The sequence below is a fragment of the Thermobia domestica genome, chromosome 13 (genome assembly GCF_964235325.1).
Source record: "Thermobia domestica chromosome 13, izTheDome1.hap1.1, whole genome shotgun sequence".
Taxonomy (NCBI): Eukaryota; Metazoa; Arthropoda; class Insecta; order Zygentoma; family Lepismatidae; genus Thermobia; species Thermobia domestica.
In genome coordinates this window covers 178,307,032-178,451,210 of record NC_137466.1, presented here as the reverse complement: position 1 = coordinate 178,451,210, position 144,179 = coordinate 178,307,032, and the positions used below count along the sequence as shown (strand labels likewise).

Here is a 144,179-nt window from a genome sequence, read left to right as displayed (position 1 = left end):
GAAAAAGGTACATTCTTAGCTAGTTAAATTTAAATTTAAAAATGTCGCAGTACAAATAGTTAAAGTTGCTTAATTTTTAAAATGCTTTCCTTTGTTTCTTAAATATTGCAAAAGAGGTATAAATGTAATGTCAAATTCTAAAGTAGCTATATTTGCACCATTAAATTGAAATTGTTCTAGTTGGTACAAATATGGAAAGTAGAACAAAATTTTAAGCTAGTTAATATTTAAGTCTGAGATTGTTATGCTATAACTAACTGGGTTCATGTTTAAGCAACTTTCAACTAGGCGATGTTAGAGAACATAAGTTACATCTCGGTTCGTAGTCACTACTTTTAAAAAGCCTTTTATAAAAACTGCTTACTGTGTGGAATTCATCAAATACAGAAGGTCATCACTTTTCAATACCCCCATTCTAAATACAGGGTGATTCTTTTAAAACTCACGCATTTCATTTGGGTCTCGAATTTGTAACTGAAGTTCGATTTTCATGCTGTTTGTGGCAAAAGATCAAGAAAAGATGGGATATTTGTGGGATTCTGTTAAAGATTTGACCGTTGACCTCGAGGTGAACTCTTTTTTAATTCGTAGTATTCAATGACTTATTTCTAAATGTGAAAACACGATTTTAATATATTATTTCGTTCACGAGTTATAAACGGCTACATATTTCATCTTTGACCTCGACAATAAAAGTTGTACTCAATGAAAGGGCGTATCCCACATAAACTCTAAGACCTATGTAAAATGAATATTATATTCGTAATCAGCATGTTCGAAAACTCCTGTAAACCGAGTTTCATTCAAATCGGATAAAATTATCATGAATGGATGTATCCCACATAAACTGTAAGGCCTAGTTATAATGAATATCATATTCGTAATCTGCATGTTCGAAAACACCTACACACCGAGTTTCATCCAAATCGGGTAAAATTGTCATGAAAGGACGCATCCCACATAAACTGCAAAGCCAAACTAAAAATGAATATCATATTCGTAATCAGCATGTTCGAAAACTCCTATATAACGAGTTTTATCCAAATAGGGTAGAATTATCATAAAAGGGCGTATCCCACATAAACTAAAATATTTTGTAATTAGCAAGTTCAAAATATGGGTTATAAAGAAAACGAGTTTTCTGCTTCTCGGTTGAAAACCAGTGCTTGAAGCCTTTGGTAATAAGAGTTGAAAAAATAGGTCATAGTCTTTTATAATCTTTACTATGTTAATTAGGGGTTGAAAAATGTACCATAAAAGAGAACGAGTAAACCTCTGCTATGTTAAATAGGGGTTAAAGGTAACTGTGTTGGAATATGTGTTCGTACTCTTTACTCTTTACTATGCTATATAGGAGTTGGAATTTCTATTATATGTCATAACTTTATGTAATCTCTGGTATGTTAAATAGAGTTGAAAAAGAACGAATACACCCCCATTGTTCCCGGTTATGTAATTTTTTGGTATGTTACATACTCTTTTATCAGCTCTGCTATGTTACATAGAGGTGTTGAGAACATAGGTGTTCGTAATCTCAGCGTAATCTCTGCTATGTTAAATAGGGGTTGAAAAATAAGTCATACTCTTTTATCAGCTCTCATGTTATATAGGGGTTGAAAAGAGAACGAGTACACCCCTCATTATTCTCTGCTATGTGTTCATAATCTTATGTATTTTTTGGTATATTAAAATGGGGGGATTAAAAAGTTGTCATAAGAGGGAACGAGTACACTGCTAAAAAAGATCGTGAAAGAAAACGAGTTTTCGGGGTGTTCAATTTTCATAGCTGGGCGATACGCGTGACACGGCAGATTGTGGGACATTGGAAAATTGAGACCTTCGGATCGGGCGGGACCTGGAAAGAGTGGAAAATTTATCACAAATTAGGGTCAAGTGTAGGTGTAACTACTTCCATCTCTGGTGCATGGGGTCCTTGGTTCGGTCCCAGGTCGCGCCAAGTGAACTTTGTCGTGGACAAACACCGTGTATGTGGGTTTTCTCGAGGTTCTTCTGTTTGCTCCACTTTCTTCATTCCACCATTTCATTCATCCTCATTATTCCCGTCTGCTTTAGCCTCGCCGGCGTAACCATGGGACATAAAACTGAAAGATTTAATTTAATTTCATTTTTAAAACCCAAAATTTTGCTGCCCCCTAAATTCTGCCGCTCTATTCCTGAGCGCAGAAGAGCACTTACTTAATGCGCGCCAGGTTATATAAGAAAGGAAGAGGTAGTGAAATAGTAGACCATGGATCGATTTCATTGCTAGTGATAATAGGCAAAATTCTGAAGAAGATAATTAAGATTATCTCCCGTCAAAGGTTTTCTTTATAAATACTCAATTTTCCCTTACACACAACTTGGTTTTTTTGAAAGTTACATTCACTGAGATGGCCATTTTTATTTTCTCGAAACCTGTTAAAAGTTCTGAAATTTGAAAAAGTGTGTATAGGAATATTTTTTGGTCTGACAAAAGCCATTGACTTATTGAATCATAAAATTACCATATGAATGTTTTGAATTATACCCTGGAGATCGGAGGAAAGTAAATGAAATCACAGGAATAAAATTAAAAATGTGTAAGAAGAACTCATTAATCGTAGTGTAACACAGGAATGAATTCTAGGGCCACTTCTCTTTCTCCTTTATAAAAATGATCTTTTCGAAAATATTAGCAGTTCACGGGTGACTATATGCTCTTGATGCGAAAGTCAGTGGGAAAGATTAAACCAAATTAACTTAAAATTCACAACTGTCAATGAACTAACGTTCAAGTTGGGTGAATAAATATGATCTAATTATTAATACAAATCAAATATCTATCTTGAATTTTCATAAGATAGAAGTAATCAAATCAAAATAATAATAATAGATAATAAAATAATTAAATATATAGAAACTGCTATCTTTCTCGGAGTTAAAATATCTGATAAATTCAACTGAGAACCACATAGAAGAAGTAAATTAAGCAAGCTGTGCTAAGTAATTAGATGTGTCAGAGATCAGATTATTGCAGAAGCAGCTAAAATCACATATTACTCAAATTTTCATTCTATAGTACATTATGGCTTGATATTGTGGAGAAATACGCCTAAAAGTCCTGTTATCTTTAGAATACATAAGAAAGTAGTAAGGTTACTAGCAAGGGTAGAATGGAACTCACCATGCAGAAATATTTATAAAGAATTTGAAATAATGACTCTTTATGTATTTGTTTGAAATATTAACATCTATGAAAAATAGACTAATGAACTTATTCTGAACAAAGACCTTCATAAATACAACACAAGAAGTAAAGAAGACATTCACCTGCATACACCAGTCGTTCACAAAGGTACTCCATTATAGAATTTACTTCCATCATGTATAAAATTTCAGGTCTCTGTAAACATATTTAGACTCAAACCTAAAAGGTATTTGATAGAACAATGCTTTTACTTAGTTGAAGAAAATTCGACATAGTAGTAGTGGCCCCCGTTCGCCCGAATGACTCATCCTCACTCTCTTTTATGACCAGGATTTTTGAAATTTGTTCCCTTTTACGGCTAAGATGAGTGCTTTGGTACCTCTATTCTGATTGGTTGATAGAGGTCACGTGACTTTAGGCCCCGCCCACGCGGGAAATTCAAATTTCCGGGTCACGTGGTATGACGTCATGAGTCACCCCTCGGGGAAATTCCTCACCCGGGATTTTTGAAATTCGTTCCCTTTTACGGGTAAGATGAGTGCTTTGATACTTGATTCTGATTGGTTGACAAATGTCACGTGATCTTAGACCCCGGGATATTTGAAATTCGTTCCCTTTTATGGGTAACATGAATGCTTAGGTACCACGCTGATGATTGGCTGATAGAGGTCACGTGATCTTAGGCTCTGGGATTTAAAAAAAAATTCGTTCCCTTTTACGGGTAAGATGAGTGCTCTGATACCTGATTCTGATTGGTTGATAGAGGACACGTAAAAAATTTTTTTAAATTTTCGAACCCCAAAAAATTTCAAACTAAAAAAATTAAAAATTTTTCGAACGAAAAAAAATATTTTAAACTAAAAACTTTCGAACTAAATTTTCAAATCAAAAAAATTTCGAACTAAAAAAATTTTTAAAAAATTCGAACCCCCCAAAAAAATTCGAACTAAAAAATTAAAAATTTTTCGAAAAAATATTTTAAACTAAAAACTTTCGAACTATTAATAAATTTTCAAATCAAAATTTTTCGACCCCAAAAATTGAAAAAAAAAATTTTGAACTAAACCAATTTTTAAAAAACAAGTTTCGAACTAAAGGTGTAAATCACATCTAAAAATTTTCAAATCAAACTTTTTATCGAACTAAACTTTTAAAATTTTCGAACTAGAAATTTAAACCAAGTTTTTTAGAAAAATCCTAAGAAATGTTTCTCGAGGAATCGAACTCAGGTCTTTCAAACCAAAGACGTGTATCCTAACCGCTTAGCTATGAATGAATTCGGTTTTAATCGTGCTTGGTGGGTTTCGAACCATTGTCCTTGAAAAGGATACACTTAATTATACTTTAAGAAAATAAATCTGACAGTGTAACGCTTTCGTTCGTGGATTAAAATTAAATGCTGATAGACTTCTTTATTTGTTGACATAGAAACACATATGATTGAAAATGCAAACGTCAGCCCATCGTATTACTTTAGTTTTACTACGAACGTGTCAGCATGATTCATGGAAAAAAGCAAACATTGATATTTTCTTACGGAATATGAGGAAAATGAAATGTCGTCACAATTTACGACAGGTAGTGACATGATCCTGACAGAAGGCATTTGGGATGATGTCATGATCGGAATGGCGACACTAGATGTTGTAACTATTGAGAAACATGAATGACGTCACGATCGATTGTTACACATAAGAAACATACGAAATATACAAGATACTAATAAACAAAAATTGTAATATGATACCAACAAGATCCTATATAGAGCAATAAGAATAGAAATCACTAAAACACAAGAAAAATCAAAAGGTACCAGCCGATATCCTGGCTGGGTCGCCAAAAACAACAAACCGCTGTAGCGCCCCAGAGGGCCCTAATCCCTGGCAGGCTACGGCTAAGTTTGATGTTCAGTGCCGGAGCACTGAGTTGATAGATATAGGAAAAGGGGTCGCCACCTGTGATCTGCTCTGAACACAGGAAATGAGTAGATAAACTCCATGAACAGAATAAACCTGCATTCAAATTATCTAAAAGAGAAAAACTATGACTATGCAACGGTAAACGAATCCAACCAGTGCGAGACTGCACCCTATACGCTCTACGAGTGCACAGAGAACAGCCCTTTTCTCATGTAGTGATTTCCTTACCTATAGGCATTCCAAGAGAACTCAGCTGCTGAAAGATAAACCTATAATGTTTGGTTTCGTGGAATATAACACTTATAGTTATGGGGTTATAATATTTATTTGGCTAAACGTATTTTCATAATTAAGATTATTCATTATACACTGGTAAATAGAACAACGTGTTTATATTGAAATCAAGACTGAAACCAGTTTTTGAGAATTTTCTACGATATTTTGCTTTATGCCTATACAGGTACATGACCGAACAAAATCATACCAGATACAACTATACGTTGGTGGTAAAATGAATATACGATAAGCAATTACCCATACACACAAATAATATAGCTTATAAGAAAAATGTCATGCTAAGGAGTTCACCATGGTTTTGACAATTATTAGGACAAATAGCTCGAGCAAGGTAAGCTTTACTGACCACGACTAGTCGGGTTTACACAAAAATTAAGTAGTGCTTAAATTCAACCATTATAACAGTAAGTAATTATTAGAATACTAATAAACCCCAAGGAAACATCATGCTAGATTTAGTTTTCGTTACATTATACGTCGCCATAAAGTAAAATGAACTACCCTAATTGAATAAGGCTATTAAAGTGGACAAAAGTGGACAAACTGGACAGATATGGATGCGAGACAAAGTGACCAGTCCTGACAAATAGGTTGCTAACAACCACGCCCCGATCCTGATGTAGGATCGCCAAAACAAACAACAAACGTATCCTGACGCTGGACATAGTAGATTGCCATATTGATATAGACATAGTGACATGCTTAATAAAACCCATGAAATCCTTTCACAGTAGGACACTGCTGCGGCTTGGACACACTTTGGCAAAGATTAAGAGGAAAGAACTAGCAAGAGACCAACATGAACTGGCCAAGGTTAATTCAATGGTAACACAAACATAATAAGATAAAGGGACAACATCCTTGACCAACTCGTGCTAGATAGCCAAGTGACTCTTAAATGCGAGAAACGTGCTCGTGACTTAGGCAGTGATAAACTCAAAGGATAGTAATTAACTATGCACTTATATTACTGGTAGTATACTTTCAACATAGCTAAAACGTTGATAAGTGCAAATAAATACCTGCAGAACAACATTCTTTAAACGCGCACCAGCAAATCCACATGAGGGTGCAATATGTACACGTAATTCAACAAATCACAAATAGTGAAGACAACAATTCCGTACGAGGCAGAATTATTAGCCGGCTACGAAGGCGGGCTCTTATAACACAAGGTACTTACCATTTTGGCAGGTATAGAATAAACGAAAATTATTATACTTTTCACAAATACACTTTCGCCATTAACGAAACACTTTTCCAACAGGAAAACAAATTACACGATATACACACTAACTGCGGCTTTAAGCACACACAAGGCACTGAGGCTTGAATACATTAAATAATCACTGCTGCTGAGTTGCTCCTCTAAATTATTTGGCATAGGAGATTAAGCGTAAGAAGACAGCTTCATTTTACACGATCCGGCCTGGGCAGGTAGGAGCTGGTGTGCATCCACCTCCTGGAGGTCACTAGACAGTCTGGATAATGATGATGATACATCTATCTAAAATTGTAAACTTAAATCCAACTGGTAAGTAGAATGAACATAAGGCTATAGCAATGAACTGGAGACTGGACGCCTTGTTGATATTCCCAAGAGATAATTAATGAAGGTATATGAAAGTGACTCTCGTTGGCTAACACTTTACATAAGAGTATATACACAATTCCACTTTCTACTTGGCGTGATGCTGCATTTTTAACCTCTTGAATAGCCACAAAAAGATGATTGCTCACATTGATTAAAAGGTTACCTACGATGAGGTGGCTGAACAGTACGTACAAGATTATTATGAACACACGGTAGCCCTGCAGCCATGCGTGCCACTCACATAACTTACTGCAGTGACGACTTTCTGGACTCCACTCACAGAAGGTTATGTTATTACTGGTGAGATTACTATACACTCTTGTCACTTTCATAGTGAATAATTGCATGGATGTAACTGAGTAGAACAGATGAAGATAATGTTTAATTTTGCCTGGCTTCACGGACATCGTGAGTGGGTTGGGGGCCCCGCTGCTAAGAGTTTAGCTGCACATAATATTAATTAATTCAAGCTGCAAGTTAAAAATGTGTACAGATAATAACATGATGACTAAGTCACTTCAGAATAGCGCACACTAAATATCCGAATATGATAGTATAACAGGATGAGGTCAAATTTGAAACATGCACACACACAAAGATGGCTCACGTGCTAGCTAGGGCGAATGAATATTACCCAACTTCACTCAAAACTTTATACTGTGCAGACCAGTTGCACACAAGAGAAATGTGAGAAATTGTTCACCAAGTTACGAGGTAAAGTAAACACATTTCTAAATGTTACGATGGTCACTGGTGAGAGAGATTTAACAGAATTTCGTTAGCACACAAAGGTTACGGTTACCATTGCGTCTTCATGTTCATGGTCGAGTACCCAGAATCCTTTTCGCGAACCCGCGAACATGATGTTTCAACAGGGTTGCCAAATGCATATATTTACAAGAAGTACATTGTAAGTTATACTAGTAATACAATTGTAGACAAGTTGTATAGGGGCGTTACACCTTCAGCTTAATGTTGAATCTGAGCGCCCGTCGGGAATTGAACCATGGCCAGAGATGTGTGTGCTTAGTTTTGAAAAGAATACATTACAAAATTTCGAAAACTACGCCTGAGAATAATATGGTTCGATTCCCTTTGAAAGCATTATTTTAGTTTAGCGTCCCCTTCAGCTTAACGTGATATTCGAGCAATCACCCGGGATTGAACCAGGGCCAGAGGTGTGTACGTCAACCACTTAGCTTAGTTTTGAAAAGAATGTATGATAACGCGTGAGAATATTAAATTTCAAAAAAGGCTTGACAGCGATCCGACGTGGAAAGCAAACCCCACCGAGGATTGAACCAGGGCCTTCCACGTTAGAAAGCATGTACGCTAACCGCTTAAATAAAAAAAAGGGTGCATGAATATTTGGTTAAAAGATTTACGCTATACAGATTTTGTTTTGACAATTACGTATGCGTAACGTTAATGCTTGGTGAATCTCTTCAACTTGCAAACGTATCATTTAAAGGTCGTTGTGAGTGGAAAAAATGCTTACGCGTGCTTTATCACATCTCAGTACTGTTGAAACATTCATTCATGCATTCTTTTTATCACTATAGAATGGTAGGTCAGTTACATGCTGATGCAATGGTCTCGAGTTTGGTTTCCAGTATAACAGCAATAAAACACACATTTCAGTAACATAATTATTTTTAAAAACTTTGATTTCTAGTACGTGTGCTTTCATAATGAGATTCTGAACGCCACCGCCAAGGAATCAAACTCAGGACCTTTACATGAATTGCTTAGTTAAGAATTTATCATGGATGTTATGATTTCCTGTTTATCAGGTGATTAAGATTTTTCTTTCTTCTTTTCTTTTGTAGTAAATTCACGCTGGTCAATTCCTTTTTTCCCATTACATATTTCTTTTACCGTAATTGTACCTGTTTGTTTGTTTTTCCTTTTTTAACCATGGCCGAATCGGGTTTTACTGTTTGTAATGAAATCACTCGTCATTATAGACGATTTAACATTGAGGGCAGAATGCTCGAAATTCAATTCAACGCACCACCCGTAGGAACCGATATTATCCAATACGTTCATAATAGTTTCCAAACAATGCTGGACTATTTATTAGCCAATGTCGACGATGAGGCGATGGTTGGTTTATCGGTAATATCGCCACGCAACACGAATAAGCCGTTTTGGGTGAGTTTTCGCCAAGCACGAAACCTGACTCTGGAGACGATGTGGGCCTCGTTTGAAAGAGTTTTACAAAGTAACAATTCATTTCTCCTGCACGAACCATTCACCGTTCATTTTCATCGTGTCGATATTCCACGTGGCTATGGCGGTTTGCGGTAAGGAATACTGGAGAACGAAGAATTGTTACGTAGCAAGCGAGGGATTGTACGTGTAAGAAATCAAGATTCAATGTGTCTGGCGTACGCCCTTGTTATTGCTATTGGCCTGAAAAAATACAAGAATGTAGATGTGAAACGACATAAGCAATATAAAAATCAGAGAAAATGTGTTGTGGACCAAGAAGTCGAGACGTTATGTTCAAATGCAGGAGTGAATTTGGATCATGGTGCCAGTGTAAATGAAATTCGACAATTCCAGTCATACCTCAAAGAATATAAAATTATAGTGTACACCAGTGTCACAGGTCATGATATCATGTACGAGGGACCCAACGATGAAAATCGCACTCCCATAAATTTGATTTGTTTGGCTGGTCATTTTGACATTATCCAATCTTTAACTGCTTGTTTTGCAACCAAGTTCTACTGTGAAGCGTGCCATAAAAAGTATGATCAACGTAACAGACATGTGAAAAATTGTCCTGTAACATGCTCTAAATGTCTACAGAGACCTCTATGCAACAAGAATCAAACGCCAATATTGTGTAACGACTGCAATCGTCAATTTTACGGCGAAGAATGTTTTAACAATCATCGTAATATTGTATATCATCAAGGAGAACCTATATGTAGAATGGTGAAGCAATGTACTAAATGTTACAGAGTTTATTCTTTTGTACGAAGTGGACAACGCATTCATGATTGTAATGAGATCTTTTGCAATGTTTGTAAGAAGATTGTTCCGGGATCGCATCAATGTTTTATGCTTCCCGATCGACAGTGCTTGAAACCTGGTGTTCCTTCACTCATGCACGCAAAGAAAGCCTTATTGATTTTCTATGATATAGAATCTATGCAAGACACGAATATTGATGATAATATGTATGTACACGTTCCGAATTTATTGGTTGCACAACAAGTATGTTACACATGTGTTGAAAACGATAATATCCAGCAGTCTTGCAGTACGTGTGGTCAGCGCCAACATATTTTCCAAGGAGACGATCCAGTTTATAATTTTCTCCAGTACTTGCGGGAACGTCGTTCCAATATAAATAGGATTTTCTGTCTCGCTCACAACTCGAAGGGCTACGATGGACATTTTATTCTAAAGGCAATGGTAGAACAATGTCAATGGAGACCTGACGTCATATTAAATGTCGCCAAGATACTGAGTTTAACCTTAAATAATCTGACGTTCATTGACTCTTTGAACTTCCTACCTATGGCATTAAGCAAATTGTCAAAAGCGTTCAATTTACCTGCAACCAAAGGCTACTTCCCGCACTTCTTCAACACCAAAGAAAATCAATCATATATTGGACCACTTCCGGAAACGAAGTATTATGGTGCAAATGAAATGGCCGTCGAAGAGAGAAACAAGTTCATGCAGTGGTACAACGATCATCGTAATGACACGTTTGATTTCCAGAAGGAAATTATCAACTATTGTATTCAAGATGTCAATGTACTGCGACAAGCATGTGTTTCGTTTATGACGTCATTTGAAGCAGAAACCAAAGTAAATCCCTTTTTGGAGACGATCACGATTGCAAGTGCTTCCAATTTAGTATTCCGCCGGAATTTCCTCAAACCCAACACCATTGGAATTCTACCGGCACATGGCTATCGATGGAGAAGTACCCAATCGATCGCTGCAATGCAATGGTTGGCCTACATTGAAAAAAGCGAAGGAAAACAAATCTTACATGCGGCCCGTCAAAAAGAAGTTTTTATTGCGGGATTCCATGTTGATGGCTACTACCAAGATCCTGAGACGTTAGAGGAGCACATCTACGAGCATGCCGGCTGCTTTTATCACGGGTGTAAAGTGTGTATTACTACAGGCCGTAATCAGCCCATCTACGGCAATCCAGAAGACACCATGGAATTCCGTTATGAACGAACGCAACGAAAAAATGCAAGACTGCGTGAATTGGGGTACATTGTACATGAAATGTGGGAGTGCGAATTTAAACAGTTCTTGAAACAAAATCCAACAATGGCGACGTATCTGAAGAATCACCCGTACATGAACCGTAGACCCTTAAATCCAAGAGATAGCTTTTTTGGAGGAAGGACCAATTGCGTGAAATTGTACCACCAAGTCGACGAAAAAGCAGGAGAAGTAATAAAATATTTCGATATTGTTTCGCTTTATCCTTACATAAATAAGTGTGCTAAATACCCTGTAGGACATCCTAGAATTTATCTACAGGGTGATGAAAATATACCACCAATAAATAAAGTCAATGGTCTGATCAAAATGACAATATTACCAAGTCGCCATCTTTATCATGGTCTCCTGCCTTACCGATGCAACAAGAAACTACTCTTTCCACTGTGTGCTGCGTGTGCCGAAGAAATGAACCCAGACCCTACAGCAACGTGTACACACAACGATCAGGAGCGATGCCTCACTGGAACATGGGTATCATATGAAATACAGAAGGCAATAGAATTGGGATATCAACCGGTGGAAATCTTTGAAATTTGGGATTATGACATTGAACAATATGATCCCATCACGAAAACAGGTGGCTTGTTCACGGAATACATCAATACGTTTTTGAAATCGAAAATGGAAGCGTCTGGCTGGCCCAGTTCCTGTGTCACCGAAGAAGACAAATCAAAATTTATACAAACCGTCCTGGAGCGTGAAGGTATTGCATTGGATCCGACCAAAATTGAAAATAATCCTGCACGAAGAAGTTTATCTAAGCTTTGTGTTAACTCTCTATGGGGAAAACTTTCTCAGCGTACATACTTTAGCCAGACCACAATTATTGATCGGCCGGAAGAATTTTATGAAAAACTCACTTCCCCCGACATTAAACTCCATCAAATTGTACCCATCAATGATACGATGTTGTATGCGTTCTGGGAGTACAATGAACATGTGCCTGTTCAAAACCGAAACACCAATGTCGTGTTAGGTGCATTTACAACATGTCAGGCACGTCTGGAACTGTACAAGTACCTGGAAATGTTGCAGGAACGTGTTTTATATTTCGACACGGATTCTGTGATATTTACAGAAAAGCCTGGGGAGCCAACCATTGAACCTTCAACGTACTTGGGATGCTTATCGGATGAGATGGAGTCTTATGGACAACGAGCGTACATCAAGACATTTGTTAGTGGAGGACCGAAAAATTACAGCTTAGAAATATACAATCCAGATACCAACGTCACCAGCTACATATGTAAAATTAGAGGATTTACATTAAACTACAATGCAGGACAGCAATTAAATTTCAACACGCTAAAAGAAATGATTACAAATCAATGCCGTGGACAAGTCACCATTACCATCCCCCATAAAATATGCAGGACCAAAGACCATACCATCGTCACACGCAAAGAAGAAAAAATGTACAGCATCGAGTACACAAAACGTCGATTTAAAGAACTCAATTCCTATGATACGGTTCCGTACGGGTACGTTAAAAAACAGAAGTTGGAACTGGAAAAAGAAGAAGATGAAGAAAAAACTGTAAATACCCAATGAGGCCGCCATTTCTTTTTTCCTTTTCCTTTTTTTTCTCCTTTACCATAAAACAGTAACACCAAGAAGAAAAAAATGAAGTACCCACAAGAGTTCATAAACCACCAACATCATCCAGTGGAAGAAATGCAGACATCTCGTATCCAAGCAGGAACCTTGACCATAAAGGAGCAACACCAAGAAAAATGCAGTACCCAGAAGAGTTCATAAACCGCCATCAGTGTAAGAAATGGTGTCATCTTGTACCCGAGGAGGAAGATGAGCTAAACAGATCAATCATTTACGAGTAAGTTTTATTTCTCTTATCAATATTTACTCGTTTTTATTGTTTCAGGAAAAAAAAAAGAAATTCATAAAGTAATCCGTTGTTTCTTCTTTTTCTTTACAGGATACGTCTACAAGATTCGAAGATGATGACGCGTCCAACATATTCATTAACTAGATTCTGTATTTATTATGTTAATAACTTGTATGAGAAGAGCACGTACCTTTCGTTAAAATACAAGTTGAAAAAAATATGTTTTATTATTTCTTGAAACCCTGAACACTTGTTTTCAAATAATGATAATCTTGAAAATTTAAGGTGGAAAATATATCCAAGATTTGGTTTAAATGATTAGTTTGAAAATATTTTGTTCGGAAAATTAATTAAAGAATTTTTAGTGTCCAAAATTTGGTTTTTAATTTAGTTGAAAAAAAATGATTTGAAAATTTTCAAATGTGGTTTACATCTTTAGTTCGAAACTTGTTTCTAAAAATTGGTTCGAAAATTTTTTAAAATTTTTAGTTCGAAAAAATTTTGATTTGAAAATTTAGTTCGAAAGTTTTCAGTTTAAAATATTTTTTTCGTTCGAAAAAGTTTTAATTTTTTTAGTTTGAAATTTTTTGGGTTCGAAAATTTTTTAAATTTCTTTTGTTCGAAAATTTTTTGATTTGAAAATTTAGTTCGAAAGTTTTTAGTTTAAATTTTTTGGTTCGAAAAATTTGTTTAAATTTTTTAGTTCGAAATTTTTTTTGAAATTTTTGTTTCAAAATTTTTAGTTCGAAAATTTTTTGTTTGAAAATTTTTGTTTAAAATTTTTTTTAGTTCGAAAAAATTTTAGTTTAAAATTTCTTGCACTCTGTGGAACCGTTTCGAAAAGAATCGGAGCAGTTTAGGTAAGAAAAAATCTGGCAACACTGTTTCCATTAATGAAGCGCTTACTGAGCGTTTAAAAAAATCGCTTAAACTCACAACAATGTGTTATAAGAAATCTACAAGCGACAAAGATGCCCCCCCCCCTCTTTCGTCCATTGTTTAAAAAGGTAAGAAAGCTGGTAATCATCTTATCTGTCAAAGAGAACGATAATATTTAAGGTAAACTTCAGTACAATATCATGATACAAAAAAAAGGGTTATTTAAGGAGGTGGTTGAACCCTCCATGGGAACTTTAAGGATAACCATAAAAAGGGAACAAAATTCTAAAATCCCGGTCTATAGTGGATCGCCGTCATAGCACTCTGAATTTCTAGCATTGAGGTGGGGTAAGATTATGCGACTTCTATCAACCAATCAAAATCGTGGTACCAAAACACTCATCTTACCCGTAAAATGGAAACAAATGAGTGAGGAATTTCCCCACGTTATCTGTTCACCGTGTGGTAGGTCTAAAATCATGTGACTTCTATCAGCCAATCAGAATCGAGGTACCAAAGTATACATCAAAGAGGATACTTGAATTTCAAAAATCCCAGAGTCTAAGATCATGTGACCTCAGGTATCAAAGCACTCATCTTACCCGTAAAAGGGAACGAATTTTTAAAAATCCCAGAGCCTAAGATCACGTGACCTCTATCAACCAATCAGAATCAGGTATCAAAAAACTCATTGCAGCAACACCAAGAAAAATGCAGTACCCAGAAGAGTTCATAAACCACCATCAGTGGTAGAAATGCTGTCATCTCGTACCCGAGGAGGAAGATGAGCCTAAACAGATCCATCTTTTACGAGTAAGTTTTATTTCTCTCTTATCAATATTGACTCGTTTTTATTGTTTCAGGAAAAAAAAGAAATTCATAAAGTAATCCGTTGTTTCTTCTTTTTCTTTACAGAATACGTCTACAACATTCGAAGATGATGACACGTCCAACATATTCATTAAACTAGATCCTGTATTTATTATGTTAATAAAATTGTATGAGAAGAGCACATACCTTTCGTTAAAATACAAGCTAAAAAAAAATTGTTTTATTATTTCTTGAAATCCTGAACACTTGTTTTCAAATAATGGTAATCTTGAAAAATTTAAGATGGAAAATACATCCAAGATTTGGTTTAAATGATTAGTTTGAAAATATTTTGTTCGAAAAATTAATTAATTTTTAGTGTCCAAAATTTGGTTTTTAATTTTAGTTCGAAAAAAATTGATTTGAAAATTTTTAAATGCGGTTTACATCTTTAGTTCGAAACTTGTTTTTAAAAATTGGTTCGAAATTTTTTAAAAAATTTTTAGTTCGAAAGTTTTTAGTTTAAATTTTTTAGTTCGAATTTTTTTTGAAATTTTTGTTTCAAAATTTTTAGTTCGAAAATTTTTTGTTTGAAAATTTTTGTTTAAAATTTTTTAGTTACAAATTTTTTAGTTCGAAAAAATTTTAGTTTAAAATTTCTTGCACTCTGCGGAACCGTTTCGAAAAGAATCGGAGCAGTTTCGGTAAGACAAATCTGGCAACACTGTTTCCATTAATGAAGCGCTTACTGAGCGTTTAAAAAAATCGCTTAAACTCACAACAATGTGTTATAAGAAATCTACAAGCGACAACGATGGACCCCTCTTTCACCATTGTTACTTCCAGAGACATAAGCTACTAATTCAAGGACATGATCTCCATACGTAAACATATAAGGCGGTCTGTCTCTTCATCAAGGTAAGAAAGCTGGTAATCATCTTATCTGTCAAAGAGAACGATAATATTTAATGTAAACTTCAGTACAATATCATGATACCAAAAAAGGGTTATTTAAGGAGGAGGTTGAACCCTTCATGGGAACTTTACGCATAACCATAAAAAGGGAACTAAATTCTAAAATCCAGGTCTAGGGTGATCACCGACATATCGCTCTATATTTCACTCATGGGCTGTGGGGGGCTAAGATCATGTGACTTCTATCAACCAATCAAAATTGATGTACCAAAACATTCATCTTACCTGTAAAAGGAAACAAATGAGTGAGGGGTTTTCCCATGTAATCTGTTCACCGTGTGGCGCGTCTAAAATCATGTGACCTCTATCAACCAATCAGAATCGAGATACCAAAGTATACATCAGAAAGGACACCCTAATTTCAAAAATGTTAGGACCTAAAATCACGTGATCTGTATCATCGAATCAGAATCAAGGTACCAAAGCACTTATCTTACCCGTAAAAGGAAACGAATTAGTGATGGATTTCCCCGCAAGGGTAAAACATGACGTCATACCATGTGACCTGTTCACCGTGTAGCGGGTCTAAGATCATGTAACCTCTATCAGCCAATCAGTATCGTAGTACCAAAGTACTCATCAAAGAGGATACCCAAATTTCAAAATCCCAGGGTCTAAGATCATGTGACCGCTATCAACCAATCAAATTCAAGGTACCAAACCACTCATCTTACCCATAAAAGGGAACGAATTTTAAAAAATCCCTGAGCCTAAGATCACGTGACCTCTATCAGCCAATCAGCATCGTGGTACCAAAGGATTCATCTTACCCGTAAAAGGGAACGAATTTCAAATATCGCAGGGTCTAAAATCACGTGACAGCTGTCAACCAATCAGAATGAGGTATCAAAACACACATCTTACCCGTAAAAGGGAACAAATTTCAAAAATCCATGTCATAAAAGAGAATGAGGGATTTCCCCGCAGGGTGACTCATGACGTCATACCACGTGACCTGAAAATTTGAATTTCCCGCGTGGGCGGGGCCTAAAGTCACGTGACCTCTCTCAGCCAATCAGAATCGAGGTACCAAAGCACTCATCTTAGCCGTAAAAGGGAACAAATTTCAAAAATCCTGGTCATAAAAGAGAGTGAGGATGAGTCATTCGGGCGAACGGGGGCCACTACTACTGACATGTATTGAAAATAATTCACATATGTACAAATAAATATATAATAAGGTAAATTAGTGGATCTAGAATAATCTATGTGTAATAATCGTATATACGTTTATGTATATGTTTAAAACTGACATATCCAATTTTGTTGTATGACGATGAACGGATGCAATAAATTATGATTATGGACTTTAGTGTAGTTTCGGACGCGCGAGGGTAATAAGAGACGAAAGCAAAAATTTGTGACTGAACATTTGCATTTTAGCAAGCGACGCAAGAATTTTGATGTAATTTTTTGTTTCCATTGGTATGCACTCCGATTATTGTCATTTTTCCTTTGTTATTTCTGCGTGGTGAAGATAAGAAAACTTTCCTATATAACTTTCGCACTCTGTTAATGAAAAATTTCGAGCTTGGTTTTCATATACCTAGCTCTTCTAGTTCGTAGTTCGTCACAGAAGGGCGAATGTACTTTTATTCGACGTTGATCCTGCCTATTAGAGGGAGCAAACAGGTTGATGTTGGAGAAGAAAACTTAGAAGATAGTTCCATTTGAAAACTATTCAGAAATAGCGTTAAATGTAGTCAACTGATAGAAACATCAATATTATTTGTTTTGTCATTAGATGAAATGTTTTCACAGTTTTGTGTTCACATCACCCATGTTTTCTTTCGTCAAAATGCCTAAATTGACCACAAAGTAATCTGACGTCACAAGTGAAGAAAGAGCATGTCCAATAGGGCGTGTCGATTCAATTTTCAATTTTCAAATTCCTAAAATGATAGGTGTTAAATAGTTGAAACCTGACATTGTATTTCGAAGCATATATTTACAAATTCGATATAGGCTAATGTTGTTTTGCTAGCTAAATATCAGTCCAAAGTTCTTGTCATTTGAGTGCTTTTCTTTTCAATTTTACTTTTGTTGTTCATAGATGACGCCAGCATTGTATTTAGTCTATTGAGCAGAAATACATGCTTGTTAAAATTAGTTTTATCTATTTGCACCTTACTGAGTTACAGTTTAAATATTTTGTCAAATTTATATTCTACAATCATTAAATTAGATACGTTTTCAATTTTCTCAAACAGGTGCCAAACTTATCAAGTTGTTATATATAGCTCCAAGGGTATGAAGTTGACAGCTTCAAACCCGAGAGTTTTGAGACGATGTTTGCAGATCTATTTTGTGTTACTGGTTGTGACTTGATTGTCTAAACTTTTTTAATTAGTCTTAATGTTAACATCTTGACTTCTTGATGTTTTTTCTACAATGACTTCTAAGATGAAAACAAGACGTAATACATTTACGCATATTTGTAATTTGATTGGAACCGGCACAGAATTGTTACCCTCTGAACTTACAACATTACTGCTAAGGGAGCAAAGTGTTAAAGACAAACGAAACCATTCTTTAGCCCGTCTTGCAAAAGACATTTACCCCCTTCGCTTCCCCAGTGATAGTCACGAGTTACCATTCTAAATAAGATTCAGGAAAGTTGGGAGCAGGCAAGAGATATTTCTCTTGGGAGAGGAAAGTTAGATGTGGAAGAGTCTTTTGTTTCAAGACTTGACAAACTTTTTGACATTTTTAATTACAAATGTAGAATGGTTTTGTGCTCTGAACTAAGCTGCTCCAAACATGCTGGTTGCAAAAAAAAAAAAAAAAAAAAAAAATACTGTTGTCCCAAAGAGGTGAAAATCCCTGCGAAAGTACTTCTTTTCATTAAAGGACAACGGGAAAGGACTGGCTGTATTGGACCCCATCAGATTTGTTTGCCAGATGTGCTTGAGAATAAGAGATAAAGCAGGAAGCAGAAACGCTTAGAAGACCAAACAGACGATTTAGGGAATATGGAAATAGAAGTAAAGGGAAGAATTCAACAGTACAAAATGAAATCTTTGATACTGAAAAAGAGGAACAAACATCTGATTCACAAAATGAAGATGATGGAAATTATAAATACAAATTGCAAAATTCAAGCGCACATTCCACTACGAAGGAAACAACATATAATACATTACAAATACCTAATGTTGCCATGCAGAGCAGTAGATATGGAGCAGAGGTACCAGCTGGCATATCTACTGCCGCCCTTATTGATGCTGGCTTGGTCACTGACAAAGATGAGAGGCTTGTGATTAATCACAATCAGCAAGGTAAAATCGACTGCATCTTCCTTGGAGGTTGTGAAGACATTACAAACGTTATGCGGGTAATGTAAAGTTATGCAAAAAATTCAAACCACCAGTTTCCCGACATTATAAGAGAACAATACTATTCTGTTGGCAGAGAGCCAGTGGACGCTACCTTTATCATTTCATTTCTCACAAGTCATAAAGATTGTGACAATAAAAAAAAACAAGTTGAAATTATCCCTGACAATGAAGGAAAAGACCATTGATAAAAGCTTACTAGCAATTGGAGGTATTCAACACTGATTAGGAAGGTGGTACTATGCATTTGTAGAAGTCAAACTCGGTCGTAAGCTAAATTGGTTAGTTTGTACTCTTCACATCAACGAGTTATCTTTGCTTAGTGTGTGTGCTTTCACAGGGTTTTAGCAAACTATTTCCTTTCCTTTGCTGTGTTTCTTCGTACCCTGGAACTCCGTTCTCCAGGCCACTACTATTTGCCCATCTGCAATGAATTATTTTTTTCATATATATATATATATATATATATATATATATATATATATATATATATATATATATAAGAAGTGTATAAACTGCATGATGCTGCACTTACAAAATAATTGAATTACAATTGAAAATTAGTAGTTTGTCAATGTGGTTCAGTGAGGTATTTTAAAAATCAATGAAAAATGCGTTTCTCAAGATTCGTAACGGAAGTTACACACTTCAAGCATGGAGATGGTTACATGTTTTTACTACAACAATTATAAAATATAATAGTACATAATCAAAATAAGGCTTTCTTTCTGTTCGTTGTAACTGCAATGCAATTATAAAATCTAAATATAGTATTTCAGTACGTAAATCTATGTGTGCAGAAATTTCATTGAGTGTTTTTCAAAGTATTGGTTATATATTCTTTCTTACCGTACCTCTAACTTGTTTCAATATGTTTGGTGATTAATAAAATGTTTTATACGGAAAAATAATTTATTTGATAGCATCACATGGCATTTTCGAAAGTATTTCGGTATGAAATTCCGAAAACTGCCCTTGTGGTATATTCAAATTTTGATTTACCTAGCTAGAATTTCTTTAATCACAAAACTAAGTGCGGATTTGAATTTCTCATGACTAAAAACATCATCATGAAAAATTGCAAAAACTATATTTCACCCCCAAAAATGACACGCCCTAATGTCCAAGCACTTACACTAGGAGCCTGCAAACAAGGAATGATCAATCTAGCTCTAAATTTGTGTCCATATACGGATAACTTTCTCTTGTTCCAGCGTAGAATAAAATTCCAAGACAAGGGATCCTTTTGGGGGAACGAACAAACAATGATGATTCAGTGGCGGAGAGCAAAAATGATTGTAACATAAACAACTTTTCAAAGACCATTTACTAGTTGATATTGCATATATAAAAGAAACGAACATATTTATTTTTTCCACATGCTATTCTTTTAAATTCAAATAAACAAAATATTGGAAATAGCCATTTTGGCTCTTAATTTGTCTAAAGGTTTCACCTATTTTAATCTTACGCCACTAAAATTTTAAAGCCGCTGTTTAAATTGTAATCTTCCTTGTGTCTGTCATGATCACCCTTAGATCTCACGCAGCTGCCACCCTGATTTTCTGTCAAGGCCATGGTCAAGGCCACCCAATTTTCCCCGACAATGTTATTAACTTCATTTTTTTAAAAAAAATAGCCAAATAACAATTCAAATATCGCTAAATTTCTGTATTATATATGGATTAGAATTTATTTTTTATCACTAAAGAGTAATTATAAAGTTAAATAAATCAATACTTTTGAAATCCATTTAATTATTATAATCTTATTAACTTTAATAAATTTGATCTCATGGAAAGGTGCGACTAATATGTCTCTGTCTAAAATTTAAATCACAATTTTAATCAAAATTTAAATCACAATTTTAAAAAACATTTTTTCGTGTCCACCGACATTTGTCCTAGTTTCTTCCTCTTATAGGCGATCCTAATCTTTTGCATCCTAATTATACATGTACAATTTAAAATGGTGTGAGAGATAAGTTATCAATATCCAATATTTTTTTACTCAATTATAGGAAAATTAAATGGAATAAAGAATTACCTACCCGTAAATGATTTCGTTTTTAATGGTTGTTTCAGAAAGTCGAAATTTGCAAGGTTAGCTCTTTGGCATACAAATATTAATAATTGTATGTGGTCCTGAGTTTAAATCCAAGTTCCCGTTCCAAACAGAGCTCTGAAATCCACAACTTTAGTTTCTTGGAACGATCCAGGGCTGTAGTCGAGGGTACACGGCAGTACACGCCGTATACCCTCTGCTTAATCTTACTATGGATGATTCCATACCGGGACCAAGTACCTGGGAAAAACATACATATCGTCTGAAAGCACTTGTCATGGGAAGTACGAAACCGTTTTCAAATCACGGGCAAACGCGCAATTTGACCATATAAGGGTCCGATTTGTTGGTGTTTGTGAACCTATGTATGTCATATTCGATAGAATAGAAATGAATGTTAAGATGTATCACGCGTAAGCGCCTGAGCCCATCATGTTCTTTTTCTTTTTTGGCTCATTGTTAGAACGTGACTTAGGCAAGGGTTTGATAATATCACTTTGCAACCTAACGTACCCATTTTGTCAGTGTTGCCAACGAACTTTAAATACAATATGGAAGATGGTTTCTGTACCACTTTATGTATATCAATGAAACGCGACATAAACATCGTTAGTCATTGGAGAAAATATACTGTGGATGTATTCCTCTACAAAATACTCAAGTTTGTCAGTGTTGCCAACCAATTGTAAATATGAGAAATTGTAAAACAGGTTCCGTACGATGAGACGTTTATACACCAAACTTGGCAGAAACATCACACGACACTATAGCAAAAAGACGTTGAGTATAACCGTCTCCCAACCATCCTAGGTTATCAGTGTTTTCAACCATTCTAAAATACATTTTCTCGAAAGGTTCTCTCACCATGTTATAATGAAGCTCCTATGACTAAATGTATGCATGAGTCATCCAACCCTTTCTTTCTACACGAGGTCCTAACCAGCACCGTTCGATGCTGCAGGGTCAACAGTCATGTTGCATGATATATGTTGAGCCACATGGTCGTATTATTATGCAATATAAAAATACCGCCAAGTGAGTATACTGCTGTGTGAAGAACTTTCATATTGAAAACGTTAGCAATACTGACAAACAGGTGCTTGGGGAATGGTACCAGCTACAGTATATTTGCTGTTGTGTCGAATGATGTTTATTTCAAGTTTTGTCTCTATGCTTGCAATGGTCAGGCAACCTTTCCAGAAAATGTATTTTAGAATGGTTGGAAACACTGACACTATGAATGCTTATGAGTTTACACTAACATACTACAAACTAGTATGGGTTACAGTCTAATTGTGTCCGCCAATGCTGTAGAGTTCATGTGAAAATCTTGAATGTTCGCATTGGTTTGCAACACTGCCAAACTGTTTTTCTGGGGGGGGGATATGGAGACATTCATTCACACTATGTTTTCCATTGACCAATACTGCAGCTGTCAGATTTGATCTATGTTCGTTCAATGGCACACCATTTGGAACATTATGATGTTTACACTTGGTTGGCAACACTGACAACCTAGGATGGTTGGGAGACGGAAATACTCAACGTCTTTTTGCTATAGTGTCGTGTGATGTTTCTGTCAAGCTTGGCGTATAAACGTTTCATTGTACGGAACCTTTTTTACAACTTCTCATTTTTACAAAAATGGTTGGCAACACTGACAGACTGGAGTACTTGGGAGAGGAATATATCCACAGTATATTTTCTCCAATGACTAACAATGTTTATGTCACGTTTCATGGATAAACATCCAGTGGTACAGAAAACATCTTCCACATTGTATTTACAGTTCTTTTGCAACACTGACCAAATGGGTGCGTCAGAGTGCAAAGTGATATTATGAAACCCTTACTCAAATCACGTTCTAGCTATGAGCCAAAAAAGAACATGATGGGCTCAGGCACTTTTGCGTGTTATATTTAAATATTCATTTTCATTCTGTCGAATATGCCTGACATAGGATCACAAAACCAAGAAAGAGGATCCTTATAGGTTGAAGTTGCGGGTTTGCCCGTGATTTGAAAACGGTTTCGTACTTCTCATGACAAGAGCTTTCAGGCGATATATAGGTTCCCTCCAGGTACTTGGTCCCCGTATGGAATCATCCCTAGTTAGTCATTAGAGTGTACCTTCTGCTTCAAGGCGTATAGTACTTTCTACTTTTGCTTTTTTTATATTTATTTATTTATTTAATCGGGTCATGACTCCAGTGATAAAATGACTATATCATTGTTTTCCCTTATATGCTTAGCAGGTATTCAAATTTATGTTATGGGTAGACTTCGAATTTTAGGGCACATGCCTATTTTTCCCTTTCATAGTATGGCAATAAAACTTGGGATCTTTACGAGTTATGTAAATTTAGGTCTATTGAAACAAGGTTTTAGTGTCCTAAAAGAGGTGTTAGCGCATATTTTTGCCTTTTTTGTCCTTTAAAAGCCTAAAGTAACCTAAAACAAGAAAATGTCATTTTTCACATATTTTCTTTAAAAATAAACAAATATTTTAATAAAAGTTTGCAATTTTTATATATCGGTGGTGTAGATGATTCAAAAGTTCTTCTCTGTACCGACGCTGCCTTCTACATGATTGCTGCCTCTCAACATCTGAAAACCCAACTTAATTCATGTTACCTGTATGGTACATGCTTTACATAGGATTTCTGAAACTATCAGAAGTATATTTTTTCTGAAGTAAATAATCTCATTTCAGACATGAAGAAAACCTTCTGTAAAGCTTAATCCAGAATTGTTTTTTTCAAGGAAAAACTTCCCAACATCTCTCTTCCTCCACAACATGTTTTAACACGCTGGGGAACATGGATTGAGGCAGCTCTGTACTATTGCTACTGCTTGGATGCTATTTTTCCTGTTGTTGAAGAATTTCTTAGTGAGGGTAGTAGTGTGTCTCAGAGCTTTGAAGAAGTTTGTGAAGGATGCGCTAGTAAAGAGAGATCTTGTGTACATAAAGGCAAATTTTTCATTTTTGCCTGTAACAATTGCCAAATTGGAAGGTAAGGAAAGAACAACTTGCTGAGCAGGTGACACTGGTAAAGGAACCAGAAAGAAAACTTCAAAGTGCTACAGGAAAATTTGGAGAAAAAGTGAAGTGTAAATGGGAAACTATGATTGAGAAAAATGGATGGATGTGTTAGATCACACGGCAAGAGTCTTCACGGGAGAGAACGAGATGCTTCTGGAAGAAGTACTTTTACCAAATGCAAGCAAATTCAAATATGCACCTATAACATCGGTTTCAGTTGAGATATCATTCTTTGCAGCGAACATGATTTTAACAGATAAAAGACACAGATTGACTAGAAAACTTGGGAAGACTTTTGGTCATTTACTGTTCCGTGAACTATGAATAAACTCTTACTATTGTGATGTGTACTCTATATGTATTGTTGAAAGACACATATAATGATGTTCGGGAAATTTACAATTTAAATTTTAGAGTCTATTTTTTAATTTTTAGCGCCTATTTTCGTATTTTAAGGGCCATTTTAGGCGCCTAAGACCTAAGTTTTTTGTGCCTAAAACTCCGAAGTCCAGTTATGAGAAAAAAATATTTTTTCTAACTAACCTGTTTTTCATATGTTTTTCCAAACTAAATTTGGCCACAATTGGCACTTTGGGCGCGATTTTTTTGTTCATTCTCGAAGTGAGGTGTTCCTTTTTCATATCTAAACCCATTTATGTTATTAATTGTGTGATTTAAGTAATAAGTGTCATCAAGAAAATAGCATGAAATACTTTTAGAATATTAAACAGTATCCGTAATTTTTTAATTGAATTAGTTAACACATGTATTTTACATTGTTCATTAAAATGCCTTCTACATCTTTTATGACAGTCATAGATGATCACAAAACAGCGTATACCCTCTGAAAATTTTAAGACTACAGCACTGGAACTATCTGCTGATGAATGATTCAGAAATAAACCAAATGGTCTCATAGAAAACTCAAAATGGATATTTAAGCCATCTCTCTATAGCCCCACTCCTAAAGATGCACACATCTTGAAGTTTTTGACTCATTCCTATTTTGAGCCTCCTCCAGCCAAATCAACAACCCAACGTATATTTTACAACAACTGGATATGGAAGTCCAGTGGCCAGTGTTCGAGTGGTTACTAGTCCAGCAATACGATCAACGAATAATAATATGAAGACTGCAACTAGACATCAAGCTGAGAATTCATGCAAGTCAGTACTTACCTTAAATGGCTACAACACAATATTCTATTCTAACATGCACATACAGTCATGGAAAAATTAATAGCAACTCCTTGGAATTTTACGCATTTATAAGGATTTCAAAGAAGTTTCTACCTAAATATGCACAAACATAGACTGATGTATACATCAAATTAAAGGAATTTTTTTGTAGAATCCAAATCTATTCACAGAAATTACCTATCTTTACAACAATTGATGATATTCAACAAAATGTCTGGGAAAGGAAACACATATTCGTCATGCTAAATGTTCATTTAATGGATAACTCATTGTTGCTTTCAGTGAGGTCCGCGCTCAATAAGGTAATCCACGTTCTAAGCATGTAGTATGGTTTCTGCTCTCTTACTTGTTGTGTGGGTGATCTGGGTTCAGGGGCGGCTTGTCTATAAGAGCTGCAGAGCTGCAGAACTACCAGCTATTTTAGTGGAATAAATGTATTTTCAATTAAGTTGAATTGTGTTTAATTTAATCAAGGTAATAAATAACATGTAATGATGATATTTGGTCTAACAGTGTCCTGAAATTGTGCTGCTGGATATGCTACATAGCGTACAATTACTGGAAACACCTTCTGAAGCTTAATAATATTGCAAGAGCTGTGCACCGATTGCCCTATACTTTAGCATTGAGGCCAAAATCTTCACCAGCCGCACTGTATTACGTTTTCCTTGTTTGTTAGATAGGATTTACTAGAGCTGCACTTCCAGCAGCTCAGAAACTCACCAATACTTCCGAAGAAGCCGAAGACACACGACGTGATGTACATGAGGCGCCCTTCTCTTGTTTTTTTATAACGGAGTTCAGTGTAATTGTTGCGCGCTTTAAAAACAATGGTATTCCATGTTCGAGTTTGTGCAAATTTTCTGAACAAAACAATTTGTGTGACAATTTTAAGGAAACCATAAACCTTTTGGAAATTCTTCTAACTACCCCAACGACAATAGATGAAGCAGAACGTTACTTCTCTAATTTTAAACTAGTTAAAACATTTTTGGGAAGCACAATATGTCAGGAAAGAATCAATGCTTTGGCTGCCTTATCAATCGAGCGTGATATCATATGCACCACGCCGAACTTGAATGAAAGAGTAATAGGACATTTTGTACAGCAGAAGTCACGTCGGATAGACTTCATTTACAAACGATAAAATATCTATAATTGAGTAGATTAATAAAATTTTTGCCTGTAGACATTACGTGAATCCGAAAACAGTATCTGTGGTATCTGAAAACAGTATGTTTCTTACGGTATGAATATGTATTTTAAAAATTTGTTACACACAACAGTGGTGTATTTAGAGGGGAGCTATCGGGCTCAAGATCACCGGAAATTCATGAAAACTTGTAGGCATCCCAAAGGAAAAATTAAGTGCTTATTCATATGCTGTGTATAGCTCCTCCCGAAACAAAGCCCTAAATACGCCACTCACAACCAATAATCAAAACAATAGTGTTTTGCTTGCTATACACTAAAGTTGTATATATATTTGTTAATTTCAATTATAATTGTCATTTATAACGATTAGAGTGCTGAAAGATTATGCTGGTTCGTGTACATTTTATAATTAATTGCTGTAAACGGAAAATTTAGTATACAAAAAACAAACTGTGCAGAACTACCTCAGATTATGGTATCGAGCCGCTACTGTCTGGGTTACGTAATTGTGTTGTTCTAGTAGTGTTACTTTTACTGACAAATTCGAAAGTGATAGTTTTAACCATAAATATTGATTTACCGCTTAAAAATTATTGATATCGGGCATTATCATGGGTAAAACGTGTGACATTACACCACAGAAAGCCACTAGAATTAAAACATTAAGTGAGTGTGACAAAACGAATGCTGAAATAGCCCGGATTATTCAACTGCATAGAAGTACAGTTAGTGCGTAGCTGGCCAGGATTCAGAAACCAGGGTGCATAAAGAGTGGAGGAATTGGCAACTATTGTCAGAAAATGAAATTCTCGCTTAGGCTGAACAATGCACTGCTACGCTTGTGTCTTGTAGACAGGTTTGAGTCATCAGCAAATCTTGCTAGAATTTGGAGGGAAACATCTGGTGTCAACGTTTGTTCGCAAACAGTGAGAAACAGGTTAAAATCAATGGGTTTGCGTTCACATAGAGCTGTCAGGAAGCCATATCTTGTACCGGAACAACGTAAAAGGCGCATAGAGTGGGCCAAAAACTCACAAGGATTGGACAAGTGACCAGTGGAGCAAAGTTCTGTTTAGTGATGAGACAAAAATAAGTATTTATGGCAATAATTCACGTGCTAGAGTTTATCGTATGACTGGCGAAGCACTAAATTCTGCGTGTTCTGTAAAAACTTCCACGTACTCTACCAGTGTAATGATTTGGAGATGTTTTTCTTTTAGTGGAATTGGTAAAATTCACATTTGTAATAGTGTTGTTAATGCACAAACTTATAAACATATTCTTAAAAACAGGGGCGGATCCAGGACCGACTTCTGGGGGGCGATGGGTTGTCATACTGCTACTTTTGAGGGCTCCAAACTTTGGGATGTGTTTTATTTATATATATAAGATAAGAAAGTTTCCTCTTCTGAGGGGGGCGATTGCCCTGCTCGCCCCCCTTGATTCGCCCCTGCTTGAAAAGAAAATGATACCTGCGGGTAGAGATTTATTCAACGCTGGTTCCTTTATTTTTCAAGACGATTTTGCCCCCTGACATCGTGCCAGAATTATAAAAGACTATTTGCTGTCTTTACGTAATGTAACCCAACTTCCTTGGCCTGGTAATTCTCCCGACTTAAGCCCAATTGAATATTTATGGAGTATTTTGAAGGATCAGGTTCGTGCAAGACATCATACAACGAGAGCTGAGTTAATTCAAGCAATAATCGACGTCTGGAAAAACTGCATTTCAATAGAGACACTTCAAAACTTATTGAACTCCATGCCAGAACGATGCAAAGACGTTATTACTAAGCGTGAACAATCAATCAAGTCTTAGCTTGAGCCAAAATCAATTGGGTACGCTACACTTAACTTCACTTACTATCACTTTACTTGACAATTGACGTCACATTTTGTGAAATATCATCAATTGTTGTAAAGATACGTAACTTCTGTGAGTAGATTTGGATTTTATATAAAATTTCCTTTAATTTGATGTATATATCACTGTATGTTTGTGCATATTTAGATAGAAACTCCTTTGAAATCCTTGTAAAAGTGTAGAATTCCAAATAGTTGGTATTAAGACTGTAATATTATCAAAGACTAAAATTATCATTGTACAAACACATGGAAATAAAGTATTTACTTATGAAAAATATTAGTTGGATCAAACAGTCAGTTTGTGCAGTCCCGGGTTCTATTCCTAGTGGGAGTACTTGGTACAAAAAGTGTAAAAGCTTTTTCAGGCCAGCCATCCTGAGTGAGGCATTCTTGGGTTTTCCTCATTCACACAGTAAATGCTGTGATGGTATTAACATACAGGTCCCACGCTGCTTCTTTCCTCCTCAATTATTTCTTCCTTCCATACCCTCGGACCTTTTGATCGCCGACAGTGGCGGCAGGTGAATTGTGGTTTCGGGTGTTGCAGTACGAACGATCGGAAACAGAAGACATAAACTGGACTCATTGACTAATCAGAGTAATTTTAGATGCAAATGCTATGTAACATGTGAAATTAAATAAAATTCTGTTTTAAAAAATAAAAATAATGCAGAACATTTTATCCAATTTGTCATCTTATTTGATTAATAAGTAAATTGTCCTCTCTCTTTGATTGGAGCAAATCTGTCTCATACATGCTGGTTGAACTCTGGTACTCTTATTATCAGGTCTTCTTTGATGGAAAGCATAATCAATGGTGATAACCTTTCTTGGGACATTCATGAAAATAAGTGTCAATTATTTTCAATGTGGAAAAACGCCTTTCTCCTTTTCCTGACGTCATAGACACAGCTAGTATTAATTTCAAAAACTTTGTAGATTCATTAAATATTTTTTGTAGATTGTTGCAAACAATTCATTTTAGCGAACTCGATCTCTGACAGTGATCCCATACCTCTGCAGCAAGACAGTTTGTGGCAGAGGTTAGTGTTATAAAAAATGTAAATTGAACACACTTTATTCACAGTTTATCTAGGAAAATTTAACACAAATTGTGGAAATATATATAGTACAAACAACTGCTGCCATAAGATGTGCTGGGAATTTAAATCATTTTTTTTTCGAACACTCTTCTGAATTGTCCTTTGTTTATTTTGTCTAAGCCTTAAATGCAAGTTTTGCCTTAGTAGAGAGCTGGGCAAGTTGCTTTTTCTGTAAGTTATTTACAGAAGTCTTGGTATAGAATTCATTCAGAATTTGTAGGTTATTTATAGAATTAGAGCACACACTATGCGAGTAAATCTAATAACTAAAAGTCAAAACAGCTAATTCAAAAAAGAAAAAACAGCTAATACAAAAGAGGAATATGAATCGCGAATGTCACATATACACCAACCCACACATACGCGTAAAAGAAAAAAAAATATATTCCAAATTATCCGTCTTGGTTATAAACAATGCACGATGAACATAGTATACTTCCCCATGAGGTTAAACAAAGCTTATCAATTTCATACCTTCTGGAAAGCAAACTTTAGAACCCGCCAGATGTAGGATCAGCATGTAACAGAAGCCAAAAGTCAAAGAAAGTCAAAATAAACGGCATTGCCAGCTCTACACCCAGACACATGCGCGCCGACTACGTGGATGCTCCGGGGCTCCAGCATCCACACAAATAATCTTATAGTATCAGTATATTTTACTTTATCACAGCACAGCCCTTCAAGACAGTGTTCATAAAATATTTTAATTACAAGGAAATCAATTTTAAAAATACGGAGACTCTCCTGAAAACATATAACACATCCCGCCAATGATATGCACCCACATGGAAAGTCGGCATTGTTGCCCAGAAATTTTTGCTGGGAGAGGTTCAAAGTATTTGAAGGAGTCCAATACGCCTATGTAACATGGAACCTGTCTTATTCTGCACCCGAAAAGATGATCAGTAATTTTCAATTACTGTCACCTTTATTTTAGAAAAAATGACAGAACGATTATTTTCATAAGAAAAGAAAGAGTACATGATGAGACGTAAAATAAAATATTTAACCTACATCAATCAATTCTTTGTTAAACAAGTCTAGTTCATTAAGAAAGTTTAGAAATGTTAGTCGAGTTTCGAAATTTTTGAGAGGACCGGAGCCGGTGGACCCCCTCCGTATCTGCGCCCTGACCATTGCTAACTAGTCCCATATTCAATATGGCGTTTCCCATCGTACAGTTTTATATGGAAAGTTATCAAGAGAATAAAATACATGTATTTAAAAAAATAAATATGTAAGCGAAAATACTATCCACAGGGGATTCTCTATATTGACTTAGAGAACACTTTGGTTCTCATTATTATTCTTATATTAACATTTTCTCTTATATTAACATTTTGGTTCACAGATTACTGTACAAGAGGCCTTCATTATCTATATAATTTAAGAACTTACTTGTTAATGTGTGTTTACTTTTATTTGTTTTCTGTTCTACTACATATTTTCTTTCTTATTTTGTAATTCTGCAATCACTTTTTTTTTAAATGCCATTATATTGGTTTGCTTCAGTATAGTTCCCGTAATTTAAAATATGAATTCAGAAAAATAAATTAAAGGACCCCGCACTTTTCTTATGGAAAGTGGCTTTCGGCTAATCTTGTTGAAACTTCGCTGGTTGATAGTTCTTAACATGTGGATCAAAAGTCTCAATGGGCACAAAGACCGAAATCCACTCCTTCCCCCCCAAAAACCGCCTCCAAGTAGCTGGGGAGATTGAACTGATTTCAGCATGTAAAACAATTTGTTGTTTTAATCAACTCAACAAGGAGCCCAAACAACCACATGTTAGACTATCAAACTACCCCACTTGACACCGCCCTTTTCTCCCCACATATCCCCCCCCCCCCGCGAATTACCTTACGGATGTTCCATATTACTGTAGTTTATAGTTGCGCGTATGTGTTGAAATACCTACAGTTTTGGTCTCACCGACGATATAATGGGTTTCACGTATCGCTGATTACGAATCTGAGGTGAGAGTTCTAGAATTCAAGATGGAGGATCAATATGGCGGATCAAAAACACGAAACTCCTGAATGTAGCCACAAATAGCTGTTTACTAGGGTATTTTGGGTCGTTGGTTACGAATCTGAGGTCAAAATTCTTGAATTCAAGATTGCAGATCCAATATGGTGGATAAAAACGTCGAAGCCACAAATCGTAGTAGACTAGAGTGTTTTTAGATCGCTGTTTAAGTACGCAACATTCCTTGATACTTCAGCCACCATGTAGAATTATTCTGCACCCTTGCCCTTTACCAAACCCACCACAGATATCTTAATGCTAAACGGTGTTAAAATAATTCATCAATTATCTGTTCATTATTTTCATCATTTCGGTTTGCAGCATCTAATGTGGTACTTAGCAATGAGTCATCGGGATAACTAATATTCTGTAAATGTCGTGCATGGCCTAAATACCACAAGATACTTGCAACATGCGCACATGTACCTAATGTACGAGCACCGCTTTGACATGTACAGTAGTAACCTTGAATAACATTTTGATCATAATCCTGGTCATTGTGTTAGTAGACAGAGGATACCGCGATGCAATTCCTTTACTGGAATATTTAGGAATTGATCATAGAATGCCCGCACTCCTACTACCACGTGAAAGACAACTATCAACAGAAGATGCGAATACTTCTCGACTAGTTACTAAAAGTCCATGGATAGTCGAGGCAAGAAACGGGCATCTAAGATCTGTTTTTAAGTTTCTAGCACAAACATTGAATCTGCAACATGCAAAGAAACTGAATAGTTTCTATCGCATAGCTGGAGCTCTTTTGAACAGATACCATCCCCTTATTTTCATGCAAGATGCAACCATTGAACTAGCTAGAGAAATGAGAAATAGGTCAATCATGCCGAACGTTGTTAAAGCAAGAGTGGAGGTAGATAATCTTATTAGAAGGAACGGTCAATGGGTACCGCTGAATGATCAAGGCCTAATTGATTTATCTGTACTTAAACTACTTACGAGATTTGACTGTAGGCACATATCAAGTAGATCACTCATCCTCTTACGTCCAAGATAAACTAATACGAGATAAGGATGAGCAATTCCAGCTTGACGAAAACGTAACTGAACCGGGATTCCTGTGCATACGTCTCTCCTCAAGGTTCCGCAATGCAACTAAGCATCAAGTTTTCATAGCATATGTAGCCAATGATGAAGATGACCAGGATTATGATCAAAATGTTATTCAAGGTTACTACTGTACATGTCAAAGCGATGCTCGTACATTAGGTACATGTGCGCACGTTGCAAGTGTCTTGTGGTATTTAGGCCAGGCACGACATTTACAGAATATTAGATATCCCGATGACTCATTGCTAAGTACCACATTAGATGCTGCAAACCGAAATGATGAAAATAATGAACAGATAATTGATGAATTATTTTAACACCGTTCAGCATTAAGATATCTGTGGTGGGTTTGGTAAAGGGCAAGGGTGCAGAATAATTCTACATGGTGGCTGAAGTATCAAGGAATGTTGCGTACTTAAACAGCGATCTAAAAACACTCTAGTCTACTACGATTTGTGGCTTCGACGTTTTTATCCACCATATTGGATCTGCAATCTTGAATTCAAGAATTTTGACCTCAGATTCGTAACCAACGACCCAAAATACCCTAGTAAACAGCTATTTGTGGCTACATTCAGGAGTTTCGTGTTTTTGATCCGCCATATTGATCCTCCATCTTGAATTCTAGAACTCTCACCTCAGATTCGTAATCAGCGATACGTGAAACCCATTATATCGTCGGTGAGACCAAAACTGTAGGTATTTCAACACATACGCGCAACTATAAACTACAGTAATATGGAACATCCGTAAGGTAATTCGCGGGGGGGGGGGATATGTGGGGAGAAAAGGGCGGTGTCAAGTGGGGTAGTTTGATAGTCTAACATGTGGTTGTTTGGGGTACTTGTTGAGTTGATTAAAACAACAAATTGTTTTACATGCTGAAATCAGTTCAATCCCCCCAGCTACTTGGAGGCGGTTTTTGGGGGGAAGGAGTGGATTTCGGTCTTTGTGCCCATTGAGACTTTTGATCCACGTGTTAAGAACTATCAACCAGCGAAGTTTCAACAAGATTAGCCGAAAGCCACTTTCCATAAGAAAAGTGCGGGGTCCTTTGCTAATTGGTAGTGAAATAGAATTTGGAAATCTTATTTAGAGCGAAAAACCTCCTCGTCACTGGAAACCGTGCCACGTTGCACTGCAACGACCAGAGCCTTTAACTTGTGAGATAGGGGAAAGGAGGTTTAACATTCTCTGCAATCGCCGCACTGTAGAAATCTGGTGGTTTATGCTCGCTGCAACGCAATATAAATTAGAGACTCTGTGGCGGACTGTTTTTCGTATTTTAAAACGGGTTAATGGATTTTACAGTAATTGAAGTAAAAAAAAAATATGTTGATTAAAGTATAAATGGGAGTAATAGAAAGTATTTTTTCTGTTCTTTACTACCACTGCTAATAATATTTTTTTCTTGAAATACTTTGGTCGTTGCGCAATGCTGCAACACTAACATTAGCCGCCACTGATCGCCGAAGGACGTCATTCCAAATTCCCAAACAATTTTGCATCACAAATAAAATATTTAAATATTCTGTAAAAACTTTTCCAATAAAGGACCCCGCACTTTTCTTATGGAAAGTGGCTTTCGGCTAATGTTGTTGAAACTTCGCTGGTTGATAGTTCTTAACACGTGGATCAAAAGTCTCAATGGGCACAAAGACCGAAATCCACTCCTTCCCCCCAAAAACCGCCTCCAAGTAGCTGGGGGGAAGAACTGATTTCAGCATGTAAAACAATTTGTTGTTTTAATCAACTCAACAAGGAGCCCAAACAACCACATGTTAGACTATCAAACTACCCCACTTGACACCGCCCTTTGCCCCCCACATACCCCCCCCCCCGCGAATTACCTTACGGATGTTCCATATTACTGTAGTTTATAGTTGCGCGTATGTGTTGAAATACCTACAGTTTTGGTCTCACCGACGATATAATGGGTTTCACGTATCGCTGATTACGAATCTGAGGTGAGAGTTCTAGAATTCAAGATGGAGGATCAATATGGCGGATCAAAAACACGAAACTCCTGAATGTAGCCACAAATAGCTGTTTACTAGGGTATTTTGGCTCGTTGGTTACGAATCTGAGGTCAAAATTCTTGAATTTAAGATTGCAGATCCAATATGGTGGATAAAAACGTCGAAGCCACAAATCGTAGTAGAAGAGAGTGTTTTTTAGATCGCTGTTTAAGTACGCAACATTCCTTGATACTTCAGCCACCATATAGAATTATTCTGCACCCTTGCCCTTTACCAAAACCCACCACAGATATCTTAATGCTAAACGGTGTTAAAATAATTCATCAATTATCTGTTCATTATTTTCATCATTTCGGTTTGCAGCATGTAATATGGTACTTAGCAATGAGTCATCGGGATATCTAATATTCTGTAAATGTCGTGCATGGCCTAAATACCAGAATACACTTGCAACGTGCGCACATGTACCTAATGTACGAGCACCGCTTTGACATATACAGTAGTAACCTTGAATAACATTTTGATCATAATCCTGGTCATTGTGTTAGTAGACAGAGGATACCGCGATGCAATTCCTTTACTGGAATATTTAGGAATTGATCATAGAATGCCCGCACTCCTACTACCACGTGAAAGACAACTATCAACAGAAGATGCGAATACTTCTCGACTAGTTACTAAAAGTCGATGGATAGTCGAGGCAAGAAACGGGCATCTAAGATCTGTTTTTAAGTTTCTAGCACAAACGTTGAATCTGCAACATGCAAAGAAACTGAATAGTTTCTATCGCATAGCTGGAGCTATTTTGAACAGATACCATCCCGTTATTTTCATGCAAGATGCAACCATTGAATTAGCTAGAGAAATGAGAAATAGGTCAATCATGCCGAATGTTGTTAAAGCAAGAGTGGAGGTAGATAATCTTATTAGAAGGAACGGTCAATGGGTACCGCTGAATGATCAAGGCCTAATTGATTTATCTGTACTTAAACTACTTACGAGATTTGACTGTAGGCACATATCAAGTAGATCACTCATCCTCTTACGTCCAAGATAAACTAATACGAGATAAGGATGAGCAATTCCAGCTTGACGAAAACGTAACTGAACCGGGATTCCTGCGTATACGTCTCTACTCAAGGTTCCGCAATGCAACTAAGCATCAAGTTTTCATAGCATATGTAGCCAATGATGAAGATGACCATTATTATGATCAAAATGTTATTCAAGGTTACTACTGTACATGTCAAAGCGGTGCTCGTACATTAGGTACATGTGCGCACGTTGCAAGTGTCTTGTGGTATTTAGGCCATGCGACATTTACAGAATATTAGATATCCCGATGACTCATTACTAAGTACCACATTAGATGCTGCAAACCGAAATGATGAAAATAATGAACAGATAATTGATGAATTATTTTAACACCGTTTAGCATTAAGATATCTGTGGTGGGTTTTGGTAAAGGGCAAGGGTGCAGAATAATTCTACATGGTGGCTGAAGTATCAAGGAATGTTGCGTACTTAAACAGCGATCTAAAACCACTCTAGTCTACTACGGTTTGTGTCTTCGACGCTTTTATCCACCATATTGGATCTGCAATCTTGAATTCAAGAATTTTGACCTCAGATTCGTAACCAACGACCCAAAATACCCTAGTAAAAAGCTATTTGTGGCTACATTCAGGAGTTTCGTGTTTTTGATCCGCCATATTGATCCTCCATCTTGAATTCTAGAACTCTCACCTCAGATTCGTAATCAGCGATACGTGAAACGCATTATATCGTCGGTGAGACCAAAACTGTAGGTATTTCAACACATACGCGCAACTATAAACTACAGTAATATGGAACATCCGTAAGGTAATTCGCGGGGGGGGATATGTGGGGGGCAAAGGGCGGTGTTAAGTGGGGTAGCTTGATAGTCTAACATGTGGTTGTTTGGGCTCCTTGTTGAGTTGATTAAAACAACAAATTGTTTTACATGCTGAAATCAGTTCAATCCCCCCCCCAGCTAATTGGAGGCGGGTTTTTTGGGGGGGGGGGGAAGGAGTGGATTTCGGTCTTTGTGCCCATTGAGACTTTTGATCCACATGTTAAGAACTATCAACCAGCGAAGTTTCAATAACATTAGCCGAAAGCCACTTTCCATAAGAAAAGTGCGGGGTCCTTTATATTCTTTCCAAATGAAAAATGTTACAAACATTTTCAAGAGTTTATATTTTTTTCTTTAACACGTATTCAAGTAGTTATTCTTTGATTTGGTTGTATTTCATTTTGCTATCCAATACTGAAAATTTATATGCAGCGTGAATTACGACGGCGAATATCGAAACAACAAGTGAGCATAAACCGAAAATTTAAGATGAGAGCATAATAATTGCACATTTTATTAAGCTCTATTTATCATTTTAATTCCCTTGATGAGTGATGAAAGATTTGTCCTTTATTGTCTACTATATATTATTGCTATATTGATTAGGAACCATTACTTCTTTCAAATACATATTTAGGATGACTTGTTTCTGTGCTGCTTACCTTAAATGCAACAATATTTATCGGATCGTTCTTTGTGCAGAACTTTAAAAAATCACTTCTAAATTTTACCTTGAAACGCCCACTCTAAAAATCTCATTATAGTTGTGCAATTGAGAGTAAGGCTAACTTTATAGTGGAGAGAAAAACTAAAAGTAATAGAAATTAGCATGCTTAGCTTATCAGTGAGTGAAAGTTTGAAAAGCCAGAATATGAATTTCATTCTTTTTTCATGGTTTTTGGCAATGACTACTTTGAGGACTATCTGAATGAGTTCAGTACTCATCCATTTGTATAAGAATTTACCACATTGATATTTTGTTTTAAATATTTGCATTATTCATGTTTCCATTTCATGAGAATTTATATAAAGGAAATGAAAGGAAATGTTTAGTTTAATATTCCACGTTTATGCACCGAGGCTAAGGGAGACGGAATTTCTATAAATGACCATTTTCTTTAGAGAATTCATATAGTTTGTAAGTGACAACCTTTATTTCGTTATTCTCTCTGAATCATTTAAGTGTTTGAACTTTGTAAATAAAACTACCTACGTATAATTTTGCGTTAATTATTAAGCTTCAGTATATATTTATCACACAAGCTCGGACCGGGGTCGGGCCTAAAGGCCAAACCTATTTCGGACTCGAGTCGTGTCTCACGTTATAAAGTCCACGGCCAGGCCGTACCCGGACTAAAAATTCCGGAGCGTGCAGACCTCTAGTCTTAAAGCGTATTTATATCAGTACATGGTAATTCTTGAAAACTGCATCCATGAATTCAATTCCCAACCTAGGTAACAATTCTAAACGATTTATGAGTGAATTTCGTGATGAATTAATCGCGTATAAAAGGAAAACAGGTAATTATCAGAGATGGAATGGGTCAGTGGGTCGTGGGTCAACAGCATGTGACCCACTGTGACCCACCACCCACCGTGACCCACTGCGACCCACCACCCACCGTGACCCACTTCGACCCACCGACTCAGTATGATCTACGGGCCCTCTCTGCTCACTGCATTGTAGACAATATCTTCTGAAGACTAATCAATTTGTCTCCATTTTACTTTCAAGACCTTCATTTCCCTTCCTTTACGATTTGTTTCTGCCTACTTACCTGAGGTGAATATATCTAACCAAATGAAAAAAGAACTTCAGGCACTTTTGGATATTGATATTTTTAATTGTAATAATAGCAATAGGACTTACACTACTACTTGGCTTTCGAGACCTGTGAGTTTTTAGAGCTAACTACTGGAAAAAATACATTTTTGAATCGCTGTGATATATAAAAAAATGAATGTAACTATGTGTGCCTGATCATTACAGTCAAATTGCAAAGTCAAATGAAATTACTTTTGGTATATAGTTAGGCCTTAATCCAAATTGGGATGTTATATTGCTTTCATTATAATGTATAATATCCTAAGGAGGTAGTGAGGATCCAAATTTTTGGGGGGAAAAATGAGCATCTCGCAAGCCGTTAAACTTACGGAGCTGAAATTCAGTGTATTAACTCTTTATTGAAAATAAACAGAATGTGTCCTAGCATTTCTAAAAAATTCTTCTTTATGTGTGGGAGGGGCACTTTCTATATATGGAGACTTTGTAGTGAGTTGGTTTGTAAAAATGATCGAAAACGATCGATGTTATTTAAGAAAAAAATCAGAAACAAAAAATACAGTGCTTGGCTTCATATATCCATTGCTTTCTGCTATAATAATTGCTGAAGCTTATGTTTATTATATGGAGCGTTTACAGCACAGGGCAATCAACCCATAAAGCTGTGAGAAATAGACATAAAATTTGTACTGTAAGCTTAATTACACGGAAATTTTAAGTTTGGATTGTACGCATAATTGTATGGAAAATTTTACACTTTTTTCCCTTTACGTTGGTCTACTTACTTTGATTTGGAACTTTGAAATTTCATCCTTTTTTCCACTGAAAAGTATTGATAATTCAACAAGGAAATAATTATACTATGATAATTTAATTGAAATTCATCGTAATTTGGCACATGGCAAACAGCAGTGTGATAATTAAAGGGGAAGAAGGAGGGAAATTCCCATTCACCTCTGAACACTTTCCAGGAACCTCGTTCCCTTTCGCTTTCTAGACGGGGGAGGGAACTTGGTAATGATATTAAACCTTCATGTGTAATTACAAAAATTAAATTTATAAACAAATAAGAAATCATCAGTTTATCAGGCTTTAATTGATAATTTATTCACAAGATTCCCTATTGAAGGCGTGGTAGATGAAGTTTCTGTTCTACATGGGTCGACATTGCCAACTGATATGGTCAATATGGAAAAGATGTTGTGTAGTGATAGAGAGATGATACTTCTTGCTGAGTATTTCAAACCTGACCAAGAAAAATCTTTATCAGACTTAAGTCTAACAAGTATATTGTCGATGAGAAGTTGCAGAAATCGGATAGAAGTAATATCAATTTCCATGACAGAGTGCGAACGGGGATTTCCCCTTATGAATTTACAGATGACTGATATTAGAAATGGACTAAGTGCTCAAACATTGTCTAACTTGTTGCTCATCAATGTTAATGGCCCACCGTTAGAAATGCTCAAAGTAGACGAGCTAGTTATTTTTTGGCTGAAGAATGAACATCATTCCACTGCGGACGATTTACCGCCAAAAAATTATCAACAGGAAATAAATCCGATTTCAGATTTGTTTTAAGGTGGAAAATTACGAGTTACGGAAAATGTATACTTGTATTACTAATGGCTTATTTGTGTTATTCAACTTTGTACCTAATTTTTAGTAAGTCTCTTCTTTGTTTTAGGTAAACTACTTTGAATAAATATTCATAATAATTGCAATTATGCATATTTGTAACTTAAATTTAACGTGGTGTTTTAGTGATTACACAAATTACAATTATGAGCATACTTTATGGAAATGCTCTCACATAGGGTACCCGAGCACCTTCATACCCTATGAACAACTGATTTTTCAAGTCTTTTGTGAGAAAAATACTGTGAACTGAGAAACCATAATCTTTTCCATATTGTACAGGGGTATTTTCCTGCGAATAGAAGTTTCTTGTGCAATGCGTTCAGAAATTAACACTTACAAGAATACTTTCTTAGTACAAGCATATTTTAGGCACACACTAATTTCCCCCCACCTCGAACTGTTTCAATTTCCTCACTGACAAACACTTTACCATTTTATATCGTAAAGGTCAGATCCACCGTTATTGTAACAGAGTGGTGCTTGAGGAGCGATTGACTAGAAATTCAAACTCCGATTAGTGACAATTTCACAGTCATGTTTTATTACAAGTGTAAACTCTTTAGTCAGTTCAGAAGAGGCAGTGGATCGTGTTCAGAGTTGATGACGATAGATTTTGGTGAGTCAGAGTAGGTCAAAGTGGATGAGAGCGGTTCATCGTGGGTGGTGGATCACGGTGGATCAGAGTGGGTCACCGTGGGTGGTGGGTCACGGTGGGTGGTGGGTCATGGTGGGTGATGGGTCTGAGTGAACCCGGTGGGTGGTGGGTCATGGTGGGTCGTGGGTCATGATGGGTCAGTTGGTCTTGGGTCAAGTTTTCATTGACCCACGCCAACTCTGGTAATTACTAGAGTAACACACAGTCGTTTCCAGGACATATGAGTTTGCAGGTATATTTTCCACCTACGAGTTTATTTTGGCATGTGGCAGGGTCATAACAGACGAGAACGTCTTATGGAATGATTTAAATGAAAATTTAAAGAAGAATGCATTTTTTAAAATAACGGTATAGTCAGTGTTTTATCCAGTCCCCTGAGTTTTGGGGGGATCTGAAGTTCTAGGGGGAAGCCCATTGAAAATGTGAAAAGTGAACATGTACCGTATGAAACCCATTCCTTTACACACTGTCTGCAAAGAAACCGTCTATATACTTTCAGAGAACTGTATCTTTGTTCATCATTGCTGCACATTAATTTTTAACTACTGTAATATAAAGCTTCTCCATATACAAGAATTATTACAAATAATATTTGGATCAGATAAAGATTCATATTTATTCAATTATTAAAATATGGAGACTAGTCTAGAAAGTTCTTATCCGTTTCATGAACTAAATATTTAAATACATATTTTTAATAAATCAATATATTTTACATTTTAAGTTTCAAGACAAGGCAGTGCAATTCTTCCTGGGGATCCATTATAACCCGTTGGGGTTCGATTCCTTCTATCAATGTTCGGCAAAGCCATAATTTATAACCCGACTCGGTTCGTATCTTGTTCGGTACGCCTTTCATTGTAATAGTACTGGGTTCGATCCTCATGTGTGTGTTGTCGGAGTAAAGCCTTTAACAATATTACGTATGTCGGATCCTACAGATCCCTAGGCGGGCTCGGACATCTACAATGGTCCGGGATTCGATCCTCTACAACTTATGTCTCTTTTAATATTTATCAACAATTTGGATCATCCATCTAAGCCTACCATATAGCCACTGGACACATGATTCGGAGTTCGAACCAGAACATTTTACAGAACCAACGTAAAAATAGATTCTAATTGTATATTTAGCGCTGATGCAATTTATTAATATACGAATTACTAAGTTGCATAGGCGCTAATCACTCGTGCTGTAAAGAAAAGTAAATTAGATTGTTTCTTAAAATCAACACATATAAATTTAAACCATGATTATTATTTTGAAAGGATACTCAGATTTTGATTTTTGATTTAATTAACACTTGAACTTCACGAACAAATATTACATTAGCAAAAGCACTTCAATTTTGATAACCAATAATGATAATGATATTTTAATTTAGGCCCATTTAATATGAAAAACGCGGTTGACGCGGTTGCCACGAATAATTCGTTATATTTCATCACATTGTTGATTTTTATTATTTCACTAGCACCTTTTACTCACTGTGACACTTGAAGAGAAACTATTTTTGGGGGGTTCCAAGGGGGGCTGTCCAGAAGGTTGCGTGTTGGTCTCCTCTCATCTTCTTTCTGATGAATAGGTGGTTTTTGCTGCTCCCCTGCTCCATGTCGTTGTAACAACTTTTAGATCTACACTTTTAAACGAACATTTTAAAATTATTGCTTATCTTCATTATCGTAGTGTTGGTTCAATATTACGACGTCCAATGTTACTACATTTAGCACTTAACAAAAATTAAACATTATTTCAAGTTGCTTGTTCATTTCAGTTGTTCGCACCAAATTCTCGTGGTAACTTCACTGAGTGCTATCGTCAGACTAAAGCACCTTTTCTCTCCGTCTCGTCGCGTTGCTAGGCAACAACTCGGATTGTTACGCAGTTAGGTGATGTAAGAAATTAAAAATAGCTATGACAACCCATACACAAGAATTTTTAGAGACGATGATTGTTCTCTGTGCTGAATTTTAGCTCCTTATTTGGGAAAGAGAGAGAAACTCTACGATCTCCGTCGCAGATGAGACGCACATACATATATGCACATTCGTTTGTTGGCTGAGAGAAAAATTCTTGAGAGTGCTTTTATACGAGGTTCATTTAAAAAGTTAAAATTTTCTTGATAAAAATTCAATAAATTGAACCGTATGGTTACAAAGGCGCTCGACAGGACGTTTGTTTTTGAGCGGAGGGGAAAAACAAACAGAACCCTACAACATTGATCACTTTCATTAGTGTCACCAAATTTCTTCCACTGGTCCTCAAAGGGTTAACATCAGTTAAGTCTTCTTGTGATGATATAACGGAAAATTTTTAAAGTCCTTTCGGAAATACGGCAACGAACACGTGGGCCATACGAAACGAATTTCGGATTACGTTTGGGCCATAATTTCAATAAAGTTTATCAATGTCTTTTATTATATTATTATTTGTTGTTTTAAAACACTTAAGTGCCACAATTGCAAACACATGAAAATATGAACAAAGTTATTATTATTTTCTTTCAAAATAGCATATTTGATAATTCAAATGATTAATGACTGGCATTGATTATCATTAACACAAAATATTACATTTATAAGTATATTTGATAATTATGGTAACCTAAAATATTTACTAATGTAGTGCCTTGTACTCTTAAATATGACATGAATTAAAATTTTCTTACAATTATTAAAAAGCATTCATTTTCAATATTTACTTTCATTGAAAACAATTTCCAACATTCTTGAAAACTAACACAACAAATATATATTTATTTCCATTTATTTTTATTGGTAGCGGTATTATTTCAATTCAATTATCATTATTACTATGAAACAAATATATGGCACACAAATTAAATTCAAGTATGAACACACGTAAATATTTTTTAAAATATTGATTATAGTATGAAAAAATTTCACTTAAATTTACAACAATACTAATTAATCATAATATTTTACATTTATTACATTCTAGTTAAAACTTGACCAAGAATGGACCGAGCAGTGGATGGTTTGTCAGACCATTACACTTTTTAAAGTGTCTGCTCTCCTAAATTTCGAAGATGCCTACCCACATTAAATTTTTCATTTATTTCCAACCCAGAGATGAGGATTACGTATAGATTAAAAAGGCTGCAATTTAAAAGAATAAAGAAGTGAATAGTACAAAAATTGCCTACGCCGGGCGTTACATAAATATAATGTTGCCCAAGAATGGGAGGGAACCTCATCTCAATGACTTTGCATACATCTTTGCTGGTTTTCCATTACTTTGGAAAAGAAAATATCAACGGCCATCTGGAAGTCGCATGGCTAATTACAGATGCCTACTACGTCAATACATACTATGCACGTACTACAAATCATGGCAAAATAATTATATTATTACACATTTTTTTATATATTAAAACCATTGCAAGTGTCGATTTTATACAGTACAAGCAGTCCGGCTCAACGAAGTTTATGTTTATCCTACAGCTACTCGAGGTTTCTTCAACACAAAAACAATTTTCGAAGGTTTCATTTGCCAATAAACAAGTAATGTGAATACATGTACTAGTACGGGGTTTTCATCAATCCTGATTACATTAGAAAACGGTAGCGCAAAACTCAAAATCGGTTTCTCAACATGTATGATTGCTGCATAGCACAAGAAATTTACTAACTTATCACTGCTTGAGTAGCAATTACTTTTCTTTTGTGATAATTTTCGATGTGCACCAATTTTACTGTATTCAGAGTGAACCCTAAATTGCATTTTCTGTTTCACTAGGTTTTTCTATCTACCTGTATGTTTAACCTTTGTCATTACGTCGCGATCAGCTGATAACACATCACTGACAGTAGTTGATGATTGACTTTTAATTTTACTATTATATTCACTTTCAAATCGCTTAGACGTAAAGGATTTATTCACCCGATTACCACATTCTTCCTGAAAAGGTTCGTGGTTTTTATTACTTACAGGTGATGCGTGGTCAGCGCCTGACCCTTTTACTTCGTCATGGATCGCTAAATTATTAATGTAATTTGATTCAAAATTTTCGTTACTTTCAAAAATACACGTAGAGTATTGGTTACCATGGTGTGACAAAACAACTTTATGTTCACAGCTTCTTGTCTGATCATTGGTGCGACTGTGACATTTATTTTTTAAAGAACATTTACGAGCACACTTGGAAAAGTTTTGAAAAACAATACAACATGCGTTTAACTCTTTTTAGTTTCCGTCTGACTTTACATACTTTCCTTTTATATTGCCGGTGCTTTTTGCCATATTGAACCTGTGAATTATACTTTCTTGCCCTTTGACAAACAACATTTTGTAATCTACTAACATATTCTTGACAGGTTTTCAATTTCTCTTCCCACGTTACTAAGTTATGGTCATTACCATTAGGCCTACCTGGCGTAAAGCCGTTTGTACTATCTTCTAAATACACAGTTTGAATGCAAGTGACAATGCAAAACATGACATAATTCATTTCTTCTTTCTGTTTTTTTTAACTTTCAACTCACAGCTTAACGAACTACTCTTTTCTTGACAAATCTCTACAACCCTAACAGACACAAAAAATAAACAAGTTTTGTGAAACGGAACGCATTCCAATCTACTGGTTAGCAAGGTGCCAGAAAAACAATTTTTCTTTAACAAATTTAATACACTACATGGCTGCGTGAATGGGCTACTCTCATTCCCCTTTTCAACGCAATTTATTACCACTCTAGTAAACCTTTCTGTAGTGACGCACGCATTGCATCCATGAATGCCTTTTGTTCCTTTACAAAACAAACAAACAACAGCGGAAACAGCTGGCTGTTCACTCATACACAGAGCTACGCTAGACGTGACCAACTCGATGGTTGGTGGAGGTTACAAAGAGACAGCTGGATTGAGCTTGTTCTTTTTCCTTTTTTTCTTTTCTTTCTAAAATGCTATTCGACAGAGACAAAACGAAATCTTTGGCTTGGCCTAATTCAACATTAACGTGACTAACAACAGGAATGATTTCTTTTTCTACTTTTAATTCACACTCAGATATTTCTTCACCCTGCTCAAATTTGTTGTCAAGAAATTCAACATTGGCTTGATTTAAAACAATAGGTGGTGACTGAGACCTAACACATGGCAAAATAGAACAACGTTTAACACATTCATTTCTCACTGTTTGTGCATATATTTTTCGAGCTACGGGGGCAATGTCCCACAAAGTACCTACGGACTCATATTCAACAAATTCTAAGCTATTTTTAGCAACTTTTCTTTCTAATGGTAATGTTTTCCTTCTATAACTCTCATAATTTTGAACATTTTCTAACTTATTAACGTTTACAGGAGAATCAGCAAACCTAACCCGTTTTGGTGGTACTGTTTTACAATTTACCCTCTGTTCATCACTGGAGTCCTTATTACAACTAATATTGTGATGTTTTAAATACTTTTTGTATATTCTTTCAGCTAATCTTTCTTTCGCAATACGTACTATCTCTGAAATTTCAAAGTCGATCTTCAACTTACGTTTAATGTCTGACAAAGAAACAGATTTTGATTTAAAAATACATTCATTTTTGACTTTTTGGTAGAGATCGGATTTGCGTATTTCATGCATTTTAGCCACAATTTTATCTTCAACTCCTGCTCTATATTCTATAATGCTTTCTAAAAGAAATTTTGCAGCTTCCTGTTTGGCTCTTTTACGAATTTTAGATACTTCCTGATCTACCTTCAAAGCTTTTTCAACTTCTCGCAATGTAAATGGTTCTATTCTATATCTAAATTGCCTTTCTACCATTACATACTCTGTTTCTTTTAAAATTTTTCGCATTTCCTTCATGACAGGTACCATTTCTCCATTCACATACATGATGACTGATTTACGAATGCCAAACAACAAAATTAAAAAGCACTGAAAAAGCACTACGATTTACCTTGATCAAAAATACAATTAGCGTCGCTTTTATGTGGTTTTATCAAACGTTCCAGTACATAAATTACTAGTTTCCATTTAGCGGTTCAGGAATTCTGTCCCTGTTCGGAGCGCCATAATTTATAACCCGTTGGGGTTCGATTCCTTCTATCCCTGTTCGGCAAAGCCATAATTTATAACCCGACTCGGTTCGTATCTTGTTCGGTACGCTTTTTATTGTAATAGTACTTGGTTCGATCCTCATGTGTGTGTTGTCGGAGTAAAGCCTTTAACAATATTACGTATGTCGGATCCTACAGATCCCTAGGCGGGCTCGGACATCTACAATGGTCCGGGATTCGATCCTCTACAACTTATGTCTCTTTTAATATTTATCAACAATTTGGATCATCCATCTAAGCCTACCATATAGCCACTGGACACATGATTCGGAGTTCGAACCAGAACGTTTTACAGAACCAACGTAAAAATAGATTCTAATTGTATATTTAGCGCTGATGCAATTTATTAATATACGAATTACTAAGTTGCATAGGCGCTAATCACTCGTGCTGTAAAGAAAAGTAAATTAGATTGTTTCTTAAAATCAACACATATAAATTTAAACCATGATTATTATTTTGAAAGGATACTCAGATTTTGATTTTTGATTTAATTAACACTTGAACTTCACGAACAAATATTACATTAGCAAAAGCACTTCAATTTTGATAACCAATAATGATAATGATATTTTAATTTAGGCCCATTTAATATGAAAAACGCGGTTGACGCGGTTGCCACGAATAATTCGTTATATTTCATCACATTGTTGATTTTTATTATTTCACTAGCACCTTTTACTCACTGTGACACTTGAAGAGAAACTATTTTTGGGGGGTTCCAAGGGGGGCTGTCCAGAAGGTTGCGTGTTGGTCTCCTCTCATCTTCTTTCTGATGAATAGGTGGTTTTTGCTGCTCCCCTGCTCCATGTCGTTGTAACAACTTTTAGATCTACACTTTTAAACGAACATTTTAAAATTATTGCTTATCTTCATTATCGTAGTGTTGGTTCAATATTACGACGTCCAATGTTACTACATTTAGCACTTAACAAAAATTAAACATTATTTCAAGTTGCTTGTTCATTTCAGTTGTTCGCACCAAATTCTCGTGGTAACTTCACTGAGTGCTATCGTCAGACTAAAGCACCTTTTCTCTCCGTCTCGTCGCGTTGCTAGGCAACAACTCGGATTGTTACGCAGTTAGGTGATGTAAGAAATTAAAAATAGCTATGACAACCCATACACAAGAATTTTTAGAGACGATGATTGTTCTCTGTGCTGAATTTTAGCTCCTTATTTGGGAAAGAGAGAGGAACTCTACGATCTCCGTCGCAGATGAGACGCACATACATATATGCACATTCGTTTGTTGGCTGAGAGAAAAATTCTTGAGAGTGCTTTTATACGAGGTTCATTTAAAAAGTTAAAATTTTCTTGATAAAAATTCAATAAACTGAACCGTATGGTTACACCATTATACCAGATTTTTATTATACCAGAATATTTCTTAAATGGAAAACGTCCAGTTCACGAGGAGCTTTCATGGATATTAACATATGTGAACTTAATTGATGTGGTGTAAGTTGTTGTCCTAATTTAGTTGAAATTCGTGCTATGCTTGAGAGTGATCTTCAACTTTGCAGGTACCTATAGAACACACACTTAATATGGCAGCTAGTCCCCAGTATATTCTTTTTTTGCATAGTTCATATTCTTCTCTGCATACTTCTTTAAAATTGAATGAAAACACTTATATTCATTTACGCACTCATCAAAACTCAAAGAAATATAAACATACAAAGATTTGAGTTCATGTATTGAATTATCCATAGGCATAATGTCACCACAGTTGAACACTTGGGGCGATAAAGAAATTTTACCAACGATATTTCCAATCTTCTATCAAAATTTTCCAGTAACGCTATCACATATGGTCGCACAATTTTATTGTGGAGCTTATCATAGTCTTCAAAATCAGCTTCCACAAATGCGTACGGACTTTCTGCCATCACTTTCTTGTGATACTTATGAAATGCTTCCAAATAAGTCGATGAATCACTCATAATGTCCTTCAAAGGAAATGTTGCTACTGACAATTACGTCGATAAATCATTAGAAGTAATTTTTACTGACTGTAATGTTGAGCATATAAAAATGTTAGCATGAAAATATGTTACTTTTTGCGGAATATGAGAAACGACATGAATTAAAAACTCGCAAACTAGAAAAACAAACTTCACGTAAAATTTGTAACTGGAAATATGGTTATACTTATATCATCAAAAAATTTGGAGGGGGAATTCTACAAATTTGGAGGAGGGAAATTTTCCCCTCCTAAGATGCCTGGATAAAACACTGGGTATACTGTTAATCTCGCCCTGAGTAAGGCCCTAAGGGCTCATTTTGTAATTTTAAAAAATTGCGACAGCATCGCAACACTATTAGGACCTTACTCAGCTAGACTCAGGAAGGAGTTTACTCAGGAAGAACAATCGAGCTCCTTCGTGGCTAGCTGTTAGCCTACGCGCCTATTGCGTGAGAGGCCCGGGTTCGATTCCCGGCGGGAGCTCATGTAGTTCGGATTCATTCATTCATTTATTTATTTCGTCTTTTTAGTCATACATATTGCACGATTACGTGCGTATAAATAAGACCCGTCAGAGATACAAATATATAAAATACGTAGTAATGACGTAAATCTGTAGGTCAATGTCTCATCTAGCCTCGCTGCAGAACGGGACGTTAAACTCAAAATCAACTATTAGGAACAAGCAAATGTAAGTGTTATACCGATTATCTTAAAGGGAACGCATAATTTGTGTTGCTTTGAGGCAAACCGTGCAAAATGAGATCCCTCAAATGTATTATTTCTTCTTGCAAATAATAGTAATTTGCGCAAATTACAATGTTGAGGAATGTACCTGGCATCAGTGTTATCGATTGTCATTCTTGCTCTTACGCAAGCGCTGTAGGTCATTTATTTCTGTAGTGTGTTACATTTTAGAAAATAGGAGTGCAATGGCATTCAAACGTCGAAATAAGCGCATTAACTGCATAATATATTAATTTTCTTTTCCTGTGTAGGATTTAAGGGTAAATAAACATTTTATTATCATTATATATTGAAATAAATCCTTTTTGTACTTCACGGAAGTGTGTCGTTGGCGGCCAAGGAAGTAAAAAGTAGACATGGCTGCTGAGGTGACACGCACATCATTTTGTACATACCAGTAATTTATGGTAGATAAAGAGAAGTTGGTGGTTTATTGTTGTTAGCACAAAAAGGGATTTTAACTTATACACTATATGAGAGAGTGGTGGGAAAATAAGGTGTAGTTCCATAACGGCTGATGGAAAAGAGCAGTTCGTTTAAATGCTCTTCCATATTTTGCCGTGTCTTGTATCCGCTTGCTTAAGTTCAATTTCGTTCCTTATCGGAAGCCTTATTTCCACATAGGCGCATATAATATATTTGGAGGCTGGGCGTAGTGAGTTGAAAAAACTTCCATGCCCAAGGTACGCCAAACGTTTTGTGCGATAACCTCAGACTAGATGTACCCCTAAAGGTAATAGTATACATGAGAACTCCCTGATCTGCACTTCTGTGTTCTATTACCACTTCTACATGAAATACCATAAATTTTCTACGTAGTGCAATAGTAAGAAGTATCCATGTGCTTAAGACATGCGATATGCATTAAATTCCCCCCCCCCCCCCACACACACATAAAGTACAAGGGCACTACACTTGCAGACATAAAAGTACAGATACGTTCTTTTTTATTTTCGTATCAGTCGATAAGTAAATAAAAGTCGCTTTGTTACCCCCTTTGTAAGTTCGTACATACTCAATGAATAATCCCTAAAAGTATGAGCGTCCTGATCCTTCAGGAACTGATGCAGCTTCATGTATAATATATCCCTAAATACTTTTTTTTTTTTTTTTTAATTTTGATTGAGACCGGGAACGCTTGATGAGTACTATCGTAAATTCGTTTCTAGGGACAAGTTTTAGGTTCAAGGGACGGACATGAAATGTTAAACAGGTTAAATGAGTGGTACTTGGTAACAAGTACCGACTGTACAGATTATCATTGAACCACTCGTAAATCAGGCATTAAAATTTTTTATCAACTACTAAATTATTAGCTCCCTATTGCATCGTGAATTCAAAATGAAAAGGCGTGATTGCCGGGTACGAACTCAGATGCGAATATGCTTGAGTATACTATCTGTTCAGGCACTTAAGGTGGAGGAGACATATTATGAGAATGGTATGTTCTCAGTTAATCGTCTAGTTATTTTGCTGCGTGCGTGAAGAGGTATATTTCTTTCTCTCTGAGCCGCAGTGGCTCAGTGATAGAGCGTTCACCTCTGGTACTTGGGGCTCCTGGTTCGATCCCAGCTCGCACAAACTGTGATGGACAAACCACGTGCGTGGGTTTTCTCCGGGATCTTTCGTTTCCTCCCAATTTCTTCATTGTATTCATTTCTCATCATCACCGTCTCCCTTATCCTAGCCAGCATATTTGTTGGACGTAAAACTTCAAAGATTTAATTTTCTCTTTCTCTCAAGGTGTTTAAAACCTTGGGATAATTTTCAACGTAGTCACACTTTACAGTGTCCTTGTGTTATTCACTACCCTATCCAGTTAAGACTTCTTCGCACTATCATCGACCTCAGGCTTGAGGTGCATGATTGATCTAGAGATGTAGTGCTTTAGCAGGATGAGATCAATCAGGCGAGAAGAAACATATTTTGTATTGAAATTTCGCTAACATTGATCTCTGTAGACTTTCCTGTATTTAAAAAAGACATCGCTAAACATTACATCAAGTTTCTTTGTATTATTATTCTCTATCCTAAGGATTTTGAACCTTTTGCTACAAAGTGGGTTCATTGTTTTTGGGCTAAAAATGTGGTCTTTTTTGCCGTTTGTGAGGAAATTTATTGTCATTTCTTCAGAAAGTTTTTCTTAAGAATTCCTCAGTGCTTGTTCACTTTAAGAGGACTTTACTACGTCCGGAAATATGCCATAAAAATTACAATAAAGAACAAACCAACCTGTGCTAGGTGGTCACTAAAAAGGCACGAATGGTATCTAACCCGGAGTAACGGTAGCGAGGAGACGCGTGCGTAAGGAGCGCAGTATGAAAATTTTGAGAGATGAATCCTGACATCAAATCCAGTAGAAAAGTTCATATAAACACGAGTCAAATTCCGCTTTATTTTTTATTGTTGTAAAACCTCTTGCAACTCCACGCATCAAGTTCGAACTTGTTCAAGAAGTTCTGCTGCAACCAGGAAACAGTTTATTACATCATTCGATGTCGTGAACATCGTCCTAGTGTTCTCTGAAACCATGAAAATTGTTTTCACTGGTAACATGACTTTGTAGTGCACTAGTTACAGTGTTTGTATGAATAACAATGAGAAGTCCTATTACAGTAAGGACCTATTAAATGTGTTGATTATTCTAAAAGGCATAAGAGGATTGTGTACAGAAAGAATTCTTGACAAAAATTTTATCTTGTGGTAAAATATATGTATTGCGTACAGCGCATCTGCCAAAACGTAGTTTAGGAGAGGATGATCATTTGTGTAAAGGGTGCTTTGAATATTTACAGTGAACACCGTGAATGTGTGTGAGATATTTGTAACCACAGAAGGTGTAAATATGAAATTATGCACCAGCAAGATAGAGAATTTGTTCCTCTGAATGTTGATTTGGAAACCGTTAACCAGACAGCTAACTTGTTAAACATAAATGTGTCGCCATTAAAATGGCCGTTATCGGTGAAAACCTAGACTACGGTGAAGGATTCACCTCTCAAAATTTTTCATACTGCCGTTCAAATCGCCTTGTGTACAGGACACAAATAATCATCCTCCCCTAATAGTACGTTTGGGCAGACACGCTGTACGCAATCCATACATTTTACCGCAAGATAATTTTTTTGTCTAGAATTCTTTCTGTGCACAATCCTCATATGACTTTTAGCATAATCAACACATTTAATACGGTCCTAACTGTAATAGGACTTCTCCATTATTATTCACACAAACACTGTAATTAGTGCACTACAATGTCATGTTACCAGTGAAAACAATTTTCATGGTTACAGAGAACACTAGGACGATGTTCACGACACCGAATCACGCAAACTATCAATAACGCACGAGATAAAAACTTTTTAATGAAATACATGTAAATTTTCGAAAACTGTGGTGATGGGAAAATTGTGCTTCATGTGATGTTTACAATCATTAATGAATACCAAATATCAAATAAAATCCACGTAGTGTCATTTGGAAACAAATAAAAGATCTATCAAGTTGGCAACACTGCCAACCGAATTGCAACGTACGTAAAAATCATCATATTGATACAAATCAACTTTCTGAACTTTATCAAAGCTTTAACACAAAGTTTCTGATTGGACGCGAAATATATATTTTATTTTCTATTGTCCCGAGCCGATTTTGGGTCCCGAGTTGGAAACCCTGTAACTCGAAAACGAAGCGGAATTCGACTCATGTTTATAGGAACTTTTCTACTGGATTTGATGTCAGGATTCATCTCTCAAAATTTTCATACTCCCTTTCAAATCGCCTTGTGTATTGGATCTAAATGCCCATAGGAAATATTTACATTTCAAGTACAGTAATTAATTGCGAATGTTAGGGACTACAGTCGCATGAACAGTTAGCGGATATTAAATACTTAGATACTTCTCCAATACATGTAAAAGATTTAGATCTTTAAAAGGTGGGTTTTTGAGAAAATGGCGTCCAAACATGCCGTCTTAATGAAATTTTCATCTTGCTATAACGTGGAATGTAATAATCAGAAACGTAAGTCCTTTACATTTTCAAGAGAGAGGACAGAAAAAATGTTTGAATTTAGCAAAAAATTCACCAAAGTTGGCAACATTGCGAGCGAATTGCGCAATTCCTATTGAACCAATAGACGAATTTTGGCCCTCCAGCGAAACATACAACTTTATATCTTCCTGCTATTGCGATTATGTTACTAAGTACACTCGTTTCTCTACAATAAAAATTTAATTTGACATGTTTTTCAGTTTTTCGAGGAATCCGAGAGGAGGGCAGCCGTTTTGGAAGGCTGTATATCGAAGAAATTTTTTTTTCAGCAAAAAGAGAAAATATGGGTCTAATAATTTTGTATGTAGTTTCTTATTTTAAAAAATAAACTAAATCTGAGGCAGTCGTGTGGACCACCCTGGACGATTTGAAATTGAATCACTCAGCTGCTATTTTATTACCTGATGAAATGTTAAGCAAAATAGTACCTTGCATATGTAGATACTTTGTTGTAGTGAATGTAAACACACACGCTCTTTGACTTCCCCCCTTCCCCAAAGAAAACTGAAAAGGCTACGAGTGTTTTAAGGAGTTCCTTATCTATGAATACAACTCAAACATAGTTCTATACTTGTTTCAATAGCCGTGCATGTTAAGTTTCTATTTTTTGTTGGTATACAAAACTTCTGAACGTGGTTCGATTTCCACTGGATGCTTTTATTTTTTTATTTTATTTATTTAGTTTTTTTTTTTTTTTTTTTTTTTAACTTTTTCGCTGTTGGTTTGCGGTTTCTGATTTTATGATTCATTTTCTTCTTTCTTTGTTCAGGAAGAGTCACCGTTAAGACAGTCGTTAACTGATTGCTGTTTATTTCCGACGATTTCCCAAACACCAAGAAAACAGACAATCTAAGCATTTTTTCTTTCTTTTTTCAATAGTGCATATTTGGTATTAATTGTTACTAAAATGGGTTAAAACGTTTATTCTGTCCAGTGTGCGAATTGACGGTGGGACGCAAGGGATTTTCTCCTAACAAAAATTTATGCCCCAGTGAAGAATAAAATTTTCATGCCTGGAAGGGATACTTAAAAAAAAAAACAAAAAAAGCTTTTTTTTAAACCCGCTTTTTTTTTGGTTTAAACCATTTTTTTTGTTTTGTTTTGTTTAAGTAATGTACTCTTTGTATTTATGTTAGATATGGACAGATATTAGTTTGTTTCGCCTTGATGTTATTATGCAGCAACAAGGTTGTGCTGGAAGGAGTCACATAAGCTTCAAGCGGAATCCAAACCGCTTCTCGGCTTCATCCAAGAAAAAATGTTTATTTAAACACGAAACCGGGACTAATTGGTCACAAATGCAATTTCTGACTCACTCACGAAGGACTCCTGATAAAAATACGTTTTCCTGAATTTTCGTAACTTTGTCCCTTTCTTCCTGAACTAATGACGCATACAATTTATTATTTTATAGAGGTTGTTCAGCCTACGTTTAGCCAATTTCGTTCCCCCCCTCCCCGAGCAGAATGGACTCACCCGACCTGGCTCGTGGCGTCCTGCAGTGTTGTGCAGTGGCTTCCTGGGAACGGAGTTGTTTTTCCGCGCGGACGACAATAACGCACAAAACAGGACCATTGTTGTGAGTGTTGTGTTAAATTTGTTTCCAAGTGTGTGGGTTTCCGCTTTGTGACCAAAATGTCGCCCAAACTAAGCTGGTTTTGGAAATTCTATGTTGCGGCTCTTTATGACGCCCACTGTAGCGTTTCTGTCATTAGAAAACAGCGCAAGAAGAATGGTTGCAACAGCAGTTTAAGTGGAATAAAAACTTATTAAAAAGTACAAGGGCAACGAAGCTCCACCATTTGGATCACCAACGAAGTTGCCTAGGAAGCGGGAATGCACCAAGGCCACCTCCACCATGCAGAGGAAACTTCGTAAAATGGCAATGCAAGAAAATCCGCCAACACAAAGGTGTATGGCTAATCGTCTTGAGGTGTCTTTGGGGACTTGAGCCGGACGTTACACCATCAACTCAAGCTAGGAGAAGTCACGAAAGCTCGCGGCCATCTTCTCACGGATACCCACCAAAAGAAACGATAGTGTAACGCCCGGAAGCTGTACGGACGGCATCTGGCAAAACAAAGGTGGATGTACGTTGTAACGCTCGATGAAGCATGGATTTACCTTTCCGACTGCGGCAAACCGTGAGCCATCATGTACCGACAGAAAGGCGCCAAGAACTTCAGAAGGTGTGTCCGTGTCTGTAAAGAATCCTTCCCAAAAGAGTTTATGGTCATTACTGGGTACTGTTACCGAGGTAAACTAAAGATTAATAGGGTGGCGAAGAACTGCAAAATAAATAGATAACGAATTCCTTAACACAACGCTTCCTGTCTCTTTTTGGTCGAAATGCGTGTGATTTCTTTAACTACAGCAAAGTTTCCTGCATTTGCCAAGGTACTATTCTAAAAGTATCATTACATTAGATAAGAAAAGAGAGGGTGCGTTACTGAGTATTTCAAACAGCGGACTGTAAGGTGTGTTCTGAAGTCTCGTTATATTTTCTATTCGAATGCGATTTTGCCCAGCTGACAATTTTAAGAGACAGAAAATTTCAGACGTGGAAATAAATTTTCTAAAATATATTTGCACGTCTGGAATTTTCTCAGTCCCTTTCTAAGTAAATTTCAGACGTGCAGATATATTTTGGAGATATGTACATAAATGTTTATTTTTCCATAATATCTTTCTCAAGGAGGGGTTTAAACTTGAATCCTTTTTGCGCACGCCACTGGCTCAAGCCGTGTTGCAAACTAACTGTACTGTTACGTTTTAAAATTGTTATAATGTCCTTTTACTTAATTGTGCAAAATTTCAAAGCAAAAGAACAAACATCTAAATACTTTTTTTTTTTTTTTTTTTACTTTAACGTCCCACGTATATACTCCGAGACTAAAGGGGATGGTGATGATGATGAAAAAATGGTGGAATGAAGAAAATGGCCAGAAGTGATAAAGAAGACAGAAAAAAAAAAACATTAATGTTCTGTTGAAATTAAAATCGTGCAAGAAATAACCAAAATTTTCTGCAAAAAATCGTAGTGGATTTTTTTTTTAATTCTGTCTTTAATGGATGTATTAAAATTATTTGTAATAGTATATTGCCTGATCTAGCCTATGCTCATGTGTATATATAATTTTCTTTTCAGATAATTCTTTATGCATTTGAGAGGAGATTGTAAATAATCAAGATGATGCAATTTCACCATCCACCTCCTCCATTGCCGAATATGTCGGTGCCTCCTCCACCGATTCCTCAACAATCACAGTTCTCAGCCCGATTCCAGTTGCAAGACAAGAATCAACGGATGCATTTTTATCAGCCTTATAGGCCATACCCGAGGCCGGGACCTGACAATGAATTTGATGGAAAGAGACTGCGAAAAAGTGTGATGCGAAAGACTGTTGACTATAATTCATCTATTATTAAAATGTTAGAGGTAAGTCAGCTATACAATAAAAACAAGAAATTTGTTATCAACATGTCTTATATAATTGAAAATTTTAAAACAAAACCCCTAAATTATTTTTTAATATGCGAATGGCTAATGTTCTTGCCTTTGCAGCAAACCTTACGTTGATTCTAGTAAGAGTACATGCGATACGGATCCCATAGTAAATTGTAGTTTCTTAGTCTAGTGCTGAAGGGACGCTAAACTTAAGAAATTAACTAAGAAAAATCTAAATTGCGATACTACGTTGTTGTAGTTATTTGCATTAAATTAAGAAAAAGAAGTCTTAGTGATATACGAGGGCTATCCAGAAAGTAGATTACGTTTTGGAATAAAAAATCAACAAAGTATAGGAAACAAATTTTATTATATACAGATGAAAGCCACACACAAATACTACTTTTCGACATAGTCACCATTCAAATTAAGGCATTTATCGTAGCGATGTACGAGCTTGGAAATTCCTTCGTCGAAAAATTCGGCCGCCTGCGACTTCAACCACTTCGTTACCTCTTCTTGCAGCTGTTCGTCGTCATCAAAACGCTGCATAGCCAACCACTTCTTCATTGCTGGGAATAGGTGGAAGTCGCTCGGTGCCAGGTCGGGACTGTACGGCGGATGAGGAAACAACTCCCACTGAAAAGATTCAAGAACTTCACGCGTGACATTTGCCGTGTGGGGCCGGGCGTTGTCGTGAATCAACAAGATCTTAGAGCTCAACATTCCTCTGCGCTTGTTTTGAATTGCTCTTCTGAGGTTTTGCAGAGTTTGGCAATACCTTTGAGCGTTTATTGTAGTGCCTCTTTCCAGGAAGTCCACCAAAATCACACCTTTTCTGTCCCAAAAAACAGTCGCCATCATCTTCCTTGCCGACATTGTTTGCATGCATTTCTTGGGTTTTTGGGGAGAACCTGTGTGCCCCCACTGCATTGATTGCAATTTCGTTTCATAGTTCACGTGTTTCACCCATGTTTCGTCACCAGTAACGATGCGATCGAGTAAAGAGTCACCATCCTTATTGTAGGCGTCCAAAAAGTGCAACGCTGCAGCCATTCGCTGATTTTTGTGGTCCTCTGTCAAGATTTTTGGAATCCATCTTGCACAAAACTTGTGGTAACCAAGCTTTTCGCTGATGATTTCGTGCAACAAACTTCGCGAAATTTGTGGAAAACTCAAAGAAAGTTCCGTTATTGTGAACTTTCGATTTTCACGGACTTTAACATCGACTTTTTCGACAAGTTCGGCAGTCACTTTGCTGGGTCTCCCACTTCGATCTTCGTCGTGAACATTGGTTCGGCCATTTTTAAATCTTATGACCCACTGTCGCACTCCACCTTCAGTGATAATGTTGTCCCCATACACTTCACACAGCTGCCGATAGATTTCTATCGGTTTACAGTTTTTTGCTGTCAGAAACCTTATTACTGCACGCACCTCGCAGCTCGCGGGATTTTCAATTAACGCAGACATTTCAAACCGTCACAGTATCTTAACGGAGCACAGCACGAACCTCTCACTAGCACGGCTAGATGCCGACTGAGCTGCGCAACGCTCTAACCCCAAGATGGCCGCGCTAGCCCCGCCCCTAGCGGACACAGACGAAAACGTAATCTACTTTCTGGATAGCCCTCGTATATTTATTTTGATCCTTGGTGCAGATATATACATTTGTTACGTCATGATCAATACGTGTATTTTCCAAATTGAGAAGGTAACAGTAATTACGTGAGCTTTATTTGTTTTGGGAGCGTTGCTTTATTTGTTTTGGGAGCTGTCTTGGGATGCTGTATTTTTATTAGTGTTGTTTTCGTATAACATATGATCTTCATTTTCTTTTCAGGGAAGAATATGGCAACGAGACTTCCGGGATTATAGAGCTCTTCAACCTGACTTATCTTACTATCCTGAACTATACCCTCCTCCTAGTTACGTGGACAATGCTATTAATTCGGTGACTACAAAATTCGTGAAAACTGCAACAAATAAAATGAGGTGTCCAATATTTTGTTTAGCGTGGACTCCTGAAGGTCGAAGATTAGTTACTGGAGCTTCCAGTGGAGAGTTTACCCTCTGGAATGGACTGACATTCAATTTTGAAACAATTCTTCAGGTAATTTTTAATATTTTTATATATTCACTATAAGTGTTTTCCTTGTGTTTTTCTTATAGGATTTCTGTTAGTAGTGTTTATTGAATGCTTGATTAGTACAGTTCTCGCAACAAGATGGCTCTCAGTGAGGGTATTCGGAATTGTCCGAACAGTTGTACCCTCTTACTAGTAACATTGTAACTGAACGTGTGCGCAAAGACGTTGGCATATATTTGGTACTCTTTTAACTATGGTTAATGACAACTCATGTGGGGTTGGGAGGCCACTTTGCTCTTCCCTCTCTTTTTCGTCGCCAACAAAAGGTAAATGCTCCGAAAATGAACACACTGACCAATTGTGTGCATATGGTCATTCCTTCTCAACGGAAGAAGGAAGATATTCTGCTGGAAGTGTCAAATAACAAAACAACACAAACCATTCGAGTTTCCAGGCTACATTTTTCTTCGCCAAAACATTTGAGACATTGCACTCCTTTTTCAAGTGATAGAGAAGATCACTTTTACTCTCGCCCTATTCTGGCCGAGAGCTATTAAACAGTTCGAATTTCTTGGCAACACCGGATTTCGGAGAAAATATCTGTTTCACTACCATGTAAGGGGAGAAGGCTAATAGGTTAATTTTCTGTACCACCCACTAAGGCGAGAAGATTATGTGTATGTATTGTATTTTATACAGAGGATGTTCAGTCTATATTTGTCCAATTTCGACTTACCTAAAAATTTAGAAGAATCCATGGCGCCAGGTCCGTAAGTTCTCGATGTGTTTTCCTTGGTTCCTAACAATAGCCTGACAGCGTAATTTCCACTCTAATAGGCTTCTCTGAAGAACTGGGATGGGAATCTTTCCCATTCCCTTTGCACAGCTTTCCAAAGTCCTTCCACAGTTCTGCCGTCCTAAGCGAAAAGACCTTAACTCCACATTTTTCGAAAATCGAGATATTGGTATGGGAATGTTCGTAGTACAATTCTGCATCTATCTAAAGTGAAATTGACGTGGTTTGACCAATAGGTAGGGGGTAATGACGTCATAAGTGTTTACCTTAAGTTCAAAACTAACTGAAAGTAAGCAAAAAGACCTTAAGTGGCAATTCATAAGCAAAAGTATTTAACTGTATTACCACACAAATTTTAGATCGTGAAAATATATTTAATAAAGTGTTACTCAAATACAACAAATTTGAACGTACAGCCTAAGCCAAAACGCGTTTTGCTTATTTTCTCGAAAGTATGTGAAATGGAGATAAGGCCTTTTCGCTTAGCAGGGCAGAGTTGTCACACGCCGTTTTCCCAAAGCCCGCTTCAGCAATCCAAATCCACAATAGTCCATAGGACTTGCATCTGGAGATTTAATAAGTACCTCATTGAAAGGTATCACCTGTATACCACTTGCCTCCTCCATCTCCATGTAGAATGCGAGGGACGATCGTGAGGTATGTGATGAGGCCTTGTCCATGTGAATGCACACCAGACTGGCATCATTTCAGTACATTGTTAGAATCTCATTCTCGTAGATTGGCCGCATGATCTGCTCCTGAAAATACTGCGAACTTATTTTGCAGCTCTTCGCCACCCTACGAATCTTCAGTAACAGTAGCCAGTAAAGACCACGAACCCTTTTGGGAAGGATTCTTTACAGACACGGACCCACCTTCTGAAGTTCTTGGCGCCTTTGTCTCGGTACACGATGGCTTTCGGTTTGCCGCAGTCGGAAAGGTAAATCCATGCTTCATCGAGCGTTACGACGTACATCCATCTTTGTTTTGCCAGATGCCGTTCGTACAGCTTCCGGGCATTACACTTTCGTTCCTTTTGGTGGGCATTCGTGTGAAAATGGCCGCGAGCTTTCCTGACTTTTTCCAGCTTGAGTTGATGGTGTAACGTCCGGCTCACAGTTCCCACAGACACGTCAAGACGACTAACCATACACCTTTGTGTTGGCGGATTTTCTTGCATTGCCATTTTGCGAAGTTTCCTCTGCATGGTGGAGATGGCCTTGGTGCATTCCCGCTTCCTAGGCAACTTTATTGGTGATCCAAATGGTGGAGCTTCGTTGCCCTTGTACTTTTTAATATTTTTTATTCCACTTAAACTGATGTTGCAACCATTCTCCTTGCACTGTTTTCTAATGATAGAAACACTAAAGTGGGCGTCATAAAGAGCCGCAATATAGTCTTCCCAAAACCGGCATAGTTTAGGCGGCATTTTGGTCACAGAGCGGAAACCCACACACTTGGAAACAAATTTAACACAACACTCACAACAATGGTCCTGTTTTGTGCGTTATTGTCGTCCGCGCGGAAAAACAACTCCGTTCCCAGGCCACGAGCCAGGTCGGGTGAGTCCATTCTGCCCGGGAGGTGGAAGGAACGAAATCGGCCAAACGTAGGCTGAACAACCTCTGTAGGCTTATATGTAGCTGTTTTTAATATATGAAGAATAAACACAAGACTATCGCTTTGTATATCTTCCAATAAATAATAACATTTCTGGCATCAACAAAACAAAAGCAGAATTTCCCTTTTGTGTAAACACGAAAGAAATTGAGATCTGTGCTATGAAATAAGCAATTTACAGTTAAGCGTGAATTATAGTATTTTGGATTATTTAATTAAAAAAATATATCAGAAGTGAAGAGAAAGTAGTATTATACTAGTATTTCATTTTCACGTATTGTAATTGGACCTTGTTATAAATAGTTCACTGTCTAGAGAGAGTAGAGAGAGCGCAAATATCACCTGAAAGCTTTGAAATTACACAGTGTTTTAAAAGGGAGATCGGTGGTTTCATTTTTTTCTGCAATTTTATATGTATTGTGCTCGTTTCGGTATGCAGCCAGAAGCAACGAATATGTGGTCGCACATCTTTTGATGGAAACCCGGCCAATTGTTAAAATTTTTAAATTAGATGTTTATAATCTGAATTTGATAATACGAAGGTGTTCGGACATAAATGACAAAAAATGCATAATTAACCCTCTGATCTCAAATGTACTTCGATGGAATAGTGAGTAATACCTGTTGAAGGTAACCTCAACAGTCAATCTTTATACTAGAAGTGTGGCTGTAGATGTTATAAGACGTGGTATGGTGAGCTTGATATTTGGGCAAGACTGTTTTAGGACATTATTGTTTGGTGATTATACAGATGCTTATCAAAATAATGGATAGCTAGTCTAATGGCTGACACGTGCACCTTCGGTGCATTTATTCTCTATTTCGATTCCTTGCAGGAAAGCATTACAAAATGAACGTATTACGGTGGTTCAAATTTCACCTTAAGCTGTAGATCCATGTCTCTTATAGCCTCTGTTATCTTATAATACGGGTGGAATCCTTATTAATCTGCAGAACAGCTCTGATTTGTTGTGGATTGGAGGCACATAAATCATGATTTTTTTCTGAGGCTTATTGTACCATTCCTGATGTGGTGCACAGCATTCACTTCCATTAGAAATGATGGAGCAGGGTGTCTGCTCGGGATTCTGAGCTCAAGAACTGATCACAGGTGTTCAATAATTGTGACGACTGGCGATCATGTGGATCAGAGGAGGTGATGTATTTTGTCTCGATGTTCATGAATCACGTCTCAACAGCTCGAGCAGTGTGAGTTGGCGCCTTGTCATCTTAAAAAGTGTGTCAATTGCTGAAACGTCAGGACCATTGGATGCACGTAGTTACCTAAAATGTCCATTTAATCAATGACCGTAACGCGTTCTTTCAGCGTACTTACACGGCACCGTCATACATAAGCACAGCCCATTGGAAGTAAGGTGAAAGAGGACCCAATGGATCATGTTACGCGTTTTCAGTCATCGGCAGTACATGATACCATTCTCTTCACGCTAAAACGTTGTTAATGATGATCAGTGATTCGGAACTTCCATGTTGACGTTTAGGTTAATGCAACTAACGGTCAAATGCCGATTGAGTTCCGCACTCACTTTTGCCAAATTCTAGGGTTCTTGATGTTAATCCTCTTCAGTGTTCGGTGATCCCTAACACTGACACTTCTCTTCAATCCACCATTACACTTTACTGATGCTTTGTCACGAATTCTGTAGGCCATCATCATCTTGGGCATTTTTCCTCGCGATACATTTAACATATTGGCCATCTTAGATATACTTGTGCCAACTAAACATGCACCTGCAATTTGCTATCTTGAAACAGAGATATTTTTCATTACCATTGTCTGCTCGCTTCAACTTTTTTTGTTTTGTTTTGTTTTGTTTTGTTTTTTGTTTTGTTTAAATTCTAGACCTGACGCAATACAAACGTATCATCTAATATACCACTAACAGTGGTCAGGGGTTGCACATGCATTGTATGTTAGGGACTACGTCTCTGTTTGAAACATTTAATATTAGGAACAAATCTTTCCAAGATTAGGCACACAGAACATGCACGTCAAGGTTGGAAAAGGATACCTTAAATTCAGATTGAAAGGAAATCCACGCACTACCGTCAGGAAACTTGGCTGACGTTTTAACATGACTCCTCCATTTCTGACCATCGGTAGCAAATAATAGGAATTGAAGAAACGGGCAGTTGAGTCCTGTAGAACCCGACTGAGCATCACAAACAGCAGAATTTGGATGTGTGTAACAACCTGTTAGTTTGTCACCAAAATGAGGCCCAATTGGATCGTCTGATGACGTGTGAAGACAAGCAAAATGGGCAGTGATTGAACTTGAGAGAAATTACCAAAAAATTCCAAAACGAAAGCAAATCCGCACGAAAATTTGTTATAATAGAAGTGGACAACATTGAGTTATATCCTTTACACAGAATGGCGACAAAACTGGAAAACCGGGAAAAGTCAGAAAATTCTGCTAAGAGTAAGGGAATTTCGATTTCTTAAGAATACGATTTTCAGAACATTTGAAATGAAAATTTTAAGACTATTTGGGATATGGTTGAGGGCTTGATTTTTAGGTGGTAACATCAGACAGAAACATGACTGAGTTTTCCACTAACAATGTGCAACAAACTTATGTTTTGTAGTTGTGTTCATTATCTTTTGCTTTTGCTTATGCAGTGGAATATCATACTGATGAATCATCTATAAAATGCAGTTGGATCAACGATGCAATGGGAAATTAATTTTCGACGCACGCATAATTCCAGTCTTTTGTTTTAATTTTTCGTTCCCACTAGTTTCGATTTTATCTAACTTTTCTGTCTTGTATTTAGATGAGGATAAGCTATCACATAAATGAAAGGTTTTGGAGTACTCTTACTCATATTTGAACCTCTGGCGTTTTCATTGTAATGTATTTTAGTTCGCTAAGAACTTTATTTCGAAAGTGCTTGTGCGTTTACGAAAATAGCTAATAAAGTTGCACATCAGCGTAAGCATTGGATCAATACTCAGTGGATAGTCAGAAAAAAAAAAATTACATGGGATTCTTGATCTTTAAATATGGGATATACGACTATAGATATCAAAATGTACTATCTGCTTATAAGGCAACATTTATCGGTACAGATCTATAAGTACATATTTAATCATTTTCCATTAATAATTTTTCATTTGTAATGATTAATTGTTATGGTTCGTCTTTTAAGTTTAAAAAATATTGTTAATTGTAAACTTAAAATTGTGACATTAAAATGATGCAACAATATTTGTGGTGCTTGAGTTCAAATAAAGTTTCGATCTCTTTCTTTTTAGTCATTCTTTGAGACAATTTTTTGTGATTTTTCAGTAACAATACGAAAGGTTCGAAGTTTTATAAAACAAGATTTTTTTTCAGACAAGACGTGCAAAGAATATTTTGTAACTGGACTGTAGCTTTCAGAGACGGGTACAAGAACTGTTCTGAGGTTTGGAGAATGCGCTCCCGTGCGGATACTCATGCTAGCACCACTCTCCAAAAGTACGAAACAGAGAGTGAATTTCTTTATTTAGCAATTCATAATAAAATGAAAGAGGAGAAAAAAGGACGGTCAGAATTCGCGAATCATTTTGTTGTAACAATTTTAATTGTTTCCAGTACACTGTAGAAGTAACGAAGTTTCATGATATGCAATTCTTTTTAATGTTGACAACTTTATTGGAAGAAAAACGTAAACGGAATCTTCATTATGTTCCTATGTTGCTGTCTATACGTTGTTTTTCGCCAAGATTCTTACGTTTTGGAACCAGGGAAGTACACAGGTTTTTTCTTACTTAACGGGTCATAATCATGTCTTATATAGCCTACTTATTGGAGGAAACTAATCCAAGCGATCGATCATATTTTAGACTGTGATAAATGTTTCATTTACTTCTGGGGCCAGAGTTGTGCATTCATACAATGGGTGCACGTTATAAGTTTTGAGGTAAATAAACACTTGAGTGGGCGTGTTTTCTCGGGTTTTTTCCAGTTCTCCCCCTATTCATACTTATTTCGTTCTTATATTATTCACTCAGTATTTACTATCTCCTGTGTGTGACGTTAAACTAATGTTTAATGTTAAGTGTAGATGATCCGCAATTAGTTTTCATCTGTTTGCAACCGTAAAGCGCCTTCGGGAATCGTGAAATAGGGATGTACCGATACCACTTTTTCACCGATACCGATACTAAAGAGGCCGATACTGCCGGTCCCGATACTTTTGGACACATTTCTTACATATTATCAGGAATTTTCAGAATAATGATCAACATTAAAACAGATCAACATAGGGTATATTAGATATAAGGCCAAAATTTGATATACAAAGACAAAAAGCAGAATTTCATATTAGATTCCACACAAAAAATATATTTCCTCTAGATTTAATCCAGCTTACATAAAATGAACTAAAAAGCAGCAAATACTTATATAGTCAGTAGTCGAAGTGAGACGGTATGCGGTGGTACGCCATATCGCCTCTGGTTTTTCAGTGATGAAGGCATACCGCATCTGGTTTTTTAGTGATCAAGACATACCGTCACGGAAGAGTAGATGCTAAATATCTTTAATAAATCAATTTTTATACTCAGTAATTGACGAATAGTTTTGGACGTAAAAAGATTTTATTTCTTATGTAGAAATAATTTCTAAGTTCACAACATCGACATTTTTGTAATCTTTTTCCCACCTTTTGTTTTTAAAGTGAGGTGTCTTCAAGGAAGTTCATCTAGTTTATATTTTGATGTGCCATATTGAATTGTTTCTTTCGTATGTACGTATGTGTGTGCCTTCTTGTCTTAATTCATATAAATGTCGTGTTTTGAGCATGAGCGGATTTAGGGGTTGTCTGCTGTGGGGGCGATTCTTCCTGGGGTTTGGAATACCCCTCAGTTCAGTGAGGGATCCGGGAGCTTTCCCGCAGGAAATTGTTAATAGAAAAATGAGCATTTTCATGTATAATTCTCTATAATACAACATAAGGGAATATTTTTTAAATTTTTTTAGAAAGTTGTTGGCGAGGAATCAAAGTCTCTCCATGCCCCCTGTCCCCGTAACTAAACAGAAGCTCTCCAGTGGTTTTCTGTCATTATGTAAATAGAAATGTAATCTTTTAGGCAACATACCTTCACTGTATTTCAACATTTAGATAGCCGGTATGTTGAGTTAAAATTATAATAAAACATACTGCCTTTGCTTTTTTTTTTTTTCACTTCGAACACTATATAGTGTAAACTTAATTTAAGAGTCAGTGATTTGATATTTAGATTGATAATGTACCAGGTTATCACAAAATAAGTATCGCTGTTCATAAAAAACTGGAGACGTAACCACTTGACAGGATGCACCCAAACTTGGTAGGAGTATATTTGGGCCCATGCAGAAGCGATTGGTGTCGAAAACAAAATTAGTTCCAATTTTCGCCACCAGAGGTAATTGTGGCGCTGTACAACGCCAAGTAAGTGCAGTGTGGAAGGAAAACGACACTAGTGATGCTAAATGATAAGAAAGGCTATAATTACCTCTCCTGTGGGTCTCGTGGTATTGATTACCAATGCTATTAATACTCCGTGGTCAGTGGCGGATTTACGGGCTGGGGGTGGGAGCTTTTGGGCTGAAGCGTTCCCTTAAAATTCTTGGATATCTTACAAAAACGAAGTTAAATATTAGTCTTTCCTATGCTCATAAACTGCAAGCTCCCCACAAAATTCCTGCAAAAGATTAGTGTCAAATCTCACAAGTGCGGTATGGAAGACAAATGATATTATTGATATTGAATAAAAGAAAGGCATAATTATGCCCCCCCCCCCGTGCGACGCGTGACATTGATTTGTACTCCTATTAGTAATCCTGTTGTGTAGTGATGTGTTACGGGCGATGATGGTGATGTGGAATTCTGTCCGAAGGCAGGTCTTTCACGTCCCACGTCCCTGGGCAAGGAAAACCCATGGCGACTAGTACCGCATGAGATGATGACGTTCTAAGGACGGGACCTACAGGTTAACATAGCATCCGACTCACTTGTCTTCACCGAAACCGATTCCTGGACTCCTTGATACGAGGCAAAGAGTGTGGGAAGAAAAATGAAGCAAATGTCGGACATTAACAAGGTCAGAGCAGTTCACTTCTGGCACATAGTGGGGCTCGAACGCGTATCACTGAAACACATGCAGGCGTGAGTAAGCACATGGATTGTGTAGTTCAAGACCAGGTTACGAATGGAGTATCAAGAGAGCAACCATGGTATTGAAGTTGCCAGAAAGATGCTTGTTAGTAAAACTTTACTATACATTGAACAATAATGCTGGTACCATTCGTGAATATCTCCGATTATAGGGGTTACGTCGTGGTCCCATTACATAATGTGCTTTAAAAAAAAATGGCAAGAAAGTTTGAGGAGACCGGCATGTTAGGGTTGAGACCAGGAAGAGGTCGTAAGAGTGTAACACAGAAGAAGTTCAAAATGTTCGTAGAGAAGTCCATGCCGTCCGTGAGTAACAGTGGCTTGGTAAATGCGAAGGCAGTGTCGAAACATCTGAACATGCTCTATGCAACTGTATGGAAAATTCTTCGCAAAGTACTGCATTGGTATCCTTACAAGATAACAATAAAACATCAATTGCGTCCCGCAGATGCCGATGTTCGTCCCGTCGGGCCCAAAAGATTTCGTAAATCCGCCACTGACTACGGAGTATTAATTGCATTGATAAACAATGCCACGAGACCCACAGGAGAGGTAATTACAGCCGTTCTTATCAATTAGTAACACTAGTGTCGTTCTTCTTCCACGCTGCACTTACTAGGCGTTGTACAGCACTACAAACACCTCTAGTGGCGAAAATTGCAACTAATTTTGTTTTCTACATCAATCACTTCTGCAAGTTTCCAAATGTACTCCTACCAACTTCGGTTGCATTCTGTCAAATGGTTACGTCTACAGAGTTCTCTGAGCAACGATACTTATTTTATGATAATCTGTTACTTTGATGGTTACATTGTATTTACTAGTTTCTATTAAATACATATGCAAACGGATACTTCTGTTACAAATTTTTATTGTTTACAAAATTATGCGTGCTGAACCAGGTGTTGCTGTGTATACCATAAAAAAATACGAGGGTTCTTTAACACTGCGTTGGTCGCGCCCTCCACACTTACGTGAATGGTCGCGCGTTCTACTATTGTAGAACACCAGTATTTTTCTGTGTTGTTATGATTTTTAGCAATATTTTGTCTTGGGTATGTTAGTTATAGTATTATATATGTATTAAAATATTTTTATATTATTTTAAAATTATTATTTTTGATTAATACAAATAATATTGACAAAAATAAACATTTGGTACATCTTATTTAAAATATAGCAATGTTGAACAGAAGATGAAATAAGTGTTTAGGTGTAAGTGTTGAAATAACAGCATAAACTTTCTTCTATGATAGATCATACAGGTGTATTGATGTACTTTTTCTGAATGATTGTCTACACCAAGCAATAGTTGCATATGCTTTCCTCGTGGTCTGGATACACCCATAATTTTCTACTTTTTTCTTATTGACTTGGGATAACAACCACAATGGAAACATTTTCCTACCACGGAAGCTCTGTCTTGTGGTAATGAAACAGCTTCGCTGAAGCTCAGCAGAAATCTTCGTCTGCCTCGAAACTCTTTTGCCAAGGATCCCATGGCTAAACGTTGGCTTATTGCTAGTTTTGGCAACTCAAAAGCTAGATCCTGTAGGAAATTATTGGGTCTGACATTCTCATTGTTCTTTTTACACTAAATATATTTAGAGCATTAACAACAGCTACGTTCATGATCAATTCATCACCAATTAGGCATAAAAATTATGCCTTGTGGACCAAGGCTAAGAAAAGTTGGAAGTTCGTGAGTTTCTTGGCGTTATGGGATCTACATACCAGTGAGAATGTTCTACATTTTTATGTCTACAATACTAGACAAACGTGTCTCGAGAGAAGGTTGTGTATCAGGACCCATGACTTCAACACTGGCTTGTACTGAAATGTTTTCTTTTTCTTCCGGTATTTTGTCTCGTGCATGCAGGGGGGCCGCGGTGGCTCAGTGGTAGAGCGTTCACCTCTGGTGCTTGGGGTCCCGGGTTCGATCCCAGCCCCCGCCAAGTGAACTTTGTGGTGGACAAACACCGTGTGCGTGGGTTTTCTCGGGGTTCTCCCGTTTCCTCCCACTTTCTTCATTCCACCATTTCATTCATCACTCATCATCACCGTCTCCTTTAGCCTAACCGGCATAACCGTGGGACGTAAAACTCAAAGATTTCATTTTTTGTCTCGTGCATCTTCGGTATCACTGCACTCAACTGTTTCTACAACAAAATACACTTTCACAGTCACTTTCTGCCTCTTCTAACCAAAGACGCGCCTGTTCTCTGTCATACTCTCACATTTCAAATATATACTTGCAGGTATTCCGCAAAAATAACGTGAAAATGTAAAACGAAATAAATCACTAATATGAAACAAACTAGTACGCCAATAGTCGCGCGATCTACAATAGTAGAACACTTATGAAATCATGTTAACAAATCGGAGCAGGTGCATGAACAAGCGCTGAAAATAGGCAAGAATGTACAGAAGGTTGGCGCAGAAAGGTACATAACCGCTCATGCTCGAGTGTGTTTCCAATTGGTCAGGGTTGTAAAAATAAAACACCTGTTCTACAATAGTAGAACGCGCGACCACTGCAGTGTTAAGCGAAGTCAGAAACGATAAAACTATTTACTAAGTTTAGAACTAATTGTTTTTAGCCAGTAAGTAGGAGAAAATAATGACAAAAGTGAGCGTCTTGTGGGTTTCTTCCATGGCATTTCCCTCTGAATCGAAACCTCTATGTCTCGTTTGGGATTCAAGTTAACAGGTCTGATATCTTGACCATGGGCGCCCGAGGGTAGGATGGGACCCCCACTGGCTTATGAAAATATATACGTAATATAGCAAACCATGTATATTAAATACCCCCCCCCAGAAAATTTTCTTCGGGCGGACATGATCCTGACTTGAGGACTTTTGAGTTTTCTTCACCACTATTTTGTCATCGAGGGACTAAAAATATCAGTTAAATACGAGCAGTGCAAATCAAAAGCGTACACATGCATAAAGAAATCGACTGTACAATCCGCAGCTAGAAACCTGCAACATGAGCTTTTTTTATTATTATTATTATTATTTTTTTTTATTACATTCGCTCAGTCGCGTTTCTTAGTCGGTTACCTAGAGCATTCGAAAACCGACGAGTTATCATCATTGCGAATGATTTCTATAGTAGTTTTTTTTTCTTTATTTCCATAAGTGAAAAGAGAAAAAAAAATGGAAAATTTGCGAGGGAAAGGATAGGAAAGGAAAAGAGACCAAAAAAAGGGAAAATTTACAAATACGAAAAAAAAAACAAACAAAAAAAGCTATAAAAATTTAACAGATGAGTTTGAATCTAGATTGCTTGTTTATTGTGTATTTCTGTGTGTGTGTTTCGTATCTGTGTTCTCTGCGTATTTATGTTTTTACCTATTGGCTTCTTCCTTTTACCTTAGGCGGCTTCTTGTTTCTTGCAGGTTTTCCCTGTATGTTTAGGTTTTTTTTTTTCACCCATATGTTTCATATACATATATATATAATATATATATATATATTGCACTAATGGTTTTCACCTGTGTTTCCACACTAACACTTGTACACCAAAACTAATATTCTTACCACTAATAATCACTGACACTTATTTTTCACCTATATGACTTTCTATTTATATATATATATATATATATATATATATATATATATATATATATATATATATATATATATATATATATATGTAACTTCACCTTGCACCACACGAATTTCTGGCTTAACTTAAGCATTTAGTTTTTCAGCCTGTATGTTTTTCCATTTATTGTTTACTTTCACTCTTCCACATACTAAAAATTTATCTTTTCGTTTAACTCTAATACTGTATTCATTATTTATTTATTTCTTTTAACCGCTCATTTTGCGTTCCTTGGTATCTTGGCTGGTTCTTATAGACCGGGTCCGGGGTCCACTCGGAGCACTTAGTGTGGACCCCGGTCCGTTGTATCCCAGTGCTATCCTCACCAACCTCACCTGGCTCCCGAACGGTAAATGCGGTGTTTTCCATTATGTCCTTTCTTGCCATTACCCTATTCCCTCCCGTGAACCCACCACCACTCTCTACTTCACGCACTCTTCTTCACACACTCTTGCACCGGAATTCCTCTTCCAGTCCCTAGGCTGGAGGTGCATCCATTCATTCAATTTGTTCCCGGTGGGAGACTCGGATTTCCTGTGTTTCCTCTCCTGGAGTCTTTTCTCCGGTCCAGGAACAAGTCTCACATTCGTTCATTTTCTTTCATTCATCACTTTAATTCTCTCCATTGTTTAAATTTCTTCTGTACATATTTCTTCTTATATCTGAGTATTCATTAGTTATTTTTTTCAATTTCTCACAATCTTCCTTACTAGTTAATATTTCTTGTAAAGTCTTGTTTCGAATATCCCTTCTTAAAATCACGTCATCTTCCATTGTTGGGCACCACATAATGTGGTGTTCTGGTGTGCCAATTTCTCCACATTCACAGCTTGGTGTCCGTTTGGATTTTATTTTATACAAGTAATCTTCATACGGTCCATGTCCTGTTAGGAAATGAATTATTCCGTAAGTGGGATTTAAATGTTTTATTTGTAGTCTATCTTTTATGTTTGGAAATATCTGATGTACTCTGTGAGCTCCTTCATACCGTTGCCAATCTTCATTCCAAATTGCTATCATATGATCTTCAATTTCTTTTTCGGTATTTAGTTCTTTATCAAATGTATTCCTGATTTTGTCTAGATTTCCTTTTCTTAACCAATAGTTCGCTGCCCTTTGCAGAGCTATAATATTCATGGGTTTTACTCCTTAATATTATACTTAATGAGCTATGTGATGTTGATGAAAAAGCTCCACTTAATCTTATTAGTATGTTTCTTTGTGGTCTATTTAATCTATTCTTATATGTTTTATTTTCTAATGTTCTCCCAATCCAAACACTTGATGCATATGTTATTGCAGCTGCTAAAATGGTTTCTTGGTACAAATTTATTATTTTCAATGGTAGTTTGTATTTGTTTCTAGCTATCGTAATTAATTTATTTGCTATGCTGTTCCCTCTAGTTGTTATATATTTCAAATGTGCATCAAAATTTAATTTTTCATCTAATATTATTCCCAGATATCTTATCTTTTGTTCTCTTTTTATGTTTATATTATTTAGCTTTATTATTGGGTTTCGTTGTAACTTTGTTCCAAAAATTAGGTATTTAGTTTTGCTCGTTGATAGTTTCAGTTTACTGTCTTTGCTCCACTTGTCTAATTGTTCTATTATTTTTGCAGCTTTAATTTCTAATTCTCTTCTGCTATTTCCACTTGCTGTTATTGTAATATTGTCGGCAAATGCAACAACTATGTCCACTTCCTGTATCTTGTTTAATACTTCCAAGCATGGTTGTAGCTCAATGTCCCATAAAGTTGGTCCCAGGATAGAACCTTGTGGGCAACCTTTCTCGGTCTCAATTTCTATGTCTCCTTCTTCGTTCGGTATTATGATTTGCCTGTTTAATAAGTAATTTCTTATTAAGTTTATTATGTATTTAGGCAAATTTAATTTTCTGATATTTTCTAGAAGAGAGGGAAACCAAAGATTGTCAAAAGCTCCTTCAATATCTATAAAGAGTGCTAAGACATATTTTCGTTCGTACCTTTTTTCCTTTATATTACACTGGTCTACATATCAAATTTTTTTTTTCTGCTGACTGAGGTATTTGACTTGTTTTTTTAAAAATCGAGGTCGCTGATTCCAGTGGGGTAGTTAGTTTTTGCCTATCACGTCAGAATTTTACACAATCTGATCATACTTACACTGACAGAATTTCTTATTTGTTCCATATATCTTAGTAAGAAACTTGTACTATTGCTTTAATATTAAATATAAATACGGAACAAGTTACGATAAAGTTACTGATACCCACCTACATATATCATACTATATATATATATATACGATTTGATGTTTATGGTTCCAGAATATTACGTATGGAGTAGTTTTACGAACCTATTTGTCATAATGAATTTAGACTTGATAGAAAATTAAGCAAATCCAATACATTTTAAATTTCATTTACGACCTCAAGCTGATAAATGCACACAACCAAATAACACAGCGTGCTTACCTATTTAGGCAAAAATTTTCGTTTCTTTGATTTTCTGGAGTAAGTGGCGTCCGGAACGTCACGCTGCAAGCACCAGCGATGGTCCGCCATCATGTTTTCGTTCCACCTTCCCTGGTACCGGTTCTTCATGGTTTTGATATCCTGGTGAAATCGTTCACCCTGTTCTTCACTAAGGGCACCAAGATTGGAAGGAAAATAGTCTAGACGACTGGTAGGAAGTGAAGCTTCATACTCATATGTACTCCTAACTTCTGAAATGTGGCCAACAAATTGTCAACAAGTTCCTCGTAGTTGTCCGCTTTAAAATTTCCAAGAAAGTTTGTAACAACGGCACAAAGAGCATCCCATGCATCTCTTTCTGTGGGGTTCATGGTTTGCAAGAACTCATTAGCAACCTTATCTGGGGGTCGTCAAAAATACCAGCTTTCATTTTCTTCTGTGTCAATGCAGGAAATTTCGAGCAAATGTATTTGAAGCAAGCACCATCCTGATTCGAAGATTTTACATACTGTTTTATTAATCCCAGCTTTATGTGTAGTGGAGGGAGTAACACTTTCTTAGGGTCAACAAGCGGTTCATTCTGGATTATTTTCACTCCCACTTCAAAATCTACTCTGGCAGGCCACAATCTTCGTACCCAGTGTTCATTCCTTGCACGGCTGTCCCATAAACAAATAAAGCAAAGATGACCAACAGGAATGGATGCCAACTTATTGCTATTATGCAGCAATACACACTTTAAACTTCTCTTCGAAGAGTTAATAAATAGCCTCCATTAATTCGCATCATAATCATATTCCATAGCTTCAATTAGTCTTTTTATATCTGAACAATACACAAGTTCTTCATATTTTTGAAAATATTGTAATAGATGCTTCTCTTTGTCCCGATATACGATAGTTTTCTTGGTGCAACATATTCCTTTCTTTCAGTCTTGAACACAGCAATTTTGCTGATGCTTTTGGTAGAGCAAGGTTGCGAATTAAATCATTTAATTCTGATTGAGAGAAGGGTTTGCATGAATTGCATTCATCAGACACCACAAAATCCTCGTCACTACGTTCTGTATTGTGTTGACAGGGCAATCGTCATCATCACTGGAATTTGCAAACGTGCTGCATGTAGGGATGGGAATTTCATTACTGTGAGGAACAGGTCTTCTAGCAGAGTAAAGATCAGGATACTGAATAGTATGTTTAGATTTCCTGCTCTCGCCGCACCATTGGGATTCCAAAACTAAGGCTTGATCTTCGACCCTTGCTCCATTGTCTGAGATTTTCTACACAAGTCCTGCATACTTTATGTGGTGCCCATGGTTTATCTTGGTCGCCCAATTGAATTCCGAAATATGCATGATACACTTTTCGTATAAATTCCGAAATATTTGTTCGTTGTTTCGGGGTTGTGAAAGAACCACAAATATAGCAAAATATATCCGGATCGTTCTTACACTTTCTACGAATAGATGTAATGTTATTTAAACTCGGTACAGCTGCCAACTTGATCAGAATGTGTGTAGTCTACACTACAATAGCTGTAATCCTGTAGATATTACTACACCAATACAGCGCACCAATACTAGAAATAACCAGATCAGTAAATGTTTGCAAAATTTCTACAAAATTCTAGCACACCTTTCGCAATCTATTAACTCGCCATGTTTTCCATAAGCAAAGAGTGCCGCGTAATTCGTCACCCTGCATAAAAATTCAGCAGTACCTGCGAGTGCTCCTTTATTTCAACCCTTTACATACGTAATATCCTCTTCAATTTTAATTCAACATGATATTTCTAACTCGTAAAAATAAAATTAAACGTAAGAGTAAATGTGCTGCCATCTTGTGACATCTTGTAGAACTACGTTACGATTAATGGTTCTAAAGTATACATGAAATATTAGATAAAATTTCATTTTGTGAAAATACCTGACGTGATAGAGAAAAACGGATTTCATTTTTGGATTTAGCACACTCGAATTATTAAAGAACAGCTGATAACCTCCAGTCAGCAAAATTGATGTAGACCAGTGTTATCTACTAATCTATTTATAGCGTCTTCTGTTGATTTTCCAGTTCTAAAACCATATTGCAATTGATCGTCCTTAATGTCTCTATATTTTTGTAACCTGTTTAGTATTATTCTTTCAAAAATTTTGGAAATGTTTTTAAGCAAGCAAATGGGTCTATAAGATCCAACTTCTGAGGCGTCCTTTTCTGGTCCTTTAGATAGGATACTTAACTTTGAAACTTTCCAGGTATCTGGGAAAAGTTGCTTCTTAAGTAACCAGTTAAATAGTTTAGCTAGATATGGTGTCCAAATATCTTTTGCCTTTTTGTATATTTCATTCTTTAGTCCATCTATTCCTGGTGCTTTTTTGTTTTTAAGTTTCTTCATTATCTTTTCCATCTCCTCATTTGTTACCAGATCTTCTTCAGGTACAGTATCAATGGTTTCCTCCATCATTTTGTTTCTTAACTCGATGTTACTTTCCGTATCTGTCTCCTTTATATCCTTTGGGAAGAACTTATTTGCTAATGCCGTTAATGTTTCCTCTTTGTTCGTAGTTAGCATTCCATCAGGTTTTTTAACTGTGCTCAATATTAGAGGGTTGACTTTTTGTGTAATTAGTTTGTAGGGTGTTCCCCATGGGTCTACTTCTATATTCTTTTTTAGGAATAAATCCCAACTTTTCTTTTTTGCCTCTAATAGTTCTTCTTTGTATTCCCTTTTAGCAATTCTGTATTTTTCCAATCTCCTTTCCTTCAGAATGGGATGAAGTGTTGATTGGTAGCTTTTTCTTGCTGATGTTGCTATTCGTTTGCAACATGAGCATATAAGTTTATTGTGAAACTACACCTAACAGCGCAGGGAATCAACATAACGTCTAAGTGGCACGAATCACGCCAGAAGAAACCTCGGCGTCCCCCCTGCACACTTATTTTGGAGCAAAAGACTTCGTCGTTTCACAATAAACTTACATGCTCATGTTGCAGTTTTTTTTTGCTGCGGACTGTACAATTGTTGATAATTTAGATCAACTTTAAGTCTAAAAGAAACCGATGAAATGTAAGTGTCACTGTTAATATAAAACAAATTGAAAATTTTCGGAAAATGTATCGGTAAATATCGGTGTCCATTTGCCGATACCGATATATCGGTACATTCCTATCGTGAAACTACGAATACAACTACTAACTTCTTTCACCGTGTAAATAATGTTTCGAGACACGATTTTATTTTTCTCAGGAATAAGCTAGTCTCGACTCGCTTTCTGGCGTGGAAATTTATTTTACTTTCGCGATAGTATTCGCCCTGGAAAATGGAATTTTGCAAATACCTTAATGTGTGTACCTTATAGTTAATACAAAGTAATTAAGACATTGTTACAAGAAATTCCAAATTAATAAATAGCAGGCTGAGAATGAGTATATACGCTATATTATTGTGTCTTAAGCGCGCGATCGTGTTTCATCATTTACGTTTTTTAGTTCAGCGTCTTCATTTCTTGTCCTAGAAACTTAACGATGCTTAAACGCCTTGTCAGAATACAAAAACTAATTGTGTCTTGAAAAGGAAAAGAATTTACAAATGCAAGTTGATTTATGCAATGGATCGAGGCAGAGTACGTGGCAGAAGAAAAATATTTAATGCAGTCGTCAACAAAAGGCTTCTATTTAGGACAGCATATGTTGTATAGAAAGGCAGCCGAGAGGCGAAGTGCATAATAAAAGCTTTCTGCTGGTTTAGCGAATTGTTCAAATTGCAGAGGTAGGATCGAAAGTGAAAAGGTGTATAGTTGTGATGTTTCGTGTTCGTTGTATTTGTTCCTGTGCAGATAACAAGCATGACAATTTCTAGAAATTCCAAGACCATGTTCAATTTTTCCTGGTTGTTGGATAGTTCTTTAGCATTGATTCAGGAAGTACTAGGTGACAAATTTTTTGCTCGCTGCAACATTTGCTGGAGCTTCTTTTCGTGAGTAATATAGGATGGCAAGCGGTAGTAAGTCACATGAAAGGTATTCGTATGCAGATGGCCACGTCCATTTCAGTATTAATAACAGTTATGCCATTGTGAATCAAGAAAACAAGACAGTTCCTTCTGACTTGTAATGTCATCTTGTATCTCATTTGTACAGAGCTTAATGTTTCTGGTGATATTGCGTGTTCAAATGTGGATTTTCCGATGCAAGTGGGTACGAGTTCGGGGATGAAGTAGTTCACAAGGATTCTTAGTAAAAGGGCATTACAAAAGGAGAATTATTATGGTGTGTTCAAAGTGTAAGACATACACAGGTGCTCAAGATGAGAGTATCACTTATGTTCGCAGATAGCGAGATTGCCATGATAAAATAGCGTATACTTTAGTTTATGGGTTATCACCATACTTGAGAAATGAACTATTTCAATTGTTGAAAGAGACTTTAAAAAAGTGCGATTCTGAAGTGCCGTAAAAGGGTAGATGTGCACACAGTTTTTGGCATAGGCATTTTTAGGGAAGTGTACAACTTCTGACCTTTTAGTCGCTGTCAAGGAGACGCTTTCACCCTTGAACTTAAAAAGGATAATTCAAATTTCAGTGGATGGCCCTAAAGTAAACTTTCCATTGTTGCTTATCTTCAAGTCAGATATCAAGACGACGCCAAATGATCGTGTAATATTTGATATAGGAAGCTGTGTTTTCTTACTTTGAATAGAGCATTTAACGCTGCAGTTGAAGTAACAAACTGGAGAATCGTTCAGTTTCTAAGGGTACTGCATAACTTATTTAAGGATGTTCCAGCACATCGTGCCGAGTACACTCCTGTAGGGGCTTAAAAAACGTTCCAGTGATGTTTTGTTCTGTTTTGGCTTGAAAATAGTATTGTTGCTCAGCAAGCCATTGACATTTATCCGTATATTTTGCAGTATATTCAACGTGTCAGGAAGAACAAGGAAGTTCTGAGCTTTACGAGCTGTCAGACGATCAAGCTGGCAAGAGATGTTGGAAGAGGATAAAATGTTTATTCCTAAACTTCCTTACTGAATTTCAGATTGATTTTCCTGTCAGTCCATTTCTTTATAACACTTTATCGGATGTGATAAAAAAAAAGTGTTAAAAAATGTTTGATTTTTTAAAAAGAAATTCAGAAGACACCAACACGGGAAATTGGATACATATTTCCAAAGTGATAATTTTAAGTTTAATCAGTAAATTATTCGTCTTTCAAATGAAACTAAAAGGAACAAAATATCTTGAACCGTTCCGCGAATAGAGTATTTGAACACCATTTTTGGTGGTCTTTATCTCGGACTAGGAATTTTTAAGGCGAAACAAAAGAATGGGGGTATTATACTTTGTCCTGAAATTTCTGTTTTGGATTCACTGTCTCCTGGATGGAGATGCTGCAAACGTTGAACATGAAATGGATAAAGCCCATCTCCTCCTTGAAGCCGACGCGAAATCTTTCTAACACTTGTTGTTGGACACTACTGCACAGTCTTAATGTCTTCATCTGAGTCAGATTTGTATCGTAAAGCCCGCTCCGGTGCTACCGGTACACTGAGAGGCTCTCTAGTCTCAAGTGTTAATCATACACGCGTGGATTGAGAACTCTATGATTAAGACATCTTCAGCAGTATTCGTGTACCGCAGCTGTGCAATTACCATCACAAACCCCATAGACGTATAGCATATTCGCATACTCAGCATGTATGAATATGAACAGCATTTTACTGTAAACTTATTATCTGCCACTTTAGTAATCCTGAAATAAATGTATAAAACACTTCCTTACTGTCACTATCTGTACCTAGTAGCTCACAAACTAGTTGAGTTGATTTTGAGTTTAACGTCCCTTCCAGCAGCGAGGCTATATGAGACGGGACCTACTGGTTAATGTGGGATCCGAACCACATGAGCTCTCGCCGGGAATCGAACCCGAATCTCCCACACCAAAGGTGCGTACGCTAAGCGCTTAGCCACGAAGGAGCTCGCTCACAAACTAGATTTAACAGTATCTGAACTAGGGATTGGTAAAACCGGTTTCTGGAAAAACCGAAAACCGACATTTCGGTTTTATCCAAAACCAGTTCCGTTTTCACCGAAACTGGTTTCGGTGAAAACTTTGGAAAACACATAAAATTATTACTGTGGAAACAGAATCGGTTTCCGGAGAACAACGAAACATTATTCTGGTCTGAAATAGAATCAATTTTGGAAAAAAAAAACTGGTTTTGAAAAAAACCGAAACCCGATCCGGTGAAAAGCCGAACCGGGTTTGGAAAAAATCGAAACCGGTTTCGGTGAAAAACAGTTTTTGAAAATTCTCAAAAACCGGTTTCAGTGTTTGTAAAAACTGGAAACCGAAAACCCGTTTTTTGGGCCCACCACTAATCTCTGCTGCACATCATGTTTAAATGAAGAATGTAGTACGTATTTTGCTCTAACAAACAAGCAGGAGTGATACCATATCATGATAGACCACGTTCAGATATATAAAGTGTTTGTGTATAATACAAATAGTAGTTATTTCACAAATTCTTCCGATGTACTATGTTGGGTGAATTAGTGTAGTCTGTTTTGTGGTGTACATGACTGCATGTTTTATTTTACTGCCATCTGTTCACAAACGTAAATGATGATTGTGTACACCTGTCGAAACATTAGGACAACTATTTTACATTGTTCTCTGTATTTTAGTGTTCGGATGTATTTGTAATGATGTTTCGATTATACTGTTACTGTAAATTAATTATTATTGCAATGCAATAAATAATTATTGAATTAAAAATTATTAGTAAATAACCTTATTGTAAACAGTCGCAAGGCTCAAGCAACATTGCTTTTACCAGCATACAGTTAGTTTATGATTTTTTCTCAACCACCCTTCATACCAATAACGTGAATTTTTAATAGATTCTCGTATAGTGTGTAGTATTCATCCATTTTTTCTGTTGCACTATTGACAGTGTTTCCACCCAATAACAGGAGATAATTGTAAAAAAAAAAAAAAATGTACACCGTCGGAAAGCGCATTTCATTACCTTTTTTCATCTTTACACCAACTACAGGGAGTGCTATACGCAATTAACTGAAGCTCAGCAAGGGGCTGAAAAGATACCCCCTATGTTGGAAACCATTGGAAATAGACCATATGTTCATATAAACATTTTGGCTTAATATGACCTTATTTTGAATTTAGTAGACAACCTGGTCATTCAACATCTCCAGATAAGTAATCTGGGTCACGGAACCCTCTAAGAAGTACTGACTAAATATGTGTTGTTCAATCATTCCCGCTCAAAGCATGATGTGCGGAGGATTGTTCTCAATTTCTTGATAAATATACGAGTTTTCCTTTGCCCATATGAAGACGTTCCTATTCCGCGAACCTCGATAAATAGCACATTCATCAGGGAAAAGAACACACTTTCGAGCAGGAATAGTGAGGAAGGCCTCCAACAAGATCCTGCATGCTTCCTGCCGGCAGTTTAAGACATCGTCGGTTAGACCATTGATGACATTGGCCGCATGTGTGCAACTTTCATTTTCATGTATAGCTGCATTGTATTCCTTGCAATTCCAAGTTCTGCAGAACGCTTTTTGGTCAACTTGGACGGTGAACGCATCACTGACGCACTAACTTCTGCACGTTCCCTTTCTGGTTGATGAACGACCAAAACGAGGGGCATCCAAAACACTTCCTAGGCGAAAAGCTTTCTTCTTCCATGTGATCAAATTCTGACGACTTGATGGCTCCTTACCAAGCTGTTCACGAAACCTATTCATCATATGTTGTTATACGTCAGTTCATGGACCCACTTACTTGCCACTAAACGCTCCTCCAAAGCGAAGTCGCTGATATATGTCATTGTTGTTCATCAAACACTGAAAGGCGAGACAATGCACATACTTAAGTCTTCTCCCTTCGCGGACAGTTATGTGCAGTCACGCGCTAATTCACTGAGGAGCATTGTTGCCATATCAGTGATCAGGATGGGAGGTTCAAATCTTAATATCTTAACATCTTTCCTTGTTACACCCATTTAGTTCAGGTGTAAAGGGACTTTCTGGTCACTGTACATGCATATTAGGTGAGGACCCTTGGTGGAGAAAATTATAGTTGCTTATTATATATAGACCTTGAAATTCGTAAATCGAGAACTGGGGAACCTGTAAAAATCAGGGAATTCGTGCTAGCCAAATATGTGGGAACCTTGATTTTGTGACCTTGACGTAACCGCTTTCTCGAGCTCAGACTTCTTCTGTACCACTAGATATTTTCCTCTGAGCAATATCTTGAGCGACGATCACTTTTGCGAGATAGAATGTCGTATCGCTTTTATTAGAATTCGATCACAAGGTAGCAGTACGTGTGCACATAGCAGAGGTGTCACTGTGAGTAGTTCGAAATTGCTTTGTTGACTCTCAGGCCTGTAGTGTATGCGAGTGGTCATATAGCTCCGAAAATGGCGGCCTTTTGCAACAACTACATTGTGTTCTTCTCGATATTGGTTATAATTATTGCCAAATAAGTAAGTACCATGTGAGAAAAGATTTTCATATGTCTCAGAAAGAAATCACCACATTGTTGAATCGCAACAAAACGAGCACCCTTGTTTTTGCTGAGATCTTCAATAATCAGAATATTACATATCGGAGGTCCAGACATACCCGTAATGTGCAAAAGGTGCAGTGACAAATAGCAAAGGCGGACGTTTCGCTGTTACCGCAAATCTCATAGTTGCCTAAGATTCACAGCTTGTATAGAAGAAAAAGGCTCACTGATCAAATGCTAGGTCCTTTATATATGGAAAACAGCAGTCGAAAGCTGTACAAACATCGCTACAGGGGACTACTGGAATAACTTTCGACAAAGCTTGGGTTTACTTGTTGGGATGTCATTGTTTTATTTTTTCTTTACAGTCATTTACTGTCGTATATGTGGTTTAGAGGTGGTTGTGATTGGGTACGCAAATGTACTGAAAGTTTCCACGCGGTTTGTTTTTTGTGGTTACTTCTGTAATGGAAAATTTCCTCCACACAAAATGACCAAAGAAGTTAAAGTTAATGCAACCTATTGTCCGAAGAACATTTGGTGCCATTTTACAGCCATAATACTCCATCATTATATAATAGCAATACGTATCGTTTTTGTCATTTACTGGAACAAGATGTCCCGTCATGCCAAAAAGTCTGCGGTGCCGTACATGGATCGAATGATACGTGTTATGGGAATTTATGCTTCTGTTATGGACATTCCTTGAATCCTGATGCTTTTCTCATTAATTTTTATGGGTTCTGTTGTTGAAACGAACGTTAGGATGTTGACGGCAGCATACACCTCCATTATCTTTGAATTCTCTAAGAAGAATGGAACAGACCTGATCAAAATATCCTTCAACGCAGTCTCCTTCAGTGGAAACTCAAATACAAGGCGATAGGCTACGGACAAGGGTTTCATATCGAGCACAATTGTTAGTAGTATCACAGTATTTCTTGGGAGATACGAGTGACAACTTCATTGCCATCAACATGAAACGATCTTCTGTGTTTGCCAAAGACATTCAATGGACATGAGGATGTTTTCCGCAATAGATTCTATAGTCATAAACTTCGAAATGAAGTTTTAGTGGTCTTGGCATCCACTGCAGAACGAGATCATGAATACCTGGTACCATTTCAGCGTTCGTACCACGGACTGTCACTGTCATAACAAAGAATCAGCTAAGCCCATTTACACAGTGCCAGTTGTAATTTTTCGCCGTACTGGACTGGGGCATGTTCCTTACATAATGGTTTTGTTTTGCGTTCTTTATGAGTCGAAGGATCAGTTTCTAGTTCTTGGTACCATACATAGTATGTGACAACAATGAATACTTCAGAATAATTTGTTGAATTCATTGTTGCAGGAATATGGCGTGAACGTCCTGAGCAATCCGGCCAACTTTGGCAATTAATAATAGCGCCGTGCGGTGAAAGAAATCGGAAGTTACACTTGGGCCATTCAAAAAAAGAGAAAAAAAAAGGCTTAAAGATGTTTAAAATATTCGTAAAATTGGGTAAAGCATCAAAGAAAAAAATATCTAAAAAGATAAAATAGCATTTACACTTGTTCTATTTTGTAAATAAATATTTTCGTTAGATGTCTTCTTTTTTACTTAATGGAATATGGTAACCTTGGTCGGATGCTTTTTTTTTTTCTTTCTTTCTTCATGAAATTTTGTAATCCTGGCATATCTCGACAGTTCACTGCTACTTTCAGCATGTTTTGTGTGTGTATATGTATGTAATTGTATTCTCATTATTTCTTCATAAGTAATTCATTTTACATGTATATACATTTATGTAATTACGAAATTTTGATCTCTTTAAGGCCCATGACAGTCCGGTACGAACGATGGTTTGGTCTCACAATGACGTGTGGATGGTAACAGGTGACCATAGTGGATACGTCAAATACTGGCAGTCCAATATGAATAATGTGAAGATGTTCCAGGCACATAAGGAAGCAATTCGTGGGCTCAGGTACTTGGAATTCGGCCTGAAAATTTGGTGGCTGTTATTTCTATTTATAATAAAAATAGTGCAATTTATTTTACATCTTCCCATGTCCATTGCTATTTTACAAATAAATAAAGGTGTTAGGTATCCCCACTTCCTTACCCGCAAAATAAATAAAGCAAACCCTTATTCCTTTTGGTAACATAAATAAAAACATTTTTCAAGGGAAAATATAATAAAATATATCTTTTAAGTGTTTAAATATATATATTTAAAGAATGTTAAATATTTTTAAGAAATGTAAATATATTTTGGAATTTTGCATTTGTATGTAGTAAAATGGTCTTGTTACAAAAATAAGGTTATTTTGGTATGTGAAAGAACTGCATGTTCCATCTGTAAAGAAAGATTTGTAGATACACACAATCATAATAAAGTAACACATATTTTGATATTTCAAATTTAACTTGTAATGTTTGAAAAGATTAAAAAAAAAAAAAAAAAAAAAAAAAACGTTATATGAAAGATAATAAAGATTTATTTTTCTGAGAATTTGGGCTGTTTCAAATGTGTATCTGGCATTCTTGTGGTTTCCAAAATACAGTGGAAAGGAGAAAGAATGCTTGTTAGAAACACATGCACACATGTTTAGTTAAGTGGAGAAAGTATTTGTGTGACATAGGCATTTTTTCCCCTTAGGAGAATGGGTGGGATTGCGAGATTTTGTATTTGAAGTTAATTTGTTTCACATATGTAACAACCACATAAGAAAGGCAATCTTCATTGAAACCCTTGTTTAATATTTGATAATAAGAGGAAATATTGAATCCTATATCGCACCAATCCCTCTACAGGTGTAAATTTAATGATATACAAAGATAATTTTTAAAAAAGTGCACGACTGGACCGGCAATCGAACCCCGGTGTCGTGCTTACTGTACCAGTGCGTTAACTACTACGTTATCACTGCGCTCCGTGAACAAAAATATATTCTAATCTTGAAATCGATGCTGAGCCACTCAGACTACATAAACTGTACCACAACTCGTGTTTAGACAACCCACTGTCTATATTACACCATTCACGGTATTATATTATGATATATAAATTCCTCTAGTCGTTTTCTAGTGTAACCTCATGTCCCCGCAGATCGGTAGAGTCATTTATAAATCTCTTCAGATCCTCTCCCCCGAACAAAGAAAAAAGTGTAAGATTGAACTTATGAATTAAATGGGTAAGCCTTAAAAAAAAGTCCGCTATCTTTCGTTTCTGATATTTTTCTGCAATGTTAGGGTTTATCATTCCTTTCCCGTTGTCATCTGAAACTTGGAAATGCTTGGTGAAAGTATGCATAGGAGATGGTGAGAAAACAAAAAGGGAGTAAAAACTTCGTAGATTGTGAGGAAAATCCACCATTAAAGTTTTCAGTGAAGCTTAGCAGATTATAATTGATTATTGTAATGTGACTAATGTCTACTAAAGGAATTAAATTAATGCATAATTACAACTGTTAACTTAAAATTAGAAATGCGTCTAAATATTTATTAATGCCGAAATTTTCATTGGGAACCCACACCTTCATATGTAGATATATATATAATTACAAAAACACACCGTTATTTTAATTCATTACTTCCATTATATAATAAGAGAAAAAAATCATTGCTGGTATGTTCAACCTTAGTTTCAACGTTCTAGAAACGAAATACATATCGCGGTGGGAAGTTTGTAACAATTATAATAGCTTCAAATGGCTGTAGAATTATGTAGTGATCCTGCTTTGTAGGGGGGCGGGGAGCCAGACTCATGTTTATTTGTTTGTCCCTGTAGTTATAATGCGCTTGGGGTCGATATTGCTGCTACACGTAAAAAAGGTGATTTGATTTGGTTTGAGTTATCAGATAGTTGGTATTTTTACAAGGAATTCATCCCCTTACTATGCATACCTTTTCTTGAAATTAAATAAACACTAAAGTAATGCTGCTGGTGGTGGGAAAGCTTTCTTTTTCCTCTTTTTTGAATTTATGGTATATATGTATCTTGCACAGTTTTATCGCATAATTTGAAGCTGCATCCAGAAATCAGCTCCGAGTTTGTGTAATGTATTTTAAGTAATTACTTTATTTTATTTTGCCAATTCATCAGTTCTGTAGAAATTTATCAAATTGAAAGGCAATATCCTAGACACATCGTGGGTTTTTTCGAAGATACTATTGTAGTGTTGTCAGGTCATTATACATTGAATAGAATAAATTCTCTTTGACTTTCCTCGCAGACGTAAATTGACGTAAATTTTATCTGAAAAGTTCGATCTTACAATTTATTGATTTATATTTTGTGTTTACACTTCGCTGAATTGTTTGATAAAGACTTCAATGCTATTTCCCGTAACTCAATGACAAATTACTTTATTTTGTATTTTATTCGTTCTCCCTTCATTTTCGCATGATTTCAATATGCATCAGATTTTCCACGTCTAAATTCTGAACGTGACTGGAATTATTGTGGTCGTTACATTTCAGTGTTCATCACATTAGTCAAAGGGTAAATTTGAAAAGAACCTTTCCCATTCATGTGATGGAGAACATTCAAGCTTATGTCACTTTGTGTTTTGGCTTTCTTCGTGCTTTCTTTTTACTCACATTTCATTTTTATGTATTTGCTTATAGTTATTATCAGTATCCTTTAGCTTACAGAACATAGCAGGACGCTGAACTAAAGAATTGACTTCTCATGAAAATAGTTTGTTACATTTTACTGGCGTTGATTTTTTTTTTTTTTTTTTTTTTTTGTATCTTCTCCGATCTAGACTAATTATTTATTTACGTTTGACAGTTTCCTAATGAAAAAAGTTTTTCATTTACATCGTGAAAATTCTCAAGATTTACCAGCGATTGTGATAGGTTGTTTTGTATGTTAATTTCAACATATAATTCGAGGACGAAGCTCGTAATTAAACTTTTCATCTATAAAGTATACCTTATTTTATAATATTAATTGAATGACACATTGATTTATAAAATTTTTATACTGTTGAAGTACATTGTATAATTGTTAATGCTAGTAAGTGTTACAAAGATAAACATGAGATATTTTTCTAAGTAGTCGTTTTTGTTAGCCTAAATCCATAGTCATTCTTTTAACTCAGCTAGATTTCGTTTTCATCAACCAATGAGAAAAGAACAGTGGGATAACTTATGTTCACGAAAGTACTTTTCTGTCTGTCGGTGGGGGGCGCGGTGCCTCAGTGGTACAGCGTTCACCTCCGGTGCTTGGGGTCTCTGGTTCGATCCCAGCTCGCGCCGTGTGGACTTTGTGGTGGACAAACACGCTCGTGGGTTTTCTCGGGGTTCTCCCGTTTCCTCCCACTTTCTTCATTCCACCATTTCCTTCATTTCTCATCATCATTGTCTCCTTTAGTCTAACCGGTATAATCGTGGGACGTAAAACTAAAGATATCATTTCATTTCTGTCTGTCTGTGGGTAATAAGTACGTTTTTACAGGCAAACCCAGTTTCAAGTTATCATCTGAGTTAAAAAGAAAAGTGTAATTACCAGTAACAGCACGATACTTTATATTATTGAGTAAATTAGTATTGTAACTCAATGTCACTATAAATATTATGCAATCATTAGCAAGTGAGCTGTTGTAAATTAAGAGCTTCCATGCACTTAACTCCTCCGCAGATGTTTTTGTAAGAATTATTTTCTTCAGTATGGTCCATCACCTGCAATATTCCTTTTCTCCCTCCTTTACCATGTACCATACCTTGCTACATCCAGAACAAGTGTTCTCTCTCAAATAATCCTTAATTCTCTCTCCAATCTTAATCAGCACTTCGTCATTTCATTTCTCCTAGGTAATGTCTTCATTCTTTTTCACATTTCGTCATTGTATTATATTCTGGACAAACATTTACATTTTCTTTCCCTTCCTAAGTCTTTGAGTGTTCCACAAAATACGCAAGTAATAAGAAATATATATTGAGATATGTCCCAAAGGTGCTACTTTGCACACGACTGATCGAATTTCTATTATACTTGCAATACCTACAGCGTAATTTTCGTACTAAATTATTTCAGTTTGTCTGTCTAATGTTAGTAAATCACATTATTTATTCTGCACGTTTACTTATAAATTTTATTTACTTTAGAGCATAATTTTTATGTTACCTTATTATATTTTTTCAGGATATTTTTAATTAGCATGTTCCAACATTGATTTTATTGTTTACTCTTCTACAGGAGTTCGTTTCAGGTTTATAATAACGAATTCGATCATTAGGTAACAGCACGCATGAACATGTTCGAGAAGTTCTTGCGGAGTTCAAAAATACTGTATATTTACTTGCAGGAAAGACGGGCGTAGTGTGTATGTGTGTTTGTGGTCATGTGGATCCGAAAATTATGCTCTTTGGGCACAAGTACGTTTGTGCCCTTTCAGATATTAGCTACAGTTGTACCCAAATATGTAAACAATGTATTACAGAAAGATTCCCTTGTGTCAAAGAAAGGGATCAATACTGTATTGAGTCGCAACAAAACGCCCCCACTGATGCTGAGCCCTCCAGTGTGGCATCGTAATATTCAAGGCCCAAGCGTACGCCCGATGTGCTGCAAAAAGTGCATTCCTTGGTGCGATGTGAAAGGCAACTATCTCAAAGAATAGTAGCAAGGGAGTTCACGAACTAAAATTGCATAATTGCACAAGATTTACATCCGATAAAGAACCCTAAGAGTCTAGTTCTTATACTCCATTCCTCACACGTCATGGAGACGAACAGTCAAAAGCTGTACGAACGCAATTTTGCTGGGAATAAGTGGGAGTTTGTAGTGACTCTGATCGAGGCATGAATGTATCTGTTGGAATGTGATGAAAAGAGGGCCCCGTCATGTTAGAGGTCGTTCTTACGGTACGCGAATGTGCGGAAGGTTTTCACGTGGCTTTATGGTCGTTGCTAGTTACTATTATAATGGTAAACTTATATTACACAGAGTGGACAAAAAGACAGCAGCTTATTCATTAAATGAACAATTTGGACTACATTTTGATACATTATATCGTTATGGTGTTTCATTTCTATGGGTAGCGACACATCTCGCCTGGTCATTCACCAGAACAAGGCTTCCATTCAAACGGGGAAGTCAACAATTATGAGGGTTCCTACTGACCTGGAAAACCTGGAGAAGTCAAGGAATTCAGCATACTCGTAAAGAGTCATGGAAAAAATTTAAGTACGAATTCTTCTCAAAACCCATTTCTCCTTTTTGTCTTACTCGGCTATTTGGTAGCGGATAATTCATAAAATAAATTAGTTTGTTTTGCGAAACTTCTGTATCTATACACTCGCTATATACGTGTACATTATGGTAAATCAATGAAAGTCCTTTGCGCGAACTGAACATAAAATATAGGATTTTTTTTCAATATTTTCCCTTTTATTAGCATCCGAAAGGAACCCCCTGATCGGGAAAATTGTAAATCATGATCTGGAAAACCTGAAAAGTCAGGGAATTCGTGCTCACCAAATATGTAGGAACCCTGTGAAGTACATAGACCGGATGGCACTTGAAATGGGAAATCATGCAATTCCTTTTATAAATACTCCTGTGAAACCTCTGATGCATCCCTCGTGGATTTTCTGGATTCCATTTGTTGAAATGAGCGTTGGGCCGTCGTCAGCCATCCACACTCGACGGTCTGTGGAAAGTTTGTCAAGAGGAATCGAACAGACTTGGTTTAATTGTGTTTCAATCAATTGAGTCTTCTTCAGTGGAAGCTGAGATAGAGGGCGATACTAACAGACAGGACTTGCACACCGAGCATAACCGTTAGTAGCATCGCAGTATTTCTTAAGCTGGTGGAAGTGCCAAATCGTTACAATAAACCTGAGATGAACTTCTGTATCCTTGTCTTGTTTCATGAAGTGTGCAGGTATTTTGGTTGCCTCTCTCTCTCTTCGTAATTCCTTCTGAATACTTCGCATTATATGACTGGAATTGCGTAATCTAATTATAATAAAAGTACTAAAACTAGTGCGATTTCTTCCATGAATTGTTTTTTTAAAACCTTGATTTTATTGGTTATTTTAGGCAGTTGACTTTCGGTGAAGAGATATTGAAAAAGTACAGCACTAAAAATAAAATTAAAACTCAAGAGACGGTAAATGCTACTGCAACTTGTAGCATATAGCTTTACCCATATATTATGCTAATGAATGGAATACCACAAACAAAGTCGAAGCGTTGCTCGCTTCGCTGGTTGGCCGTCGCGTCGACACATCAGTCAATTATTTTTAATAAGAGCCTTCATACGGGAAAGAATAATCTCGTTCACACATGGTCCATGTGTGATTAAAGTAACTTTGGGACTGGAATTTTGTTGAATTCATAAACAACTATGCTGAACTAATAAGATTAGTTGAATAGATACTGTTGGGAAGTTGCAGCGAGAGGGTGGGAAGGAAGTAAGGTAAATAAATAAATTAATTAATTAAAACTCTTTATCTAATCTTCTGAGTTTAATTTTTATTGGATTTTTTAAGTATACAAATCAAGAATATTCCGGCTAATATTTTATGGCAGCAAAATATAATAATGTTCTTCTCTGAAAAATGTCTCCTAACGCTTTACAGTCATGTTTATTAGCGACTTTTAATTTCCATTAAGTACGCTTGCATGGGACTATGCCTACGTGACCCAGCGTGGTATATTGAAGCCTTAATACGCAATAAGGAGTGAAGGTATGCGAATAGCACAGAGATTTAGGAAGCAGAGGAGAGCGTTGTTTCCATTTAGTATTATTTAACAGTACCTTTTATAATGTTAGGAAAGTGTAGTGTGTAGAAACAATGTGCAGTTGTTCCATAATTGAGGATTACATAGCACTTTCTCGTGCATAATATACTATATTTTGATGTTTATATGTTTGCTTACCCTATGGTAAACTGCTTCAAGAGTTATCCTCTGAGACACTACTACTGAAGTATTATGTTTTTACTCAGTAAAAGCTTTATTTTTGGCAAGACATTCACCATTTCAAACAACTTTATTTGAGTTCTGTGAAATTCATGAAAAACTCAATGTCGATTATGCAGCAGGACCTCAGCTGCACCAAGGTACAGAAGGGAGGATAGACACGCTTTCTGTAATATGCTCGAAAATTATTTTAATACAAGAAACTAGCTGCTATTGAGAGATGTAAGATTATTATCATGGTTAGATATATATATGTAAGACACGTCTGTAATGGAATATACTAGATGAATTCATAATTCTCTTTGTTCTTCGGCACATTAACAACAGTAGTATCAAACATTCATTTTTAGCAAAGAATGACCCCTTTCCGTCGAATGGCCCATTCTGTGTGCATCCGTTGCCTTATATGTTTTTAACCTAATATAAAATTTCTTCCAGCAATAGAGGACATACGCATATAAATCTGAAATTAAAACTAATATTTTGACAAAACCTAACTAGAAAACTTAGAGTAGTAACATTTATTCTTGGCAAAGAAGGAAGAAGAGAGAGAGAGAGAGAAAGAAATGTTCATGTTATAGCTTAGAAATTGAAATCATGCACAACGTACTGTAAATTTCTGTGTTGGATAGTAAGAATGAATAGATTGCTTGATTCGGATTGTTTTGTTAGAGCGAATTTTAACTCGTCTTTATTTTCACTTGTTATTCCTTTTCCCCCTGATCCCATTGGCATGAATGGTAATGTTTCTTGAATCTTTCATGTGTTCGGAATCTGAGCCTTCAACTTTGCCGATTTTTATCGCAATTTGATAAATCTTACATCTTGCAAGCATGCTAAACATATATATATTTATCATTGTATCATTTTAATTCTTTCTCCTTCGTATGTGGTATAGAGTTGTCTTAAAGTACGTTGTACCAGCTTAACACTTATCATATCAACAAATAAATTCTTTCCGTGGTGAGGTGTATATGGTTCAGATCCCATTTTCTCTGTAGGTCTCGTCTCATGTTGCTTTCGGTGCTGAAAAAGGCTAAATTGCAAACGAAGTTATTTGGAGATAAAATACCTACGTTGACATTATAATAGTTTCTCAGTGTTACCACTTCTTACACTTTTTATAGACATGTAGAAACAACCTTTAACTTAGTCGAAGATTGCACATTATAGTTCTTTCAATCACGTATTTTACCTTATTTGTCTTTATGTGAATCAACGAAGAGAGACAAGTTGCATAGAATTCCACGAACTGTTGGCGGAGTTTATATAATTTAAACCAACCAAAATTTAGTGTTGCACGCTTTCTCATACTTTGGCAAAAATATGAAATCTGTATAGAGCCTGGTCTCGTACATTTAGTTTTCCTTAAGTGGGCAGGAATCTAGCTTATATGGGATATGCGCGAGGAATGAACAATGTGTTGATTTGGAAAGTATAGGGAAGAGGCTTTTGGGTAGGCCAAGAATAAAATTGGAGGATGATATAGAGGAAGATTTAAGGAAAGTAACAATAGCCCTGATTGGATTTGATTAGCAGAAGATAGGATCCAGTGGTAGACTTTCGTTTCTGCGCTATTAGCGTACAGAGTAAATGTGTTAGTTATACTTAAATTGTTCTTGAGTGGTGATAAAACAGAATTTTTAAAATCTACTTTGAAAATTTAGGGTTATCGGTACAGAAAACTGGTTCGGTTCTCATATTAAGCTGTAAGTACATGTCTCGGTACTTAAAAGCGACGTTAAATTCTAAATAAAAAATTTAAAAAAAAAAAAAAAAAAGGAAAGAAAGAAAGAAAGGAAAAATGGATAGAATGTATGTTAGCAAGTAGATTATCAGAAGTTGAGTTTTGCGTATAGAAAGTGCATGGATTTAAAGCCTCATTGTCATTCAGAATGAGGGGATGTAAAATATGTGGTTAAATGAATATTTTTATATACTCCGTACATGTATTATTTGCGTTTATTGAACTGTAGTAAAAATTAATAATTAGGCTTAAAAAATCATTTGTCTTTCTAGAATATGAGCAAAATGAATTGGTTAACTTTTATAAACAATCAGTAGTTCCTTCAGTTTACACGCCAGTAGTATTCTAATTATTACTTTAAAGAATTATTTAGCCGTTAAAGCACCAAAAATCAGACAGATCAACATTTGGGTGCTTGAATTAGTACAATTGGATAAGCATCCTATTATGTCATTAAGGAATTAAATGTAAAGCTGCAGTTTAGTTTGTATTAAACTACTTCTTCAAGATAGATTTTCTTATGAAATGATTTTAGTAAAATAGATCTTTTATATAGCACTTTTAACGTACTTATTTTTTTCTGTTACAATGTTACTGAAAACTAAGGAATGTTAAGAAAATAAAAGCTGAAGGTTAATGAATAGGTAATTGAAAGCAATGGATTTCGAATGAGGAAAGTACTGAGAGATTATTTTCTTTTCTTTTTGTCTTTAAGCAAACATAAACGCAATCTTTTTGGATGCAACGTTGAAATGAAAGAACAGGAGATGTACACAGGGATAGCAATTTAACGGCAAGACGTCGAGTTGGAAATAAGTAAGGTATCTGGGTTGACATTGGTCAGGCAGGGGGTGTTAGAACAAACTCCGTATTACATAAGAAGCAGTAGAATGTACAGTGAACTGAGCAGATGGTGATAGTGTAAAATGGGCGAGTAAGAGGGCAAATGGTTGGTGCTCAATTATGTAGTGTTTTTTCGTGACATGCCCATCATTATTTTATGGGATAGAATTAATCTGGGCAAAGGAAGGATAGTTATTATGTGCATATTCTATAACAATTAATAATAGAGATCATAAGAAAAATATATCATTTTAATGAAGAACTTGCTAAGAATTTTTATGTTACAGAAAGATTTTATGCAGTTTCAAGGTTCTTATTCATATTGAGTGGTTATGAGTCGGAATGATTTTATTTAATGAGTCCATTCTGCATATGTATGCGAGTGTAATTTTCTTTTTTCTTTCCATACAACTGGTATGTCACTTTATCACTTCTTTAGTGTAGATGCAGGAATAGTAATGTTTACATGTAAACGTTGTACATTGGAAAACCATATATATATATTAAATCTAAGGGGGTCACTATTGGAAATTTTTGTTCAATGGATTAATGAAATTTGTCACATGAAAATAATTGTGAAACTTTTGTGACTTCGCTTTCAGCGGAAGGAAACAGTACTTGATATTGCGTATGACAAAAGTGTAAAGTTTTTACGAAGTTTTTATTGAATCTCATGTAGTTACTCTTTCATCAAGCACACTCATAAGAATAAATGAGTTTCTTTTTTGATATTATCCTTAGAAGTGTGTAACAAGAATGCCAGATGTATCATTTGAAACTGTATTTATTTAAAAAATATTGTCCTGAGTATACCATTAATGACCAAAAATTTTAGTATTTCAATAGTAACCCATGCATAATAGTTCGATTTGACAAGAGGATTATTACATATATGTATATGATGATATATAATTGATCAAAAGACTCAGGAATGTGGAGAATGTCAGTAACTTCCCTTTCTGTTAGTTTTTACTTTCATGCGTACGAAAGAGAAGTGTGGAAATAAATTATGATTTTTCTGGGGTGCTATTTGGGTCTACTGTTCAGTTGTGAAAGCTTCTCCATAAACACCACTAAAATTGGTCAGAATTGACGATTATCTTCAGATGCTAGAGTAAATTTTATAAATATAATTGCAATAGTATTGAAGACAAAACATAATTCTTACTTACGAATATGGAATTCTGACAAAGACAAATCTTCTACTTAGCTTCAGCCCAACCGATCAAAAATTCGCTACGTGCTCAGATGATGGAACGATTAGGATATGGGACTTCTATCGTTGCAACGAGGAACGAATACTTAGAGGTAAGTACATTCTTTTAAGAATAATATATATATATGTATATAATTTTGGTATGTAGTATAGTGCACAGGGCAGTAGTTGGACATATGGAAAAAAAAATCTAGTCAGTGTTGTATCCAAATAACACCCGTCTTAAAAACTTCATTCGCATCACAGTCACCTTCCTTGATCCATTTACGTAGTCATCGAGTTCATATTGACCATCGAGAGAATTATGAATTAGCAAATGTAGATTATTTGATCGACTATACATGGATGTAATGTAAATGAAGAAGGAAGCACTAAATTTGCCGAGTATGCTGACTAAATTATGACAGTTGTAAAACGAAAATGGTCTGCTTTAATTCAGCACAAATAGAAAGATCGCTCTGAAAATTGTGATTAACATTTGATTCTAAGGCAGGAAAAGTCACGAAAGAAAGTTAATATACTATCAAGAGTTCGTTTTATTAGTCTTTAACTATTTTGACTTCAACCATTCTTTCTATTAGATGTCGTTATTTCTGAGAATACTTCTTCTGAAGAACTCCGTTTAATCCATGCAGAGTATTTGGCAAACTCACAGTTTCACTATGTTACTTTTTATTATTTCCCTGTACCTGATACTTGACCCAAATAATTGGTAAGCAGAGAGGTAAGATTGGGAGTATGGGAATTTTTGAGTGTGTTTAATCTATAGTTCTTTCTTTATAAACCCCTGAGTGTGTGTAAGTATTGGTATTCCTCCGCGGACTTTTCTCATTTATCGCACGCCGAAGTTACAACGCTTTTAAGTAACATACAGCATCGAAGGTTCCAAGTCTTAAGGAGAACATTGATATTCCTGAAGACAATTCTCATTGTCATTAAGATCGATTACATAATCTTCGTTTTTACTCTGTGTTGTCCAATGTTGCTATTTCGCACTTCGACTTTATTCGTAATTGATGCAATACATTTTCATCCTCTGTGAATGTACACTGAAAAGAGAGAGAGAGAGAGAGAGAAAGAAAAAGGATGAAAAGGAAAGCATGTCCTTGTGTGTGTTAACTAAACAGCGGATCAGAGGGGAAAAAAAATTCCGTACAGTTTTGTTGGTCTACAGTTCACATTTGTAGAATCCAATGACAACACGTTTTCCTATATTACAGTTCTTCGATTTTCTCCTGGCTAGCACTATGTCTTGTACCAAGGCAAAGGGCAATTTTTCTAACAGAAACATCCCTGTCAGCTTATAACGTGTTCATATACGTTCCTGTTCATGCCATTGGAAGCAGTTCGATCGGGTTGTATGAGGAAATTAGTAGTATCGGCCGTCTGATGAGAGCTACCTTTGTTGTTCTTATCGTATGTTAGGCATATTATCCGCCCATTGGCCTCCACGGCGGTTTTAGGGGAAACAAGACAGTTACAGAGAGGTTAAACCCTGCTCACGTTTACAATGTGGTCTCAGTTGGGGGAACTTTATTTGAAGAAGTTCACTTTCATCCATTCCCTGTAGTTGCACCACTGATCACGCTTGGTGAATATGTGATGCACATGCATTGTTAGTCATTTACCAGCTTCTGCTTCCACTTGTTGGTAGTCACGGTATTGTGTCAGTCTGTCAGGTTCTGTGCACACGGATTTGGGTAATAGTACTCTACATATGACACTGTTATGTTCTTCAGGCATGATTTCCTTTACAACATGGAGGACCGCTTTTTCTCGCATCTTCGTGCTTGTGGTTTTCTCGGAGTACTCGCGTATCCTCCCACTTTATCAATCATTCCACCAATTCTTCCATCATCATTCACTTGCTTTAATCATCGTCTCCCTTAGCCTAAAGAGTATAATCGTAGGACGTTAAACTCGAAGATTTCATTTCGTTTCGAATGTTTACTGCTGTCTCATTTTCACAGATCAGGAGTTCAACAAGGATATTATAATACAAAAGATAATGCTCATCGGAGGATCGCAGTGTAGAGGAAAGGATATTACAACTATTTCAGTTTGAAATATTTAAGAAGCGTTACTGCGATCTTGTGTCCCTTTATTTTAATTCACTTTGAGCGAACAAATAAGAAAGAAGTGCGTGTGGCAAAGGCATGACGTATGGTTACATGATTTTACACTGTGTGGGCTAACGCCTACCGTATAACATTCTTGGATTTCAATCACTCTAACGATAGTCAAGCGCAGCACCCATTTTGAAAAGCTGAGAGGAGCACCACGTATTGGAACAGGTTGAATTAAATGACATTACGAGCGCGATGCTTCTATGTGCAATACCGAACATACAGAATAAAAAATGGATTAGAAATTGTTGAGGCGTGGAGTCATATTATATGACCATAGAACTCAGGATATTGCTTTAGTAGGAAATATAACGTTATTTCCAAGTATAATTCGTTCTACTTAGTCGTGATACGTGCACGTCCGTGCGGTAAATAAATTTTTGTATTCGTTAAGGATAGATTCGTGTTTCTTTTAATTCGGCATTACATAAGAAAAATTTTAGGTAAAAACGAAAGAAAAAATTTGGACAAAACCAAATTTTAACTGAAAAGTAAAAAACGTACATGCTATACTTGTAGAAAAAAAAACACGATTGTTTACTTGAGGATGGATATATACTATTTACTGTTTTTAATTTTTGTCTGTTATCGAATATTTCATAATTTTAGTACTTATGTGTGCAGGACCGTAACTTTTGGGGAGCAGGAAACAACTGCCTCCCCTCGGGGAGCTCCCCGCCGTTCGAAGAGGGCCCACTTTAAGACAAAATTTTCTTACTCCATTTACGATACGAACATGAAATTATCAAACAGGTTCACTGCATTACGTAAACAAAACAGTACACTAAGGTAAATAAAACAAAAATGAGTTGTGGGTCCATTTCAGTAAAAATATGTCCTTATTAGGGGCCCACTAAATAGAAATAATATTTATTCGTATGTCTTTGGGATTTGTCAATATTGTCCCCTTAATTAATTTGTCATGTATGGAACGGACCCAGAGGCGTACGGGAGGGTCCACAGAGTAAGAAAAAGATGGAAGGAAGGGGCCTATTTTCGAAATTTGCAGGAGGGCCCAAAAACTTTTTCTAGGTGACCCAAATATTAATGTTTGCCCCCAGAAAAATATCTTTAAGTTACGGCGCTGTATGTGTGTATGTGTAAAGTAGAAGACAAGTTTTTACAACTTCAGACTTCTCTTCTTTTGTTTCGGTATTGGTGGATAAAAAAGAGGAATAATCTCCGAAACTCACCGATTCCTTCCAAAATACTTAATCATATAATCATATGTTTGATATCTTCAACTGTAGGTCATGGATCTTTTTCCTTAATAAGCTTGAAATATTTTCTCACGTTGATGCCATTGTTCAAATAGATTCACTCCATTAAGATGTTACATTTTTCATGTACTACTAGATCTCAATTTTTTCACTTCTGTTCATCGGAATGTTCAAACTATACCATTAAATTCTCAAATATTATTTTCCATTGCCTTTGGAATTATTTCCACCATCCATGAAAATTATAGTACCCGTCATAACTGAGCACGTTGCTTTGAAGTTTTGATCGTAACATCGAGTGTAAGGCCAAATAGTTTTTACTTTTCAAGAGGCGATATAGGAGAGAAGAAAGAATAGTGATTGCCTCGGTGTATTATCTGGAACAGTCTATTATTTCCTTGTTAAATTTTCGTTAAAATGTGATATTCTCACTCATGCTAGTTTCTCGTGGAGTTCCAGGGAAGGAGTAGATTGTTCCAATTAGAACTTTTCTTATTGACTAAATCAATTCAATAGTTTGCGAACCGCAAAAGGAGCCAGCAGAAATCTGATTTTGTTTCCAGTGGAATCTATCTAAATACGTAGTGCGAACCCAAGCGCGTCCACTGGATCCAAAAATTTGCGAATACAAATTTCATCATTGCTTATCTCTTAAAGATTTAGTGTAAAATTTATATTTAAAAATTCGTATTTTAATCTCTTGAGAGGTATAACATCAGCGCCAGAAAGAAATAATTTCCATTCTTGTAATACATCTTTAATACAGTATGTCCAATTAAATACAATTATGCTGCCGATTAGGGAGTTCATATTAGAGAATGATTAAGACCCTTTTTATGTACTTGTTTATTGTGGTTGTGTTGTTGGGATGAAAAGCTGCTGTTTTCAATGTACCATTTATGCACGTGGATATTGCGCAGCGAAAATAATGCTATCTTTGTTTCGCAAGCCCCAAGCAAAAAATACTTTCCAGATAGTGCATTGGCAGCTTAAAGCGTGGAACAATAATAACACAAGAATCAACGGAGAATTTCAATTTTTCTAGGAAAATAAGTAATACAATCACAAAACATGTTTTTGAAGAGGGAATTTCAATGTACAGAGGCTGAAAAAAGTATTGCAAAAATACTGGTAATCCACATTGAGCACGGTTAAATATATGCCCCGAACAATTTCCTAGTGAGGAGGGGATTTCCCCAGAACCCTCACCTTAAAATTATAACTGATCACCACCACCTCTGTACTTTGCTAAAGTAATATTTGCGTCTTTAATATACACATTAAAGTGCTTTAATATACAATAAACAGTAGCTTCATTTCAGATTTTGCTTTTGGGGCTAGGGGCATTTTTTTTTCCCTACATAATACATACAAATACCTGTATATGCAGTGTGTCAGAGAACTCACCAAGTTTGGTTATGAACTACCACGAATGCTCAATGTTGTCTATGGTAACCCTACAGACATCTGGGCGGTAGTCCATTTCCTACCACACACGGCCTAACATGTTACATGTAACAATGTGGGTGACATTGGTTATGTGCGCCTTTAGTTCGTTAATTGTACTCGGTAATGAAGAATAGTAAATTACATCTTTAACTTAGCCCCAGAGGAAAAAAATCGTAAGGGGAACGTGATAGTTTTTTGTTCAAGTATGATCTCACGTCAGTATGAAAATGTAGTGGGGCTCCATTCAGTTCCATGATGTAGGTGTTATCATCATATAGTTGAGCAAATAACCACTCCACGATTTCAAAGAAAATGAACCCTGAACCATTTCCCTCATGAAAAGAAAGGGCTCTTTTGACAGCGCAAAACGCATTCACTTTAGGGTAGTCTCGAGCTAACTCAAACTCGTGTGAATTTTCCGTTCCCCAAATACACACTTGTGTGCGTTTACTTTTCTGCTTACATGGAATGTCTATAAAAAAAACAAGTTCCCAGAAAAACTGTCATCCTCAGCCATGGATATTTGCATATCTGTGAAGAACATTTTTGTGCACGACAGTCGTCGGGTGTTAATATTTGGGGAACGGAAATTTGGTTTCATAAATAGATCTATGTAGAATACGCCATAGAAATGTGGGTGGCATTTCAAGTTCCCTGGATTCAGCAGGAATCGATTTCTGCGGACACCATAAATAGGTTGGACGAACTCGCTTTACATCTTCAGACACTGAAGGTCTACTATTGCTTGTTCCCTTGCAAATGCAACCCTTTTCCTTGAACTGCGTACTACCTTCTAGTGGAATTGTCAGGCAGTGCATCTTTCCCATAACGCAAACGAACCTCGTTGTGTGATATTCAAGAACACAAAAGTCTTTTCACTAACAGTATCAGCCATAGGCGGCAGAATTTGGAAACATGTGTTATCAAACTCAGGGGGCAGTTTCTGCCTTCCCTGACCGCCTCTCCCCTTACATATATGCCTAAAATATTAGGAATACGTGTATACATTATTTATCTATTTCTTATGTAAACGTTCGGTTACAAGCACAAACTTTCGAAACCACTTCCTGTCAGTCTTCTCGTCCGATATCCTTGAACGCTAGCCTTCTTCACTTCAATGTTAACTTTCCTCATATTCCCAAGTATGGATTACTCTGTTCGAAGCGTCTATAATCCCACCAAATTGCACTTTCTTTCTACGTACCAGTTTTGCATCGTACGAAAATGAAAATTTTCCCCACGAATTTTGAGAAAGGTACATACACTTAACCCCTACATATCCATACAAATAAAAATTAATGTATTTTCGTGGCCACTCCTAGACTGACGCACTGATTCGATGAATTTTGGTACAAGACTGGTCCATGACAGGCTTTTTTCAGTAGTTTTTCCTAGGGAAAAAAAACGCTCTAGCAACAGTATATACGGTAAAAATTTGACGACAGTGCGTGCCTTAAAAAAAAAAAAAAAAAAAAAAAAAAAAAAAATGCATAGCAGCCAGTTTTCTTTTTCTTTTAAACACGTTTAAACCTTATTTCTAGGATTTTAACATGAGGATTTCTGTTGCCCTTTGAATACGCAACTACAAGATTATGAATTAAGAAAGTAATAATAATTGAGAGTTTGTGTATGCGAGTTCGAGCGGAAACTATTGGAAAAAATGAAACATTCTGTTTTGTTTCCTGGCCAAACTAACTAAAAGATTGGTAATAGTAATAGTAGTAATAAGATTGGTAATAGTAATAGATCGCTTGTCATGTAGTTAGATAATGTTTACGCGACTTTTGCGACGATTCCTAAAACACAATAGCAAGTTTTTCAAATCTTAAGTGCAAATGTGCAACGGTGATAAGCATAAAAGGAACGATGTACTTTCATTGAGTTTGAAGTCGCGGAAACCTTTGTAGCGCGACACAACGGGAAAAGTGGTAATACCTAAAGTACGTTTGTTTTATCTTGGCACGCTTTCCGCCAGTGCACTTGGCTGGCTTTTAAAGTATTTTCTGCTAGCACTCACGTGAACGTTTTAATCCAATAGACGTCTTATTGGCGTTGTCGTGTCAGGTGACGTTAGTTGTCAGTCAGCCCATGAAATGAGTTCATTGCTATTTGGCGGGTATTTGAAGTGCTTAGTTGCCACACGCGACCAAAGGTGGTACAGTGGCTTGTGAGTGGTGTGGCGTTTTGTTATGTTTCCTAGCGTATTGTAGCTCGCAACTTAACTGTGGCGTGGCAAGAACACGTTGCAGGCAGATCTATCATTTAGACGGGAAGCGTGCCAAGAAGAAAACAAACGTACTCTAAAAGGGCTCTGAGTCTCCTCTAGACCGGAGGAAGACACCACTCCGCATTTCATGGTTATTATCTTGCCTGGATCCTATAAAATTATATAATATAATATAATATGAGGATATAAATAAAATGTGAGGCTTCTGAGAAGCAGAATGGTTTAGCACATATGCGTTAGATAGTCAGCGAAAGCCTGTCTCCATTTTTTATTGAGTGGTTCCTTATATATTTTGACCTCAGAGAAAGTCATCTAGTACACGGTACAATTGACAAAACCTAATATTATTAGTGGTATGGAGTACTTGCCTACATAATATCCTCATCAGCAGATTGTTATTCAATATGCTTGTCCTTGTGGCCTTCACATACCTTCGCAAAAGGTTCGCCCAGTCATCTATCGCCGTAGCGGTATGGATGCAGCTGTCTACATCAAATCTACTTACAGAGTTTCAAGATTGCGGTGGATTTAGAGCAGGCATTCTCTGAAATGTCCCACAATCGATAATTCAAAGTTCGGGGTTGCCTAAAGGCCAATCGTCACTGGTGAGATGCATTGGATCCAGCAAGCGTTGTTTTGATTTTATCCTATGCGCAGGCGTGGAATTTTGTTGTAATGTGCACTACTGCACAGCAAACAGTATGAGGTTGAACAGCTATCTCCAACACACCACTTTGATAGTTGGCGACACGTGTTTTAACCTCCGCCTCGCAGAAATGCAATTGTGTGACACCTACATAAGACCCCACCACCACCACCAAACCATCTCTTAAGCTGGGTAATGGATCTTCTCTACCTTTAGGAATTTTGTCAGCAGCCTTGTGAGAACCATGCGCATATTCTCTATGATTTTGATAATTAATTTTTTCCTCCACAGTGAAAAATTTTTCAGCTGTGAAAAGGATTTGCCGGTTCTGACGTTTTGTATATTTGTCAAGCAAGCTCTTTGCACTTGTTGTCCTTATGTGACTCAAACGTCTATATATATGTAACCAGTAGTTCGTCAATGAATTTCAAGCCTAAGATCGTCTTTACTAATGACTAATGCATAACATCGTACGATATTTTCATTTCCTTTGAAATGCTTTTCTACGAATTCTTTGAGCAACAGTTTTAATGGTTTCTTGTGTCCGACCGATCTGTTTTTGCTTTATTCGGCAGAGGACGTCTCATTGTATCAGTTAATAACGCGATTTTTTTTAAAAAGCGAAGCCCATAAATTTACATTAGTGTCTTGTTATACTTGTATAGCGCACTGTGATTCTTTGACTCTCCACTACATGTCAGTATTGTAGCTACTGCCACTCGACTGATGTACTTTGTATTCCTGAGTCATATGTCCTTAGTTTACATGTACCAGCTTCTTAACACAATCTGGAACTACCATAGAGTCCTATGAAAGTAAGAACAAAATATATGGCAGTAATAGTTAAGCATAGTGTTGAATTCAGTCTCAAATATTTTGATTATGTAGATATCATAAGATACAAAATCATCAGGATTAATCTCGTTTTTTTAAATTTATATTTCTACGTATTTTCCCCTAAACCCTGTTTTTATAGGCTTTCCCTGCGTTGGAAACTGCTTTGGTTCCTTGCGGACGATGCTTTGTCCGAAGGATTTCGGAGGAACAGACAGTATGTTGGGATCGTTTGTATTTTTTCGTCAGTTTTTCTAATTCACAGGTCCGAACCAGTGGAAGCACTGCAATTCATTTACATATATTGGGGAATTTGCATTCGAATTCGTCTCCCTTTGAGACATCCCTTTATGAGGTAGTGTTTTTATTTGGTTTGTACAATTATCAGCAAGAAGTTTCAGTTATGGAACATACTTTGGTTAAGTTTCGATATAGTGATTTCGGAAAGTCACTGCCTTTACCTTCGCATTGTGAATTCAAAAAGTATTACTGTCAGTTTTTTGAACTGGTATAATGGGCCCAATAACCTGGAGACTAACTATAAGTAGGTATCTGCAGTAGAAATGGCCTTACAATTCAGGTCCTCCGCTTATCACTTAAGTTTTAAAGGTCGTGAACGCCGTGTTTTTAAGGTATGATAGTATAGTTTGGCGTAAGGCCACGTCATTGATCATATGTTTTATTACAATGTATAGTAGTGGTATCACCGGAAGTATGCCTTTGATGTTTGATGACAGAAACTAAGAAGGCAAATTTTAGGTATCACAGTAAAAGTCTTGAATTAATGGGGGACAGATCATTGTCAACAGTGAAATTACAAGCGACATTAAACGATGAAACCTGTGTCGCGTCTCACTCACTCACACTCTCTGGCGCATGGAACCCGGAGGTTCAATGCCGCATTCATAAAAGCTCCTCATTGACTCCTGTCCTGAGCCAGCTGTATCTAGTTTCCACTTTGTATTCCTATATCTACGAGATACAGTACATCTTAATGTTGTCCTCCCACCTGCTCCTAGATCTACATCTGCTCCTACCTGCTAATAGTATTTTTACGATTGAGTTTCCAGTTATAAGTTTGAAGGCGTTAGTACTTCCTTCTGTTACGGCTATATGACCAGTCCACCTGAGCCTTCTAGACTTAATGGTTCTAACAATGTGTGCAAAAGATATAAATTATCCAGTTCCCCGTTATAGAGTTTCCGCCATTTTCCAGTCTCATTTCTCTTGAGTCCGAATATTTACTTCAGGATTTTGTTCTCAGATGTCTTCAGCCTGCACTTTTCTCTCAAAGTAAGCAACTGTTTTCGCAACCATACAGCACAACAGGCATGTCTAACCAGCAAGTACTAACCCCAGAATAAGATATGATTCCTTCTTTGCACTGGTACGTATCAGTGCTGGTCATAGGTTCATTTTCGGGTGTCTGTTTACTTAAGTCAGGAGCAGTGATGATTTCATGGAGTAATCCAGGGAGAATATTTCCCTGGAGCTACGAAATTTCCCCGTGACCATATATCCTATTGTGCTCAATGTAGATTCCCAGTATTTTCGCAGTACTACTATTTATTCCCAGTGTATTGAAATCCCCCTCCCCCAAAACTCTGAAATCATCATTAGTCAGGATAGTGCAGTGCGGAAATTGAGCTCCTTTCAGTTATGACGCATAGAAGAAACCTTACATTTCTGTTGTATTAAGAAAAGACCCAGAAATAACTATAGTTTTAGAGAGAATGTTTGAGAATTTGTGTGTTTGTTCAAGAGAATCTCTCGAGCTGCTCAGCCGATTTAAATATATTTTTTACACTATTGTAAAGTACATTCGTTCCTTCTGGATGATTATGAAGTGCATGTCATTATGCTCGTATCCATTCAACCGACCAATGATATACGAGTGTGAAACAGTTCGTGCGGAAAATTAATTATGTGTTAAATTTATTTTTATTATGTTACTTTTCAATCGTTTAGCACAAATGCATGAAATTTGATATATCGCTTGATTCACAAAGCGCAAATATATCGCAGTTGGACGCAGGGCAAAGTTTTTTGTAATGGTGGATGTATGTGTAGGTACTAAATTTGGTATATTATATTTTCGATTCACAGTAAACGAGCGAATTGACAGTAAAGTTACTCGTATAAATTTCACAAATTCCGCTCCGAAATATATATTATAGGGGAGTAAATGTGACTGACATATGAAAATGAGAGCAATCATTGAAATTAATGTACATTTGAAATAAAAAATATCTTTGGTATACGAATACAAATTCATCTTCGTATAAGGTGGGAAAGAAGAGGATTTAATCGTTAGTACATGTGTCTTCTTAACATTGGGTTTAAGAGCATTGGTGTATCGGAGCTTCCTGATACTCATAACACGAATGTGTTATCACTTGCATGAATGTTTGAAATTTCAACTGAAAGGGTAGTTGAATTGAATATTGTAAACTAAAAGATAGAGAGGGACTCGTTTCTGAACAGGGACGTAGAAGCTTAGATTTGTTTGTTTATGGTGGATTTTTGGTATACACTGAACATGAATATCGCATTCACATTTATTCTCAGTTGAATACGTTTTGGAAATCCCTGGGTGACAAATTTAATGTAGCTGATTCATGAGAAAACAAAACATGGATATTTTTTATCGCTGGACATAAAGGCACGAAATATGGCATTTAGGTGCTTTGGTACAAAGAGTACGGCTGTCTCATTCATTTTGGCGGCACCCTAGAAAGGTGGAAAAAAAGGAATCTTTTAACCATTACACGTATTACATATTTTTGTGTGAACCTATAATATAGGTGTAAGCAAAAAATACATAATAACTGTCATAGTTTTTTTTTTTTTTTTTTTTTTTTTGTGCAAATCTTTCAAAACTGAATAACTAATAGTGTTCTCCAGGAAGAATTAGGATATATCGTATTTGCCTGAGTTATAACATGGCTTCGAATATAAAACTACCCCAAGTTTTCGAGGTTATTTCAACGGAGAAATAAAAGAAATATTCAGCATAAAAATATTACACACATTTTGAAAATTATACAATGGTAAACGTTCCATTTTAAAGCTGTATTTAAGATTTAAATTTCAGTCTTTTTTTATTGCACTTTCTTCTGGTTGATATCGCTGGGTGTTCAACATTCTGGTGGTATACTTAGCGATTTGAGTATCTCGTGGAAGTATCAAGTCGAATCACAACATAACGCATTACCATTACCTGTTTCTTATACATATCGAACCTTGACGAGTAATGCAACGGCACTGCACGGTCGCGGGAGAATGATTCAAGTGTTACAGTCCTGCTTCTTATAATTACTCAGGTAAAGTACTAGGTTGCGATTATAATATAATTTAAGAAATATAATTCTATATTTGGACCAATATCGTATACATATACAGGCTCTTCGAAAATTAAGATAAATACACTCTCGGAAGGACAAATACTACATTACTATGCACAAGGCCTACTACCTCTACAATAAACCTACTAATTCTATGTTGCTTCTGTCCTTATTCCATATTTTTCTAGACATAAGGATACACACATATATTTAAATATATCTTATACATCATTTTCCTTGTACTAAAGAACACATTAAGGTAACCTGAGTATGAATGCACTTTCAACTTAGGTGCCTTACCTTAACCATAATCAAATATCTGTCAGCAATTCCCAAATTCAATTGAATAACTCTCACGAGCCGGGTCGAGAAAGTAATGTTACAACGGCTAGTATTCATAATTCGATGTAATTACTGCCACTACCCAAACCCTGTTAAATCGGGGTGCTAACTTCTGTATCTCATAGTCATGGAATTCTAGCTGCTGGAACATTTCTTCTTCGTCCGGCCTCCCGAGAGCTCATACCACCACTTCGTCATATGTTGTCGACTCACAATGTTTCCAAAAATAGGAACAATCCTTCTGAATATCTGCTGGGCGCTTATCTTTTGCTCCGAGAAAACGTATGATGGAGCGCACTTCACATTTGGCGGGATTCTGAATCGCCGTAGCCATTATAAGCATGTGTTACTTGCACTAGGCTACACGTAGGGATGAGGTACAGCCATAAGAGGAAAGCAGAAGGCTGATAGTGAAAACCACTACTGTCAACTTAAGCATGAAAAAATAACGTGTCTCCCTACAGGAAATATAATTACGGTTACCAAACATCGTTTTATCCCGGACATGTCCACGTTTTCCTTCTTGGAAAATGGATCTTGGGTGCTTTCTACAATACAGTCATATACCCGAGTTTTCGAGTTTTTAAAGGTAAAATAATCAACAATATTATTTATTACAAGTAACCTAAATAAGCTTGCGCAAGAGCCGAACAGAACCAGCCGCGTGTTTAAACGACTGGTGTTCTTGTGTTTTCAATTTGATACTTCTGATGACATCATATAACTGCATGCTTCGTCTTTCAGTTTCGCATTGTTTTGCCAGTGTAACCATGTTGATGGATAAATCACACGGATTAGAGATCTTTCCCGTGAAGAAAGATTTAGGGGTTATATACTGAAGCATTATCCTCAAGACTACTGATCTTTCCTTAAAAACCTACTTCCAGAAGAAATAGAATTTGTCTTACTGTCTTTATCCAACGATGGTTAGAAGAAATAAATAAATCTGACCTATTGAAGAAAACTGTTTTAAATTAAAAAAAAAAAAAAATGCCCATGATTATAATTAGGCGCATAAAAGGGTAGAAAGTAAAGCAATAATTTTGTTTCGTACTGGCATAAATTTATTCATTCAGATAGTATAATTATAGTCTTAGTGAAGTGTCCATATACTTTACGTCTGTTTAAATTTTCTTAGAGCGTTTTGTTTCAAGTATGAATACTCGAAATGAGGTGTCGTATTTTCAGTTGCTTGAAACTGAATATTACCTTTACAGATACGCTTGGTATGTATGTGTTATCTCTGCTGGTATCTTACGGCCACTCGCAACACTCATTACTCCTATAACCTACTCATCCAACAGTAACAGACTAGTAATAACAAGTTAAGAATACCAGTATGCAGGCGAACTTAATTTAACAAAAATCAGTTTGAAACCTGACAACACTGTAGGTTCAGGAAACATTTCCCGTAAAGTGCAGAAGAATTTCCCGTAAAGATACATTATGAATAGAGGTTGACATTCTGGACTTATCCTCGCGTTGTATTGGATGGTGAACATTGGGTAAAGTACGCTTGAACTCAGGCTGCAATACCGATGATTGTATAAAATATATTAAGTACAGTGAAACCTTTAAAACTCTTCCCTAAGCTTATCTCCACTTTTGAATTTTACTGAATAATTCAAAGACATTGAAGAATATAAAAAATACAGAAAATGAGCCAAATAGTATCTACAAAAGGTATTTTATAAACTAATAATTGTTTTCAAGACCCTCCGTGTAGTGTATAAATTTGGTTACTCACCAATTATGACGTCATAAACTGCGCATCCAGATTTGTGGTCTATAAAAGATCTGGAAACGGTTATTAGTTTATTTAATAGCATTTTGTAGGCACTACTTGGTTTACATTTTACATTTTTTATATTTTTTCATTGTCTAAGTTGTTCATATTTTTTTATATATATAAAAAGTGCATTGAACTTAGCGAGGAGCTTTAACTGACACCTCCATAATATGGATAGATTTTATTTTATTTTATTTATTAATTTATTTATTTTATCCTGGCAAAATGATACATATTATTACAGGAGATAACTCTCCCTTTTACGAACACTCTCAAATAGGGATTCCTATAGTCTTTTTATGGTCTCTTGACAACAATTGTTATCTTGAACTAATTCACGAGCTGCTAGCAAGTTTTGATCAGAATCAAGTGTCCGCAGAATTACACGCAGATAACTATTGCAGACTTTTCCCCAAGAAATTCATAAACCGTTATGATTAGTGAGCTCTGTCCACATTTTCAGTTTTTAAATAATAATGTTGCATATTCTTACTGGGTTACTTTTACCTCTAATACAATCAGTAAGCGCATTAAGGCATTTTTATAGATATATAAGTGAGAAGAAAATTATCACACGAACATTATATTTTCCAGTGCATGTCCATATAAACCTTCCCAGCGATACGTGTATTTCTTTACAGAAAGGGGTATTCCCATCATTCCCTCAGCAATTCGAACACTGAGCACAGTATTTCGATAGTAGCTTATATTTACATTTATAACCAATGCATTTACTGTATACTGCATATGTGTACCTCTCTTTAGCGGACACATCTCATTTGCGGATAAGCTATCATGTCCCATCGATTTTCATTATTGAGAGATTTAACTGTATTACTATTAGAGGCCAGCTATACTTCTGCAAGTATTTAAGCAGAAAATTTCTAGGATTTAACAAGGAATTTGAGTATTTTTACTGATTTCGAGCGGCGGCAAGAGAAGAAAGTATGGTAACCGTGCAAAACAATCGAGATTTTAACGGATTTACACTTTTCTTACCATCCATACTTCGAAAAAGGGATTTTTCGATGTCTGTCTGTCTGTCCGTCCGGTCGTCCATCGCAATGTTGGAACACTCATTCAAGATACCTGGACCAAATTTTAAACTTATAGTTTTATGTTAACTAGTTTTTTTTTTTTTAATTTTTTTAATTTATTTTCTTATTACTCTGAAAACAAGGGTAGTTTACTGGAGAGTGAAAAATAAATTTAAAAAATACAGATTTCTCAAAACCGGCTCTAACGATTTGGTTTATGTTTCATAAATCAGTATTTCACTAACCACTTTATAATATGGTACAAACACCGTGTGCATGGGTTTTTTCATGGTTCTCCCGTTTCCTCCCACCTTCTTCATTTCACCATTTTCATTCATCTCTCAACATCATCGTCTCCTTAAGCCTAACCGGTATAATCGTGTTACGTAAAACTTAAAGATTTCATTTCTTATAATATGGTATAAGTCATTCAAAAATGACTCAAGTGATTTTGTTCATACTTCATAAAAATTAGTGTTTCATTATTAACATTACATGGTACAATTAATTTCTGCTGAAAAAATCCATAGTTTACTGTTGGGAGAGTTTTTTCGTAAGGTTTTCGCAAAAACGACTCTGACGATTTTGTTCATATTTCGTAAATAAGTAGTATAATAATGACTGCAGTATAACATTAATCAATTTTACTCTATTTTTATTTATTTACTTATTTATTTTATTCAAATTTTGTTAGAATCCTATAAGAATTTACTCAAAATTTCCAGTACTGCACGTATGACACTTTTCCCCTAATTGTCAGTATATTTTTAAACATTTTCTTCCATTTATGATGTAACCACCTCGTATCATGTTTCTTTAACATAAAACCGGATGCTCTTTGCGATCAAACAACTTACTAGAAATGAGGTATTTGTGTAAATTTTCAAGTTAGTGACGTGGATTGTGCAACACATACTCATGGACGTTTTAAATTATCCTGGCTCAGCTTTTTGTTTAAACTGTATTAAACTATAAATTGTAAATAACTGTAAATACTGGTAGTTGTTCTAACATATTCCTAATATTCAATTGCTGCACTTTGTAATTTTATTATTTATTTAATTTCAGGTCACGGAGCCGATGTAAAATGTTGTCATTGGCATCCTCAAAAGGGTTTAATTATATCTGGTAGTAAGGACAATCAACAACCTGTAAAACTGTGGGATCCTAAGACGGGCCAATCATTGGCGACGTTGTAAGTTTTTTCTTCTTTTTTCTAAAATATTAAATAAAAATATCTATTCGGAAAGTAGTGAAATAAATTGATTTTTATTTATATACTTGGTCACCAGCGAGGCTATATATAGGGGGAGACCCATAGTTTAATGTAGAATCTGAATCACTAAAGTGTGTACTTTCATCGGGAATTGAATCGGGCTCTTCGTGCACCAATGATACGTGCTAGCCACTTGACCTGCGGGGAGGGCTATTTGAAATTACGTACAGTACATAATGCTTTAGAATCATTATTAAGAACTAACGTCGTTAGCGTTAGCGGTATAAGGAATGGTTACAAAAGAAGCAATTCTGACTATTTTAAGAACTTGGTGGGGAAAGAGGCACCGCTGTGGATTTCTGGAAATCTAGTTCCAATTGCTAGCCCATGACAGTAACGTGTATTCTACGAATAATTTTGTTCACAATGTCATGATCTAAACGAAAATGCCTATAAATAGCTGCTTTGTTGCTTCTACTAGAGAAACTTTTAATTCTGCCATTCCCATATGATTATTTTCCCTTGGCTGTTTATTTGAAAATGCCATTCTTAAATTTCAAAGAAAGAAAAAAAAAACATATATAAATACTGATATTTTTCGAATTTCGGTCTGAAGAATAGTATATCTTTGTTGGGTTCTACCTCTGCCATATCCTGTTTGGTATTGGATATAGTTCCTTAGAATACGGTATTTTGCCCGACAGTTATGTAATTTTATTCTCACTGGAGTGTAATTGATGATTGTGAATCGAGTCTTATTTGAAATTATATTGCGTAAGTAATTGTATTATACATGTACACTTTAAGTGTGTTCAGACGGTAGCACTCAATCATTAAATTGGTTGAATTCCTAAAACGGTTTCCTCAGAAAAAATAAAAAGAAAATATTTCCAGATATTAGTACTTTCCAGCGTTATTAAGAACAATATCATTTTTAAGTATTAAATAGAATAATATTTACGACACTGTTTTCATTTGGTTACTGTACCTACTGGAAGCATATTCTACTTATATCATAGTTCTTATGTGTGTGTTTAAAAATAGCACCATTACGAAATACAAGTAAAATAATATGTTTAATATGCATGCAGTATATGTATAGTCTTACATAAACTAGTCACCGTCTTGTCTGAAAAGACCTGTATTTCTATTCATAGATGGGATTAAATTGGATTTTTTTTCCCACCCAGTTTAATACTTAGGATTGAATTGGATTATTTCAAGCCTAAGTAATAAAATTTCCTTTTTACTTTTGTGAAAATATAAGCCTTTTAAATTGAGATGGGTGACCAGGTTTCTTCTTTTGAACAAGACTGTATAGTTAGATATTCTCTTAACGTATGTTATTTTTACAGGCATGCACACAAGAGCACAGTTATGGATATAAAATGGAACCAGAACGGTAACTGGCTAGTCACAGCATCACGTGATCATTTACTTAAATTATTTGACCTTCGAAATCTAAGTCAAGAAGTTCAAACGTTTAGGGGGCACAAAAAAGAAGCAAGCAGCGTAGCGTGGCACCCATATCATGAGGGTTTATTCTGCAGTGGTGGATCTGATGGAGCTATTCTTTTCTGGCACGTTGGGTAAGTTCATGGTAGCGGAATTTTAATACTAAATAAACTTAATGAATGAGTTATACTGTAGCTTTCAGGGACAAATTCAACTTGAAGAAAGGGTATGCAGTAGAGTAATATATATTAATGCGAGTGTCAAGTTTTCTTCGTACTTTGTTTGTCATTGTAATTTTGTTGATTTGGAGTGAATTATGTGATAGTAGCTCAAAATCTGAATGTACACCATGTTACCAAAAGTCACTGAACACCCCTTCACGTCAAGTAAACTATTCCAGAATGACGTCACCACCTGACCGACACTATACAAGCGAAGGTAGAAAAGCTGGAGCATCAAACGCGTATTGTCTTGTCACGATGAGTCAACGAACGAGTTAAATGCATTCGAAAGGTGCATGATTATAGGTGCCCATAAATTTGGAAATACGGTTAGAGAGATTTCTCAGCAGCTAAACGAGGCCCGCTCCACAATTAGCTATCATAACCAAGTGGAAACGCTATGGAACTACTGAACTGAATTGTTCTCTGGTAGGCCTAAGAAACTAAGTGATTGAGACCGGAAAACCCTGAAGCATGTTATGCAAAATAACCTGCAGACATCGTTGTCAGAGGTTGCAGATAACTTCCGTCTCAGCTCAGATATACAGGCCAGTGACAGGACTGTCCGCCGAGAGGTGATAGCATTTGGTTTTCATGGTCGTGCTGCTGCCAGGAAACTCCTAATCACACGAACCAATGCGCGGAGATGTTTGCAATGATGCAAAGAGTACCATAATTAGACTGGAGCAGTGGAAGAATGTGATGTGGAGTGATGATTCACAATACATGCTCTAGCACTCTGATGGGCGTGTATGAACCTGCGAATGCCTGGCAAACTGTATTTGCGGGAGTGTCAACCGTGAAATTTAGTAGTGGAAGCGTCATGGTTTGGAGCTGTTTCTCCTGGTTTGAGTAGGGCCCGTTAGTTTTAATTGACAAGTCGATGACTTCTGGTGTGTACGAAGACATTTTAGACAATACCATGTTGCCGACAGTATGGAAACAGTTTGGGATAGGCCCCTTTCTGTATCAACACGATAAAGCTCTTGCTCACACAGCACGTGCCATTGAGTCGTGATTTGACAATAATCAGGTGGAAGTGCCTGCCTAGCTGGCGCAATGCCCCGACTTGAACCCTATAGAACATCTTCGGGATGAATTGGATCGTTGGTTGCGTGCCAGACCCAGTCGACCAACTACAAAACATGAACTGTCCACCCTGCTGCAGGAGGAATGAGCACAATTCCGCCAACCGTGTGCCAGAACTTAGTGGCTAGCCGACACCGAAGCTGTAATTCAAGCAAAAGGAGGCCCGACATCCTATTAGTTACACAAGTAGTGTCTTTCGAGCTAACAGTATCGGGTGTCCGGTGACTTGTGGCAACATAGTATATATGTGATAACCGTCACTGTTTGATTTCGTGCATTGTGTTAACGTGTTCTTGGAAGGAAGAAAGAAACAGTTAATATAATGAATAACGAGTGGTAGCAATAAATAATACCATCGTCTTTTGTTTGGACAAGTCACACACAATGTACAGAAAGTTTGCTCCTTTTTGACTTGGGTTTATTGGCCTTCCAAAACAAGAGAGATCATCAAATAAATAAATAAAATATTACTATATTTCGAATATGTAATTTGGCACGTTTTCGGTTTCCATAATATAGGTACGTGGCTTAGTTAACAGGTTTCTACTGTACTCACTCGAAAACATCGTAGCACTTCACGTCTGTGAAGTTGTCCCGCCCACCTAATGAATTTTTCTTTTTCTTATCTACATCGTTAGTTTATCGTTAGTTTACGTTAGTTTTGCTAAAATTATCGTTAGTTTTGCAAAAATAACGATTTTATTCGAGAAATAAATGGGCAGGCTAACTTCACGGTTCCCCGCCCACAAACGAATTTCAAACGTTTTTCATATCACATCGTTAGTTTATCGTTAGTTTACGTTAGTTTTGATAAAACTATCGTTAGTTTCGCAAAAATAACGATTTTATTCGAGAAACAAAGTTTTCCGCCAACTGTGAATTAGCCCGCCCATATTGAATTATCATAAAATTCCAACTCATATCGTTAGTTTATCGTTAGTTTATGTTAGTTTTGCTAATACTATCGTTAGTTTCGCAAAAATAACGATTTTATTCAAGGAATAAAGTTTCCCGCCAACTGTAAATTAGCCCGCCCATATTGAATTCTCATAAAATTCTAACTCACATCGTTAGTTTATCGTTAGTTTACGTTAGTTTTACTAAAACTATCGTTAGTTTTGCAAAAATATCGATTTTATTCGAGAAAAAATGGGCAGGCCAACTTTACGGTTCCCTGCCCACAAACGAATTTCAAATATTTTTCATATCACATCGTTAGTTTATCGTTAGTTTACGTTAGTTTTGATAAAACTATCGTTAGTTTCGCAAAAATAACGATTTTATTTGAGAAATAAAGTTTCCCGCCAACTGTGAATTAGCCCGCCCATATTGAATTTCTTAAAATTCCAACTCACATCGTTAGTTTATCGTTAGTTTACGTTAGTTTTGATAAAACTATCGTTAGTTTCGCAAAAATAACGATTTTATTCAAGAAATAAAGTTTCCCGCCAACTGTGAATTAGCCCGCCCATATTGAATTCTCATAAAATTCCAACTCACATCGTTAGTTTATCGTTAGTTTACGTTAGTTTTGCTAAAACTATCGTTAGTTTTGCAAAAATAACGATTTTATTCGAGAAACAAAGTTTCCCGCCAACTGTGAATTAGCCCGCCCACATTGAATTCACATAAAATTCCAACTCATATCGTTAGTTTATCGTTAGTTTACGTTAGTTTTGCTAAAACTATCGTTAGTTTCGCAAAAATAACGATTTTATTCGAGAAATAAAGTTTCCCGCCAACTGTGAATTAGCCCGCCCATATTGAATTCTCATAAAATTCCAACTCACATCGTTAGTTTATCGTTAGTTTACGTTAGTTTTGCAAAAATAACGATTTTATTCGAGAACCAAAGTTTCCCGCCAACTGTGAATTAGCCCGCCCACATTGAATTCACATAAAATTCCAACTCATATCGTTAGTTTATCGTTAGTTTACGTTAGTTTTGCTAAAACTATCGTTAGTTTCGCAAAAATAACGATTTTATTCGAGAAATAAAGTTTCCCGCCAACTGTGAATTAGCCCGCTCATATTGAATTCTCATAAAATTCCAACTCACATCGTTAGTTTATCGTTAGTTTACGTTAGTTTTGCTAAAACTATCGTTAGTTTTGCAAAAATAACGATTTTATTCGAGAAACAAAGTTTCCCGCCAACTGTGAATTAGCCCGCCCATATTGAATTCTCATAAAATTCCAACTCACATCGTTAGTTTATCGTTAGTTTACGTTAGTTTTGCTAAAACTATCGTTAGTTTTACAAAAATAACGATTTTATTCGAGAAACAAAGTTTCCCGCCAACTGTGAATTAGCCCGCCCACATTGAATTCACATAAAATTCCAACTCATATCGTTTGTTTATCGTTAGTTTACGTTAGTTTTCCTAAAATTAACGTTTGTTTTGCAAAAATAACGATTTTATTCGAGAAATAAGAGATCCCGCCAAATGTAAACACAATTACATAGCAGGCATACGCCTATCATGTTCCCTCAGATACAGTACATGAGAATGTGTCCAGTATGTGCCTTATATACTTCTTACGTATGCCTGTTATGTAAATGTGCTGTTAGGGTTTACATTTGGCGGGAACTTTTATTTGTCGAATAAAATCGTTATTTTTCCAAAACAGACGTTAATTTTAGCAAAACTAATCTAAACTAACATTAAACTAACGATATGAGTAGGAAGTTTAAGGGAATTCAATATGGATTGGCTAATTCACAGTTGGCGGGAAACTTTATTTCTCGAATAAAATCATTATTTTTGTGAAACTAACGATAGTTTTTGCAAAACTAACGTAAACTAACGATGCGATAGAAAAAAATTTGAAATTCATTTGCGTGTGAGAACCGTGAAGTTCGCCTGCCCATTTATTTCTCGAATAAAATCGTTATTTTTGCGAAACTAACGATAGTTTTATCAAAACTAACGTAAACTAACGATAAACTAACGATGTGAGTTGGAATTTTATGAGAATTCAATATGGGCGGGCTAATTCACAGTTGGCGGGAAACTTTATTTCTTGAATAAAATCGTTATTTTTGCGAAACTAACGATAGTTTTAGCAAAACTAACGTAAACTAACGATAAACTAACGATGTGATATGAAAAACTTTTGAAATTCGTTTGTGGGCGGGGAACCGTGAAGTTAGCCTGCCCATTTATTTCTCGAATAAAATCGTTATTTTTTAGAAACTAACGATAGTTTTGTCAAAACTAACGTAAACTAACGATAAACTAACGATGTGAGTTGGAATTTTGTGAGAATTCAATATGGGCGGGCTAATTCACAGTTGGCGGGAAACTTTATTTCTTGAATAAAATCGTTATTTTTGCGAAACTAACGATAGTTTTAGCAAAACTAACGTAAACTAACGATAAACTAACGATATGAGTTGGAATTTTATGAGAATTCAATATGGGCGGGCTAATTCACAGTTGGCGGGAAACTTTATTTCTCGAATAAAATCGTTATTTTTGCGAAACTAACGATAGTTTTCGCAAAACTAACGTAAACTAACGATAAACTAACGATGTGATATGAAAAACTTTTGAAATTCGTTTGTGGGCGGGGAACCGTGAAGTTGGCCTGCCCATTTATTTCTCAAATAAAATCGTTATTTTTGCAAAACTAACGATAATTTTAGCAAAACTAACGTAAACTAACGATAAACTAACGATGTAGATAAAAAAAGAAAAATTCGTAAGGTGGGTGGGACAACTTCACAAACGTTAGCACTTCAAAATAAGTTTTGTGCTTTATCAAGATAGAAAGGTATCTAGTATGTTATACACGAAGTTCATCCAAAAATATTCAAGCGGCTACTTTTTAATGTATGGAGACTAAGTTAGATTTAGTTTTCGTACATATTGACACTTGTAAGTGTAAAATATTATCCTGCTCATTCACTTCTGTTGTTGAAAAGAAATCGAAATGCGGCAAAGGCATACTCATATGTACGATGACGATTACAGTATGTATGTGGCGGATGTAAAAAAATAATAGAAGAAGAAATGTATTGTGATTAATATACAAGTACGTACCTTGGCTATCTTTTGACGTAATTAGCATGAACCTCCAGGCATTTCTGGTAGCGTAGCACATACTTCTATATACACCCTGTGTAAAAATCTCTCGCCTGAGAGTGCAACTAATCCAGAACTGATGTCTTCATCACTTCACAATTCTTGAAAAGTTTTGATGCAAGTCACTTTTCAGCTGAAAAAGAAAAAAAAAAAAAACGCTGAAGGCAAGATAAAGGCTGCAAGGGGGTGATTAAATAGTTCCCATCGAAATCTTTGAATTGTCTCAACAGTACAAGCAGCTGTGTGTAGGTGGGCATCGTCATGGATTAGAAGAATTTCAGAGTGTAACATTCCTCTTCCGATTTTGGATAGCACGTCGCAGATTATTCAGTGTTTGGTAATACACATCTGCTGTAATTATTCGTCCTAGTTCCAAGAATTCCACAAGAATCACACTTTTTTGATCCCAAAACACAATTGTCATGATTTTGTGAATGCACAGTGTTTGAATTTCTTCATGTTAGGAGAACCAGAGTGCCGCCGTTACATTGACTGATACTGACTCTCTAGTGGGTACGATATCGAGGTTTCATTTCCCGTCACTATGTGAGAAAAGAGGTTAATCCCACTGCCCCTCCCCCCCCCCCCCAACCTGCCAGAAAAAATCACGTGCAGCTGCATTCTTTGCTTTTTGTTAGCGCCTGTCAGCATTTATGGCATTCATCTCGCACTCAGTATGTAATAACCCAACTTGTTAGTCACAATTCCATGCACTGCTTTCGCAGACAAATCTGGAAAGTGGGTCATACTTTGTCGTTAACGTGTTCCATCAATCATCCGTCTGAATATTCGGCCTTCTGCTACGCTCATCGTCATGAACATTTTAATGCCCTTCCCGAAATTCTCTGTACCGTTACCTGACCTTCCCTTCACTCATAACTGTCAGTCTTTAAATAACACAAATCCCCGACAGATGTCAGATGCATTCTGTCCTTTGGCGTTCAGAATTTGTGCGACAAATCTCACTTCACATTTGACGGGATTTTGTATTACCACAGCATTTCACCTTACTGCTACTCGCACGTACGCACGCACTCCAGTCGGACGATTCTGTCTCTGTTGCAAGCTCAGACTACTAAGACATGCTCCTGCGCATGGTCAACTTCAATATTGCCAACCCCGCGTAAAAAAAAAAAAAAATATCGGGACATTTTTTGAGATGACCTCGTATATTCTAATGTTAGATATGTGAGTCAGTTTTCCGGATATTGTTTCTCAAATGACGCAGTAGATTCATAAATCCTTACCCTTGGTGGTTCCTAACACCGTGCAGAATTCGGTGAAGATTTCTCAGAGTCTAAGGGAAACATTGTAACAAAAGAATGAAAGAACTTGAGTCGCTCAGTTCAAGTGAAAAGTTTTAAATAAGCATGACATCGTTTTTTTTTTCCGTTTCAAAGTAAAGAAAAATGGATAAGTATATATATATATATATATATATATATATATATATATATATATATTGTAAATATCTATCACTAAATAGACAAATGTATTCGTATTAAATCCAATTTAATCCAGGTACATATGTAATGAAAATTAGATATAAATTCGGAAATAGAACAAAACTGATTGAATATTCGTATTTTTCAATAAATACATACATTTTGTCTATTGACACTTATTGTGTTGATCATTCATTTTTGTTGAAAAATATATATTTGGGGGGGGGGGTAAATTGAATATGTCGAGTTTATTTAATTTTATGTATTTATTTTCTAATTATGTTAAGAGCGGACAAGGAAGTGGGAGCTATTGAACAAGCTCATGACAGTATAGTCTGGGCTTTGGCGTGGCATCCACTGGGACATATTCTTTGCTCTGGATCCAATGATCACACAAGCAAATTTTGGACTCGGAATCGTCCGGGAGATGCAATGACTGACAAATACAACCTGAATACGTTGCCGGCCGGAGCCGCTGGCCAGGACGACACTGACATTGGTGGTAAGTTGTTGAATTTCAAATCTTTGATAGCGAGTTTGATTTTAAGTACCAAATATGTTCAAAAATTGTATTCGGAAGTAATGAATCTTGTAATGATACATAAGCACAGTTATTTATATGAGAATATTTTAAAGCATTCAGGTATATTTTGCTATTTAATTTCATAAGATAGTTGGACTATTCGAGTAACGTTTTTCATAGGCGTTATGTATGATATTAATAGTTACTTTTTGAATTTATTTCTAGCTGTTTTAAAGCTATTTATATTATCTAGTTCAGTATAATCATTTTATTAGCCAATAACCTTATTCTGTTACTATATAGCTCCAAGAGAAACATAAAATACTTGGAAATTGTTTTCTGTGTTATCAAAATTGGAAGTGTTCAAGGAGTATTTGTATTTATGTAAGAATATCAAATTTTTCGGAAGAGATGTTAAACGCTGCACATAAAGAATTGAGATTTTATTAAAAGATTATTATAAATATATAAGGAACACTTTTAAATAATTTGCCATTTATTACATGTTTGAGATATATTTAATCTAGTGCTTGAGTACCTTCAGCTAATCGGATTGAAAGTATTTGGATTATTTTTTTCTGAAAGTGAAGAAATTTGTTTTTTTCTATTTGCTTATGTAGAAGAAATTTCAACAACTATCCCTGGTATGGGCCCAGAGGACCGTGTGGAGAATCTGCCTTCCGATGCAGAAGCACAAATTCCTGGTTTAGACTTTGAGAACACACAGGATAGCTCAAAACCGCAAAAGAAGGTATTTTCCTCTTTCCTTTATTTATATTGTTTGTTTTTATGCAGTATACTGTCATTTGTGCACATTTATTATTATTATACCTAGTCACTTAGTTGCAATTGATGGCACGTTATAAAGAACTAAGAAACACATATTTAATTAGAATCATCTTCTTTTTACTTTTCTTTTTAAGTGTACAGTATTTGTATTATGCCAACTAGTTCGGAGGCTTGAGGTACCGAAAAATTAGTCGCCGCAGAAATAAAACCGTTCTTTTGGATTCTGTCTTGTGCCCAGCCAACTACCCACTTTCCGAAGCATCTGCTTTATATCATCCTTCTGTTTTTCCGTTTGTCCAAAGGTCTCTTTTCGAAAATTTTACCAGCAGATAATGTACATTCCGATAGCAGTTCCCAATCTAGCAAGTCATTGTGCCTTTCTTATTATCCGTGCTATATTCAGTGATCTCAAACAATTGTAATGGTCTCTGTTACATAACTTTCTCTAAATTTCACTTTATTTGTGTTTCTCTTAGTTATTTCCACAAAACTTAGTTTCGAGAATACTCATCTTCTGTTCTCTGCTAATCATCAAAATATGAGCAGAATTATCCTTTTGTGATTTTAACTTTTTCGATACGACAAAATGTTTTCTATAAAGTAGTAATGTATATTTGCCGCCATTCATCTACATTGGTCAAGGGGACATAATGGCTCAGTGGTAGAGCACTTACCTCTGATGCGTGGGGTCCCTTGTTCGTTCCACGGCCAAGTAAGTTTGTGGTGGACAACATCATGTCCGTGAGTTTTCTTGGGGTACTCCCATTTCCTCCCACTTACTCATTCCCCAATTCTTTGATCATCGTTCACTTACCTTAATGATCCGACTCCATTAGTCTAAAGACATGTTAAACTGAAAGATTTCATTTCGTTTTTTTACACTGGTCAGAACAAGCAAGAAAACGTAAAAACAGCTGAGGGAAATCGAAATTGTCAATGTATTTGGTTGTGAGGGTATCAGTATAATGTATCTGTGTTAGGTACACAAGAAGACATCAGAGAAACATCACAGTAACATAACTAAAACTGACATTTGCACAGCAACACAAGGTGTATGTGTCTCTCCGAACAGTTACAACTGCTTCACATCTGTTTGGCATGGATGGAATTAGGTCGTCGGTACTAGTCTGTGAGACGTTTCTCTACTCCTCCAGTAGGGTAATTCATTTCCAGCTATTAGAGAGTTGCAGGTAGCGCTGACATAGCAGCAATACATCCACCGAATGTGTCCCACAAGTGTTTAGTTGGATTTAGGTCTGAGGAGGACTCTGGCCATACCATGCGTTCGATAATCTCTGCTTGCACATTATATCTATCACATATGCCCGATGAGGTCTGCCATTATTATAGCTTATAAAAGTGAAATAATTGTCAATTGATGCAGCCATATGAACAAGGTGAGGATTTCACATCTGTACCGTTGAGCTGTTTGAGCACCGTTCCGGATGATCTGCAGGGCTGTGCGATGTCTGGTACTGATTTCTGCCCGCACCATTATTTTACCACCTCCATATTGCAATATATGAAGTGGATAATTTCGAGATTCAAGTTCTCTCCAGATGAGAATGCGTCGATTATCTGATTGTAAGCAGGGACGTGACTGGTCTCAAAACAGAACAGTGATCCACTTACGATGTTCAGGAATCCAGTTTCTGTGATTCCTGCGCTATTGGGCAGTTAAAGGAACACACACCATGGCCTACGCGCATAAAGGCCTCTTTTCCGCAGTCGATTCCGCACGATTTAGGTTGACACCCTACATCCTGTTGCCAGTACAAGCACACATTGCAAGTCAGTTGCATTTTGTCACTGTGTCTTGGAGCCGATAACAACAAGAAAAATTCTTCCCTTCCTGACGTTGTCCATGGCCGACCTTGTCCTGCCCTCGATCTGTTATTCCCGTGACTCTGGAAATGACACTGCGAAACACGCCGAGGACCTCAGCTACCATATGTTGTCTGACTGGCTTCTATCCTGCCTATGACTCATGCCACAGATTTCACTAAATTGTATTGTGCTGCCGTTGTTCCTATTCAACATTACACTACAGCAGCCCTCCTCTACTGACTACCCATCAAAGCGACACTGATAGAATTCCCAAGTGGCCTGACGGTTTCACATTTTAACCCATGTTGTGCCTCATGCCATATGATGTCGCGATCCCCCACCAAGCATAGGTGCGGTTCAGTAATCAAAGGAACAACCCCCATAGCCACACACATCGAAAATTTCGATGTCGCTCCGTCGTTTTTGTGTTTGCGCCTAGCCTTTCGCTTGTACACGATAGGCTAAAATTATGCTTAATTAAAAGCTCTAATTATTTACGTTTAACAATTATTATTATTATTATTATTATTATTTTGTAGTAGTATGTAGTAGTAGTAATAGTCGTACCCGTCATCCTCATAGGCAAGTGATAGCGTACGTAGGAACATCAATAATCAAGTGGATATTTGAACCCTCTTACACTAAACGAATGTAGCTCGTCATGAAGGTTTTTCGTTCACGTATACGAGCATCTAGTTCAGGACACTCAGTGCCTGTCCTTAGCTTTTCTCTTTAATTTTTGTAACAATAATAATATAACTAAAGTAGAGTAAACTAAAACTAAAGTCGGAAAATGAAATTTGTATTTGTGTATTTAAGATGCGATCCTACCTTTCATAGCATAATTTTAAAAATTTGCACAGGAATGTGTATTACAAGTTTAATAGTTCTTTAGGCATAATCCTCGCCTTATTTTGTTATTGATTTATTTTTAGGTGCCATATGCAAAACCAATTCCTAGAAATTTCCAGGCCCAATGGAATGAAACGAAACTTGAAGATGGGAAGAGTAAGTCGTTTAGTTTATTTCCTTACCTTATATTAGATCATCTGATATGTAGATTTACTGTAGGCGTTACCTCAAAAGAGTATTTGTCACTTTGATATACAATGTAAGCCGACTTAAAAAGTTTCTATCCCTCTGATGCAACTTCACAAGTTTAGAAACTGGTATACAGCAGTGGTATCTTTCTGTAATTCACATTGTATGAATCCAAGATAATGTGATTTTCTTTAAGACAGAATATTGCATTTTTTGAAAAGATATTATTGAAAAAATATCTATATATATAAAAGAGAACGTACAAATCCTTTGTTAGCTCATCACGCTAATACGGCTGAACCAATTTCTTTCATTTTTGGGGGGTTATTAAGATTTGGACCCTAGATGGTTTTTATCATATCACTTTAATTTTCAATTACCAGTGTCTTGAGATAATTGACCATTCAAGTGTCCATAACGTACAAATCCTTTGTTAGCTCATCATAGCTAAATCTAACCGTATTTATATGCAACCCACATGACCGTGTCACTCGGCGGGTTAACATAAATGACAGGCGATATAATGTTAACATTTACTCCAATCTTCTATGGTTTTTATCATATCACTTGAAAGCGAAAAAGTAAAAATTATCTAAGTAACAAAGTTTATTGCGTTCCGGGGTGACCCCAGCGAAGCGGGGTGAACGCTGCTAGTATAAAATAAGGTTTCTTTTCAGTACTGCATGCGATGTTGTAAAAACAGTAATTCAAGACTTCTGTAAACTAATTTATTATTCTTCGTTTCCTACAGTGTAATAGTTAAGTCATTCAAATCACACTTGATTGAAACAATTGTGTATGATGTGTCGGTTGCCGTGGGTTTCGTACACTATGAAAATACTCAAGTTAGAATTTAACACTCAGTGTTCCAAACGAAAAATTTTAATCGTTGGCACATTAACTAAGATTACTTCATATATAGTCCAGAGCTGATTATATTTTCCCAGCACATGTAAATGGTATAATTTTAAATTAGATCGGCAGCTTGTGTGTTGCTGATCATGTTGTTCTCCTGACTCCAGATAGACCGTCTCCAGATAGAACGTCTGTACGATACTTTGCTAGGCTAATCATTAACTTCATCATAAAATTAATATTGAATCTTTCTTTTGAACTATAGGCACTTACATTATCCATTCATTAACTTAATTTTTAATTAATTGTTTAATATATGAGCTCGATCAATCCGTAAGATTCTCATTAACCTATCGCTTCTTGAAGGTAGATCATTAATTATATTTAAAGTTTAGCAAAGTTTAAAATTTATATTTTGTTTTAAACGTTTTCGTACTTTTCAGAATTAATGAAAATGCTTTTACATAGGAATGTAAGCAAGATTTCAAAAGGATGAATCTCTTTTTGTGTAATCTTTAACACGTATTAGGACATTTAAACTCTGAAATAGAAATATTTGTTAGGTTTAAATTTATAATTAAACTTTCACTGGGAAATTACTTTCAGTTTTATGTTGTTTCTATTTCAGACGAAGAGGAAGAAGAGAGCGAAGAAACGAAGGCACGGCGTAAAGACGTATTGTCAGAAGCCATTTCTCAGTACATCGAATCCAATCCTCCTCCGGGGGTAATTCCAGTGTCAGAGCTTGAGCCCTCGGCTATTATTGTGTATGGGAAAGTGCTTCCAGTCGAACGTACGTATATGCACTTTGAGTGTGTGTGGTACTTGTGTATTTAGGTTATATCCTTCGTATATATAGTATTAAAGAACGGAAAGTAGAATACTAAAATAGCATAGTGTATTCTTCTTTGTTACGAAGCTCCATGCAGCCTTTAAGCCATATATACTCCTGCTGTGAGTCGAACCGGGTTTCCTGCACCAAAGGGAGAATGCTAACTATTGAACCACAACTGAGCTGTGTATTTTAGCCTAATGTCTGTCATCATGAAGCTAGAAAAACAAGATCGTTCCGTGTCATATTTTCAAATTGCATTACATCCAAAATAATTCTTCCTCAAGTTTTGGATGAGTAAAACTTCGTCTGATACCTCAATAGCATAGATCCTGCTGTTATTATCTGTCGTAACTAGGATAGGATGCTGTACCATACCCTGTTTCTAGAATTTTTTTGCCTTTTTCTTTTTTCATTTTTTCTATTTTTTACTGTTTACTAAAATACAGTAATTACATTTTCCAAAATTAACCGTCTTTAAGTTTTCATTAATATTTGAATTTACATTTTGGTTATATAGCGACTGACAACAATGAGCAGGGAGAAACTTTAAAGCAGAACGATTAATATGCGTATAACCGCGTGCTTTTTATTTATTTTATTTTAATTTTTTATTATTGTTTTTTTACAGTGGAGCATCCTATACATCTATTAATTAACAATAAACTCCTATTCCATCCTAGTTATGCTGTAATTGTAAGATTAGGTGATATCATTATCGGCTGTGTGGAAATATCAACCCCATTTCCACTTGTAGGACACCTGAGAGAGCAATTATTTTACTGACAAAATATGTCTTTGCGATGTACATCCTCTCTCTTTATGACAGATTCTGTTAAACTTTATTCGACAGAAGATAAAATTAGCAAATTTATCTTCTTTGGTGATAAATACTATTGTGTCATTTATCTAATTTAAAAAAAAAAAAAAAAAAAAAAGTAGGTTAAACTTCAAGCAGAACGTCTGGACTGAGAGTTAGCGTTTGCTTCACACTACTTATGATGAATATCTAAACTATTCCCTGCAATTTTCGATTTTTGTGTCAGACTAGATAAGAAGATCTTATGTGTATATCATTATCATCTGAGGAGGATTGCACATCATAGCGCTGAAAACGTCGACGAGAGTAATACTTCAGTACGTCAGTTCGGCTGCTTTTAGATAGAAGCAAACTATATTTTAGATGCAATATTTAATGCATACTGCACGAGATTTTTAAGTGTAACGGTTTGCGATTTGAGAAAATAAATTTAAATGTTGGACTTGAAGCTTACGCAGATTTTCTGAAGGTCCTGCGGCGTGAGTTGAAGCTTTGACTATGCACCAGTTGTAAAATATAAATTTATGTGACTTGCACCGTGAAATTTCATTTGAACTCACGGAATCGGTATCAAACACGCAGTAGAAACTAAAGTAGATGTTATCTTAAAACAAAGTTGCCAGACTTTGAAACCACGATGTCTGCGAAGGAACATTTCAGTTAAAAATTACAGCATTAGAATAAGATATTTATGCGGAAACTCAAGTAGTCTGAACACTCACATGTTCTCTGTGCAACAAAAGAGAAGAGACCCTCGTGTCGTACTGGGTAGTGAAATAGGTTGATCTGAATCATGCTTCCGATGTGTCCGTGGATTTTCTCGCGATCCTTCTGTTTTCTTCTATATTCTCATTCCATCATATTTTTTTTTCATAATCATTCACTAATCATATATATATATCTAGTCTATGATGCATAATGTGGCATGTTAAATTGAAGATTTTCTTTTATTTTTTTTTATCAAACCATCTTAGTATTCAATTAACTAGTTTTATAAATCCTAGTGTGACCAGACGTCTTCTTTTTAAGACTGAAAAGACGTCCAGAGAAAATTTTTCACAAGCACCAGTTATAGTAATTTTTAAGAGAATATCGATGGGCCTAATAAAAATACATTAAATGAATCGGTGATTGCAGAAAGAACCCGAGTCACGTTCGTCTAAAATTTGGTTTATGAACTTTTCCGATTCTCTAGGGGCATACACAGCTTTGTGTAAAGAAAGTGCAAGTGTCGAAGATGTTACAACGATGTAAACTCAGCATTGAACTATAGGTTAAGCGAAAGAAAAATCTACGGTCTTGGATTTAAATAGCTTTGCTTTAATATCTCAAAGCTACATACAATGGACTCAGATCCTCTCTGCAATAATCGATTCAAATACTTTTAATATATCATATGAAGTATTATGTATAGCTTTATTATTATTATTATTATTATTATTATTATTATTATTATTATTATTATTATTATTATTATTATTATTATTTAGTATTTTTATTTCGGGAAAAGAGGAAACTAGCGAATGAGGCATAAAGGCAAACGTGTTCGAAGTCAATTTGAAAATCGTTATAGATGATCAGGGGTGCTGATCTCCTCAAGGATTTGGCCGCAACCCCGCAAATTTACCTCTCTCTTCTCAGATATATCATTCTGACCTCCCCCCTTAAATATTCCCCCAAATTCACCACTTTCCAGTTTAGTTGTACAATATTCAATGAAACGTGTCACTCCAAACAATCTCATGAGCTCAATCTGCGTCCTAGAACCTGAGGGGTGCCCATCAGTAGACCCCTATTGATCATGACCCACGCCTGATCAGTATTAAAATTCAGTTTAGTAGACATATTGTGCACTGTTATCTTAATCTTAAAAGCAAACTGTATTTTATAATGTAACACAATTGAAGGCCAGAGGACAATATATGATAAGTTCATTTTGTTAATTTTAACTGACTGTCTTTCTCAAACGTTGATGATGAATGAGGGCTGTTTAAGAAACCTTTTTTGTTTCAGCTGTTTATTAACCTGGTTCAAATTTTAACATGAGCTTTTCCGAAGTAATTCCCATCTATCTCAATGCATGTACGTTTCTTCCAGACCTCCTGTGACTAAGCCATTTTTGATTGTCTTCAGACTCGCCTCACATCTCTTTAATACTACTCAAAGTGGTGGGAAAGGAATCAATCACACGGAGCGAGATTATGGTTGTAGAGGGAATATGTGGCACAACAACTTATGTCACACTTAGCCAAGTATTTTATCACAATATTGACGTATGAGCCCTCGTGTTGTCATAGTGAAGCTTCTGTTCATTCCGATGAAGTTCTGGTTGGGAATATCTTCCCAACTTGCTGAAACAACCTTGGCTTTTATAAGTGTTGGAGATTATGGTAATTTCGATACACTACTTTATTGTTCTTCGGATCATAATGATGCATACGTAATAACCACTGATGGTAATGGTTGGTGAAGTCAATGACCGAGGTACCCATCGGGCAGAAATCCGAGTCGTGTGCTGATCATGGAGAACTGTAAGGTGCTTCTAATTGAAATGTATGAGGCGTCACTGAGATTTTTTACTGTTGCCCTCCAATCTTCTCGTACAATCGAAGCAACTGTGTTCATGTTAACATTTGTGACCTCACTTGTTAAATCTCCAGACCCATTTTGCTTCATCGTTTAAAGTCTCTGTGATCTATCTGAACACAAGAACGAGATAGTGCATGTTCTCCATTCGCTTGTTTCAGTTTTTCACTTGTTTCGGTTGCTGTATGCTTAAAATAGAAACATAATTTCATTTCTGCGTGTTGCTTGTCCCGTTTCACTTCAGTTGGTGTTAAGCCTACCTGAAACAATAAATAAGTGTAATATCACTGTGAGTAACGGAAGACTCGTACAGTATTGCCATATACAGGTAATATATAGCCCATTTGAACGCTCTGACAGTTGCAAAACAAAAATTAGACGGAACCCTCTCAAAAAAAATTAGTCTCAGTCTTTCTTGAAGAGCCCTCGTGTTTCTAAGCCTAAACGCAGTTTATGGTAATAAGATATAATTTGAAAGTGTATTAAATAATGCTCTATGAAATAATTACATGATAAACAATGATTATATAATAACTCTAAGTATATTGAACTTTCGTTCTGTTTAGGCCTGTTGTTTATCTAGGTAATCGTCTTATTTTCAAAGTGTTGTGGATTATTTGAAATTTCTGTTACTTTCGCAAAAGAAATCATTACGAATTAAACTAATTAATAAAAGATTCTTGTTTTGTTCTTATTTTCACAGCTGGTTCTCAACTTGCTCAAGCAATTGCTGGCGGGTCAGAAGAGTTGCATAAATTGATAACTTCTGGCGAAATAGAAGAGTTGCGTGATGTAATCCCTAACGATGAAAGTGGCTCAATTAATGGTGACAAAGAATGGAATGAAGACATAGAACCTTGGTGTGTAGATGATAATAGTATGGAATCTAATGAAGTTACTGGGGTTGCAAGAGGTAATACGAATGACTTTAGCAACATGTCAGCTGGAGACCAAGACATGCGAAGCATAGGCGGCCCTACTTTTGAAGGTGTTCTTGATAAACATGAACCTCAGTTACCGTTTTTGGGTGGTGATCAGGACTTGCGTGTTATGGGTGATCAAGACTTGAGAAAACCACATACAGGGTTATTTGAACAGGACCAAGACTTACGGAAGCCTCCATCTATGTTACCGAATCCCCATCCTGCATTATTTCAAGATCACCCTGCGTCTATGATGCAAAATGCTCCTCCACTTCCTCCTCGTCCCTCTATGTTAGGGCAAAGTTTATTAGGTCATAATCCAGGTCCACGACCTCCAATGATGGGAGGTACCATGGGGGGTAACTTCGTTGGCCAGCAACAGCAACGTCAACCACCAGGTATGTTACCGCCTCTTTTGCCGGATTTAACCTCGTCACCAAGGCCAACTCTGTTGGATTCTGGAGGACGCGGACAGTTTGGCGGACGCCAAGGTTCTCCTGTAAGTAGACGCCCTGTAGGCTATCCTAACCATGACTCCTTGGGGATAGACAAGCGCGATATGGATTTGCGAGGAGACACGTTGCGGAGTTTCAGTGATTTCGACCAACGAAGTTTACAGTTCGGTGGCAGTGCTGGTGGTGGTGGCAGATTTCCAAGTTCTGGTGGTGGTTTTTCTGCAGGTGGAGATATGGACGATCGAAGAAGCATTGGAGGGCTACCAATGCGAGATCCACCGTTCGATCGCGGCCGGCCAGGCCTTGATCGTCGTGGAGGCGGCCTTGGCATGGATAGAATGGAACCAAGTGATCGGTTAGAAAGGGAAAGGGATCTCTGGAGTGGTCCAAACGGCGATGCTGACGTGGATGATTATTTCGATGATCAAGATGATCGAGAACCGTGGAGACGTGATGATGAGCCTGAAGACTTCACCGAAGATGTGTACGAAGATGATTTTATGGAGCCTCGTGGTAGGAAGCAAGGTTTACCTCGTGGTGGATTTCCCCGTTCGAGAGATGATGAACCTATTGAGGAAAGGGGAATTCCGCCTCCAAGAGGAAAGGAGCGAAGTGCGTTTGGTGGAAGAAGTAATTTGGATAGTGGTTTCGGTGGTATGCGCGGTGACAACATGAGAGGTGGTCCAGCAGACAATCCGAGAAGTGGTGGAAGGTCGATTATAGATGGTCCAAGACCTCTTATGGAAATGGAAATTGCTCCGTGCAATATCCCGTCAAATGAGAGAAAACGTGGTGGCTTTGATGGAGGTAGGAGTGGCAGAGGCGGAGGAGGACGGAAGGATAATCGAGGAAGGGGGTCCTCTGGGAGAGGGTTTAAGAAAAACCCTCGAAGTGGAAGAGGACGTGGAAGGGGTAGCGGGTACTGAACATATAAATATTTAAGCAGCAACATACAAGTCAGGGACGAACACATATGTATAGGGTGCATATGACTTTTTGCATGCGCTTGTAACTGTGTATGTGTGTGAGTGTGAGTGAGAGAGAGGGAGAGAGTGAGTGAGAAAGAGAGTATGTGTGTGTTGTGGAGTACATATGATAGAGTGAAGTTAAGACTGGCATGATTTTTTTAAAAAAAATCCCGGTGGCCAGCGTGAGTTAACTGGTGAAGATACTTAGTGTGAACTAATTTATGGTGAATATGTGTGTTGTTTGAACTATCGTATTGCTTCCGCATTTTGAACCGTCTTCTGTCCGAGTATTACAGATACTCTGTAAACTTTTCTTACATTAAGTCATGGAGTTGAAAGTTCATTTGAGGAATATTTTTATTAGACATTTTTCTCTCCACCGGAATTATGATAATTTGAGTTGATTTTTGTGAGGGGTACAAAATAGTTCAGAGAAAGAACAATGGAAACATTGTATGACTAAACTATTTATTTTTAAAGTGATCAATTTATTGTCAGCGTTGGATCATTCCAATATGTGTGTGTACACAAAGAATACAAAACCCACAAACCCCTATTCCAATAAAAAAAATGAATGCAAATTTGTAATAAAGGCTGAAGCAACCCCTCTAGATAGTCATATCACCCACTTTGTAAATAAAATGAGTATTTTGCTTTCCCTTTAGTGACTCTCAGCAACAAAGTTACTCAAGAGCAAAAAATGGAATGATAAAACGAAGTAAGTATATGTTTTCTTTAGTTTATTTAGATATATTGTTGTGAGATTGATTATTGAATATGAGATGAATTCGTGTAATGAAAGAAGGCTTAATAGGCAATGGTAAGTAAATATAGGTTGACATTCAAAAATCCGGCAATTGATAATCCGGTTTCTTCAGATTCCCGTCATGGATTTCGGAACGCATCTTCAGTTTTACCACATTGGTGTGCTACTATGTTCTGGAGGCGCCGTTTATGTTTTGATGGCGCCATAGTTGATAATAAGTTGTTGGGGTCTTGCTTGCACCTGCTAATAGGAATTAGTACTTATTCCTTCTCATCATTTCTTTGCTGAATTTCCTTTTTTTTTAAAAAAAAAAAAAAAAAAAAGAAATATACAGGTTTTCATTTTCTGTTAAAATGGACATTACGTATAACCATCGAAAATCCGAAACTCGTCACGTCCGGATATTGCCAGTTTTTTAATGTCAACCTGTATATACAGGTAGTTTTCGTGACCTGTGGACGAACTCAGAGTGATAAACAATGACAAAGGAAACAAGTTGAGAGTAGGAACAAGTATCCGGAAGTGCGTCGTTTCGGAGAAAGAGACCGCCGAAAATTTGTCGCAACGGGACAAAACTAGCCACAACGCGAGAACGAAATTCATTAAGGTTTGGTTAGAGGCAATATGCGTTATTTGTACTTAAGATTTCATTAATGTAGGAATGGATTGAAAATAGGGTTGGCACAAGGGTAGTCCCAAAAGAAAGTAAGATAATTCGTATATCTGAAACAAAATATGCTATGAGAAATGTATTTATTGAACAAATTCCCAGATACAGCAGAACTTTGCCATTTTAAACAGGGAAATGTTAACAAAAGAAAGAAAAAACAAGACAACAATAACAACAACAACATAGAACTCTTGAAAAAATGTCCACATCAGTTGTTACTTGATTATAATAGTTTGGTATTCTGATTATAATGGTTTGGCGCGAGACCTCTGTATAATTGCCAACCTAGGACGGGCAAGATGGAATAGGTGAGTATTCCGGGTGATGCGGAAAGGGACACGTAAGGATAGTTCCTGAAGTAATATTTTCGCTCTTAAGTTTCCATTAACTATTTTATGAAGATATTTCAGATCAGAGATAATTCTGCGTACTTCCGGAGTCTGGATATTAAGATGTCGCAAGAGTTCCTTCTTAGATAATATTCGAAGTGCAGGAACACGAAAACGGACTATAGCGATAAGGAAATTAAGAATAGAATCAAGTCTGGAGAGATGTGTAGGTGCTGCCATGGCTCATAAGGGAGAGCAGTATACGATCTTGGGCGCTATTAAAGTTTTATAAAACGTTGCTAATGACGAAACAGTGCGTAGTTTAGTGAATCAATAAAGAAGTCCCAACATGTGCATTGAATTCATATGTATTGAGATGTGATCAGAGAATGTGAGTTTTGAATCAAAGATGACACCAAGATCATTATGACTAGCAGAATGTGTGATAGGGGAATCATTGACATGGTATGTGGAGGGAACAGGAGACTTTTTCAAAGTAATAGTAATACTGTCATATTTCTTACTGTTGAGTTTCAAGTGCCACATTTCACACCAGCCTATAAGGTAATTTATGTCTTCCTGTAGAGCAATTGTGTCATGGAGACACGATATTTCTCTGTATAACTTAACAATCGTTGGCAAAAAGCAAAAGGCCACTAGGTTGAGCTGACAAGTGCGTGTAGAGATCATCCATATACAGGACAAATAGTAGAGGCCCAAGTACACTCCCCTGAGGTACCCCTGAGATCACGGGTTGGGGGTTAGAAATTGCCCCTGAGAGAACAACTCTCTGTTTACGGTCCTTCAAGTAGCTGGTGATTAAAGAGAGAAATTTACCATGTACATTGAATCTATTGGAGAGCTTATGAAGAAGATGAATGTGACTGACAGAATCAAAGGCCTTCAAGAGATCAAAGTTGATAACATCTAATTGAGTATTGTTATTCCTACACTTGACAGCACAGGAAAGAAGAGTACTTAAGTTTGTGAGGCTTGAGCTTTTCGGTAGAAAGCCGTGCTGAGAACTGTAGATATAAGGTGAGGTGAATTTAAGTAGCCTGTCTTTGATTATTTTTTCGCAGATAATTGATATTGCAGAAAGAAGAGATATTGGCCTATAGGAGGATACATGATCTTTAAGTCCTGATTTATATACGGGGTCACGTGAACTAGTTTCCAACTGGTGGGATAATACCGTTCCTTGAAGCATCTATTGAATAAGATAGATAGAGGAACCGCAATAACTGAAGCAGTTTTGTTGAGAAAGAGAGGACCAATGTTATCAGGCCCAAGTGATCTCTGTGGAGATAACGATTGCAAGAGAGCCAGAACTTCGCCCGGGGTGGTAGAGAGGTTGGAGTGAAGATAACGATTTCAAGAGAGCCAGAACTTCGCCCGGGGTGGTAGAGAGGTTGGATAAGGTGTCCGAACAGATAGGGTGTAGAGGAGAAAGATGGGTTGTAGAGGGAAGGAAAGAAAATGTTTTGCAGAAGTAGTTATTAAAGAGGTCGGGTGTTTGATCATCACTCGCTTCAGTATTTTCATCTTGAACTGTTACCGGTATGCCCGGAGATTTTGATCTAGATTTAATTACAGACCAAAAGAGTTTAGGGTTGCCAACAGTAAAATCACCAATTGAGTCCATATATTCAAAATACTTACGCCGCTGTACGTTCTTGGCAAGACTTCTAAGTTTAGCAAACTTTTTGTTTTTAAGAAGTTCACGAAGTTCATTGTCGTACCAGACCGGAAATCTGTTCGATTTTGATGCTTTCACCGGCACAAAATCCTTTATGGCTGAGTGAACAACAGATGTAAATAAGTCAACAGTTCCTACCTCTAACAGACACCAAGGAAATAGTTCAGTACCCCAAATCGTCCATTGTACACAAGAAAATTGTTTCGAATAGAAAGATCCCCAATATCTGAATCAAATGAGGAGAAAACATGTTCTGCGACAGCATAAGCTACGGATTGGATGGGAACTGTGACCGTGGAAAACATTGGTAGGAATGTTGGGCAATTACGAAAGAATGAATTTGCGTTACAGGCCACTGGTCTGAAGTGTTTTGTGTCTGAGTATGGCCTGCCGAAAAGAGAGTATTACTAACTGAAGAAATCTTGGAATTTGGTTTGGTCAAAGAAAAGATGATGGAACGCCAATCGGAACTAATAATTAGAAAGAATGTAATCACCCCGTCTCCACTACAGTACTGTAGTTCGCAGGGACCACTTGCTTACCATATCAGATATCACGTACCTCTGAGGTATTTCGTTTTATCTAGTTCCAAAGGTGGTTGGTAGTTGTCTGGTTAGTGCTGACAGACTGTTTTACTGCAGTTGCTCCGTTGTCATTTCTGTAACAGTAAGTACTTTAGCAGATTTTGCAGTTGGCGAGCGTGCAAACAATGCGTTTACCTATGGAATGGTTTATGGAAACAGTTATGAAGCGGCTAGGTTGAATTGTGAAATACAAAGAATTCTATGTTTGTGCGCCTGTTCCAGCGTTTGCGCGTAACTGGACATTTTGAACCACAACTTCATGACCAAGAGGAGCGACGAAATACCAAGACTCTCGCTTTCGAAGAGGCGCTGATTATCGCATGGAGGAAAGCCTTCTAGAAACACGAGGACCATAGGACATGAAGTGGGTGTGGCACACAGTACTTTGTGGAAAGTACTATATAAAGAGCAGTTGCTTCCCTGTCATTCTCAAAGAGTACAAAATCTGAGCCAAGGTGACTTCGACTCTCGTGTCGTATTATGTGAATGGATAGTGCTGCGTTGTGTGGCTAATCCTCAGTGTCGCCTCTGTACTGTACACTGATGAAGCCTTTCTTACTAGAGACCATGTAATAGTCGTAATAGTCACGTGTGGGTCGATGAAAACCCTTATACCACAATTGTCAAAAGCCATTAACAGACATTTTCAATATACGTCTGGACAGCCATCGTTGGCAGCCACTTAATAAATCCCTATCTTCTTTCTCCCTGCTTAACTGCATTAGTATATAGGATATTTCTGTAGTATAGGCTTCCAGAATTATTAGTAGATACTCCGTTTGATGTTCATCTGTATATGTGGTTTCAACAGGATCCCCTAGCCCCTTTTGCTGCTGTTTGTCATGTATATCTCGATCAAAGTTTCCCAAATAGGCCGATCGTACGAGGGGATCCTGTTTCCAGGTCAGCTCTCACCCCACGTGATTTCTTCTTGTAAGGTTACCTTAGAAACTTTAACTATGAAACTCGTGTATAAAGCGAAGAAAATGAAATTCCTCTTTGCACGAATCCTCGCTGCCAGTAACATCACCAGAATGAGGGAAGTTTGAGCGCGTGCGATAAAACTTCCTACTACACCAGGAAACGTCGTTTTGAACGTCTACTGTGAAGCTGTAACTACGTTACTTACATTTCAATATACTAACTGTTTTACATTGTACGGTTTATTCATCATCTTAGCTAAAGCATAGCTACGTTGTGCTATCTTCTGAAGATTTTTCGTCTTCTTTGTTTAGTGTACCCACGGGATTTATTTCTTTTGTCGACCGGTTTTCTTTACCTTCTCACGTACGTCTTCCTGCACGGAACCAGCTTTCCAAAATCATTTTTGTTTTGCGAAATGCATGCATGACATCCTCCACTTGCCCTATACTGCTCTCATAAATATTCATGCCATATACTTGTTTTACTGTCGCATGTCCTGGTTGTAGTTCCTAACTTTAGATTGCTTCCTTCGTGATTGCCCACAATCCCTATCAATGCTTCCCACGGTCACAGTTCCCATCCAATTCATATCTCCTGCTTTAGCAGACTATGTTTTCTCTTCATTTGATTCACATGTAGGTCATCTTTCTACCCGAAATAACTTTTCTGCGTACAATGGATGGATGATTTCTCGTTGCGTTTTTGTTTCAGACGTACGAAATATCCTATTTTCAGGGCTCGTAGCAAATTCATTTTTTAAAACTTTGGGGGGTAAAGCTAATTTTCCGTGTGATTTATGTTTTGCATTGACAGTTTTCTAAGAAAAATATAAAAAATGGAAAAAGGCAAACATAATTCACATTATTTGCTTTGATCGTATTGTGTTAAAGAGGAATGGCATATATTTACTGTTTATAGTTTACTTTTCATTGTATGCGGAATGTTGGTAGAAGCCATACCTATGTTTACCAATCATGTGTTACCAAGACAAAATTTTATTACCAATTAATGGTAGATTACCAGTTATTACCAGGTAATCTAGATGTTAGGTATTAATTAGACATAATGAAAATATAGAAATTTGGCCTTACCCTATCCAGATTAAAGTTGAAATACAAAACCGTGCAAAGTATGTAATTAATAAAGAACCCCTAAACACAAGTAATACAATTGTTTTTATTAGCTGACAAATTTAAGTAAAATAATTTTTAACCTTAAAACATTACGTATTTCAGCTATGAGCTAGCCGACCTTTTTTGGTTGAAAAAATCCTTTATGCCGAAGTTTGACATCAAGGTTTAAAGTTATTTTTTGATGAGATTTTGGTCACTTTTTGGTCATTTTTTCATGTTTTTGGTTACTTTTCAACTATTTAGAAGAGACCAGACCACTATGAGCCCTGTATTTTTCTTTTGGGGCTACCCTTGCGCCGCCTCTGCTTCCAATCCATTCCTACAATAATGAAATTTCAGGTATGAATAATGCATAGTGTGTTTGACAAGACCTTAATCCGACGTTCCGTTCTCGAGTTCCGTTGCTACAAATTTTTGGTGGACTCTTTATCTCCGAAACGACGCACTTACAGACACATGTTCCTATTCTCATTTTTTAAAGAATCATAATCTGTAAACAGAAAATAAAATCCGTGGTAAGTGCCCAAAATGGAAAAGTTTGGTTTAATGTCAAGATGTGGCCTTTGTGCCTAACACTGCTCAGTGAACAACGGGCTAATTAGTATTCATTGTGGAATCGGTTCAAATAATCGCCAGAAGAATGCGCGTGGGTATATGTCCTACCAGTTCTGAAGTAACACATGGGCTTTTTACTCAACATTTTCGTTTTGGTACTTAACACGGATTCTATAGTCAGTCTATATTTATCATCACTGACTTCATTCCCAGACCAGAGAAACACTCTGTATACAATCTCATCACTGTCTTCACTAAAAGTATATTTTATTTTCGTTCGGTCTCTATATGTTTCAACATAATAATTACATATATTGCTGTCCCACTTATTGTTCGATATTTTCCAGCTAACTAGGGATATTATTTCCCAATTTATTAAGTCTTTGTGTGTTTACAAGCAATTACACAACTTACATTATTAAGCACAGTAAAAGTCACGAATGTATTTACAGTTAATTAACACAAAGGACAAAGGTACAAAATATTGCCTACAAGAAATATTGATCAATACTGATCGTGGACATGTATTTAACAATGTCCGCGACACACTTTATACTTTGTGTGACTCATTCTGTTCTTAACTGCAGGAAGTCGTGTTGGCATACTGTGTACAAGACATTGACAGATCTTGTCAATTCCTTGGTACAAAGTGATCACAATTCCTTGTATCAACTGTGTTTTGTTCTCGAAAATCCTGTCTGTGTTTCCTGCTCCATGTATACCATAAGTTCTCTTCAAGATTGAGGTCTTGAGTTAGGGGGCTGACACACACACTCGGAGTATTCATATCCACGAACTAGTTATTAACCCTTAACTAGTCGCGTGAAAAAAGTTACTTAATTAGTCGCGTGCGGAATTTTGTTCCGCATAATAACTACATAGTAAAACTCGTGTAATATTTGTTTTTTTAAAATTTGTATTTAATTTTAGGTTAAAATATTTGTTTTAAAAGTCGTCTTAAGTTATTTTATGCTATTGACTAATTATCCTCCTCCTGAAAGTTCAGTCCTCCTGCAAGATACAGAAGGCCCAGCAAGGCCTTTACTTCTGTATATTAGTATTTTGAGCATCTCTTTCTCTGCTATAAGCGTCCCTATGTGTTTCAATGCACTGGTTTGTAAATTCAACGATTCTCTCTAGCATAGACGTACTAAAGAACAAACTCCAAAATTCGCTCGGCGTTTTCGCTTCTTTAGCATGTCCTTTGACTCCTGGTAAATGAGTCAAAATATTCTGACTTCTTCTTCGTATAATTTGCCGTGGAGCATGTGCGTACCATTTAGTGACATTGTCCTTTCCTAGAAGATATGGTCCCCGTGCAGTAATACTTGAGAGTGATTTCACATGATCTGCTTGTGGCAACACTTCACCTTCATCTGCTAATTCTTCACTGGCAGAGATATGGTCGCTTTCTTCAATGATATCTTCATCGCCATCTTCCATATCCGGAACATCTAAATTGTCGTCTTCAGCCAGAACTTCCAGCAACATGTTTCTAATTCTGTCCACATCACGTTCATGATGATCCATTTTGAAAGAAAAGACTAACTCTCTTCTCTATGTATTTATTTTCAGAGCGCACAATGCACATATAAACCGCTTATAACTTCAGTTGCTTACAAATGAACTGTATCTGAAAATATATTTTTGTAAAATAAATTTTAAAAAATAGTGGTGGTGGCGCTTGCTTGTGATATGTTTCGTAGTCACCGAATCGCTTAATTGCTGTCGGCTAAAAACAATAAACTGAAAGAAAGCGTAGAATTTGTAGGAGAAAAAAAAGGGTAACTTATTTAGTCGCGCGCGGAACTTTGCTCCGCAAACTGCATCACTCCAAAATAAATAACAAAATATTCACTAGTGGCTTGGGCAACAATTCAAATATGTATTGTTGTTTAATCATGAAACTTTAAAAGACAGCTAGACAAAAGTTCAAAAGCATACGATCGAAAGTAAGGAAAACAAAAAGAGAAATGTAAAAGTGCGGAACAAAATTCCGCATGCGACTAATTAAGGGTTAACTTGAGAAGGTTGATGAAAATAGTCTAAATTATGTCCTGAGTAGAAGTCCCAATCAGTAGGAACAGCTTTTCTGTTCAACATATTGATGTTTTTCGGTATTCACTGAACCACTGGAGGTTTCAATCCTGCCAACACCTGCCACGTAAAACATTTCCATAGCATAACACTTGCTGAGAACTTTTTGATAGCAGAAACACACACTTCATTCAATTCCAAACTCTTTCTCATCCTTAGATTCATATAGTGGCGGCTCGTACTGTCATTAACAAAGCGTGCTATAATATATATATACGTGTATTTACCCACTGAAGGCGGAAGTTGATATCCATCCTTCTTCGATTCTTAATGCTGGCAAATTTTTCTATCACCCTGGAGTTGAAATCTAGCATGTTGATCAAACTTTTTTTCTGACGAGAGCATGGCAAGGGCAGTTAACCTTCCTGACCTACGGAAATTCCTCACAAATGTCTTAATTCTCTTTAGAGACGAAAAGCATCTCTCAGGCTCTGCTGTGGACATTGGTATGGTCACCATTATTTGCAAAAGGGTTGTTATTTCGCTAAAATTGTCCTGTAAGTTGTTTTTAAAGATAAGCTGACAGAACCAAAAGCTCAGTGCGAAGTAGCTTTCAACCGCAGTGTCCAGAAATGTTCCGGAAAAATCACTAAAATTTGCAGAATCCAGAAGTTTGGCGGCATCCAAATGACTTGTTTTCTCAATTCGATTTCGCGCATCCGCAGAAATGCGATCACATACTACTTTGGCATTGGGTACTCTGCAAGATATAATCCGCCCACATTTGTTTTCACCAACTGTTGGAAGAAACATATCACTTGTCCTAATATTGTCTGTGTCATTCCGAATTTTTCTCAATGGCTTCAATGAAATATTTAAATGCTGTTTGTACTTTAAATGGTAGGCCTGCATTGAATTTGATTATAGAAAATGTTCACATGCGGCATTATTTTGTGAAAGAATTCTAACTAAAACATGAATTCTCTGTGTTGGGTTTCTCTAGTTCTGAAAAGCACTCTTTGGAAACATTTTAATTTTCATAGACGAAATTGACGGTTCGTGACTTGAAACTCCATCGAGTAGCTGACCCACTCGGAATACGTCGTACAGCCACTTTTTCCAAAACAGATACACGCTGTGGGGAGCAGGAGGAAAAATGTGGAAAATCCTGAAAGACTACAGAAAAAAAACTTGTCGATTGATTTTGAGATGCAGTTTTTTCCATTATCAAATTTAATTGGTTAACAATGGACGTAGTGTGCCAAAGGAAAGTGTTCTTTAATTTTAGATTGTACGCCATTAATTGAACCCTTATTACCGATGCCCCATTAAATGTGCTATAATTTTGCTATGATCTGAATCTGTGTCAAAAGTGTTCAATTCATTTAATATACACTCCCGACAATTGTGGGCTCCCGGAACTTTAGGATTAAAGAAAATAAAAAAGAGGAGAAAAGAGAGAACCGAGCGGCGAGTGCCGCCAGTAAGCAGAAGAAGAAAGCGAGAAAGAGGAATACTTGGCGCTTGCGGAGAATGTCTTCGGGCTCAACCTAACTCAGCACGGTGGAAGCTATGCTATTCTGGGTGTAAAAAAAGGAAAGTGGACAAGGCATATTGAGACCTTTGCTCCATGCTAGAGATATATTTGTTGAGTAGGCTTGTATAGTTCAAGCGGGCTCCATTCAGTACAGCCCGCTCGGTTCGTTAGTACAACTTTCACACTGCTGAAGGCGCTGATAATCGCGCTCCACGCTCGAAAAAGATCGCCATGGGAAAGTTCTGTATTTTGTTAATTAACGAACAGTTTAAACAAATGAATAGATAAAAATTTTTTGAACTAAAATTAGTCTAACACAAATACATAAACATAGGAAGCGTGCTGTGGCCCGGTAGCCCTACGTCAGAAACCGCTACTGGGTTCGCATTGCGTCATTTACGACATGAACAAACGTTTCTCATCTCAAAAAGTTAAATGATTCCAATCTTCCTCTTTCACATCTTGCTGCTTTGTTTCTTTGTCAAAATGAGTTTCTTGCGAAGGGTTTTCTCAAGTTTCAAAATATTTCAATCTTGAAACAATGGTAGTATGACGTAACGTAGCATCTAACTCACTCTGTTCGTTCAAAGCCAATTAACGTAAACCTAGCATTCTGTTTTTGAGCGCTAACGTTTTAATCTTTCTATCAGTCTTTGGCGATGTTTTTTTTTTTCTGCAATCTGCGTAATTAACTTCTTTCATACATTTCTTGTTTTCTGATGGTTCTAGAAATTTACTTTCGTTCATATGTTCTTTCTTGGCAATTTCCCTCTGAAAAATACAATACATCCTTGTTTGCGAGGAGATGAGTCAACCACACCTCCCATATTTATGTCGTGCACACGCAAATGTAATAACTAAGCGCTCAGAATGTTAACAGAAAATAAATTAGCAAGATCCTTTTCTTGTTTGAGTGATAGAAAACAGACGTACAAGGCCGAAGAAGCACAAAAAATCTTACGAAGAAGAAGAAAAATCGCGCCGAACGCCTTGTACACACACTAACAATTCTGCGTTGCGGGGTCATCTGGTGGCAGCTAGAAGTATGAAAACAAAATGCACTGCAGTAGCGTAACATACCAAACTGTATCGAAAGTCACGATATAGCTTTATATGAAGAATTTAAATAAACATAGGAACTCCCTCGTGGCTAAGCGGTTAGCGTACGCGTCATTGTAGTGGGATACCCAAATTCGATTCCCGACGGGAGCTCATGTGGTTCGGATCCTACGTTAATCAGTAGGTCCACGTCTCATAGTCTCTCGTTGCTGAAAGGGGCGCTAAACTAAAATCAACTCAACTTTAAATAAACATAATCCGCCTTATGCAGAGTCGTTTTGACATATGATTAGCGCCATCCTAAAGGCCTAACTATTGCAGGAGACCTATATTAGTTGAAGTCAGTAGTACTCTGCATAAGGCCCCATACTAGTTTTCGTGTTAGACCCTTCCTATTTCAAGTGTGCCCTCGGAAAATATGTGAAACGCTTCACTCCCTCCGCTCTCTTACAGAGGAAACCTTCCGTTAGTTTTGGAGGAAGAAGTGAATGACCTCGACTGTGTTGCCAATTTGTCATTTAGTCGTTTGGTTTTGGCGAGTGAAGATCGTAGGCTACTTAAGATGGCTAACAAGACAGTGCACAGGGAAACCTGTGAAATAACTCAATGCGGCAACCCTATCCATCCAACTTGAAAAATCTAGACCACCGCAACTTGTCTCTTCTCTTTCGAGAAAGGTACCGGAAAACACAAATTGAAAGCACTGCCAGCAAAGGCACACTTGAAATAGAAAGACTAGCCAATACCACAATCTTATCAAGTGATGCGATTTTATATATATATATATATATATATATATATATATATATATATATATATTTATTTATTTATTTATTTTAAGGTGAAATCGGAACCCGTACTATGTTCAAATTTTAATGCTGCTTCTCCGGGAATCGAACAATGACCACGTGCACCTAAGGATAACGCACTAGTCACTAGACCAGTAGGGAGGACGATTTGTTTAATCCCTAAGTTTGAAGAACAATTTGTTGCTTTCATCGTTAGAGGTCAACTAGTATGAACTTAGGGATAAAGGTATTAAAGTGGTTTTGGGGCTTTGGAGATTTAAGCACATCGTGAATCAGAAACTAAAATCATACGTCAAAAATAGCATTTATTTATGGTCTAAAATCATACGTCAAGAATAGCATTTATTTATGGTCATACTCTTGTAATCTGAGTTAAATATTTTAAGTAGAGGATAAACATTCAGAAACAAGAATACTGAAAAATATCACAGGAACACAAAAGGCAATAAAGTATAGGTGTATGAAAATTCTACATTAAAAATGTCCGGAAGTTTTAACTTTAAAAGCGAATGTAATATTAACTAGGTACCCCCCAAAAAAAGTTCTGAATGTGACTGCACAAAGAGAAAGGGGACAGCGTGAAGTAAGACTCTCAGGAAAATCAAAAATAGATCCCAGATCCTATTACCAGCAATAAACTGTCCCCAACGCTCGTGCAGACAATGGAGTTTTTGCAGTGATGTAATGCTAGTAGGTATATACTCGACCATTTACAATAATATAGCCTATACTCACTCCCATATACGCTCGTTCTTTCGTAAACTTAAGGTAGTATATGCTGAACTATAAACATTGTAAGTAGGTATACATTGTATATGCCCCATTACATCCCTAATGTCATGGTGATAAAATTCTAGAAAACGTAAATCAAGGAAGTCGTTCAGTGAGCAGATGACCTTATCAGATTCCAAACCGTTGTATCTGCAGATAGTCTTCTATGAACGGAACAAATAATAACTCGACAGTCCAATGTACGAGAAATATGGGTGATGCCAGGGGCGGATCCAGAACCGACTTCTGGGGGGGCGGTAGGTCGTCATACTGCTACTTAGA

General features: G+C 36.6%; 1 protein-coding gene across 1 annotated transcript; it reads left to right on the top strand.

Annotated features, from left to right (window-relative positions):
- The first annotated feature begins 49,466 nt into the window (after window positions 1-49,466).
- Wdr33 (WD repeat domain 33) lies at window positions 49,467-131,516 on the top strand. The gene is made up of 12 exons (XM_081736972.1): window positions 49,467-49,623; window positions 56,565-56,855; window positions 58,708-58,977; window positions 83,967-84,118; window positions 94,873-94,970; window positions 110,961-111,087; window positions 112,464-112,697; window positions 119,693-119,907; window positions 120,549-120,679; window positions 123,480-123,552; window positions 125,069-125,233; window positions 129,382-131,516. The coding sequence occupies exons 2-12, from the start codon at window positions 56,607-56,609 to the stop codon at window positions 130,980-130,982; spliced, it is 3,315 nt and encodes a 1,104-aa protein (XP_081593098.1). The 5' UTR covers window positions 49,467-49,623; window positions 56,565-56,606; the 3' UTR covers window positions 130,983-131,516.
- The last annotated feature ends 12,663 nt before the right edge of the window (window positions 131,517-144,179 follow it).

What these genes read in the sequence shown, in the direction of transcription:
- Wdr33 (XM_081736972.1), top strand. Translation starts at nt 56,607, where the DNA reads ATGATGCAATTTCACCATCCACCTCCTCCATTGCCGAATATGTCGGTG. An exon ending in CTATTATTAAAATGTTAGAG is followed by an intron (nt 56,856 to 58,707) that starts GTAAGTCAGCTA and finishes TTTTCTTTTCAG; the next exon opens with GGAAGAATATGGCAACGAGA. An exon ending in GAAAGTGCTTCCAGTCGAAC is followed by an intron (nt 125,234 to 129,381) that starts GTACGTATATGC and finishes TTATTTTCACAG; the next exon opens with CTGGTTCTCAACTTGCTCAA.